This window comes from Ruditapes philippinarum, unplaced genomic scaffold, assembly GCF_026571515.1.
Source record: "Ruditapes philippinarum isolate M1 unplaced genomic scaffold, ASM2657151v2 ctg1477_1_1_1_1, whole genome shotgun sequence".
Classification (NCBI taxonomy): domain Eukaryota; kingdom Metazoa; phylum Mollusca; class Bivalvia; order Venerida; family Veneridae; genus Ruditapes; species Ruditapes philippinarum.
The window spans coordinates 1-122,916 of record NW_026855622.1 but is presented as its reverse complement, the minus strand read 5'-3'; the positions used below and the strand labels follow the sequence as shown (position 1 = coordinate 122,916).

The 122,916-nt window shown below is 34.5% G+C and overlaps 4 protein-coding genes across 10 annotated transcripts; all 4 read left to right on the top strand.

Annotated features, from left to right (window-relative positions):
• Window positions 1-22,207: 22,207 nt before the first annotated feature.
• Window positions 22,208-114,609, top strand: LOC132743928 (ubiquitin-associated domain-containing protein 1-like; the record flags this gene model as incomplete). 5 transcript variants are annotated; one of them, XM_060732527.1, is given in 6 exon segments in its annotated part: window positions 22,208-22,758; window positions 44,875-44,939; window positions 59,667-59,780; window positions 65,212-65,314; window positions 91,012-91,123; window positions 114,519-114,609. In XM_060732527.1, coding segments are annotated over 6 exon segments (744 nt in total), but the record flags the coding sequence as incomplete, so codon positions are not given.
• Window positions 22,959-27,997, top strand: LOC132743930 (uncharacterized). 3 transcript variants are annotated; one of them, XM_060732533.1, is made up of 3 exons: window positions 22,959-23,164; window positions 25,342-25,526; window positions 25,617-27,997. In XM_060732533.1, the coding sequence occupies exon 3, from the start codon at window positions 26,163-26,165 to the stop codon at window positions 26,949-26,951; it is 789 nt and encodes a 262-aa protein (XP_060588516.1). In that variant the 5' UTR covers window positions 22,959-23,164; window positions 25,342-25,526; window positions 25,617-26,162; the 3' UTR covers window positions 26,952-27,997. The 3 variants fall into 2 exon arrangements, with proteins under 3 accessions (XP_060588516.1, XP_060588517.1, XP_060588515.1); XM_060732532.1 differs by having other exon boundaries at window positions 22,959-23,416; window positions 25,255-25,526.
• Window positions 28,490-29,245, top strand: LOC132743931 (uncharacterized). Its single transcript, XM_060732535.1, has one exon. The coding sequence runs from the start codon at window positions 28,490-28,492 to the stop codon at window positions 29,243-29,245; it is 756 nt and encodes a 251-aa protein (XP_060588518.1).
• LOC132743929 (uncharacterized) lies at window positions 29,384-36,826 on the top strand. Its single transcript, XM_060732531.1, has one exon. It carries the CDS (start codon window positions 29,399-29,401, stop codon window positions 30,395-30,397), a length of 999 nt encoding a protein of 332 aa, XP_060588514.1. The 5' UTR covers window positions 29,384-29,398; the 3' UTR covers window positions 30,398-36,826.
• Window positions 114,610-122,916: the final 8,307 nt, after the last annotated feature.

Below are 122,916 nucleotides of genomic sequence, written 5' to 3'. Positions count from 1 at the left end.
GTTTATTTCAGCATTTGATTTAGATCAACACAACATTACATCAACACACAACATTTTTTAATTTTTTTTTAGGTTCAACAGTTTCTGAAACTAACTTTTAAATGCAATTAATTTCGAAGAAAAGTTCTTTAATTCATAATAATTATCCAAATTCTATCAATTTACATCAGTTTTAATGATGAATATTACTATCATAAATGTAATGGTGATAACAAGAATGGACGGGATATTGTAAATCAAACAAAACATATAGAGGATATTGTAAATCAAACAAAACATACAGAGGAAATTGTAAATCAAACAAAACGTATAGGGGATATTGTAAATCAAACAGGACATATAGGGGAAATGGTAAATCAAACAAAACGTTAAGGGAATATTGTAAATCAAACAAAACGTTAAGGGAATATTGTAAATCAAACAAACGTATAGGGGATATTGTAAATCAAACAGGACATATAAGGGAATATTGTAAATCAAACAAAATGTTTCTAAAGGGAATATTGTAAATCAAATAAAACGTACAGGGGATATTGTAAATAAGACACAAATATACGTTTGAGGTAACTTAATTATCAATTAGCTAGCTTTTTATCATCTGCTGCATTCATATCAGGGTCTTTCACAGCTTTAATTTACTGTATAATCAAAGTTTTTCAATTATCACTTGTTATTATCACCTGGTAATTAACCCCCTTCAAAAGTAGTTAAACTTCACAGAAATTTAAGCGATGTGTAAAAAATAAATCAAAAGTTACTTTTATTTCGAATAAAACTGTCAAGATTTTTATTGTTTTTAGCTGTATCTTTAAAAAATGAATTAGATATTTGAATTAAACAAGCATTTTTCTTGAAAATAAACTTTAAATTTCAAAAATCGGATAATAAATGGAAAAGCTATATGGTATTTTGTAAAGTAGGTATCCTTTGCTAACGGGCATTTTCGCTTAGCGCCGATAAATTATCAATCGATGTACCTTTATCGGGTGCAAATTTACTGTTGCTTAAAATGTAACTTTTTGAAGATACAGGTTCTTTAAAAAATTTCTTTGGGTCACCGGGAACTTATTATCAAACAGCTCATTGATATTTTTAGCTTCTTGAAATTTTATTCAAACATAAGGACTGACTGTAACGAAATTTATCTCGGATAATTTGATTTTTATTCAGACAGACCGTGACAGATTTTCGCACAGACTGATTATTAATTGCACCCTATAAACAAACTGTTAATCTGTTATCACACTGTCTAGTTGATGACCGCTGTGTTAATTGATTAATCATCGAGTCCGACTCTGCAAGTGCTATAAGAAATTGTAAACAAGGATCGGAAAAATTAAGCACCGCGGTGACTTTTATGGCACAGCGGTAAGATTGATTTGGAGATTAAGGCACAGCGGAGCGCGGTGCTAAAAGCGCCTGGGGAAAGGCCTGCTTATACGGGGAAGTCAAAGGCCGGGACCGCGAAGCGGGCCCGGGCTTTGGCTTGGCCGGCTATAGACTACACGTGTATATTTGAAAGAAAATCAAATAAAAAACAATTAAAAAATATATAGAATTCTATACCTATCAATGAAATTTTCAGTGTCAGTTCTAGTCGGGCGCCGCCATTTACAATGTAACGCAATGATAATAGGCGGGGTATTCCGATAACGGAACAAATCTCAACTTTTCGGATTAATAATAATCGTTGAGTGTTCCGAATGAAAACGGAAGCGATGCATTAAATACGGAATGACACCTTTAAAACGGAAAGAATGAAACTAATTTTTGGGGAGGCTATGCCGACCCAATGTTAATAACTGTTCGTCAAATCTTACTGCCGCGGTAATCAGGTCACTGCCGCGGTAATCAGGTCAAAAAATAGTACCTTGATCTTTTCTAAGCTGACTCATCACTCATCACAGACATTTACAATATGAAAATATTTTCATTCTTTAATTTCATATCTGCAATTTGTAAAGATAATAATTCTCTGAAAAATTCTTGATTTTTGTTTAAATCACTACTCTGTGACGTCATACTGCCGCGGTAATCAGGTTTAGGCATACGCGTACGTCTGTAATAAATAGTTCTGGTATGAAAACCCTTCAAAATAATAACTTTATCAATATTTTTTTTAACAAAAAGCATAAATGAAAATTTGTAAGTAAATGCTTTAATTTAGTGGCAAATATTCTTTATTATTCTTGATAACAATTTTCCAATTACTACGCAGCGACCAACTGTTTATGACGGGTCATTAACTAGAACGTTCCAACACCGTATTCTCCATTGTGTACACCGGTCTTACTGACGATATTTGAGACCGGTGTATATACAATGCCGTATTCTCAATATCATGCATGTTCTTTTGTTGTTATAAACCATTAAAAGTCCTTAATATTTTTTAAAGACAAATAATTGTAAACTGTCGCTTACATCAGAGACATGGATCATGCTTGCGTGATAACTAAGAAAAACTAACTTATTAGTACACCCCAGGAGGCTGTACGCGGAAAACGGTCATAAACCGCTATATCATAGCTGTTAGTAAATATTTTGCATACATTTAACTAAAAAATTCACTGATGGTGATGAGCATATAGTTTGAAACATTATATTCTTGAACCATTATCGCCGAAAAAAAAACTATTTAACTACAAAACCCCTATAAGGACCTTCCGACAAAATTCCAGCACAATATTACATTTTACATTAGCAAAATAAAAAAGCAATACTTATATTTTCATCTTACATAATTCATTAATCAAACTTTTAACATAAAAGTATATTTGGCAATTGACAGATCCCTACTCTGATCTTTTATTTGTATAGGAATAAATTTAAACATGTGCTCTTTTGTTTAGGAATATTTTGTAGTGAAAGTCTTATATATTCACTGATCTCATAATTAGAATTAGACAGGTCAGGGATTTATACAACCAGTTGTTTACTTAACTATGCTCATTTTAATCCCAATAGAAACATTCAAATATTTGGGGTATAAAACATGACCAAAGTACCTAGTAGTCGTTTACCCGGTGGTGATCCCATTAAACTGATTATAGATTCGAATTGATTAGAAAACACAAATAGAAACATGTGTTTCCGTACAACAAAAATCGGAAGTAAAGTGAACAGTTAATTGACAGAAATATGTGGTCAAATATGTTTTAACAAAGAAATAATTATTTCAGAGAAAGACGCAAAGATCAGTATGACCCCGTATTGTGTAATTAGAAAGTTTATTCAATTCTAGGGCATACATCATAATTTGATAGTCCATGTGTAATAAAATTCAAATTTTCAATACAGATTATGAGATACATAAAAAATATTAAAGAATAAGAAGCTTTAATTAAAAAAACAAAAACAAAAAAAAACGCATACATATACAAATTACTTACATTCGAGCATCGGGAAGTCATTAACATATCTTACGAAACTTTAATTTGAAAACGATATTTGCGCGCGCTGAAGTGATTAATGTTTATTTGAAAAATAAAAAAAAAACTTTTATGTTTGTGTTCTAAAAATAATCGGCGGCATAAGAGGAATTTCTTATTCATTTTACAACACTTGAAAAATTACTACAGAAAATGTGTTGTTGTTTTTTTTTTGTTTTGTTTTCAACAAAAGTGAGTGTGTTTTAAGTTTATTTATACTCGGCGCCGGAATAACCATATGTCCGAGATTATAGCATCTGGGACGTCTTTTTCAAGCAGATTCTTCCTGGAAGCCCATTCTTCGTTCTTTGGTGGTAAAGGAGACGACAATACCGTCAAGGCATCAACTTTCTGACTGACGACAACAAAAACGGCATCTATTAGCGCCAAACCTCCAGAGTAAGTCACGACAGGTCAACCAATCACCTCTGGTACTTATGATGACTTGACTATGTCCTTCCGTGTGCCTTCTCCGCGACGTGCACGCCTCTGGAGGAAATTGGAGAAGTTTCAACAAAAACTTCCAAAACACGCCATTTATAACATCATTCATAGCACTGACGGCTTCGGTGTTCTCATCTATTTGCAGGAAATGGTCGACAGGGAAAACCCTACGTAATAACCGCACACCCTGTTAACAACAGATTTTCCGCAGTATATATTTCAAGCTAGTGAGGTTTAAAAATACACAAGCTATCGATTAACTACCATTAGTTGGTTGAGTGTTGGCGGTAAAAAAAGAAGATATAACTTCCTGATCAATTTTCACTTAGGTTGATTCAGTTTTGAATAAGCTTTGCAGATATGTATTTTTTCAAGAAATATTTAGCTTTAATATTATCCGACGCCGTCAGTAATGAAATGGGAATAATTTTCTGAAACGTGATTTTATTCGAGATTTGCTTCTTCTTCTTCCAGTATAAGAGCCGGGATCCAAACGGAACGTAATGAGGCTCTGCGAAAACTATGTACATGGTGAGATGGAACACTCTTCCGCTCAGCGATAAAAGTTGTAAAAACTGATAAAAATTTATTTACAGAGACGTTGTGAAGTGAATTTAGAAGCTTCTGGAGAAGACAACCTTCTGTCCGTAGAGCATGAATATTAATAATCATCACAAGACAGTATCTTATTGATCTCAATTATGGTACATCTAAACGTGTATAATTTTTATGTTCAATAAAAATGTTGCATCACTTGCAGTTGTTCATTCAATAATATTAAAATGACATAAAGTATTTATGATGAACAGTCCTAGAATATTTTGACACAGGAACTTGAAATTCTATCAAATAATCAATATTAATTATAATATCCAAATATACCCCCTATATACTATAAATTTTTTATAGTATATAGGGGGTATATTTGGATATTATAATTAATATTGGTTATTTGATAGAATTTCAAGTTCCTGTGTTTGTGTTTTTTATAGTATATAGGGGGTATATTTGGATATTATAATTAATATTGGTTATTTGATAGAATTTCAAGTTCCTGTGATTTTGATAAGGAACCGTCAGTTGTAACATGTTATTGTTATCTGATAATGAACAGTCGTCATACTTGCTGGTATGTCATTTATTATTGACAGTTTAGGTTTTTCAAAATTTGTATGATTAACAGTCCGAATGTAGACCTCAATGAAATGTTCTGGAATATTAACAAAATGAATAGTCAACCACATTAACCATATATATGAATGGTTGAACACAACAGTAAGGATAAATAGTGCAATGTGCATATCTTTTTATTTTGGTAGCATATTTTAAGCAAAAAGAAAAGACACTATAAGTCTGAAACATTCTCTCATAGCCTCCCCATCAGTACATTCAGTGCTTTGATTTAATTAAGTGAATAATTGAATATCAAAAATTTCATTTGCTGCTGAAATATTTTATAGCATGTTAAAAATAAAAATTTTAAACACTAAAGCTTTTATTGAATTAAATCAGCATCATGGTCATATCTGTCCGGATAAATGGTACTGTAGTGTGGACAATTTAGGTAATTTTGATACCCTCCTTCACAGGCCTCAGATATATAATCAGAAATAAACAAACGTTACTGTAGTATGGAGTAGAACCTAGCTGTGTCAAACTTTCAGATCTATAAACTTATGAAATCTGTATGGAAAAAGTGTTCAAAAACTGTCCGATTGGTGGTCCCCGGCCAGTATCTTACCTCTTTATATCCAAAAAAGGGAGAACCAAAAAATACTAACATAATGTAGCGATGGGCGCGGCCATATTTAAAGGGGTCGCACTAAAATGCTGACGCATACAATTTACAAATTGGACAAAAATTTAATCAAGTATTTTGAGGTGCTCCATACTAGTGTATATGTCACAAACATTTTATTTGTACATAAAGACAGACAGTGGTCCGATATGTAGATTTGTTGTTAATTGTATATACAATTATAAATTTAATCGATTATACATAAAACATCAAAATTTACCAAAATCGTGAAAATATAATAGTTGAATCTTCTTAACTTGGGCTGGTAGTATTTTACTAAAATTAAGCAACATATAAGAATGAGTGTGAATATTCTAGGCTTAATGAGGGTCCATCCGCCCTTACACTCACTGATCATGAAAGTACGGACCCGGACATCTCACCATTCATGTCCTTAAATGTTACTATCACCTATAAATTTTGAATTCAGTAATTAACTGAATGATACTAAATATGTTTACAAGTCGATTTTTGTGATGATACAATTTTTATGCACGGGAAGCCAATGAGACCATTATATATATGCATCATGGAGAAACAATGAATGACGAGCTTGACTGATCGATAGGATCATGCAACTCGGACTGATACCTGACACATATTTTCCGTATGCACGACCGACATGCACGAACATTCTTTCCAGGTTTTGACAAGCGAATTTGGAATGAAATTTTAGCCAAACATTGGTTTCTTTTTCAATTTTGTATAATTATACTAATGAGAATATCCCAAAACTGGTGAAATATTAAATACATAAAAACACATAGCAAGATTCAGCAAATGATGTAGAACACTTTTTTTTGCCTTTATATGGTAGATTTAGTCAGGTACATAGATCTATATACGTACCTGCTTTAGTGAAAGGGGGTCTTGACTCCATTCTATATCATTCTTCGCAGACAATATGAAGTTGGCTCATATGACTATATTTGTTGAGTTGTTGGCCAGGGGTTAGTATCTCGAAGCTATCGTTATATTTGCGTTTACGAACGTGCTAACGATTGACGGAAGGTTGGTGAACGAGAGACTAGCGCGGGTATCTCGAAAGCGATAGTTAAGTAATCGTTCGTTCCTTACTCGTTAGTTATTAACGATTGAATTATGTAAACATTTGAATACCGCGAAAAGTGTGTTAAAGCAGGAAGGAATGGTCGTAACAAAACGTAAACCAAGAAAAATTGCAAATGTTGAAAATTCCTATGAACTTGACGTGATTACTATTGAAAGGTTAAAAACTTTAAATAGAAACAGCAAGACTAGTAACTGGGGGAAAACGACTGTAGACTGACGATTGTTCAGTAAAGGCTGCAAGTGGAAATCAGACATTTTAAACACTTTACTTAGTCAAAACAAACATTCTGGCCGAGCTTCTTCTCAAAACCCTCCCTCATTTTTTTTCAGGCTACAGCAATTAACATGTTTCAGGGTGTAAGTATACTCTCAAGATTCAAACTTGAAAAATGTTGCTTTCATGGATGAAATATTGGAATTGCAAATATCTAAATGAATGTAAATAGCGAACATTCAGTCGTCATAATGTCTATTTTGAATACTAGTAGTCTGTTTATTTAAACACATATCAGGACAATAAATTAAGATTCAAGTTAGTTCATAACTCGGCTTAGTATACAATGGAAACGCTTAATCTCACCATAATTAATCTAGAATTCTTTTTTTCTTATGTAAGTTAAAAAAAAACGAGCGTGATATACCAGTGACAATGCTTATTTCTATGATAATGATGATGATACAACGACGACAGCGAGGATGGGTTAAGTTTTAAAGAAATATTAAGATGTTTTTCGTTCGAGTGAAATATAGAATATGTTCACGAAACATGATAAATTTCCATATATTTTCACGAGCTGGAAATCTTAATTTTACTCTTTTAAAAGAACTTCCGATTTCGAAGCTTTATAAATTCGTTATAAATATTCCTGACAAGTTATATGGCCGTATATAAGCGGTTGTTTGCAGTATAAACCTCGCCTGACGGCTCAGTTTATATTTACAAACAACCGTTTATATAAGGTCACGCAACCTGTCTAATATTAAAAAATATTATTTTCAGTGGATATTCACTAAGTTCACTTCAGTGTTGTTATATTTTTTTTGGTCCTTCGGGATCATTGATGCCAGCACTATTAAGTGTTGAGAATTGAGTACCGCTCAAGCCGGTGCTACGGGGCATGAGGGATGTTGCACGTATTCATTATACCTCATGTACAGACTCAATCAAACCGAGTCAGCAGTTCTCTTGTAATTTTGTTGTGATTAATGCTTCCGAGGGATCACTTTGTTTCCAGATTTTTATATAATCCTCTGTTAATTTATGGATAAATTTTCATTTTGTCTTTAACAAAGGATTAAGAAAGGATTATGTATTACTAATTTAAATATAGCAAGTTAAAATATAACAGCTGGTGTTGGCAAGAGCAAAATATTTCAATCTGTTACGTTAAACAAACAAAATTTCCATATATTTCATGCCTATCTGTTGTACTGATTTTTGCAGCGTAACGTAATGCATTTTTCTTCATGTCATTAAATCATTTCATCACAGGTAACTTTTCGAAATATAATTCTGTAAAAAGTACCGAATTTTGTTACATTTTTAACATTATGTACATGCAAATATTTATTTATATTGTCTTGTGCAAAATTACACATTTCAGAGTTTATTCCTTTCGATGCTTCAGTTATTATATGAATTTTTTTCATCTGCATTTAAATATACATCTTCATGTAAACTAAAAGAGCTCTTACATATGTTTGATATGTGAGAAAAAGAAATAAAATATCATATTTATGTAGGTTCATCATTTTTATCAATAAGGTGATATAAAATATTCATTTTTTTGTGTATTTTAAATTCGAAGTATTCTTCCTTTTGTGCCAAAGTGATAGTAACGAGAGCTATACGACACCTTCAACGCAACCGTTAATAATTGGGCATTTTAACGATTATTCGTTAATTACGAGAGTTTCGAGATACCAGTAAAAACCTTAACGAGAGGCTTACGACAGTCGTTATGCTAACGATAGCTTTGAGATACTGACCCCAGGTATCTTCCATATTCTTAGGAATATATCTCATATGGGGTTGCGATGTGAAAGGACTGTATTATTTTTTGTTTGTTTAATGGCCTTGGCTTGTCCAACTTTTTGTTAAGTTGGCTCATAGGAGACCTGTAGGGCTTTTTATCACACTCCCGTGCCGATTTTGCGACTCCGTAAATATGGTATTGCACGGCCGTGCATATATTTTGACGTGACGTCATTAGCGTTATACAAACATAGTGTAAAGACGCGGTAAATGTTAGCGTTATACTATATGCGTGTCAATGAAAAATGATTCTTTATTCACTGTAAACGGTCTTTGATAAATAGAATATTAAATTCGTGTAAGTTCATTTCTGAATGTATTACATTAGATAATTCCGAGTTAGTTTAAGGTAAAAAATTAGGAAATCCAGAGACATAGATAACTATGACGTTATCTATGTCTCTGGGAAAACATATAAAATAGCTTTTTACACAAACATGAAAGATACATTTATAGCTTTGTGGCCAAATTGCCACAAAAAGGCAACGGAAAAGACGATTGTTAAAGAATTCCCCATTACGATCACGGATATGACAATGAGATAATTGTTGTAAAAGTGTAGAAATATACAGTATAAAATAAAGAAGTCAATTTAATTAATAGTTGTTGAAATTGTTCTTATAAAAACTAAAGATATTAGAAATCTATAACATTTGAAATAGAGGTGTATTATTATTCTGAAAAATAAGTCGGAACACGTGATAATTAATGCATTTTTAGTTTTCAGCTTACCTAATATTATCCTTTATCCGACTTGACTGTGATGCCAAGCAGAAACTTTTCAAGACACATAGATATATTTAAATAATGTTTCAAATTCTTGATAGGTTAAGATGGGTTATGAAATAACACACATTTTATCCGGTTTCTCGTAAAACATTAAAATGCACGTCACGTACACTATTTAATTGTTAATTCACAAAATTAATAAACATTGATGGTATAAACTTAAAAAGTAACTTTAATTACGATAATTTCATAATTGTATGTGTTTAATTACATGTATGTCAGGGTACTAAAACGTCCAGGTTGAATAATACTGAAAACTATATATATATTTTTTTTTTAATGCGTTTATTTAAGGTCGCCGCCGGAAAGCCCATATGGGCGACCGTACACTCAAGTCGGGTCATCCTAGAGCGCCCGCCGAGATTTTTCGTCGATTTTTTCCAGCTTTATTGGTGGAGGAAGACCCCAGGTGCCCCTCCGGGCATTATTTCAGGCACGAGCGGGCACCTGGGTAGAACCACCGACCTTCCGTAAGCCAGCTGGATGGCTTCCTCACATGAAAGATTTCGACCCGAGTGAGGATCGAACCTACAGTGGTGAGGGACCTGTGATCTCAAGTCAGCGACTTTAACCACTCGGCCACGGAGGCCCCTTGAAAACTATAGCTGGCAAATAGCAATTATATAAGCGGTCACTGGATAACGTGTCAATCCGTTTGACACTTACCGCCTTGCCAATCCACTTTCAACATGTTCAAGGGAATACCGATTGTGTAATATTATGTAATCCATGGGTAATAAAATTGTATCTTTAACACCCTGCTGTTTCAATTTAGATTACTGATGAAAAAGTCATAGTATGATACATTGAACAGGACTTTTGGTCATTGAATTATTAGTCCCGCTATCTTTGTATATCTGTTGTAAATAGAAGTACTTACCGCTTTAATTCATCACAAAAATTCTGTTTTCTGGGTGACATAACTTATAATCCTTCAAGTACGCTAAATGTAGTCTATCGTTATTGCGCTTGTGTCCTTGCGCGAAATGCAATATCGGTTGCTATGGAAAAATCGTATTGTAAAAAGGTCTATACAGGCTACCGCTCCAAAACTCTCAATTTCAGCCAGGACCAGGATCTGGAATGTAAAATAGATTTTTTATTATATAAATTCATGACAATTAAACTTAAAAGTTTAACACTCAACTTTGTTATTAAACTTCAATCAATCAATTTGAATCATTTTTTTTTTGATAATACAATGAATATAATTCATTGTCAGACCAATTAACACTGTATTATAAAGCATTCTGCTATTGTTCTATTAAAGCTTGAAAAACAATTATTAAAAAAACATTGGCAATCTTATTTTCATGTTTATCACAAATACGCCGGAATTTTCTAAATGACAAAATAACACAGAAAAATAGAAAATGACCATCTAAGTTTAAAATAGGCAATTTCAGTGTGTATGGGTGTTTATAAATATTAAAATTTGATTTAGTTACTAGCTTTTTATCCTGGCATTAGAGAAAATCTAATAAATATACACTTTGAAATTTTACTGTTTCACCCCGTAGCGAGAATAAATCTCAATCTTTGTTTTTGTATATTTTTTATTGTCTTGATATTGAATTAATGTATGCATAAGTAAATGTTTACATGTTATAATCATAATTGAACGATCAGTATTTACGCATAAGCTAAAGCATCAAGTCGCCTGATAGACCATAGATATAAGAAAAATATCAGTTTAATTGTTCGAGTATAAAGAAAAGGGCAACAATGTGTTGAGTAATGTTTATTCATAATAAAACAGCATATATGAAGCAAACTTGCTTAGCAATACTGACAAGGAACTGTTATCATAACTAAATGAGGAAGTATTGTTTGACAATATTGACATAAGCTTTATTAATTTTCGGGAGGCATTTCGTTAGTTTCCGTAACTTATTATGATTAATGTTAAAGATTTTACTGTAAGTATAATTATATATCAATGAATACTACTCGATGGCCTGGTGGTAAGTATAACGAAGTTGTGACCTAGTAGGCGCAAGTTCGAATCTTGGACAAATCCATAAATTTATTTTTATTATATCTTTTAACTATATCAAACAAAAGTTGACAAATCGTTTGTTTAATTCCTAGTATTTTTTTTATTTCATAACTTTAATAATTGTTTTATTGCCATGACTCTACATTGTGATTTGCAGGCATAACATAAAAAAATCATACAAGAAAACATAAAAAATCACAATGAAACTAAATGAAAGTCTAACACTTTGCAATCGAGGCTTGTAAGGCAAGTGATATGTTGTAGTTCTACTGTATACATATAACGTTGTACCATACATTGAAATGTATCAATGTTAATATAGTTTTTATCTACTATATAATCAAATTTATTTCAAATCTCAAAAAAGAACAATATTGAAAGCTGTTTGTTGCTATTTTTTTCTTCTTTTCCTTTACAGTTAGTCATGCCAAGATATAAAAAAGTCCTAAGACTTTGTAAAAAGAAAAGGAGTATATCGAGGAGAAAAAATGATGAAGATAAACACAACTGAACTTCAATTTAGCATATTGTGCTTCGTCAAAACAGAATCTAGGATGCTGAAACCTTTGACCGAGTGTGGTATATATATTGCATTATGGAATAGACATACTAATGAACTTCAAAATAACAAAGAAACCCACTTGCCTGGCAAAAATTCGTTCACCCGTTTCAAAAAATCACGCCATTTTCGCCATTTTGTCAAGTTTGCAACCAATTCGCTCGCTTGAACCAAGTGTGCAACCACTTCACGTCCTGCCCCTTGGTTAAAACTTAAAAAATCGTCTTCTCTAAATTGACAACGGCTAGAGGTTAGATATTTTGCACGAAACATTGTGTAGTGAACCTATAGCAAGGTTGTACAAATTATAGCCCCGAACTTGCAACTGGAACGGGCCAGAATTGTTATGTAATTTTGTGGATACGACGCAGTTCATATTGCTTTATCCATCGTTTTTCCTTCAAATCAATTATATACTAACTTAAGTGTTTATCATAAACTTCAAAATATAATTTTGCACCATGTACTAAGATTTCATTAAAAAGAAATGTTTATTTTCCGAGAAAATAATAATATGTACGAAATGACGCAGTTGAAAATAAAATATGATGCGACGCAGTTGTATTTTTGACATTTTTTTCATCACGATAATTTTAGCAATATATGTCTATTTTACCGGATCATCACTTGTGCTAAATAAAAAAAACTAAGATCATTCGCAGTTTATAGCAATGTTCTGATGGTTTTGATTATTTAGAAAGCATTGTGTCATGTCCAATTTACATTGCAGAAGCTACTTTTCAGTTAAACATGAACATGTTACTTTATTTATCATAATATCTGAAATAATTTCTTATATTTTCCTGTATGTTCAATATTATCCGTATTTTTTTGGCAAAAATATAGAAGTCTATGAACTTGAATTACAAAATTCATTTGTGGGTAGCTACGCTCTTAGTAAACTGTAGGTCTGCATGTTCTAGGTGATGACTGCTTTTTGTGGTTATATTTCAAACTTTCAGTCTACACTTTAGTTTAACTGTGGTAAGGAACTCAGGTGCGCCTTTGTGTATTATTTCAGGCAAAATGTTACACCTGCAGAGAACCATTAGCTTACGAATGAATCAGAAGTCCCTAGTTGTTTTTTCAAATTCACAGCAGTTTAGTGCCAGTAAACATAAACATCTCGGCCTCGGTCGGACGGACACACCTCTGATTTTTTCCCAACAAATTTGTTAACCATGGTCTTAAATGTCAGCCGTACATGTAAGCAGTTTTGAATAAACTTATCGCATGAAGTTTGAAGATTACAAGTATTTAAATTGATTACAAAGAGAATAACATTTAAATTTCTTGTTAAAGTGAAATATTTCCTTTCTCTTTAAGATCACTTTTTACTTTGATATTTCGTTTAAAAAGGATGCGTCAGTGGCATGAATAGCAGAGAATTTTTAAATGTAAACAGGGGGTAATCCTCTTTGAAGACATTTTATGGAAAAAAAGTTTTATGTGTCATGCAATTCATTATCAAATAAAAATAACACTTTAGTATAAAGGTATGTTAAGATGCCTTCTCTTTAGTCTGTGGAAAATTCGTCCGGCTTTAATTTAATATAGGAAAACTTATTTAGGGTTTAAATACCTTAAATCGGTATTTGAAATAAGGTATATACATGATCAGGAAAAATGGTCATTTATTCTGAACAATAAATTTTTAAAATTATATTATAAATGGTTAAGGTACGATATATTTTTGCAAGTACTGCATACTTCACCACTGCTTTTATTTTATGTCTTTACCGCTCTTACTTTATTTCTCAAATGCCTTTTAAGGCTATTTTTTTGGTGTAAAATAGTTACTTATTTACCAATAACCTGAACCATTTTTTGTTCTGTTGCTTTTTGCAAATCGTACAGTTATAGTGAATTAGTGATTGGAAGTAAAAATACTACTTTGTTTACATTTTGCAACCTGTATGACAAATCAGCTCACATTTAGCTCTGCTTTTCTCAAGCAAAACGAATCTAATAGCTTCACAACCATGTTATTAAATTCATATAAGCCTTTTCTAAAGAAAAAGCATTTATTCTTTTTTTGAGGCATAATGTTCCTTTAAACAAACTTGCCAATAGTGCCTATACAGCAAATTAACAAATTGTTACATATCGTAAGAATATATTAACGTATAGTTTACTTATATGACATGTTCTAACATGAAATAAGTACATATATAACATACATATATACGTTCTCCAACGAAATTGGTCACTTCTATATTTGCATTTTAAGCTCACCCTACTATGCTGATAACAGTGATCATTGATCAAACGTTGAGATCGGTGAAACTTTCTGAACTTAGTAACTAAAATTAATTTGATCTGAAGAATAGTACATGTAAAGATCATAACGTTTTTAATTCAAATGTTATTATATAAGGTATAATCTTTCATATGAAGGCCAACTGAGAGATGACAGTGAGTTAGCTTTTTGGCAATATCTCTGTCGGTTCTGACCTTAACATCGAAATTCTGACCCCAAAAAATAAACGTATCCCGGAATCTCATCTCTAGATGAGCTGTTGAACGGTCATTTTAGTAAACATCGTAATACACTATTCGGTCTTTTTGACTGTATATTTTTATGAAATGTATATGCACTGTATTTCGTTTTTAAACCGCAACATGTTAAACAATCACATACATAATTATATTATTTATATCACGCCTTACAAAATATGACCAATGAACTTTCAGCATTTGAACCATAAACATCAATATATAACTTTAACCGCGTTCCCAATTTCAGAGTCAAAAAACTTCATCAAATCCATATTGTATCCCATACAGCATCGTTTTCATTTAAATGTCTAAAATATCTATATCAAATGCAAACTTTAATTTGTCTAGCCTTATTTCTACCTTTAGGGTCAACAATGAATAAATACCTTATTACATTTTAAGTAACAAAATTCCATAAAGAATACAAAGAGCTCATTATACATTATTGAGAACAACACTTATTCTATTAGACGCGTACACAGCTACAAAAGCAATACCATACACGGCTAGCTCCTCGTCCAATATAGGTACACGTCCGATAGAATTCAGTATAGATCTCCCCTTTCAAAATTACTAAAAATAGAACGCTTCATATCATTACTGACCACAGCTAATCTCTGGAGGCAGAAAGCTGTCTGCTAATAGCCTAAGTTCATGGAAAAGAGTGTACACATCTTATCTTGTCTTTGGGTTTTATTCTTTATACTTTTTGTCTTTATAGAAATCTGCAGACAAAACACTTTTGATCCATTATTATTTGAAAATAAGTTACAGATACTAACATTCAATGCGCCCACTGATAAGTAGAAACCGGCGACTATATTTGTAACAGTTTAATATTATATCTATGATAGGAGAAGGCCTTAAAATTTGAATATAAAAACAAAACAATTATCGAACAATTAAGGACCACAATTAATTTTCATAATCCTAAAAATTCAAACATAAAATAACGTTGCTCAATGAAATGAAATATACACATATTGACATCTTTAAGAGCAACATTACAATTTTCATAAAATGAATTAATAATGTATCCCTATGGACCAGTCATTGCATGAATTTAGAGATACTTTTACTTTTTGCGACGGACGCGCCCTCATGCGCGTTCAGAGCTAAGTCATCTACACATGGGATTTCGTCGGCTACAATCGCGCAAGTGTCCTGAACCGATTAACATCCCAAGAAATACATGTAGTACATGACTTTGATCCTTTAAATCTCCCATACTTTGTCGGGATATCTTAAAATCTTCCATATTTAGCCTTTTCAATTTCAATTTAAGTTATCCAAGTTAAAATATGAACGTATATGATTGATAAAAACGTTGTAGTCCCGTAGTATTATTGCGCAATATGCAAATTACTGCCGAAACGATTTATCGCTGTCGAAAAAGTAGGACAGCAAATTATACTATAATTAAGGTGTAAGCTCTGAGTTCAAAGAAATTATTAGTAGGAAATAAATATTTCTACATTAAACAAAACATTATTATTAACAAATCAAAAGTTTTTCGTGACTCTAGAATAACTCGCGCATTAATAAAAGAAGAACTATTTTCGTGACTCATACCGCGGGTTTAGCTGAATATTCAGCAGTTATTAATAAATTAGGCTACCAAGGGAGTTTTTCAACACTTTACCACCATGTAGTCTTTCATGGTAATCTTTATTGAAGGAAGTTATAATATCAGTTCTACTTCCGATTCTTGTGTTTTGTTTACATATTTTTCTAGGTCACGATATGAGTTAACCTTCGCTATTCTAAAAATAGATTCTGCATCACCTGTGCTGACTTTCGGACAGGCGATTAGGGAGTACACATTATACATGTAATAAACCAGCGGATACTTACTTTGTTTACATGCAATACTTTAAGAAATTCTATACAATTGTAAGAAGCAAACAAGTTGAAAATGGAATTTAGTGTGAAATTGAAAAGGACAACTAAACACTGTAGTGCTTAAGTGACATTTAAATTAAAATAAAACGATGTGCTCTGGCTTCTACATCTTTACATTGTGAACAAAAAAGTCTAAAAAATACACCATTAATTACTGATGATTTTAACCAAAAATATTTTTAATGAGACATATCCAAGAGAAATAAAAATACAAATGACTAAGATCTATATTTTATTGTCTATATGCCCACTATGATATAACACGAAGCAATTCTAATTAGTATTCTTACATGTATTATGTATTATATGCTTGAAGTTTATTTGCATGGTTTTATTTTAGAAATATTTCGTTGACAGTTTTTTTTATTTACATATCATGGAACAAATTTTCTCTGTTATATCTTTTGTAGTTTTTTTTTTTTTTTTTTTTTTTTTTTTTTTTTTTTTAAAAAGCTTATATTATGTCTCTCCGGTTGCATGTCCGTCGCATTCAGTGCTGCAGCACTTTGATTTTAAGTGTCAAGCGTTGCTATTTTATGATAGATAAATCATGAATGATATTTGAAATGACACTTTTAAATTATTTGGTTGTTTATATCTTATGAGACCTATTATATTTCATTATTTTAACTAATTATAAACAGATTCTCCCTGTTCTGTAAGAATCACGTGACTACACGTTGTATGTTATTGTTATAAAATCTATTAATAGTAACAGATTGCTGATAAGACATACAGGTAGCTTGTAGGTATGGCGGCTGATGATGCAAATCATAGTAATTTTGTATAAATAATTACAAAGTTATTTTTCATTAATCAGTTTCATATTTTATATCATTAGAAAGGTTTGTATACTCATAAGGAATAAATTTTTAAAACCTTTATAAACTAGCTTGGCTTCAATAGTTTAGTTTAGGTTGAACATCACAAAATAGATTTATGCTAACGAGGTACATTTATTGAAATAAATAGTGGTAATCGTCGTCTTCGTTATATTCCGTCGATTTTCGTTGCGCAGGTTACCGGTAGGGGGAATCGTATTAGATATATAGAAAAAAAAACTAATAAACTATCTTTTTGTTGATATTGTATCAAATGCAATTAAACGTTAACTATATCGTATGTAACGACAGGAATATTGATTTCAACTAAATTATATTTTTTCGATAGCGCATAAGAATAATTTCTTTTATGCAAATACCACTTTTACGGCAGAATTGCATTGTTTCATGCAATAATTAAAACATATATATTTTCAGAGTCATCTCGATTTATCTACTTATGTTTCATATAGTTAAAAGAAATAATAAAAAATATTTTTATGAAATCTACAAAAATGATTTTCAAAGGTTCGAACTTGGCCTACTAGGTCACAACTTCGTCATACTTACCACTAGGCAATCGAGCAATATTAATTGATTTAATATCGAGATCTATACTATCAATAACATTTTAGCATTAATCATAAGTTACGTAAACTAACGAAACACCTCCCGAAAATTAATGACTCTCAGGTCAATATTTTCAAACAATACTTGCTTATTTAATAATTATTACAGTTCCTTGACAGTATTGCTAAGCAAGATTGCTTCAAATGTGATGTTTATTGTGAATAAACAGGTACTCAACATATTGTTCCTTTTTTCTTTATACTTGAACCATTAATTAAACTGATATTTCATTATATTTATGATAATACAATCATTTTTCTATCCGGCGACTTGATGCTTTAGCATCAAAACCTCTACTTGTTTTCTTAATTAAACTGTATTTATAAAATTCTCTGAGAGTAAATTACAAAAAGGCCATTTTGTTATATAAGTCCCTAAACACTCTCCTCCCTGAATATATGCAAAATCATTTTAATACTAGATAAACAATATGTATCTTTATATAAATCATTTGTTTGAACTGTACATGTATACTATATGTACATTTTGATAGAGACTCAAAATGAAGCTTGAACTTGCCAAACTATGTTGCCCCTTTAAATAAAGTTTTCATCATCCTCATCATCATCATCATCATCATCATCATCATCATTAATATTATTATTATTATTATTATTATTATTATGATTATTATTATTATTATTATTATTATTATTATTATTATTATTATTAAATTGTGTACCAGTGTTTCGAGATGTACAGCCTGTTCTATTATGAGAAACTTACAAGTGTTGGCAAGGAAGAGGCAGTGTACAAATAACATACGTTACAAGGCTTACCTGATAAAGAAAAAAATATGATCAAATCCATGCAACCTAAATTGTCATTGATTTATTTTAAATAAACAACAGTGAATAATATCCTTAACATAAATATAAGATAGTTATAGTTATAAGATAGTATTATGCTAAAGGACACAGGTAAATGGAAGTATGGGTATTTTGGAAAAGACATTTGGGTAAACAGCCATATGTACTATTCTTGTCATGTGTATTCTTTAACTTTTTCCCTGAAATAGACGTGTTTTGACGGCTGTTTGTCCCCCCCCCACCCCTTTTGAGGCCTCAAACAGTGAAAATGCCCTATTTAGGCCCCAAACACTGTTTTTCGTACGAGATGTGTTGTTAAATATAAGTGACCACTTTTTCGGCGGCGCCCCCATCAAATGTTACACCAGGGGATTGCCAGAAGGGGGATGTGCCCCCTTCTGTTTGGGGTGTTTGAAGGCGGTAATCCCCCTCATCGCCAAGTAAATTTTGGACATGTGACAGGCTAAAAATGGCTTCAGGTCGATCTTAAGGTAACTAGTAACAGACGCTGAAAAGCCTTTTGCTCTATCTCAATTCATTGAGAAGTTGCTGCACTTTGAAGGAAAAAAATGCAAAATAGTGATTTTTGGCAATTTTGAGACGCCCCCCCGTTGCCATGGTAACAGGAAATTTACGATTAAGCATGCTGTTACAGAGGCTGTGGTCTAGTCAACATTTGTGCCAAGTTTCATCAGTATTGAAGCATTTTTCATAGTTTCATAGCAGTTTGAACTTGTTACAGGAGGCTTTTCAATGAAAACGGCCATTTTTCGCAATATGCTCATGGGGTCAAAGGTTAATTAAAAAAATAAAAAATGTCAAAAAAAACAACAATTTTCCACCAAAATTAGGTGAACGGGCACGTGTTAACATGGAAAAACTAGTTTTTGGGTAATTCCAAGGTTTTTCATCATTTTTTGTTAATTAAAAAAATAAAAAATGTCAAAAAACAACAATTTTTCATCATATTTAGATGTAAGGGCACGTGTTTACATGGAAAAACTAGTTTTTGGGTAATTTCAAGGGTTTTCATCATTTTTTGTTAACCCTTTCCCTGATATAGACGTGTTTTGACGGCTGTTTGTACCCCTTCTTTTTTGAGGCCTCAAACAGTGAAAAATGCCCTATTTAGGCCCCAAACACTGTTTTTCGTTTGAGAAATGTTGTTAAAAAAGTGACCACTTTTTCGGCGCCGCCCCCATCCAAATGTTACATGAAGGGGGATGTACCCCCTTCTGTTTGCGGGGTTTAAAGGGTAGTCCCCTCATCGCCAAGAAAATTTTGGACATGTGACAGGCTAAAAATGGCCGCAGGTCGATCTAACGGTAACTAGTAACCGACGCTGAAAAGCCTTTTACTCATCTGAATTCATTGCGAAGTTGCACTTTGAAATCAGTTTTGATGGGAAAAAACAATGCAAAATAGTGATTTTTGGCAATTTTGAGCAACCCCCCGTTGCCATGGTAACAGGATATTTACTATTGAGCATGCTGTTACAGAGGCTGTGGTCTAGTCAACATTTGTGCCAAGTTTCATCATTATTGAAGCATTTTTCAGTTATAGTTTCAGTTTTTATTAAACCAAGGCATATAATATGCAACTGGTTATAACAAACAAACAAACAGAAAAGTAACAGTCAAAAATCACTAATATCACAATATAAGAATACAATTATGACGCTAAATAAACAAAAAGGAGATCATATTGTTCAATTCAAGTATTGAATTCAATGCATGTATTTTACATTGTAACAAATGGGATGGAGAATGAGAAGTATTAATTATTTAAATTTTAACATAATGTTTTACAAAATAAAGATAATTTTAGTAAAATCTTTTTATCACAACTATTCATTAATCTGTCAAGTTTAAAAATATTGGGATGAATATAAAACCTGGGAAGAAGAGATTTACGTCTTATGTCATTAAAGTACGAACATTCAAATAAGTATTGAAATTCATCACCAATAGCCTGATACGGACATAAGGAACAGAGCCTATTATTATGATCAATTGCCAAATGTCTGCCTTTTTCAATTGGTAATAGGTGATTCATTGTTCTAAATTTACATAAATATTTGCCTATGTCTAAAGGAAGTTCATCTAGATATTTTTCAAAACAATGAGTATTTTTATATGTACGATAAACTAAACACTTATATAGGATGTATCAATAGTACTATGCCAATCTTGTAAAAATTGATCTTGTAGTCTAAGCTTCACAATATTTTTAAAGTGATTAATTAATATTATCTACCTTCTGTAAATGAAAATATTCTGACATGCCAAGATTTCTAAGTGTTTCTTTTACAAAATTTATCCATTTAGAATTAACAATATTCGTAGAGGACAAATTAAAGACAACATTGTTTTATAAAGAAGTTTGAACTTGTTACAGGAGGCTTTTCAATGAAAACGGCCACTTTTCGCAATATGCTCATGGGGTAAAAGGTTAAAGGCTTCTGCTTATTATATATATATTAAGCTTCATAGACGCAGTTGAGAGTGCTTAGATGTTGCTCAATTGTCTACCTAAACATTAAGTAAAATACAAATGAGCACGATAAGAAGGACATCTGAACATATTCACGGTGCCTTTACCACGTGACTTTTTGTGGTAAGCATAATACAAATAACGATCAAAATTTTATTGCATTTTTGAATATTTTATTTTTTTTATAGAATTAGATGTAAATCACACTCATTCTAATGATAAACACATTCATTGAATTATTTAGAAAGTTATCATGGCCAAAAATTCTGGACCGTTTTTTGTATTGATTTTTTCCTCTTGCAGATCACAAAAAGTCACGTGGTACAGGCACCATGATATTGAAAACATCCAATTATACAATCTGCCTATTACTGAGAACTATATAATAACTGCAACATTTGTACATACGTTACATGTTGAGTGCAATTAATTAAACAGTAAACATTGTTAATTATATTGGGAGACATATATCTTTCTAACCTATAATACTTTATTAAATATATATTCAATATATATAACTGTAATATCCAATGATTATATTTCGCAAATTTTAAATAATACAAAGTGGAATTTTACTTAAATTAGCACAAATGAAAATAAACGCTTAAAAGGCCGGACTTTCACCGTTTCAAAAAAGATAATGGGAGTTATAAATAATTTTTTTATTAATATCTGATAGATTTAGTCATTTTATATATGTTTAACTATACTGTATAACTTACGTGAAATTACTGATATTGTCTTCATTTTGATAAATATATAGGGGGGGGGGGGGGGGGTCAGTATACGTTTCCGTACGTAATTTAAAACATAAATAAATAAATTTATATATAAATAAAAAAAATCCGGGTATTTAAAAAGATTATTGTGCTTCGCAAATACTGTATATTTTATACTTTTTGAATGCAAATTGACTCAGTCTAATCAAATTTGTTTTGCATCCGTTATGCATCATAAGATTTTCTTTATCTATACAAATATATCTATACAATTCTACTGCTTCTAACTAATGTCTTTCATATATTACTTTATAAAAGCCAATTATTCGCCTTTAATATAGATTTACTATGCTCAGTCATTTTACACTTTATTATCTATATCGTTTGTCTTTTCCCTTTATGTCCGCTAAGGCGTCCGCGTTTTAGACTGTGCCGTACAAACGTCTGCAGAGGAAGACCACTTTCTATATTTTTTAGATTTTGTCAATAACTCAATTTTCTCGATGTTTGTCTCTGATACAAACATTTTTCCGTCTTCTGAGATGAAAATCAGACTGACGTGTCCAGATGGAATGGACATCATTTTGTCAGTCAGTCCCGCTTCGACAGTTGACACTTTGAAAGTTGCTGCGCTTGGAAACCTGTTGCAGGATCCAAACGGTAGCATGAAGGAATCTCTTTACTACAAAGTCGTATTGGTAAGAAACTGCAAATCTTTAGAAGATGATAAATCATTGGATGAACAGGATGTCCAAGACAATGGTAAATGTTTTCTTTTGTATTTAAAAAAATTAATTATCTAAAGTTTAACCTACTCAAAATCTTTCGAGGCCAACACTATTGTCACTAAATAAATCTGGTTATATGGAGGAGCCAGAAGCAGATTGGCATTATCCGGGCATGTCCCCCTGGGGGCATTTGAATTTCATTAATTTTTTTTCTCCCCTGTGTTTGAGAGTAGATCTATTTATTCATCTGTGTCATCCAGGCGCTTGCATATTTTGAATAGTCACGTGATATCCTCGAGTCACCCCAAATCGTGATATACCCGAAATCGTGATACCGGATGTTTATAGATTTCGTTTCGACGTCACAAACCTGGAAATCGGCGTTAGAAGTGTCAAAGAAGTTTTCTGTCAACAAAATGCTTCGTATAAAGCTAGGAGGCGTAAGATTTGCATAATTTTCTGTATACAAGTGTATTTTAGCATATATTTTGTAAAGCAAATTTACATTACCACTTCACCATTCAATTTTCTCACGAAAAGTACTTCAAATCACAATTGTTGACAGTCGTCTGTTTGTTTACATTCATTACTTATGAATCAAGGTCAGTTTAGACTGGTTCACCTACTGGAAATTATCCCAAAGAGGTGTTAAAAGGGGAAAGTTCCTTATACAATGTTAACCCTAATTGAAAGTTATCCTCCAGTACTTTATTTCGACGCATCTTAATTACGACGCCATTTTTGTTTTGACCTCGATTTCGTTTTGGGGTTTCCGTGTGACGTCATTCCCGCGCTTTTTTGTAAATTAACATTTCGGTGATTTCTATCAGCGAAAATGTGGAAAGTAGGCGATTTTGACGTAATCTTTTCGTACTTTTTAATAAAAACACTTAAAAATGATGTTTTTTTCTTATTACTTATTTTGTATAATTTTGAAAGTATAGTTTTCTCAAAATTGATAAAATGACAGTCGGACCAGCCGACACCCTAACTCGCCGCTATTTTTAGAAAGCTTTAAGATAGTATTATGGCATGGTATGTGACCACCAAATATATAATTCACTGTGTAGGAAGGTGTACTCGTTAGCTCAATATTGTGTGACTTTATGGATGCATTTATATTAAAGTTTGTATTCTATTAAGTTCTTTTTTTGTTATGTTGCTTTATTATTAATATTATCTATGTTATTTTTTACAGATCCCTGAAGTCAAGATCAGGAATTATTCACCAACTTCAGTGACAACAGCTATTTATTTTTTTTAAATGCAGAGAGACATAATTACTGCTTGTCAATATGCTGTATTGTATATCTGCTACTGGCATAAATTCAGCATTGCTGAATGGTAGTACTCCTGTGACAGATGGTACTGTTTCAGAGAGTGATTGAAGCATATGATTAAAGCTATATCTCCAATCTGATTTCTTCCAGAAAGGTCTGAATCTTGCCCAGTTGTTATATTTTATGATCATAAGCATAGATATCACATCAATTTCAATATTGTTCAATGGGCAAGACAAGAAATGATTATTTTACTTATTCACTTGCTCATACATGCAATGTTCTACAGCCCATGGATATCTATAGGTTGTTTCAGGCCTTGAAAAACATTTCAATAGGTGCGGACATAAATTTTGAGAGACCTGTCTTGTTCAGGGTCTTTCAAATAGAAATTATATTTGAAAGACCCTGGTCCTGTGGAAGGTCAATCACTAAATTACATAATGACATATGTAAGCTTGAATTCAGTGCCTATTTAAATATAAAGCACTGTTATCCAAGATTTTGCAGTCTGTTTTCAGAAAGCCTTTGAAAACCAGTCTAACTTCTCCCTTTCACTGATTAACAGCAAGAGAAATCTCAGTCAGAAGATGCAGCCAGCCAGGACCAGGATTTAAACCTTCTTTCCTGCCTGAAAATGAGCCACTCATTGAGTCTGACACTGCTCCTGTTATATCTGAAACTGTCTCTCCTGCTTCTTTTTTCTTGTACAAAGAAACCTCACTGACATGTAAAAAGCCACCTACTAATGAAAGAAAATATTTTAGCACAATTGTGAGTGGTAGGGCAATAAAACGGATGTTATCTTTGTTGTTTTGGTCTACCTGTAATCATTGTAAAGCATGTTTGAATTTAGTCTTATCAAAAAACTGAAATACTGATTAACTGAAATAATTGTCATCTTTTATTTATTTACTTTTGTGCTTGAAATGTTTCGTGCTGTTTACAAAATTGCTGTACATCATTCTCGCAGTGAAAAGGAAGTGTACTTTTGTTTTAGTAAGATTAAATATAGAAACCAATCAAATGCGTCGTTTCTCTGTACTCTCATATCCGCCATATTGGAAATCTATGCTTGTCATATTTTGATTATTTTTGTGTTAACGATAGTTTTTAGTTAATGAAAAAAGTTGTAAAAGATGAAGAAATGAATAAATTTTTCACTGCTTAGGTAATTTGTTAGTTGTCACCTTATTTTGTTACGGTAAATAGTGATTGTTTCTTAGGTGCGTCGGAACTACGTACACCAGGATAATTTGTTAATGTTTCTATGTGTATTGGTCAGTATGAATGGTTTATTTTGCTTATATTCTTTAGATATTTAGCATTTTCTGCAGGTTTTTGGGAGTCCCCCACCTACCAAAAGAAAATACAGACAGTATTCACCATCAAGTTTGGATAAGGCATACCAGTGTGCAGTTGAGGGTGAGCTGTCTGTTAGGAAGGCATCCAAGGTCTATGGTGTGCCTATGCACACCTTAAGGGACAGAGTTCTTGGACATATTGAGCCAGATACGACTAGGTGAGATGCTTCTATATTCTTGATTAAGATGAAACTTATTAAATCTTTGCTTATTATACATTTATTAATATTTCTAATTTGTTTTCACAGGTCAGGTCCTGGGCCACTTTTGAGTGAATTTGAGGAGGCGAAATTGGTAGATCATATCAAGGACATGGCATATGTTGGGTACCCATACACTAGAGCAGAGGTCATTAACACTGCTACATAATTTGCAACATGTCTGGGTAAACGTTCAAGAGAAAAGTCACTTACTTATAAGTGGTTTTATGCATTTTTAGGTAGGTGGCCAGAGTTGAAAGTTCAGCGACCTAAAACTATCTCTGAACTTCGAGCAAAAGCAACTAGTAGAGAAAGTATTAATCGTTATTTTAACAAACTCAGGTCTATCTTGGACAAATATGAACTGACAGATTGTCCAGAATCCATCTATAATGTGGACGAGAAAGGTGTACAACAAAATTTTACACCTTCCTATGTTGTTGGCCCATCTGATACCAAGACATCTGTAGTAACTTCAGAGAGGTCCAGTACAACAACCATACTTGGATGTGGAAATGCACTTGGACAACAGATCCCTCCCTACTTTGTGTTTGCAGGTATGTCATTTGACTAAAGTTGTGTTAAATTTTATCTATGCGCATACACTGTAATAAGAGTAGAGTTGTGGATAAGTACAGTGTCTGTGCCATTGCGTGCAAGGCTTATTCTGTTGCTCTATCTGTAAAAAATTTGCAGTCCGCATTTATGAAATCAGGCATTTATCCTTTTAATCCTGATAAAATAGATACATCATTATTTAAAACTCATGAGTTAAGAGCAAGTTTTGTGGATGAAGACACTGTAAGTCATGACCATTTGCCAGCTGTCCTTCCTACAGCTGATTCAGATGAGACTGTTAATTATGCTGAGAATGAGCCTGTAGCCGAGGATTCTGAACTTTTGACCGCAGTTCCATTGGATCAAGTTACTTCTTCTACACTTGTCCTTCCTCAAACATCATCTTTAGAATGTACAAGTGATGTTGCTAGTTCTTTTTTTAGGAAAAAAAGACCAGTTTTCAAACCACCTTTTAAAAAAGAAAGAAGGTCTATAAGTAAAATAGTTGCAGGCAAAGCTATTACTGAGCCTACAGTTGCAGCTGATGTAAAAGATTACATATCAAATACACAAAAAAAGTCAACTGCAACTGCTCCAAAGGGATTTCGAACCCCTTCCAAAAGCCTGTTTGCTAAGGGTAATCCAACGCCCTCTTCATCTGGAACCTCCAAGTCTGGAGGCCCCATTGACTTGAATACACCTCCTTTGATGGAGGATAGTGTCGATGATGACTCTGTTGATGATGATGATGATGAATTATGCTGTGTATGCAACAAATTTCAACCTGAAGAACTTTCAAACTGCCAATTGTTGTTACTTTTGTAAAATGGGCTAAGTGTGATTTTTGTGAACACTGGACACATCTTATTTATTGGTCAGAAGTAAGAGTTGTCCGTAGAGGAGATGAGTTTAGATGCCCCCACTGTTAAAACATATTGTCATTTACATCCATGTTATTGTTAAATATTATTTTGATACTCTGTTTACTTGAAGAATAATCAATACATATTCGTAAACTAACATGATTTCTTGCGTTTATCCTTAGGTTTCGGTGTATTATTGATTTTTCTAAACATAACGAATTGAGGTATACCAGTCAAAAAATAAACCGTTTCCGGTATACTTTCAAAATGGCCGCGCCCAAGGCTACATGATAACAATTATTTGTTTTCCTTTTGTTGACTATAAAGAGGTAAGATATATTTTGATTTATGAACAGTTTGAAAATTGTTTTTTGTTGTCATTGTCCGCGTCAATGCGCTTAACATAACGAAAACTGGTGACTCGAGGGTATATATTTATAGAACTTGTAAAGCTCATGACAAAATAGTCACGTGATACCCATTTAAAAAAAATATAATTTTTAAAATTTGTCCAAATTATGTTTTTTCAAAAAAATATTTATGGTCAAGTAAGGTCGTACGGCTGCTGGACAAATAATAATGTATTTCTGAAGGAAGTTCTGAATACATAATGTATTTCTGAACAAAGTTCGGAATACATAATGTAACGAGTAATGTGTAAACGTAGAAATAAAATAATGTGTATGGACAAAATTTTACACGTCTAGGGAAAACACGTTTTTTTCGTTTTTTCTTCTGCTTTTCATTTTCGTGGGCCACAAAAGGGATAAATTATAAATATCAGTTTTTATATAAAGTCTGAAAGTACTTTCTTACGGAATGAATCGTATTAAATATAAAAAGTCAACTTCCCCGGGACGTTTGCTGACGTTAGTTTTACATAGTCGGAAACTCTCCCGGGGCATTTGCCTTTACAAAATATTTGATGCCGATATAGGTACTTTTAAGTGTTAATAACATTCATTCCGTTAATTCCTTATTAAGATACTTCCCCCAAAACAATGCCATGCCCCATTTTTTAAAATATAATGACCCCCGAAGAAAACCCTCGTCCCGGGAAATCTTCCCTTTTCAGTAGCATATATTAAGATATGAAATAAAAAATTGTTTCCTTATATATAATCTGGTTTTCTCACCCGGGGCAGATAACCAGATTATATATAGAGAGAGCGAAACTATTTCAATACTTTATAATACTTCTATAAGGGAAGATTTCCCGGGAAGAGGGTTTTCTTCAGGGGTCTTTATATTTTAAAAAATGGGGCTTGGCATTGTTTTGGGGGAAGTGTCTGAAAATAATTTCTTACGGAATGAATCGTATTAAATATTTAAAAAGTAAACTTCCCCGGGACGTTTGCCTACGTTAGTTTTACATAGTCGGAAACTCTCCCGGGGCATTTGCCTTTTGACAGTGTTTAATGTCATGTATTTTAGAACGGATAGAATTTTTTTAAATTTCCGATACGTACATTTATAAATATACATTTTTAATGTAACTACATGTACATGTATACCAACTGTGCATGCACACCCTATTTGAACCCCAAGGTAGAAAAGCGGGAAGGTTGCTTTTATCTTCATCACGTGATGAATGTGTTTGAGTCCCTATTTAAGGCCGGAAATTCTACCTCATGGTCAGTTCAGTACTTTATTTCAAAGATGGACACGTCGTCGCCATATCCTGGAAATTTTAGAAAGAGAATTTTGACGCCAAGTGAAATTACTATCAAAGATTTGTACAACCCATGGAATTTTTTCACATTATTCAATCAAGATGATCAAGATTTGAATGAATGGCTAATGGCAAACCAATTCTTGGTGAGAACCATGCCGTGTACAAAAACGTCAGAAGGGTGCACCGGAATCATGAAAGGGAGCCAGCGTAAGGGCAGAATCTCCGGCCCCACGGTTCGCTGCAGCGTGAACCGGAACCATGAGGTGGCTATTAGAACCTTTTCATTTTTCGAAGGGTCTAAACTCTGCGTCCAAGATATTTTCATGTTTATCCGATGTTATTTAAATGGAATGACGCTTTTACAAACGTCTATATTTGCCGGCGTAAACTATAAATCAACTGCATTAGATTGGGCATCGTTTCTTCGTGAGCTGTTCAAAGAACATTTCCACAGGAATATATCACATAGGAAGCTTCGTGGTGAAATAGCGATCGACGAATCACTGTTTGGAAGAAGAGTAAAGTACCATAGAGGCAACCCTCACAAGGGGTTAAAGGTAATGTTTATTTCAATAAAATGATAATAAATATATTTATTAAATTTATCACTTATTTCATGCTAAATAAGTAGCGCACATATTTATTATATATTTCTTTAAAACTTTGCATTCTGTTATTTTTCGATTATAATTATTCACAATTTATTGATTTCTTTATAGGTATGGGTTTTTGGTATGGTGGAGAGGAATTCCAATACCATTATACTGTACCCTGTGGAGAACAGGTCAAATGCCACCCTGATACCATTGATTGAACGGCATGTGGAGAAGGGCTCGACTATATATAGCGACGGTTGGACAGCTTACTGTCACCTAAATGACATAGGTTACAAGCATTTCTCGGTTTTGCACAAGTATGCGTTTAAGAAGAAATACAAAAATATGGAAACTGGAGAAATAGTATCTGTCCACACCAACCAAATTGAAGGAGCCTGGAAGCATGCCAAAGCCCATTTCCGGAAAATGCCCGGTACCCAGGCAAGCCAGTGGGAGGGACACTTGGCGGAAATAATGTGGCGTTCTGAGGTGAAATTGAAGAAATACGAACATTTCTTCGATCTGCTTAGAAGTGTCTATACATTGGAGGGTCCAGCTCAATACCAGTACTCCACTCCGCTGTTCGATTCGTGGCCGGGGCCGGTGATAAACAACATAGGCGATTGGACCGTTGAACCCAACGTTACAGATGCCAGCAGTAGTTGTAGTGACAGCAGCAGTGAAGAGGACGTTCTGCCTGTGGATACTCAAGCTACACAGGTGCAAGATATAGGTTCAGAGCAACCTTTGATAATTTCGTCGGATGACGGTATCACTCCAGCGCAAAGATCACAAGCAACCCGTCCTCGACAAATAAAACCTGCTACAGCTGCGCTGCTCAGCGAATTATTTTCAGACAGTTCAATAGATGAACCCGTTCAATGTTTGGTACAAGCGCCTATGTCTTCCAAGAGCAACACAGACATTACGACAACAAAGTCCAAATCTCCTGCTGCTAGACCTAAAAAGTCTGTAGGACGGAAAAAGAACAAAACGGATAATGTGTGTCATCCCGCAGGCTTTAAGCCAACAAAACAAGAAGGTAAATCGCCGAAATCGGCAAAAAGAACTCCAAAAAATCCTTACAGCAAATCCAACTATATGCTGTGGTCATCGTCAGATGATGATTTTCAATAGTAAACATTGAAGTGAACTAGATCATAAATGCTAAGTAAGCAAAGAACGATACCAGTAGATCGCTTGTTACATAGATAATCAACTGTGCAAAAATATGCATAACAAAATTCTACAAAATAGTAGCTGTTAACTATATATACTATTGATATAATTATCATACAATGGATACGTAACAATTAAAGATACAGTTTATAAACTTTTCACGCAAAAAGCGGGAACATTATTATTTACCTACAATGTTGTCATTGGTAACCAAGGAATTCTGGGTAAGTTTATTTATATTTTTAAACTTATGCGCATGCCTACATTACGTAATTTCTTGCAAGCGTCTGATTGACCAAGATTATTGTAAACTACGGAGTGACCATGACATTTTTTATTTTTATTTTTTAAAAAAGGCAAATGCCCCCAGGGGGAAATGCCCGGATATTGTCAGCAAATTTCAAACATGTGATATCCCGGCATGATTTATAAAATCCTGATATTTTGAACCTGATCACGATTCCCCATATTACAGATTAAATTCCCGATATTAGTCACAGTGAAAAAAAAGAAATTGTCAACGTAAAAGATCAAATATACTGGTGCCTCATATTTCCGTGGTACCCATATTTCAAAGGTATCCGGCTTAAACAGTCGAAAGTGCCTCCTAGACTTAATGAACCTGCCAGTAGTTTTACTTGTATTTTTATCGAAAATGTAACATATAGAACTAAAAAAAAATTATTTTATTCAGATAAAGAGCAAAGTTATTTAATATTTCACCATTTTTCTTTTGGAAGTGAGTCACATACGACTAGCCAGGACTCACTGTATTGTCTAGTCGTACGGCACTTTTCAATATTATATGGAACTCGAACATGCATATCTTATTTTGTGCCTCATGATTATATGGTTAATTAAGCACATGGATCGAATAAATAATGATCAGAGTGGAATAAATAGAGAGAACATTGAAAAAAAAAAACGGTGAAAAGCAAAAATAATTGTATAATTTTCAAATACAGTAGATAAATATCAAACATACATGTAAAAGCACAATAAATTAATTAGCATTTATCAAAGCCTACCCATGGACTGACAATAGAATTTTAAAATGCGTTTCACGGAACATGGAAACTTTCCTTATATTAACAAACTTCTATACCGTCGGTAATTGAAGCAATTATCAGAGCCCAACAACAATAATTTTCATTTTTATTTGTTTCATTTTAAAGGTGTCGAAAATTAAACTTAATGAAACAAAAAAGGATTATCATCAAAATTTTGTAAACTATTTCAATTGCTGTTATTTAACTGCGACCAAACGCTATTTTTTCTCAACGTCTTCAGATGACAAAGATCAATATTCATACTTTTTTTATGCTCCCCGAAAAATTTCGGGAGAGCATTTAGTCGGCACCTTGTCCGTCTGTCCGTTTTCTTGTCCGGAGCATAACTTGAAAACCCTTGGAGATAATTTGTTTAAACTTCATACAGTGGTAGAGGGCATTGAGGGGGAGTGCAGTGTCAAAAAACCATAACTCTATTTTGCCCGGTTTTTGAATTATCTCCCCTTATAGAAAAATCTTGTCCGAGGCATAACTCTAAAACTATAAGAGATATCAACATGAAACTTTGTAGGTGAATAGATCTCAATGGGTAGATGTGCAGTGCATAAGAACAATAACTCTTTTTGTCCTAATTTTGGAGTTATTGCCCTTTGTTAATTTCAACACTTTGAACTTTGTCCGGAACATAACTCTAAAACTGTAAGAGATATCAAGATGAAACATTGTAGGTAGATAGATCTCATTGAGAAGAAGTGCAGTGCAAAAAAAACATAACTCTGTAAAGCCTCATTTTTGAATTATCTCCCCTTATAGAAAAATCTTGTCCGGGGCATAACTCTAAAACTATAAGAGATATCAACATAAACTTTGAAGGTGAATAGATCTCAGTGGGAAGATGTGCAGTGCATAAAACAATAACTCTTTTTGTCCTAATTTTGGAGTTATTGCCCTTTGTTAATTTCAACACTTTTTATATGCCCGAAAGAATTTCGGGCATATTATGTTATACCCCCTGGCGTCCATCCGTCCGTCTGTCTATCCGCTCTCACTGAAATGACGATGTGGGGTGAATATCCATGTTCAATCCGTATAGACGGTACTTGTGAGGAAAAAGGTTGCTTATGGGGTGCAAATACGTTGCTTATGGGGTTTTAGAGATCAAAGGAGATCAAAGAAAAAAAACCCATAATGTCAACTCAGTAGGAACGTCCGTCCGTCCGTCCGTCCGTTAGAAATTTGGTTTCCGGAGCATAACTTAAGTTCCATTTGGCCCACAACATTCAAACTTCATAGGATGATTGTCCATATTGGGTAGAAGACCCCTATTGATTTTGGGGTCACAAGGTCAAAGGTCAAGGTCATTATGACCTTAAAACTGAAAACAGTTTCCAGAGCATAACTTAAGTTCCATTTGGCCCACAGTGTTCAAACTTCATTGGATGATTGTCTATATTGGGTAGAAGGCCCCTATTGATTTTGGGGTCACAAGGTCAAAGGTCAAGGTTATTATGAACTTAAAACTGAAAACAGTTTCCGGAGCATAACTTAAGGTCCATTTGGCCCACAGTGTTCAAACTTCATAGGATGATTGTCCATATTGGGTAGAAGACCCCTATTGATTTTGGGGTCACAAGGTCAAAGGTCAAGGTCACTATTACTTTAAAACTGAAAACAGTTTCCGGAACGTAACTTAAGTTCCATTTGGCTGACAGTGTTCAAACTTCATAGGATGATTGTCCATATTGGGTAGGAGACCCCTATTGATTTTGGGGTCACAAGGTCAAAGGTCAAGGTCACTGTTACTTTAAAACTGAAAACAGTTTCCAAAGCATAACTTAAGGTCTATTTGTCCCACAATATTCAAACTTCAGAGGATGATTGTCCATATTGGGTAGAACACCCCTATTGATTTTGGGGTCACAATGTCAAAGGTCAAGGTTACTATTACTATAAAACTGAAAAAAAGTTTCCAGAACATAACTTAATTTCTATTTGGCCCATAGTGTTGAAACTTCATAGGATGATTGTCCATATTAGGTAGAACACCCCTATTGATTTTGGGGTCACACGGTCAAAGTTCAAGGTAGCTATTACCTCAAAACTAAAAACAGTTTCCAGAGCATAACTGAAGTTCCATTTGGCCCACAATATTCAAACTTTATAGGAGGATTGCTATTTGAAGGAGGTAATACTTTATTTAATTTATGTAATGTCTTACAAATGCTTCATCCTTAGTAAAGAAAAAAAGCACTTTCGGGCATATAATGCTCCGCCTAGCGGTGCTCTTGTTGAAGTTGTCCGGAACATGACTCTAAAACTATAAGAGATATCAAGATGAAACATTGTAGGTAGATAGATCTCATTGAGTAGAAGTGCAGTGCAAAAGAACCATAACTCTGTTAAGCCTCATTTTTGAATTATCTCCCCTTATAGAAAAATCTTGTCCGGGGCATAACTCTAAAACTATAAGAGATATCAACATGAAACTTTGTAGGTGAATAGATCTCAATGGGTAGATGTGCAGTGCATGAAAACAATAACTTTTTTGTCCTAATTTTTGAGTTATTGCTCTTTGTTAATTTTTACACTGAACTTTGTCCGGAACATAACTCTAAAATTATAAGAGATATCAAGATGAAACATTGTAGGTAGATAGATCTCATTGAGTAGAAGTGCAGTGCAAAATAAACATAACTCTGTTAAGCCTCATTTTTGAATTATCTCCCCTTTTAGAAAAATCTTGTACTGGACATAGCTGTAAAACTATAAGAGATATCAACATGAAACTTTGTAGGTAGATGTATCTCAGTGGGTAGATGTGCAGTGCATGAGAATCATAACTCTGCCTTGCCTAATTCTGGAGTTATTGCCATTTGTTTATTTTTACTTTTTGAAGTTGTCCGGAACATAACTAGGAAACCATAAGAGATATCAACAAGAAACTTTGTAAGTTGATAGATGACAGTGATTAGAAGTGCAGTGCAAAGAACAGTAACTCTGCCTTTCCTAATTTTGGAATTATTGCACTTTGAACTTTTTCCAGGGACATAACTCAGAAAACTACAAGAGGTGTACTTTCCTGTGTCCAAAACCTATTCGGGGAGCATCACCGGGCTCTTGTTTTACAAGGCGCTTAATATCTAAAAAGTAAACATACGAAGACAATTGCTGTTTCTTGGTTAAAATCCTCGCTTAAAGTCATAAAATAACATATGAATTTTCGACTTCCATATAATTTTGAAAATGCTGTACGGCTAGCCAATACAGTGTGTCTTTCCTAGTCGTATGTGACTCACGTACGGCTAGAACTTTTGGCTAGCTGTACGGGCCCGTACGGCTAGCCACTTCCTTTTCTTTTTAAAAAAAATCTTTTTTGTTAAACAACCATTGAGGTATTTGATAAATGCCAAAGAGAAAATGGCCCCTTTCAGATGAGCCTAGGTAAAGGTGTACTTATAAATAAAGTTTACTATTGGTTTTGCTTTTGAAACTGTTAAAATGTAATTGTCTTGGAAATATGAGAACACAAAATTACTCACAAGGCAGCAGATGGGTGTTAATTACAATGTTGTATACATAATTGCTTACATGCAAACATTAAATGGAATAAACTATGATGCAATTAACATGTCTATCCTACAATATTCACTGTGTTTTCCAGAATTTTATCCTCTTAACTTTTGTTGTTTGTGTTAAACAGTTAAGTACCATGGAAATATGAGGCACCAGTTTACAGCACCTTACAAAAGTATATAAAATGAAAAAGCACACCTCCGGGCATTGATTGTTATCTGTTCAGATTCTAGATGATAGGGGATTAAATATTGTGTTGCTGATTGACAGCAAGGTGACATAATAAACAGTTCCATAGGAGGAATGCCCACTCGAAGTTATACTGAACATTAGCTTAAGGTCTTTAGTGTTACTATGACATGACATGAACGCTGAAGACAGACCCATAGGGAAAGTCCGCCAATAATCATGCCAGGAATCTGACACGCTCTTATTCATTCATTGAACATGCCATGAAGTAAAGTGAAGCATACCTTGATAAAACTATGTAAAATCTGTTAATAAGCCAAGGATGGACACATAAACTTATTACGAACATAAACTACCTTATAGTTTCCAATAGGTAAAAAAAAATTCATCACTTTGCCGGCATATTGCCAAAATGATTGACCACATGATTAAGAGATTGACCTTTACGGGTTAATTTGCGTGGATGGTTATGAAAACAGAACCCATGTGCTTCCAACTTTTTATGCCCCCGCCATGTAATGGCCGGGGCATATAGTGTTACCCTGTTCCGTCATTCCGTCCTTCCGTCCTTCCATCCTTCCGTCCTTCCATCCTTCCGTCATTCTGTCATTCCGTCATCATCAGTTTCCGTTCATTATCTTAAGAACGGTTGCACACATTCAACTCAAATTTGACATATGGATATGTCATGAGAAAAAACAGGTCAAGTTCGAATTTGGTCATGGTTCGATGATTTTTGGCAGAGTTATGCCCCTTTTACTTTGAAAATAATATGAAATTTCAGTTTCCGTTCATTATCTCCCCAACGGTACAACACATTTAAGTCAAACTTGACATATGGATATGTCATGAAAAAATACAGGACAAGTTCAAATTTGGTCATGGTTAGATGATTTTTGGCAGAGTTATGCCCCTTTTACTTTGAAAATAATATAAAATTTTCAGTTTCCGTTCATTATCTCCCCAATGGTACAACACATTCAACTCAAACTTAACATATGGATATGTCATGAGAAAATACAGGTCAAGTTCAAATTTAGTCATGGTTAGATGATTTTTGGCAGAGTTATGCCCCTTTTACTTTGAAAATAATATAAAATGTTCAGTTTCCGTTCATTATCTCCCCAATGGTACAACACATTCAATTCAAACTTGACATATGGATATGTCATGAGAAAATACAGGTCAAGTTCAAATTTGGTCATGGTTTGATGATTTTTGGCAGAGTTATGCCCCTTTTACTTAGAAAATAATATGAAATTTTCAGTTTCCGTTTATTATCTCCCCAATGGTACAACACATTCAACTCAAATTTGACATATGGATATGTTTTTGGAATGCCCAGGCCAAGTTCGAATTTGGTCATGGTTCAATGATTTTTGGCAGAATAATGCCCCTTTCACTTTGAAAATAATATGAAATTTACAGTTTCTGTTCATTATTTACCCAACAGTGTTACATATTCAACTTAAATTTGACATATGGATATGTCAAAGGAATGGGCAGGTCAAGTTGGAATTTGGTCATGGTTTGATGATTTTTTGGCAGAGTTATGTCCCTTTCTTTTTGAAAATAATATAGATACATCTAAGGAATAAGCAGTTTAAGTTTGAATTTGGTCGTGGTTCAATGATTATAGACAAACTTATCTTTCCTGAATGTTGGAAAAATTTTGAACTTTCAGTTTCAGCACTCATACTTTTAGCCATTATTTTGGCTACAAATATGCAATATGCTATTTTTAAAAGGTTAAGACTGAATTATTTCAGTGCCTTGAACATTGTATGAAAATGGTTAGTTTTAACATTGAAAAGTTTTAAGGGCTTTGAACTTAAAATGAAAAAAATAATTAATGCACCATCTGAAATTTTGGCTGCATGCGGGGGCATCCGTGACATGATGACACATTTCTAGTTTATAAATTACTTTATTATGCCCCCGAAGGGTGGCATATTAAAATCGAACCGTCCATCTGTCGTTTTGCAGTCCGTCCGTCCCTCCCATTTTATACATATAGACAGTGATGGTCATGTCCTTGACTTCTAGTACATATGCATTTGTCCATACAGCAATTTTTAAAACAAATATATATATATTGAAACAATAAGAACACTTCTTTCCTGACAAATTTTGTTGTTATATACATGATTGTACACATGATATACAGTCTTACTTGCCCATGCGACCACGAGTATTAAGCGACTTTTGTCTTAAACGACCACTTTAAATTCCCCCCGATCATTTTCTCTCTATATTTTTAATGTATTAAGCGACTTTTGCTCAACGCAACCAGCGACCGCTAATTAGTCACCTAATTGAGAGCAATCTTTTCATCAAACGACCACTTTTACCTGTCAAGTAATTGTATTTTTAGAGAACGCCACCTCGTAATGTATAAATGTGTGAAAAACTCTATTTCCCAAACCGTTTTAGCGTAAGCAAATGAAGTTAAGTATACGCCTGACGTGTATTATCCAATAATATCGGATAAACAATGCAACGCTCCGCCTCTACTCAGATGTGGTGTATACACTTCGCTTGTTGACATTTAGACTGCATTGAATTGACCTTGAACTTGATCAGCGATTAAAATTAGATGTAGTTTGTTTATTTCGAATGAAAAAATGCACAACAGAAAAACATCTTCACTAATAGGGTTTTCGTGTTGGAGACAAGGAAAAATAACGGAGATGTTAAAAAATTCTGGAAAAAATGTCAAACATGTATACGTAATGGATCAAAACTGTTTTGTCAATAAATATCTGAAAGTTATTTTTTACATTGGCATCCATTTAGATTACCGAGCGTACTAATTATTCAACATTTATATTAAAATGAAGTTGTAAAATATTCCCACCGCATAAAAAAGATGTCATTTGTAAATTTTTACTTTTATGTCATGCATTGTCTTAAGAGACCATTTCATTAAGCGACCGTTTTGGGTGTTTCCCTTGCATGGTCGCTTAATACAAGTTTGACTGTACGTACGACCGATATGTAGCATGCCGATCATGATTCAGAGCTCCAGATAGCGTGCGTATCAGCATAAAATACGCATAGGAAATCTAAAATACGTATCACTTTCAAAATCCGTGCGTCAAAGTTACGCACAACAAAATGAAAATACGCTTGTATGTCAAAATTTAATCTGAAAGAATAGAAGTGTAAACATTTGATATTTAGAAAGAGGATGTTTTAAGCATAAAAATACAATATATTTCCATTTTATTGCTTTGAAAACTAAAAATTCTGTTGTCATCAACGCATGTTAAAAACAAAAGTAACAGGAAGTACAGAAGGGAGATAACTCTCATAGATCAATAGAAAAATTTCGGGGGAGCATATAGTCGTCGTCTTGTCCGGCCCATAACTTTGTTATTTGAAGTCGGATTTTAAAACTATTTCACAGAAATGATCACCATATTGAGACGACGTGTTGCGCGCAACATTTGGGGAGCTACCTTGAAGGTCAAGGTCACAGCATGAACTTGCAGCAAAATCGTGTCCGGCCCATAACTTTGTTACTGGAAGTCGGATTTAACAACTATTTCACAAAAATGATCACCATATTGAGACAATGTGTTGTGCACAATATTTGGGTTGTTTTTACACTTTGAACTTTGTCTGTGGCATAACTCGGACACAACAAGAGGTATACCTTCCTGTGTCCAAAACCTATTCGGGGAGCATCACCCGGTTCAACCGGCTCTTGTTTGTTTAGGCATCTATTGACATGCTTATGCCTCAATATTATAACAAAAATATATTTTAATTTCTTTCACTTTTGTTGTTGGAACAAAAAAGACACGTTTTTCACCTGCAGTTTTGTACTCAATATTTTCGTACCCAGTCTACAGTTACAGACAATTTTCTCTCAGACCAATGCTTTGTTAAGGAAAGATAAAAAATCTTAATTATTTTTTCTTTAATCTGGAGTACATGATAAGGTACATGCCAACAGAAATAAAGAAAGAAAATATTGACTCCTAGAATATGAAATAATTTCAGGGCTTCCACTAGTGGAAGTTTGGGAGTCATTTACTCCTTCATTTTGGCTTGTGACTTCCAAAATCTAATACTTTTCCTTCTTTACCTATAAAATGTGACTTCCAATATCAGAGATTTTGAAGTCTGACTTCCAAATTTTGAAAATGGAAGCCTTGATAATTTTGCTGTGTATACTCTGGAAGTCTGACTTTACAGAGCATGTTTTGTACTGTTTCACATTGAATCAGTATCTTATTTGTAAAAGTTTTTCTAAAAAAAGAAAACAAACAAACAGAAACAATATTGTAAGTTTAATTTGTTTATAAAAAATGCAAAATGCTTTTTTTGACAGATTTTACCCCTTTTTCAGAATTTGCATTTTACCCCTCACTCTAGATTTTGAGGGGTAAAAACGCCTTGGCCAAAAAAATTATCTGGAGCTCTGAATTGATTCGTAGTTTTTCCGGGATGTCGTGCCCACGTGCGTAAGCTGGGCCATCCTTAAAAAAATGTTCGTTTGCAGTAACGCGACCGACTCACAAAATTTGCCCCTACTCAAAATTTTTTTTCATGGTCTGGATAAAAAAAAATTTTTTTTTAATCAGAAAATTATACCTTGTGCTTTGTTATCCCCCGCCGAAAAATTTCGGCGGAGGATATAGAAATAGTCTCCGTCCGTCCGTCCGACCTTCCGTCCGTCCGTCCGTCTGTCCGTCTGTCCGAGCAGACGAGAGCTACATTATGAGGTTTAGGTTTATGTACAGGCACTCTGTATGGGGTTCATTCCGTAGAGACATGTATTATGTGGTTAAAAATGCTCTTATGGGGTTAAAAAAATTTGCTCTTGTGGGGTTAAGAGATCAAAGGAATAACCCCACAAACACGTCTGCTAAGTATGTCCGTCCTTCCGTCCGACATTTTTGTCCGGAGCATATCTCTAAAAGTATTTGAGTTATCAACTTGAAACTTCATAGGTGGATAGACCTCATTGAGGAGGAGTGCAGTGCACAAGAATGATAACTCTACCTTGCATGATTTTTGAGTTATTGCCCTTTGTTATTTTTCAAAATTGATTTTTGTCCAGAGCATAACTCCAAAAGCCTATGAGATATTAACATGAAACTTCATAGGTGCATAGATCTCACTCAGGAGGTGTGCAGTGCACAAGAATGATAACTCTACCTTTCATAATTTTTGAGTTATTGCCCTTTGTTATTTTTCATACCTAATTTTTCACCTGAGTGGAGCATAACTCAAAAAGTGTTTGAGATATCAACATGAAATGTCATAGGTGGATAGATCTTATTGAGGAGGAATGTTGTGCGCAAGAATGATAACTCTTCCCTATACAATTTTTGAGTTATTGCCCTTTTTTTTCCATGCTATTTTGTCCAGAGCTTATCTCAAAAAGTATTTGAGGTATCAACTTTAAACTTCAAAGGTGGATGGATCTCATTGAGGAGAAGTGCAGTGCTTAGGAATGATAACTCTACCCTGCATTATTTTTGAGTTATTGCCCTTTGTTATTTTTCAAAATTAATTTTTGTCCAGAGCATAACTCAAAAAGCCTTTGAGATATCAAAATGAAACTTCATAGGTGCATAGATCTCTGACTCAGGAGGTGTGCACTGCACAAGAATGATAACTCTACCTTTTATAATTTTTGAGTTATTGCCCTTTGTTCTTTTTCATACTTTAATTTTTTCTCAAAAAGTATTTGAGGTATCAACTTGAAACTTCATAGGTGGATAGATTTTACTGAGGAGGGATGCAGCACACAATAATGATAACCTACCCTGCATTATTTTTCAGTAATTGCCCTTTGTTATTTTCAGCCATCAGTATTCACATAGGTTTCAAATCTGTAATCATTATAGCCATCAGTTTTCATTACCAAAAGACCTCTTAAAATAGAATTATTCCGCTCTACTACATATACATTCTTCCAATGAGCAAACACATTCGGCGGGGGATGGCCATGTTGACATGGCTCTTGTTTTCATTCTTTTAAAGGTTAATAGAAGAAATAAAATGTAGGTCTTATTAAATTAGAATTCAGTTATCAATTTATTAATTGTTACCAGATTATCAAAGCATATATTGTCCAGCATTTTGAAATTCCATGTTTATTTGGGAGTACAGTTCAATAAAAAAAAAAAATCGACCTACCTACCCACCTTGAAAATTCTGGGTCGGGTTACTGCAAACAAACATTTTTTTAAGGATGGCCCTGTGTCAAATTTGGCATTTATACAAAGATAACAATGCCAAACACTCTCACTGTCTACAACATACCAATCGTAAGATTTTTGCGAATGGGCTTTCTTAAATTTTCGTGTAGGTGTATCAGAATCAGTAACTTTCTTTTACTGCTAGGTTTGGGCATTTCGCCCTGTAGCCATGACGTGAGCGACATAACAATTTTTAATTGATGTTAACGGACTGAAATCATTCAAAACTATGATTAAGTTTTTAATCCGATCGCTGATCATTAATGAAATTGATTATTATGCCCCCCTCCGAATAAGAGGGGGTATATTGTTTTGCTAATGTCGGTCTGTCTGTCGGTCTGTCCGAGCAAACATTTGATTATTATGAGCTTCATTCCGTAGTTAAATAAAGAACAAAAACTCATAAAATTCAAATTAAGAGCTATTTTTTTGTTTTTATGAGCTTATTTTGCTTATGGACGTTGGTCCAGGTGGTGTTTATGAGCTGATTTGCCTCATAAACATCAAAAGTTGGTACTTCCGTCCAGCTGTCCGTCGGTTTTTTCTTGTCCGCCCAATAACTTAAGATTCCTTTGACCCACAGTCTTCATATTTGGCATGGAGGTTAGTCATGATTAGTAGATGACCCCTACAGATTTTGAGGTTACCGGGTCAAAGGTCAAGGTCACAGGGGCCTTGGCTTCAAAAAGCTTGTCCGCCCAATAACTTAAGATTCCTTTGACCCACAGTCTTCATATTTGGCATGGAGGTTAGTCATGATTAGTAGATGACCCCTATTGATTTTGAGGTCACCGGGTCAAAGGTCAAGGTCACAGGGGCCTTGGCTTCAAAAAGCTTGTCCGCCCAATAACTTAAGATTCCTTTGACCCACAGTCTTCATATTTGGCATGGAGGTTAGTCATGATTAGTAGATGACCCCTATTGATTTTGAGGTCACTGGGTCAAAGGTCAAGGTCACAGGGGCCTTGACTTCAAAATGCTTGTCCGCCCAATAACTTAAGATTCCTTTGACCCACAGTCTTCATATTTGGCATGGAGGTTAGTCATGATTAGTAGATGACCCCTATTGATTTTGAGGTCACTGGGTCAAAGGTCAAGGTCACAGGGGCCTTGACTAAAAAAGTTTGTCCGCCCATTAACTTAAGATTCCTTTGACCCACAGTCTTCATTTTTGACATGGAGGTTGATCATGACCATAAGGTGACCCCTATTGATTTTGAGGTCACTGGGTCAAAGGTCACAGAGACCTTGACAAAAAAATAAGTTTTTTCCCTCAATTGCTTAAGAATGCCTGTCGGCAGTGTATTGATTTTGACATTTTCACATTTGAAGCATGTAGAATACATAACTTAGCAATGCACTGGCTTAGTAACCTCAGATTTGGCAGGGAAGTTGTCCTTGAGCTCTAAATGGCCACTGTTGATTCTGACAAAGTGGTATGCGAGGGTATTCACGCCATGACAGTGGCAGTTCTAGTTTTTTCTATAAATAGCATGAATTTCATCAGCTGATCGGTCACATGACTTATCTTAGACGCTTTAGTGATTATTACATGTTAAAAGCGCTCAGACGCTCCAGATTGTGATGTCATTACCCGGGTAAATTTCACAATGTCTGCTTCGAAAAAGAAGCAGCAAAGATTGACTTCATTCTTCAATAAAGACAATGTTAACGTTGATGGAGCGACAGAATCTACCGTAAACAACGCTGCGCCTATACCAAATGAGGTTTCCCAACCAAATCAATCGGCGAATGCTTAAACAACTGAGAAATCAAAGCAAAATGATAATGCTCCGAAGCGAGTTTTTCGTAACAACTGGCTTGAAAGGAATTTTTAGTTATGGTATAATGGTTATAAAATGACTTGCACAGTTTGTATTACTGAAAATAAAGACAAATCATTCACATCGGAATGCACAAACTTTAGAGTTTTGTAGTACCGTATGGTACTGGTTACGGGAGTTGACGGAAGTTCGGAACTAGTGTGTTGGGCTTGGCTATTGGGCATGTTAGTGTAATTTATAACTAGAAGTAAACAATTCCTACCTTGGCTACGATCCAGACGTGGAAGGTAATTTTTACGAATTCCGTTCCGAAAGAGAGACGCTACCAAAGCTCCATAATTTTACCGATTGGGCACGAATTTGCCCTCAAATAAAAAGTATTGTTATCCCATACTGTAAACAACTTGCATATTTTGCATGTGACATTTTGTGTATTCATTTACAAAAGTTATAAAGAAAAAATGTTCCATCAAAATTAACCATGCTGTAGTGGTCATTTATCAGGTCTAGGATTTCATGATATTTATGGACTGTCCGTAAATTTATGGATAGTCTAGAGATTTAAAGATTTTTCAATCCATAAATTTACAAATCTATATTCAATGTGAAATTTGCTGTTTTTAGTTTTACACTAAAATCCGCAGCTTCTGACTGTTTTTTTTATTGATTGTTTATATTTACAAAGGTAATGTGGTGAGTTTCATCTTTGTATGATGATTTTGAAATTTTCAATAAAAGTGAAAATTGAAAGTCATCATATTGTTTTGAATCTCACGATACTGTTACATTTAATCATATAGTATGTAACCTTATTAATTTTAACCTGTGGTTTTGAATTTTAATGCAGCTTCTACTATTTTCTTACTTAATGTCTGTAAATTTACAGATACAAAAATCTGTAAAATTATGGCTCGTCCAAAAATTTACAGAGACGGACTGTCCGTAAATATCATGAAATCCTAGACCTGTTTATTCTGCATTATTTTATTCTACATAGTCTCATGGGAACACACTTGCAACATAGATATTTCTTACAAAGCCTCCAAAATATTAGGGCAAAATATTTCAATAATTAGAAGGGCAAGTAAAAGTTGAGCTGGACTGGTCTTTCAGCAAGTTCTTTGAAAAATAACACTGAAAAACAGTTGTTTCTGGTGAACGACTCAGGGCCATCATGGCCCTCTTGTATTTATGTTGGTAAAATAGGAAACATGTTATCTTCTGAGCTTATCAAGAATAAAGACCAAGTGCAACAATCGGACACAGTCAGTAATTTTTCAATAATGGGGCGTGAAAAACTATAAGGGACTGATCAAAACCAAAAGACAATAATTTAGAATCTGTGGAAAATAAGTTAAGAACATATTGACCTTATGAAGTAAAGCAGCAGATGGCACATAACAACAAAGTGGGTGTTGCTCAGAGGCATAATGTCACTTCCCTTAGTGTTTTGTCTGATAATTTTGTTTGTATATGATAAATACTCTTGAAGAAGGTGGAAACCTATGGTGAATTCAAATTAGCATTTTTGATTATATAATAGTGAATTTTGCTAAAATTTGACATAACTTTGTTATTCCTTCATGGATTTGATTTTTATTGGAGAAAAGAACACTTCACAAATTTCAAAGTAATTGTGATTTTTTTTTTTATAATTAAAGATGAAGTATTACTTCTTAAAAGACGGTTACAACAATCACAGTTTGAGAAAGGAGCAGATAAAGCTGTAAGTATATATTAAAATATAAATGTTGTTATCTTCAAACTGTTGTAATTTAGATAACACCTATCTTTACAGTAATTTCATAGCATAACTTTACCCAAATCTGGTAAGAAAGGGTTGAGAAAAAAATTTTTTTATGTGAGAATAAACATCCTTCTGTTCATCTGTCTCACATCTCTTTTGGAGCGTAACTGAAAAAATTATTGTAGATATCAACTTGAAACAATAGACAAATTTTACTTGCAGAGTTCTAAAAATGTGCTATGAGTGGCTATTTGTTATTTTTGAATGGATTGTCTTCAAACTTAAAAACAATAATCTTTTAGTATGATCTTCAAGTTAACCAGACAGATACAAACCTTCACTCTTAAATGACTTTGACCATGGTCAAATTATTGAAATTTTCTCTCTTTTTTTCAAACTCAAATTTACATAAGGTCATTTATGACCTTGACCTTGAAGGTTAAAGATATACTATGCTCAAATTTTATATTTTTAGCTCGACTATTTGAAGAATATGAGAGCTATTGTAGTCGCGTCGGCGTCTGTGTTGGTAAAAGTTTTTTGTAAAGTCAAATATCTCAATTATTGCTTGAGATATTCAATTGAAACTTACAATACTTATTTATAGTAACAATGTACATCAGATTGACAAGTTGGATAACTCTCCCTACAATATTTACAGAATTATGCCCCTTTTTAACTTAGAAATTTTGGTTAATTTTTTTTTGTCAAGTCAAATATCTCAATTATTACTTGAGATATTTAATTGAAATTTACAATACTTTTTTATAGTAACAGTGTACATCAGTTTGCAAAGTTGCATAACTCTGCCTGCAATATTTGCAGAATTATTTGCCCCTTTAAATCTTAGAAATTTGGTTAAAGGTTAAAGGTCTATAAAGATATTTACTTGAATCTTTACACATGTACTTAGGGTAGTAATTGAAGGTCACATCTCAAGATCATATGTATATTTGTGGTCATAAATAATGATCACTGAACAGCACTCATATCTGTGTCATGTCACAAAGTGACAGGGTGAGCTTTTGTGATCACTTTTCGTTCGTCGTCCGTCCGTAAACTTTTACTTTAAATGACATCTCCTCATAAACCACTAAGCCAATTTCATCCAAACTTCACAGGAATGTTCCTTTGGTAGTCACCTTTAAAAATTGTTCAAAGAATTTAATTCCATGCAGAACTCTGGCTGCCATGGCAACCAAAAGAAAAAACTTAAAATATCTTCTTTTAAAAAACCCAAAGAGCTAGAGCTTAGATATTTGGCATCAAACATCTTCTAGTGAGTGTCTACCAAGTTTGTTCAAATAAAAGCCCTAGGGCAGTGTTTTTTTTCTCTACTTTGGGAATGGTGCCGGTACCAGACTGATTGGGAAAAAAATGCGTTATTTTGACTTAAATTGGGAATTTTTTTAATGCATTTTTTCAGCTACAAATAAGATAGACATCATGAATAAAGATAGCTAACAGCTTCCACTGTCCAGGTAGAACTATTGAGTGATGATTTATATGAATATGTTGGATTTAAATGATTTTTCTTTTGGCCTTGTGGAAATTTTGAACAGCCATTTTGGGAATTTCAACATTGGAAATTGGGAATTTTAATGTCTATTTTCTATTGGGAACAGTACCGTTTTAGGGTAACAGTTGTATAAAGAAAAAAAAACCACTGTAGGGTCAAAATTGCCCCGCCCCAGGTGGTCGATGATTTTCCCTATATGCATATAGTAAAAACTTAAAAATCTTCTTTTAAAAAACCCAAAGAGCTAGAGCTAAGATATTTAGCATGAATAAAGTTCTAATGGATGTCTACCAAGTTTGTTCAAATAAGAGCCCTGGGGTCAAAATTGGCCCCGCCCCAGGGGGTCATTGATTTTCCCTATATGCATATAGTAAAAAATTAAAAAAAAATCTTTTAAAGAACCCAAAGAGCTAGAGCTAAGATATTTAGCATGAAACATGTTCTAATGGGTGACTACCAAGTTTGTTCAAATAAAAGCCCTGGGGTCGAAATTGTCCTGCCCCAGGTGGTCGATGATTTTCCCTATATGAATATAGTAAAAACTTAAAAATCTTCTTTTAAAAAACCCAAAGAGCTAGAGCTAAGATATTTAGCATGAATAAAGTTCTAATGGATGTCTACCAAGTTTGTTCAAATAAGAGCCCTGGGGTCAAAATTGGCCCCGCCCCAGGGGAACATTGATTTTCCTTATATGTGTATATCAAAAACTTAAAAATCTTCTTCGAAAAAACCCGAATAGCTAGAGTTTAGATATTAAGCATGAAACATCTTCTAGTAAGTGTCTACAAAGATTGTTCAAATAAAAGCCCTGGGGTCAAAACTGGCCCTGCCCCAGGGGTGTCATTGTTTTTAACTATATGTGTATAGTAAAAACTTAAAAAATCTCCTTTTAAAAAACCCAAAGAGCTAGAGCTTAGATGTTAAGCATGAAACATCTTATGGGTGTCTACCAAGTTTGTTCAAATAAAAGCCCTTGGGTTAAAATTGGCCCTGCCGGGGGTGGGGTAGAAGGTCATTGTTTTTCATTATATGTGTGTAGTAAAAACTTAACATCATGAAACATCTTCTAATTGGTGTCTTCCAAGTTTGTTCAAATAAAAGCCCTGGGTTTAAACTGGCCCCTCTTCGGGGGAGCCTATATACAGATGAGCGATCTCAGGGCCATCATGGCCCTCTTGTTTACTTAGTCTCTAGGTTAATGTTTACATGTAAGTTTTACATATCTCAATCACTATCAGAGATTTTGATTTGAAACTTCACATATGCATGAAGGGTCATAATTGTATTTCACTGACCAAGTTCCATAACTCTATCTTGTATTTAGGCTGATTTATCTCCCCTTTTCTACTTAGTTTCTTGGTTAATGTTTACATGCAAGTTTTACATATCTCAATAACTATCACACCAAGAGCCATAATTCTATCTTGCATTTAGGCTGATTTTTCTCCCCTTTTTCAACTTAGAAATTCATGGTAAAGTTTTGTTTGTAAGCTGTTATCTCCATAACTACTGAAAGGTTTGTGCATTTTTTGGGACAATTTTATGCATTCATAATAATACAGCAGTGATTTACTTGATAAAACATCTTGATAACAAGCCTTTGTACTTTTTAGCTCGACTATTCGATAAGAATAAGTAGAGCTATTGCAGTCACCCGAGCGTCGGCGTCGGCGTAACCACTTATGTTAAAGTTTTTGTAATAGTTCAAATATTTTCAAAGTCCATAGACATATGGCTTTGAAACTTTGCACACTTGTTCACCATCATGACCCCAACCTGTAGACAGGAGGAGGTAACTCTATCAAGCATTTTGACAGAATTATGCCCCTTTCGACTTAGAATTTGTACGTTAAAGTTTTTGTAATAGTTCAAAATATTTCAAAGTCCATTGAATATGGCTTTAAAACTTTGCACACTTGTTCACCATCATGACCCCAACCTGTAGAAAGTCAAGAGGAGGTAACTGTATCAACATTTTGACAGAATTATGCCCCTTTTTCGACTTAGAATTTACGTTAAAGTTTTTGTAATAGTTCAAATATTTTCAAAGTCCATTGACATATGGCTTTGAAACTTTGCACACTTGTTCAACATCATGACCCCAACCTGTAAACAGGAGGAGGTAACTCTATCAAGCATTTTGACAGAATTATGCCCCTTTTTTGACTTAGAATTTACGTTAAAGTTTTTGTAATACAGTGGAACCTGTCTAATCCGAACTCGTCCGGACCAGAAGAAAAGTTTGGATTAGAAAGGTTTCCGGATTAGAAAGGTTTCAGAATTAGAAGGTTCTTTTACATGTTTTTTCATGTTACATGTATTTGCAAAATAGTTTAGGGAAAGAAAACGGGAATGCATTTGAAATTGCAATTTAGATATTTTTGCAGTCTCTTATGATCGTTCATTCTAATACATGTGAAAACAAAAATAAAGAAATGAAAATGAATAAATAAGCAAAAAAATATTATGTCCTCAAGGGTTCAAAGTTCACCTACGAAATGTACGATGTAAAACAGGGGGCGGAGACATAATTAAATATTCGTACCAGCATTTGTCAATTGTTGTTTACTCTTATCCGATTCAGCGACTATCCGAATTCACTGACAGTTTCTATTAATTTTCATTGCTTAATCACGTATCATTGATTCCATTACAAAGGATTAAAAGATATTTTTATTGCATTATATCAAAATATTTATTGAAGGTGATGAAAAACAATCAATTAAGCAATTATAGAAGATATGAAGGCAAGCTAAGTGTAATTTTCACACCTTCCCAGATCATACGTTTCAGCCATTAATCAAGCGAAATAACACATCAGTTTGGTGTATGTTTACACCTGCCAGATGTGCGATTATTTGTTATTTTTGAATGAAGGTGTGACATTTGGCAAAATCTGTTCGGATCCGAGAGGTAAATTTTAGGGTAAAATAAGAACAAAAATTGAAAAAATTGTCCGGAATTCGGAGTAGACAGGTTCCGGATCCGAAAGGTTTTTTACTATTGAAAATAGAACGAATAAAATCAGGACCGGACACTTCGTTCGGATAAGAAAGGATTCCGGATTAGAAGGGTTCGGATTAGCAAGGCTCCACTGTAGTTCAAATATTTTCAAAGTCCATTGACATATGGCTTTGAAACTTTGCACACTTGTTCACCATCATGACCCCAACCTGTAAACAGGAGGAGGTAACTGTATCAAGCATTTTGACAGAATTATGCCCCTTTTTCGACTTAGAATTTACGTTAAAGTTTTTGTAATAGTTCAAATATTTTCAAAGTCCATTAACATATGGCTTTGAAACTTTGCACACTTGTTCAACATCATGACCCCAACCTGTAAACAGGAGGAGGTAACTCTATCAAGCATTTTGACAGAATTATGCCCCTTTTTCGACTTAGAATTTACGTTAAAGTTTTTGTAAAAGTTCAAATATTTTCAAAGTCCATTGACATATGGCTTTGAAACTTTGCACACTTGTTCACCATCATGACCCCAACCTGTAAACAGGAGGAGGTAACTGTATCAAGCATTTTTTTTACTATCAAGCACTAAGAATAGTCGAGCGTTGCTGTCCTACCGACAGCTCTTGTTTGGTAAATTTTATGTATTCATAGGTAAGCATTATTATACTCAATAAAAAAAACTTGTGGCAACATTTTTTCGAATAGTCGAGCCTTACTGTCCTCCGACAGTTCTTGTTAAGATATTTAAAATTGCTTCACAGTCTCTTTGTAAATGTATAGAATAAACATGTTTTGACTATTCACAAAGTAGATTATCTTATTCTTTAAACTCTACACACTATATAGGTGGACACAATAAGAATAAATATTGTCATTAAAAAACTGGCAGTTTTTTTTAAGATGGATTAACTTTACTTGACCTGTAATAGGATATGCAGCTAATCCCACACACAGTTTGTACATTCTTTTATTAAATTTAGATATATTATTCAGAAAGACTTAATTTCAATTAATTTCTGGGATAACTTATAATATATTACTCTAAGATGAGCATAGTATATCTTTAAATTATTAAAGTTTTACTAATTTTTGCTATAACTGACGGTAACTTGGTAATTAATAAATGGACAAAACAACCTTTAGTACATGACATTCTAAAAGGTTGAACTGACCTTGATTTTTAAATGACATTGACTGTCAAGGTCAAAGTATTAAATTTTGGTTAAGTTGTCATAAATTGTCAAAATTGGCCCCATTGATTGTACTTTATATATATAGTAAAAAATTAAAAAATCTTTTTTTTAAAAAATTCAGAGCATAGTTATTAGGCATGAAGCATCTTCTTGTGAGGGGTCTACCAAGTTTATTCAGATAAAAGCCCTGCAGTCAAAATTGGACCTGCCCCGGGGGTTATTGATTTTCCTTATATGTATATAGTAAAACAAATATGAACTTTGTGATACCAGTTTAAGATTTAGATTTTATATCTGCTATTGTTTATACTTGTTCCTTGTCATGGAGAGTTTTATATTCAGGTGAATGATTTCATGGCCATCATGGCCCTCTTGTTTCAAGCTACAGCTATGAAATTTAGACAAATGCATATTAATTTATGGAAGCAAAATTTAACTGACATAGATTTTGACCTTGTGATCTACTTTTTATAAACAGATCTAGAGCTATAAAATTTGGACTTTTAACACAGATTCAGATGTAGAATTGAACTTTTACCAAGATTTTGACTCAGCTGCCTAAATTTAATCCCCTTCCTCTAGCGGAAAGGGGATTATAGGAATGGCCTCCATCTGTCTGAGACGATGTGTAGAGCGCAAAATTTGGTTGCTACCCCCAAGGTCAAGGTCACACTTATAGGTCAAATGTTAAAAAGTCTTCATTTCATAATAAAAAGTCTACATTTCGTGTCTACTCCATAAATTTTAAACCACTGAAATTTTTATGCTCCCCGAAAATTTTTGGGGGGAGCATATAGTGGCCGGGTTGTCCGTCCGTCCATATAAACCCAGAGGTACTTGTGTGACTTGAAGAAAAATGGGTAACAGTAAATTCTCTTTGATCCTATTCATTCCGTTTTTACTTGTGTGTCTTTTTTTAAGCCTTGTGTGACTAAAAATGGCTAAAAAGATCAAGGAAAAGTCGCAGCATGACCGTGCAGCAAAATCGTGTCTCCGGCCCATTACTTTGTTATTTGAAGTCGGATTTTACAACTATTTCACAGAAATGATCACCATATTGAGATAACGTGTCGCGCTCAACATTTGTGTCACTGCTTTGAAGGTCAAGGTCACAGCATGACCTTGCAGCAAAATTGTGTCGGGGCCCATAACTTTGTTATTTGAAGTCGGATTTTACAACTATTTCACAGAAATGATCACCATATTGTGTCGCACACAACATTTTGGTCGCTACTTTGAAGGTCAAGGTTCCAGCATGACCTTGCAGCAAAATCGTGTACGGCCCATAACTTGGTTATTTGAAGTCAGATTTTACAGCTATTTCACAGAAATGATCACCATGTTGAGACGAGGTGCCGCATGCAAAATTTTGGTCGCTACTTTGAAGGTCAAGGTCACAGCATGAACTTGCAGCATAATCGTGTCCGGCCCATAACTTTGAAGTCAGATTTTACAACTATTTCACAGAAATGATCATCATATTGAGACGACGTGTCTTGTGCAACATTTAGGTCACTACCTTGAAGGTCAAGGTAACAGCATGACCTTGCAGCAAAATCGTGTCCGGCCCATAACTTGGTTATTTGAAGTCAGATTTTACAGCTATTTCACAGAAATGATCACCATGTTGAGACGAGGTGCCGCATGCAAAATTTTGGTCGCTACTTTGAAGGTCAAGGTCACAGCATGAACTTGCAGCATAATCGTGTCCGGCCCATAACTTTGTTATTTGAAGTAGGATTTTACAACTATTTCATAGAAATGATCACCATATTAAGACGACGTGTCGGTAGATAGATCTCATTGAGTAGAAGTGCAGTGCAAAGAATAGTATCTCTGCCTTGCCTTAGTTTGGAATTATCACACTTTTGGGACATAACTCTGAAACTACAAAAGATATACTTTTCTGTGTCCAAAACCTAGTAGGGGAGCATCACCCGGTCCAACTGGCTCTTGTTTTGAAATAGCCTGGCACAAGTGATCACCATAATGAGATGATATGCATAGCACAATAATTAGGTTGCTACCCCCAAGCTCAAGGTCACACTTAGGGGTCAAATCTTTAAATGTCTTCAGACTCTTCATCTTATATTAAAAATTCTCCATTTCATGTCTGCTCGATCCATAGCTTTTTAACCAAAAAAATATTTTGAAATAAATGATTGCAATTGATCACCGTTATAAGAACATGTACGGAGCACAATAATTTGGTTGCTACTCCCAAGGTCAAGGTCACACTTAAAGGTCAAATGTATAAAAGTCTACATTTTGTGTCCCTCCCATAACTTTTAAACCTTTGAATTTTCTTTAAATAGCTTGGCACAAGTGATCACCATTATGAGACAATGTGCAGAGCGCAATAATTGGGTTGCTACAACCAAGGTCAAGGTCACACTAAGACTTTAAGGTCAAGTGTTGAAAGGTCTACATTTCATGTCCATTTAATAACTTTTAAGATGGTTAAATTTTTTTGATTAATGAGACAATAGTGTTCACCAATATGAGACCATGTGCAGAGGGCAATAATTGGGTTGGTACCCCCAAGGTCAAGGTCACACTCAAGTGTTAAAAGTCTACATTTTGTGTCTGCTCTATAACTTTAAAACCACTAAAAAGTTTTTTAAATAACTTTCCACAAGTGATCACCATTATGAGATGATAAGCAGAGGGCAATCATTGAATTGCTACCCCCAAGGTCAAGGTCACACTTACAGGTCAAAATCAAGTCTACTTTTTTTGTCTGTCCATAACATTTTAACAGCAAGCAATGTTTTAATATAATTCGGCAGAAATGATCAACGTAATGACATCATTGGCAGAGCACAATAATCAAGTCACAATCCTGAAGGTCAGGGTCACACTTGAAGGTCCAATGTAAAAACATCTAATTTTCATGTCCGCCAGGGCTTTTTTTCAGTTTGGGGAAGCAGCCCAGCCCTTAATTTTGGGGAAAAATTACATGGTATATTTGCAAAAGGGGAAGAAAAAACTTAATGTAAATTCAATTTTTGGGGAAAACTGCATGATTTTAAAGAAATTTTCTTTGGGGAAGCAGCCCTATACTGGCCCCTGTTGTAGAAGGTAAAAAGGCCCTGTCCGCTCTTATTGACAATTCAAAGATTTTGAAATTACTTGGCACAAATGATCCCCACCATGACACAATCTACAGAGTTGCTACCCCAAAGGTCAAGGTTATATGTTCTCCATAACTTTTTGATTACTGTAAAATCATTATTATTCATGGGGCATGAATTTTCGTGGGTAGATCAATCCACGAATTTAAGATCCGAAGAAATTTTATCCCAATAAATACTTCTTGCCATGTCTTACATATATTAAAACATGCATTGGTTCTTTCCCGCCGATTTTTGTGAAATGAATGCCCATGGGCAAGGTTTACATTTATAGGCAAGCACTGTGTGATGCGTAAAGATATGTACATGCGGTAAGTAAAATGCGCAGCAATTAAGTAGATTACTTTGCATTAGGTTATTTATTTTATTTTTTTTTCAAGAAATTGAAAATCCACAAATTAAGAACCCACGAAAATGCCCGTTTTGATAAAACCATGAAATTTCATGCCCACGAATATAAGTGAATTTGCAGTATGTGGAAGATTTTAAATAACTTGGCACAAATAATCACCATCGTGAGACTATGTGCTTATGATATGCATGGCACAACATCAAGGTCATGGTTGGTAAAAGGTCAAGAAGTACACATTCATATTCACTGCGGAAGAGGATTTAGATGTCTTTCAGACTGCCTTGTTGTTGTTGAAGCTATAGGTATGAAATTTCTTCTACATGCACAGTTCTAAATGCAAATTTGAAGTTTGATATCAGTTGACCAAGATATTGACATTCATTCATAGTTATCAGTCCTCAGTTTTGAGTCTTCATACTCAGATGAACAATGTAGAGCCATCATTGCCCTATTGTCCTTATACACTAAATACTTAGAAGTTGAAAAAAACTGATTCAGCAAATAAATACATCTGCAAATTGTCTCTAATGATAATGTAGTTATTCTAACATTTTAAGCTTCTTCTCTGGAACCACTGAACCAGTTTTAACCAATTTTCACATAAAGCATCTATGGGTCAAGGTGAACAAAAATTAGGAATTTCGTGGCCCCTGCCCCCCTGGTGCCTGAGGGGTGGGGTTAAAATCATAAAAATTACCTTCATGATTTCCGAACGATAACTAGAGTTTGGAAAGAGATATTGTAATCAAACTTGGTATATTGGTATTGTTTTTGGGCCCCCTGGGGTCAAGGTCACTGTTACTTTAAGTACAAAAATGGTTTCGGGACAATAACTAGAGTTAGGAATGAGATATTGTGATATAATTTGCTATATAGCAAGCTTATATGAAGACCCAGGTTGGTATTGCATTTGGACCCCCTGGGGTCAAGGTAAATGTCACCTTTACTAAAAAATAGAAAAATGGTTTCCGGACAATTGCTTGAATTAGAAAATTTATGAGAATTATCAAACTTAACAAAGTGAAACTTCTGAAAACCTAACACCTGTTGGACAAGCCAAAAATGTTCGGATGTTTTCAGGATTTCAGAAGTTTGGAATTATCTGTACAAGTAGAAACATTAGGTTAACATTGAACAATATAGGAAGTTTATTAAATTCATAAAATGGCAAAATTATAGGACTTTTAAGAAGTTAGAACCACATTGTATATTAAAATTCATTATCACCTTAGTATAACTGAATTTGTTGATATTCATGTTGTTCCAGCTATTTATAAACTGTGTTTCTGTTTTCATGCCCCCGTCATTTAAAGGCTGGGGCATAATAGTGGTCACCTGTTCCATCATTCCGTCATTCTAATATTCCGTCATCATCAGTTTCCGTTCATTATCTTAGTAACGGTTGCACACATTTAATTCAAATTTGGCATATTGATATGTCATGTGAAGATACAGGTCAAGTTCAAATTTGGTCATGGTTTTATGATTTTTGGCAGAGTGATGCCCCTTTTACTCTGAAAATAATATGAAATTTTCATGGCAGAGTTATGTCCCTTTTACTCTGAAAATAATATGAAATTTTCAGTTTCTGTTCATTATCTCTCCAACGGTACTACACATTCAAAGTCACACTCAAAGTTGACATATGGATATGTCATGAGAAAATACAGGTCAAGTATAAATTTGGTCATGGTTCGATGATTTTTGGCAGAGTTATGCCCCTTTTACTTTGAAAATAATATGAATTTTTCAGTTTCCGTTCATTATCTCCCCAACGGTATTACACATTTAACTTTAATTTAACATATGGATATACGTCAAAGGAATGCATAGGTCCACTTCAAATTTAGTCATGGTTCAATGATTTTTGGCAGAGTTATGCCCCTTTTACTTTGAAAATAATATGAAATTTTCTGTTTCTGTTCATTATCTCCCCTACACTATAACACATTCAACTCAAATTTGACATATGGATATGTCATGAGAAAATACAGGTCAAGTTTGAATTTGGTCATGGTTCAATGATTTTTGGCAGAGAAATGCCCCTTTTACTTTGAAAATTATATGGAATTTTGGAATTTTCAGTTTCTGTTCATTATCTCTCCAACGGTACAACACATTCAACTCAAACTTGACATATAGATATGTCCTGCGAAAATACAGGTCAAGTTTAAATTTGGTCATGGTTTGATGATTTTTAGCAGAGGTATGCCCCTTTTACCTTGAAAATAATATGAAATTTTCAGTTTCTTTTCATTATCTCCCCAACGGTATTACACTGTGATTCAACTCAAATTTGACATATGGATACGTCAAAGGAATGTGCAGGTCAAGTTCGAATTTGGGCATGGTTCAATGATTTTTTGCAGAGAAATGACCCTTTCACTTTGAAAATTATATGAACTTTCTGTTCATTATCTCCCCAACAGTGTTATATATTCAACTCAAATTTGACATATAGATATGTCAAAGAAATGCGTAGGTCAAGTTCAAATTTAGTCATGGTTAGATGATTTTTGGCAGAGTTATGTCCCTTTCACTTTGAAAATAATATGAAACTTTCAGTTTCTGTTCATTATCTCCTCTAGGGTATTACACATTCAACTAAAATTTGACATATGGATACATTTAAGAAATACGCAGGTCAAGTTCAAATTTTGTCATGGTTCGATGATGTTTGGCAGAGTTATGCCCCTTTTACTTTGAAAAAAAGGAAATTTTCAGTTCCCATTCATTATCTCCCCAACAGTTGTACATATTCAACTGAAATTAAAGATATGGATATGTCATAAGAATGCAATTTGGTCATGGTTTGATGATAGCTGACAGAGTCAACCCTCTTGAACTTTGAAAAAAAATCAGAAATTTTAAGTTTCCGTTCATTATCTCCCCAATGGTTGTACACATTCAACTCAAATTTGACATATTGATACATCTTAGGAATAAGCAGTTCAAGTTTGAATTTGGTCGTGGTTCAATGATTTTAGACAAAGTTATCTTTTTTGAATGTTGGAAAATTTTTGAATTTTAAGTTTCAGCACTCATACTTTTGTGGAAATGTATGTAGCCATTAATTTGGCTACAAATATGCAATATGAAATTAACTAAAGGTAAACACTGAGTAGTTTCAGTGCCTTGAACTTTGTTTGAAAATGGTTTCTGTTAACAATGAATAGTTTTAAGGGCTTTGAACTTAAAATGAAAAAAAATAATTTGTGCAAACAAATTTGGAACTAAATATAAAATCTGAAATTTTGGCTGCATGTTGCGTGACGACACATTTCTAGTTTATCATAATATATTTCTATTTATGCCACCGCAGCATCTGCGATGCGGTGGCATATAGCGATTCACCTGTGTGTATGTATGTATGTATGTTTGTGTGTTATATAGATTATATAGTGAACTTCAAAAATCTTCTTGTGAAATACCACTGGTCCAATTTCAACCAAACTTGGCAGGATTGATCCTTTGGTGAAGGGCTTCCAAAGTTGTTCAAAGAATTTCATTCCATGCAGAAATCTGGTTGTCATGGCAACCAAAAGGAATTATAAGAATAAATTTAAAAAATCTACTTGTAAAGACTCAAAAAGCCTAGAGCTTAGATATTTTGCATAAGGCATTGTCTGGTAGACTCTACCAAGGTTGTTCAAATTATAGCCCTGGGGTCAAAATCGGCCCCGCCCCGGGGGTCATTGATTTTCACTATATGTACAAATAGTAAAAACTTTAAATATTTTCTTGTAAAGACCCAAAAGGCCTAGAGCTTAGATATTTTGCATAAGGCATTGTGTGGTATACCTCTACCCAGATGTTTCAAATTATAGCCCTGGGATCAAAATTGGCCCCGCCTCGGGGAGTCATCGGTTTTCCTTAAATGTATATAGTAAAAACTTTAAAAAAAATTCTTCTAGCAATTGACAAATGCTAGAGGTTAGATATTTTGCATGAAACATTGTGTAGTGAACCTCTAGCAAGATTGTTCAAATTAAAGCCCTAGGGTCAAAATTGGCCCCGCCCCCGGGGTCATGGCTTTTCAATATACACATATAGTGAAAAATAAAAAAATCTTATTGTCTGAAGGTACAAGGCTTAGAGCTTTAATATTTGTTAAATGATATCATCTACTCTACCAAAGATGTTCAAATTTTGCCTCTAGTGTCAAAATTAGCCCCGCCCCAGGGGCCATAGGTTTTCCTTATATGTATATAGTAAAAACTTAAAAAATCATCTTCTCTAAATTTACAAAGGCTAGAGTTAAGATATTTTGCATGAAACATTGTGTAGTGAACCTCTAGCAAGATTGAACAAATTATAGCCCTGGGGTCAAAATTGGCCCCACCCCAGGGGTCATTGATTTTCACTATGTACATATAGTAAAAAATTAAAAAATCTTCTTGTCTGAAGGTACAAGGCTTAGAGCTTTGATATTTGGTATATAATATCATCTATGGGTCCTCTACTAAAGTTGTTTTAATTATGCCCCTAGTGTTAAAATTGCCCTGCCCCAGAGGCGATAGTTTTCCTTATATGTATAAAGTAAAAACTTGAAAAATCTTCTTCTCTGAATTGACAAAGGCTAGAGGGTAAATATATGGCATGAGACTTTGCGAAGTGAACCTCTACCAAGATTGTTCAAATTATAGCCCTGGGGTCAAAATTGGTTCCGCCCCTAGATTTTGATGATGTGACCTACTTTCTTGTCCTTTGATGTACAGCTATGAAATTTGAACCATGTGCACAGATTAAGATGTAAAGTGAACTTTGATATCAGCTGACCTAGATTTTGAGTGTCTTACTGTGTTGTCCTTTGATGTAGTCATGAAATTTAGGCTGTGTGAAATATGACCTTCACCACCAAATTCACTAGACTCAAGTGCATTGATATATTCCTACTCTGATCTTTTATTGGATTAACAATAGATTTAACCACTAATCTGATAATAAGAATTAGATAGGTCAGGGTCAGGGATCTATGCATTATTACAATCTTCAATTGTGTAGAAACAAAAAAATCTGTTCCTACACTACTATTTAGTGTTGTATTAATGCGGTGGCATAGCATTTTTCTCAAATGCAATTTACCCTTGTTTTTGATTTTTCACACTTTAATCAACTACGGGTTGTGATTGTAATAGGTGTCAAGATAAATGGTTTCTGCTAATTGGAAGATACTGACATTTTGAAGGTTTTTACAATCTCAATTACAATATTCCTCCACACCTTTTTCAATTTCCGGATTTTGAAAGTATTTAATTTGAATTGATATAATCCAAATTTTACTGGAAAATTGTTTGGAATTCAGAATTTAAAAGTTCCTGAAGTTCCTGAATTCAGAGGTATTTGTTACATAAAAAAACAGAAGGAGAATTTCGGGACCCAGAAAAATGTTTTGATTTTAGAAGTTTCTGGATTTTAGAAGTTCCGGAATTCAGAAGTAACACTGTATATACCTTATATGAAGACCTGGGTTGTTATTGCTTTTGGACTAAAACAAATTTAGTGAATGGTTTTCAGAGTCTGATGGCTATGTTTCAGAAGTCAGAAGAAGGGAAGCGAGGACCTAATGCAGAGGAAATTAAAAAAGCAACATCATCAGTGCAGCGGTTTGAGAAACCAGAGACAAGCTTATCTACCATTGCTACAGCCATTGATGTAAGTTATTATGTTATTATACCCCTGCAAACAAAGACTTTATACCCCTACAAAGAATTTGAAGGGGATATACTGGAGTTGAATTTAGGACATTTGCTTCCTTGAACAAATGTTCAAATGTATGCAGTGCAATTATCTGGAGGTACAAAATTAATGTTCATTTTCAAATGAAGTCAGCTTGTCCCCTTGCTGTTAGTAGCTATGCATCCATGGAAATAAATTTTACTTCCTCTGCTTTATGGAAGGATTTATGGCCTTTTGCATAATTTGATGGTATGAAACAATTTGCGTACATATTTGTACAATTTAAAGTCTGTCCGTCCGTCACACTTTCGTGTCCGGTCCATAACTTTGTTATTTATCAAAGGAATCTTGGCACAAATGTTTGTTATAATAAGACAATGTGTCATGCACAACAACCAGATCCCTACCTCTAGGGTCAAGGTCACACTTGCTCATTCAAGGTCAACATTGTCTATTTAAGGGTATATGTCGTGTCCGGTCCATAACTTCCTTATATTTGAAGGGATTTTGTAAATACTTGCCACAATTGTTCACAATAATGAGACGATGTGTAATGAGCAACAACTGGTCACCTACCTCCAAGGTCAAGGTCACACTTGGAGGTCAAAGATTAACATAGTCTATTACATGGTATATTTTGTGTCCGGTCCATTACTTTGTCATTTATCAAAGGAATCTGAAATTACTTAGCACAATTGTTTGTTATAATAAGACAATGTGTCATGCGTAACAACCAGGGTCAAGGTCACACTTGCTCATTCAAGGTCAACATTGTCTATTTGAGGGTATATGTTGTGTCTGGTCCATAACTTCCTTATCTTTGAAGGGATTTTGTAAATACTTGCCACAATTGCTCACAATAATGAGACAATGTGTCATGCACATCAACCGGTCACCTACCTCCAAGGTCAAGGTCACACTTGGAGGTCAAAGATTAACATAGTCTGTTACAAGGTATATTTTGTGTCCAGTACATAACTTTTTCATAGATCAAAGGAGGGGATTTTGTTAATACTTGCCACAAAAAGTCACTATAATAAGACAATGTGTCATGGGCCACACCTGCATCCCTACCTCCAAGTTCAAGGTCACACTTAGAGGTGGAAAAGTAACATAGTCTGTTTTAGGGTATATTTTGTGTTCGATCTAGAACTTCTTCGTGATTTTGAAATAACTAGGCACAAATAGTCACAATAATGAGACGATATGTCAAGTTGAACACCTGCATCCCTACCTCCAAGGTCAAGGTCACACTTAGAGGTCAAAGGTTAACAGAGTCTGTTATATGGCGATTTTGTGTCAAAATGAAAGGAAAAGCGAATTCGAGCTGTACTCTGGACTTAAGATAATTAATTGTTCTTTGTCATTACTCTCAACATGCATGACCAAGGTTCATAACTCTAGCATCTTTTTTCAAGAGCTTTTACCTCTTTGACCTTATAATTTTACTTTAAAAACTTTTGCTCTTGTCATTTTTAGTGAGATTTTTTTTTTTTTTAAAGTAGAGGTATTGTTATAGTCCTGGTGGCGTTGTCGTTGCCGTTCGCAAACTTGTACCTGGATCATAACTTTTTATATGCCCGAAAGAATTTCGGGCATCACACAGGACAGTAATTATGTGGCTAGAGGGACAATAGGTAACTGTTCTTTCTCTTTGATGTCATTCATTCCGTAATGCTTTTATTTGGCTATTTTCTTTAGAGTGGCTAAAAAGAACAAAAGAGAGAACAATAGAGTAGCCACATTATTACTCTCCTGTTAGAATTTCTGTCCGTCCATTAGCAATTTGGTTTCCTGACCATAACTTAAGTTCCATTGGGCTCACAATATTTAAATGTCATAGCATGATTGTCCATATTGGGTAGAAGACCCATATCGATTTTGGGGTCACAAAGTCAAAGGTCAAGGTCACTATGACCTTAAGACTGAAAACAGTTTTCAGAGCATAACTGAAGTTTCATTTGTCCCACAATATTCAAACTTCATAGGATGATTGTCCATATTGGGTAGACGATCCCTATTGATTTTGGGGTCACAAGGTCAAAGGTCAAGGTCACTATTACCTTAAAACTGAAAACAGTTTCTGAAGCATAACTTAAGTTCCATTTGGCCCACAATATTTAAACTTCATAGGATGATTGTCCATATTGGGTAGAATACCCCTATTGATTTTGGGGTCATAAGGTCAAAGGTCAAGGTCACAATGATCTTTACACTGAAAATTGTGGTTTTTAGAGCATAACTTAAATTTCATTTGGCCCACAGTGTTCAAACTTCATAGGATGATTGTCCATATTGGGTAGAAGACCCCTATTGATTTTGGGGTCATAAGGTCAAAGGTCAGGGTCACAATTTTTTTTTCTTCTTCCAAGATATATACACACACGCACGCACATACATACATACATTTTTTTCTTCCTTTATATATACAACTCAAAATTTGCTAAGGATCACCTTTTCAACATTGCATATTTCAGTCCTATTATCATCATCATATTTACGCTAACGATACACCTGTACAGGGACGTCATAATTGTGTACTTAAGTTATCAATTTGTCATGTACACCTTGCACGATAAGCATGTGGTTAAGCATACCCAGAGCGTTGTCTCAAGGATGTGGAACCGATTTCAAATGACTGGAAATGTCTTGCAGGGCCATGCCTGAGATCTTTCAACGACTCAAGCCCAGGATCGATTTATTGTTCTTCAGGCCAGGCGCCAACGGTTCTCGAACGCTACAACCTTACATAACGACTTCCAGAATGCTACTGGTGTGTTTGTAAGCACACACACTGTTAGAAACAGGTTGCATGATGCTGGATTAAGGTCATGGAGGCCAGCAATTTGCATTACTTTGACACAACGCCATAATCAAGAGCGTTCGCAATGGGCACAGACTCATGTCACATGGACAGTTAATGATTGGACCCCGGTCCAGCGTCACTGATGAGTCAAGGTTTTTGTGGACTTACGGACAGATGGGCTAGGGTTTGGAGAAGTCCAAATTAAAGCTTAGCTCCAGCATGAACACAACTGTTTTGGCTGGGGTTCAGTCATGATGTGGGCGGGAATAAGTGCTCAGGGGAAAACAGACCTACATCATTGAAAACTGTACACTGACTGCAGTAAGGTACCGTCATAACGCTAGTGCACAGCCCCGTTTTTTTTTTATACAATACCCTTGCAACAGGCCCATCACAAACCCATATATTTAGGAGCAACTATAAATTTTTCATGGATTTTGGCCAGCAAGTTTTCCTGATTTAAATGTAATAATTTATAATTTTATCACCCCTTTCTCAACTGGTTTCAGTTAATTTTTGATATATACAGTACACCTTAGAGATTTCGTGCTTATTGTGGCCCACATTATACATGAAATACACCCCTGATAAAGGGCAAAATAGCTGAAATACTTTTTTTTGGGGTTTTATTTTAAAAATTTAGCACTGTATGAATGTTTTATTTTCTCCAAATTTTTATTAAAAATATTATAGACCAGAACCTACCCCGAAAAAATTAATTAAAAGGAAAAACAACTTTTTTCTTTACCATTTGTCTAAACCGTTTATTTGTTTGCTTTTAGAAAAAGGAAAAAAGTCGAGTGTTGCCTCTGCCGGGCGGTGGCTCTTGTTCACAATATTCTCATGCGGTTAAAGCATAGAAATTTCTGTTTAGCATTTATCGACAAGGTCATATCAGATTATGTTGTGCAAAAATATAGAACATTTCAGAACTTTCTTGATACTGATACAGTCATAATTGATTTTTCTTTCATAGTTTTGTCTTCCTTACTGCGTCCAGTATTTAATTAGAAAGCTTCGCTGTCTTCAGCTCTTGTTGACAATATAACGGTTTTATTAATCCAGACATAACATCTTTACAATCAGTTCAGATATATGCCACTAAAGTTAAAGGTACATGTACATTGCAGGAGTAGTGTTTATAAATAAACTATTTTTAAGAAGAAAATGCCTAACTGACAGCTATACTGTTTACAAAGTGACACATCTGACCAGCAGAGTTCTAGTTATTTGTTAATTAAGAGTTAAGGTTATTTACTTTGATCTTTATTAGTCCCCTACCGGTTTAACCGGAGGGGACTTTAGGTTTACCCTCCGTCCGTCTGTCTGTCAGTCTGTTTGTCTGTTTGTCTGTTTGTCTGTCTGTCAGTCTGTCCATCCACAAAACTTGATCCCGCGATAACACAAAAAGTACTGAAAATATTTTAATGAAACTTGATATATGGATAGATGGCAGTATGGAGATTATGCACGTCTTTTTCTTTTCTTCCTATGTTGAAAATTCTGGTTGCTATGGCAACTAATAGTCTGAAAATATGGCAAATTTAACACATAAACTGGATCCAGTGATAACTCAAAAAGTACTGAAAATATTTTTATGAAACTTAAAATATGGGTAGATGGCAGTCTGGAGATTATGCACATCTTTTTATTTTCTTTTTATGTTGAAAATTCTGGTTGCTATGGCAACAAATAGACTGAATTTCAATATTTCTGATTTAAATTTTTAAGCTTTTTCACTATAAGTTCTTTATTTCTTAAGGTGTTTACTTCAAACTTTAAATATAAGTTTCTGGTCATCAACCACATCATATGTGACAAGGTTTACAACTCTAGCACAAAAATTATCAGAATTACCTCCCTTGAACTTAGAATTTTTTATGAAAAAAATGTTGTCTTTTTTAAATAACTTCTTTATTTCTTAATGTATCTACTTCAAACTTCATATATATGTTTCTTTTTATCACTCAACATTTTTGAGAAGGTTAAATACTCTAGCAAGACTATTTTCAGAATTATGTCCCCCCTTGAACTTAGATTTTTTTCGAGAAATTGGTATTTTTTACTCCAACTTCTTCATTCCTTTAAACTTAAAGTAAAACTGACATCATATATGACAATGTTCATAAATCTAGCATCTTTATTTCAAGAGTTATCTTCTCTTTAAGAATTTTGCATTAAAATATGTTATATTTTGGTAACAGGGATGTTTGAAAAAAACAACTTTAGAGTCTCCTTCAGTCTGTCTGTATGTACCGTATGTCTGTCTGTCTGTTCATAAAAACTGTTTTCTGAGATCACTTTTAAAGATTTTTTCCAACAAATTTACTTAAAAAAGAGAAAAATTGAAACATTAGTTATTCTTATTCATCCAGAGAAAATTGGACCTTTTGATTATCTGTTGTATAAACATAATTTCCTTACTAGGCACATTACTGTGATATAGACAAACTTAGAACTCAAAAGATTTAAGTTCATTCATGTCATTCATTCACTGGTAAAATTGAATGGCCAATGGCCCATCAGAATGTTGCTGGGGTTCTAACCGGTAGGGGACTTATGGATTGCTTGCAATACTATGATAATTGTTTGTTTGTCTAGTTTCAGACTGAGTTAAGGAAAATTCTTATTTCACTGATTGAAGTTTCACAAAAACTTCTCTGCCTTAATCCTGAAGCTTCAAAGATTTTCTCTCAAGCAGAAGGTAATGTTTATAGCTCACCTGAGCACCAAGTGCTCAGTGGTAAGCTTTTGTGATGGCAGTGTGTCCATCGTTCATCGTCTTTCATCCCTCGGTCACAATTTACACAAATCTCTCCCTGACTTTTTGTATGGATTTTGATCAAACTTCTCAGGAATGATCCATAGGTAGCACCCAGAGCATTTATATGCCACGGCAGCATCTGCGATGCAGTGGCATATAGTGATTCACCTGTCTGTGTATGTGTGTGTGTGCGTTTGTGCATACGTGTTCTATAGATTATATAGTGAACTTAAAAAATCTTCTGCTGAAAAACGGTAAGTCTAAATGCAGGAGTTGTTCAATGAATTTGATTCCATACAGAAATCTGGTGGCAATTATAAGAATAAATTTGAAAATCTTTCTGTAAAGACCCACAGACCCTTGAGCTTGCATTAGGCATTGTATGGTAGACCTCTACCAAGATTGTGCTTGCCCTGGGTGTTATTGATTTTCCCTTTGTACATAAAGTAAAATCTAAAAAAATCTACTTGTCTTAAAGCTACATTAAATAAATATGTAAAAATATTTTGCCGTCGGCCTAAAAATCAAACATTCTACAGTTTCATTAACCTGTTTAACAGTATTGTTGTAAATCTCATTAAATATGGTTCATAAATTAGGATTTTAAACGGAAAACCCCACGGTAACACTAAAGTTCGTATACGAATTTTAACATGCAAATGAAGACTAAAATCAGGTCGTGTATGCGCTACGTCACAGTTTTATAGTTACTATCCGGAACACAGCAAATATGATATTTTCTTGTGCAAACACACTTTACCGTTTTATCTTCACGGTGCACTAAGCCTGGGGTTCAGTGAAAGTAATCATCTCTTAAAAAGATTAAATTTGTATGAAAACATCCGTTATAATGCGGAAATATACCGTTAAATTAGGACTGCTACTTATAGTCATGTTTGTTGATTTAATATTGATGTACGGATGATCCCAAGGCGGAGTTTCTCATGCAAACAGAAATTGTACTTCCCACTTCGACACAATGAGGTTACCCATTTGTATGCTAATAAAACTCATTTTGGTTGTCAGGACACCAAAATAAGACCTGGAGTCGATATAAAACCCAATAAATTAATGAAATGTCGCTATTTAGTTTTTTATGAAATTTATTAAATGTAGCTTTAAGGTATTTAGTATAATTATGATATCATCTAGTTGTTCAAATTTTGCCTCTAGTGTCAAAATTAGCCCTGCCCCAGGAGGTCATAGGTTTACCTTATATGTATATAGTAAAAATTTAAAACATCATCTTCTCTGAAATGACAAAGGCTAGAGGTTAGATATTTTGCATGAAACATTGTGTAATAGACCTCTACCAAGATTGTTCACATTATAGCCCTGGGCTCAAAATTGGCCTTGCCCCGGGGGTTATTGATTTTCGGTATGTAAAATATTAAAAACTTAAAAAATCTCCTTGTCTGAAGGTACAAGGCTTAAAGCTTTAATATTTGGTATATAATATCATCTATAGGTACTCTACCAAAGTTTGACCACCAAATTCACTAGACTCAACTACATTATGGCAAAGTTCAATTGTATAGAAAAAAAAAATCTTCTGTTCCTACACTAATGTGTTAGTGTTGTATAAATGTGGTGACATAGCATTTTTCACAAATTCAATCTGGGGTCAAAATTTGCCCCATCTTGGGGTTATTGTTAGTCCCCTACCGGTTTACCGGAGGGGACTTTAGGTTTACCCTCCGTCCGTCTGTCCGTCCGTCTGTCTGTCCGTCTGTCTGTCAGTCCGTCCGTCCACAAAACTGGATCCCGCGATAACTTGAAAAGTACTGAAAATATTTTTATGAAACTTGGTATATGGATAGATTGCAGTATGGAGATTATGCACGTCTTTTTCTTTACTTCCTATGTTGAAAATTCTGGTTGCTATGGCAACAAATAGGCTGAAAATATGGCAAATTTTACACATAAACTGGATCCCGCGATAACGCAAAAAGTACTGGAAATATTTTTATGAAACTTGACATATGAGTAGATGGCAGTCTTGAGATTATGCACGTCTTTTTCTTTTCTTCCTATGATGAAAATTCTGGTTGCTATGGCAACAAATAGGCTGAAAATATGGCAAATTTTACACATAAACTGGATCCAGTGATAACGCAAAAAGAACTGGAAATATTTTTATGAAACTTGACATATGGGTAGATGGCAGTCTTGAGATTATGCACGTCTTTTTCTTTTCTTCCTATGTTGAAAATTCTTGTTGCTATGGCAACACATAGACTGAAAATATGGCAAATTTTACACATAAACTGAATCCAGTGAAAACTCAAAAAGTACTGGAAATATTTTTATGAAACTTGACATATGGGTAGATAGCAGTTTTGAGATTATGCATGTCTTATCTGTTCTTCCTATTTTGAAAAAATATCAGTTGCCTTGGCAACAAATAGGCTTAAAACATGGCAAATATAACAATATTTGTGATTAGTCAAAAAGAGCTGAAAATTTTTATGAAATTGCATCTTTAATTCAAGAGTTATCTCCTCTTTAAGAATTTTGCTTTTAAAATGTTATATTTTGGTAACAGGGATGTTTCAAATATTAACTTTAGAGTGTCCTTCAGTCCGTCTGTCTGTCTTTTCATAAAAACTGTTTCCTGTGATCACTTTTAAAGAACTTTTCCAACAAATTTACTTAAAATAGAGAAAAATTGAAACACTAGTGAATGGCCAATGGCCCATCAGAATGTTGATGGGGTTCTAACCGGTAGGGGACTTATGGATTGCTTGCAATACTATGATAATTGCTTGTTTTTCATAATGTACATGTAGTTAAAATTTAAAAACTTTCTTGTCTGAAGGTACAAGGCTTAGAGCTTTAATATTTGGTATATAATATCATCTATAGGTACTCTACCAAAGGTGTTCAAATTTTGCCCATAATTTCAAAATTGGCCTGGCCCCAGGGTCATAGGTTTTCCTTATATTTATATAGTGAAAACTTTTTAAAATTCATCTGTGAATTTACAAAGGCTAGAGGTTAGATATTTGGCATGAAACATTGTGTAGTAGACCTATACCAAGATTGTTTAAATTATAGCCCTTGGGTCAAAATTTGCATACCCTGGGGTCTTTGATTTTCATTATCTTTGTAACATAAAGTAAAAATTTAAATCAAAGTGCTGAAAGCACTGGATGTAACGGACATGAAAAGAGAATTGCATAAACACTGTAAAAAAAGGATCAAACATCAGTCATGTTGCACCAAGAAATCCATTACTCAGTCTAAATCTATGTTAGATTCTTGGGGTTCAGAGAGTAACCTCTGTTTATTATCTCAAAAACATATACCTATTTATTTTGTTTCAAATTAATGCCTTTATTTCTGAAAATTGATGTTACATACTAAAGCTTAAACCTGCAACTTATCTATTTTAGCCACTAGATGATGCTAGGGCAGGTTTTCATGGTATTTTTGACATGTTTCACATCTATCAGCCCTTTTTTGAAATAGTAAAATAACCAAGAAGTATTTTGCCTAAAAACATTTTGTATAACTTTTTTGTACTTTGTGAGAAAAATATTAGTAAACTGTCAAAAAATTTCAAATCCCAGTACAGAATAAATGGGGTCATGAACTCCAGATTGTAAACAAACAAAGATCCATATCTATATTGGGGTCACAAGGTCAAAGGTCAATATCAAATGACCTTAACAGTTTTACAACTGTCAAACTTCATAGGATGATCAATAATATCGAGTACATACCCCTGGCGTCTTTCTTTCCATCCGTCATAGCAGTTTTACTTACAAGATAACAACTTGATGGTGGTGCTTTGGAAACAGCAACTGTATATATATATATAAAGGTTCATCAGCTATAAAGGAGGATTGCTTTTTGAAGGAGGTACCGGTAATACTTTCTTTAATTTCCATGTCTTACAAATGCTTCATCCTTACTAAAAAAATAATTCTATCAGGCATATAATGCTCCGCCTAGAGGTCTTCTTGTTAGAGATTAATTGCTCACAGGCGTGGAGCTATTTTTGTTTGCAAATTTTTTTGCCCATTTTGATCATTTACTGGTCAGAGACCATCAACCGGACACTTTTGGAACATTTTTCCTGACAGATTTCATAATTTTTAACCTAGAGACCAAAAAATTTGACACAGTTCAGCTAAGTTCTCCTCCTAACTAACAAACTAGTTTGTTTATTTTTGATTGTATTGACACTTATATCTGAGGCTCAACAAGGAGGGTATAAAATTACCTAAATTGTCTACACTACAGTACCAAGTGTCCGGACAGATATGTACATGATGTGATTTAATTCAGATAAAAGCTTGGGTGTTTTGATTTTTTATTTGTAACATGATATACAATATGTCAGCAACAAATTCTGAAGTTTTGGATATTCTATTATTCACTCTGCAAATGATTATAGCTGGTATATGAGGTCAGGCATTGCTTTCTTGACCCCCGAATTTCAAAGTCAACATTCTTGAAATAGTCATTAAAATATTACCGTTTACGGAGGTTGAAATAAACTTATTTACTTAATTTGAAAAGAAACATGCACTTATTGTTGATAAAAAGTGACTGACAACCACTGAACAAAGAAAATACTAAATTAAGCATTTTCGGGGCCGTCCGGGTTTGGTGGTTGTCCGGTTTTGGTGGTCCCCAACCAGTACTACTTTTGGCTACAAGATAACAAAAATAGCCACTAGATTTCCTGTACATTATGTAATCTCATGTAGCAGAGAGATGTAGTAAATACCCTGCTGTGAGTTGAACAACTACTGGATGATTCACCACAAGTGCTCCGGTTTAAACTATGGATTTATTTTCTTATCATAATATTTTCCCCTTTTGATTTTTATAGTTAGATCATCACAGATTTGAAAAAAAAGAGTTCAATTTAGTTAATATATAGCAAGGGTGAAAGCACCATTTGTCGGAATGATTTATAGAAGCATGTAGTCTACAACATATACTGCAACAATGTGCGCTATTCAGTAAAATTTTTTCAGTTTTGCACTGCATACAAATATATTAAGAAAAAAAATACATGTACTACATACACTTTAACATTTTCAAGGTATTTGTATACAAACAACATCTTTCTCATCTATGATCAGGTTTAATAATTAATTTTTAGCTCACCTGACCATGAAAGAGGTCAAGGTGAGGTATAGTGATGTGACTATGTCTGGCATCTGTCAAGTTCGAAGATGGGTCATCTCGGGTCAAAAACTAGGTCACAGGAGCTAAAAATAAAAAAGCTTGACAACACTGTAGTGGCTGCAGTTTTGATGCAAATATACTTGAAATCAGTCAGGAAGGTTGTTTTGATGAATTCTTGGTCAAGTATGAATATGGGTCATCTCAGGTCAAAAACTAGGTCACAGGAGCTAGAAATAGAAAAATCTTGTTAACGCTCTAGTGGCTGCAGTTTTGATCCAAATATTTTGTAAATTTGTCAGGAAGGTTGTTATGATGATTTCTAGGTCAAGTTTGAATATGTGTCATTTCCAGTCAAAAACTAGGTCACAAGGGCTAAAAATAGAAAAATCTTGCCAACACTCTAGTGGCTGCAGTTTTGATCCAAATATCCTGGAAGGTTGTTTTGATGATTTCTAGGTAAAGTTCGTATATGGGTCATCTCTGGTCCAAAACTAGGTCACAGAAGCTAAAAATAGAAAGATCTTGTTAACACTCTAGCGGCTGCAGTTTTGATCCAAATATTTTGGATTTGTCAGGAAGGTTGTTTTGATGATTCTAGGTCAAGTTTTAATTTGGGTTGTCTCCGATCAAAAACTAGGTCACAGGAGCTAAAAATGAAAAATCTTGTTAACACTCTAGTGGCTGCAGTGTTGATGCAAATATCCTGAAAATTGATCAGGAAGTTTGTTTTGATGGTTTCTAGGTCAAGTTAGAATATGGGTCATCTATTAAAAACTATGTCACAGGAGCTAAATATAGAAAAATCTTGTTAACACTCTAGTGGCTGCAGTTTTGATCCAAATATTTTTGAAATTGGTCAGGAAAATTGTTTTGATGATTTCTAGATCAAGTTTTGATATGGGTTGTCTTCGGTCAAAAACTAGGTCACAGGAGCTAAAAATAGGAAATTCTTGTTAACATTCTAGTGGCTGCAGTTTTGATGCAAATATCCTGGAAATTTGTCAGGAAGCTTGTTTTGATGATTTCTAGGTCAAGTAGGATCACCTAGGGTCAAAAACTAGCTCACACTGCCCAAATATGGAAAGACCTTGTAAATACTCTAATGGTAACATTTTTGACTCAATTCTCCTCAAACTTGGTCAGGATGCTTGTCTAGTTAATTGCTCGGAGCAGTTCGAATATGGGTATCTCTGATGAAAAACTAGGTCATAGGAGCTAAAAATAGAAAATCTTGTGAACTCTCTAGTGGCTACTGTTGTCATCCAAATATTCTGGAAATTGGTTTGAAGTTTGTTTTGATGTTTTCTCTGTCCAGTTTGAATATGGGTCACCTGGGGTCAAAAGCTAGGTCACACTGCCCAAATATGGAAAAAGCTTGTTAACACACTAGAGGTCACATTTTTGACTCAATTGTCATCAAACTTGGTCAGGATGCTTGTCTAAGACATTGCTCGGATGTGGTTGATTGGTCAGGAGAGCTCTTTGTTTATTACTTTTACTGGTTGGTCAAATGTGAAGAATTCAACCTTATTTTTTATATGCCCGAAAGAATTTCGGACATATTATGTTATACCCCCTGGCGTCCGTCCGTCTGTCCGTTCGTCCGTCTGTCCGTCCGTTAGCAATTTGGTTTCCGGAGCATAACTTAAGTTCCATTTGGCCCACAATATTCAAACTTTATAGGATGATTGTCCATATTGGGTAGAAGACCCCTATTGATTTTGGGGTCATAAGGTCAAAGGTCAATATTACCTTTAAACTGAAAACAGTTTCCGGAGCATAACTTAAGTTCCATTTGGCCTACAGTGTTCAAACTTCATAGGATGATTGTCCATATTGGGTAGAAGACCCCTATTGATTTTGAAGTCATAAGGTCAAAGGTCAAGGTCACTATGACCTTTAAACTGAAAACAGTTTCCGGAGCATAACTTAAGTTCCATTTGGCCTACAGTGTTCAAACTTCATAGGATGATTGTCCATATTGGGTAGAAGACTCCTATTGATTTTGGGGTCACAAGGTCAAAGGTCACTATCACCTTAACTGAAAATAGTTTCTGGAGCATAACTTAAGTTCCATTTGGCCCACAGTGTTCAAATTTTATAGATTGTCCATATTGGGTAAAAGACCCCTATTGATTTTGGGGTCACAAGGTCAAGATCAAGGTCACTTTGACCTTAAAACTGAAAATAATTTCCGGGACATAACTTAATTAAAATTTCTTTTCAGCCCACAGTGTTCAAACTTCATAAGATGATTGTCCATATTGGGTAGAAGACCCCTATTGATTTTGGGGTCACAAGGTCAAAGGTCAAGGTCACTATTACTTAGAAATTGAAAACAGTTTCTTGAGCATAACTTAAGTTCCATTTAGCCCACAATATTCAAACTTCATAGGATGATTGTCCATATTGGGTAGAAGACCCCTATTGATTTTGGGGTCACAAGGTCAAGGTCACTTACCTTAAAACTGAAAGCAGTTTTCGGAACATAACTTAAGTATCATTTGGCCTACTGTGTTTAAACTTCATAGTATAAATGTCCATATTGGGTAGAAGACCCCTATTGATTTTGGGGTCACAAGGTCAAAGGTCAAGGTCACTTTTACCTTAGAATTGAAAACAGTTTCTGGGGCATAACTTAAAGTTCACTTTGGACCACAATATTGAAACTTCAAAGGAGGATTGTTATTTGAAGGAGGTAATACTTTATTTTACTCCCATGTCTTACAAATGCTTCATCTTTACTAAAAAAAATCACTTTCGGGCATATAATGCTCCGCCTAGCGGTGCTCTTGTTTTTTATATTTAGACTGATACTCTTTCAGTGGCTTAATATACATGATATGTTAATCTTATTGATGAACAAACCAAAACCTTCATAGTAGCTCATTTCTTTATATACACCTAGAAATAAGTTAAGCACACCCTAGAAATTTAAAATTGATTGTGTCATGAGATGACTTAATTGAGCTAAGAAATAGTAATTTGATAAGTAGCGATACCAATTCAGTAATCATAAACTAGTAAATTTATGAGATTAGTTTATTCTTGACCAAATTATTGAAGCATAAGCAAATGTGTTGTTTTTTTACCAAAAATGTAAGTGTTTTTTTGTATGGTGGAGCCTTTACAAATCATTTACAGGTGGATATTTTTGATTACATAACCTAAACTGACATTATGTAGTTAAATTTTTGATAAAGTGTGTAACCTCCACGTGCCCATGATTTAGAGGTAAATTTTGCTATTTTTGGTGCTGTAGTAACATTTTTAGTCCCATGTAAAACAAACGAAAACACCAATCACAACTTTTTGGCCCTTTCTGTCCATCTTCGTATAAGGACCTGGAACACAATAGTATGCATAGAACTGATATGGTATTTCGGTCTAACCTACGATAACAAATTAATGATGTAAACAAATAGTAATTTAATGCTTGGAGTTGTTGACAAGTTTTTTTCCGATATATCAAGTAAAAGTGGCGGCGTGGCCGAGTGGTTAACACGTCAGACTAGTAATCTAAGGATTGCTGACCGCGTGGGCTCTAACCCTATCAGGGGCAAGCAGTTGTTTCCTTGAGCAAGAAACTTTACATTCATTGCTAAGTACTGGTTGGGTCGAGAGTGTTTCAATAAGCTTATAGCTTCCAACACAATCGAACTAAAATAAATTTGTATAAACCAAGTAAAAGTCAACCTAAAATAAGTGAATTCATAGATACAAAAGCAAACAATACATTATTTATATATTTATTATTATGGACACCGAAAGTACAAAATGCAAACCTGTTGACATTAAGTTGGATTTGTTTAAAATTGTACATCAGTGGTCATGTTTAAATCAGAAATGGTTGTCAGACATACAGTTGACTCTCAATAAGTCAAAATCGTTTTACTCAAAATTCCGCGTTAGGCGAAGAATTTCTAAAGTCCCGTCAAATTTCCTTCTTTATCTTGGTATTTTAACTCCGCTTAGGTCAAATTTTGACTTACCGAGACTCCTGTTTAGTCGAAAAGAAAATTTGGTCCCGTCAATTAAAGTCCAACATATTTTCATCTCAATTAGTCGAAGTGTGAAAACAGCTGACTGATCAAAGGTCGGGGACATCAAGTTGAGATGTTGTCACTGGTGATTTACACGTTTCATAGTAATTTTAATTGCCGGTCATCATGTATTATTAGCACGTCGTGAAAGTGGCTTTAATCGGTTTCAGGACTTAATTGGTTTTAACAGTTAGATAAGTAAATTAAGATTTAATTAATTTAATTGTGCCAGTCTAGCTATTGATGTCTGTTTTCAACGTAAATGACATTTTTATAATTAATTTTCTGTCATATTGCATACATTAATATGTACTTCTGGTTCACGATAGTGCACTTTCGTTTTCGTCTGATGATCAATTAACTTCAAACATTAGATAAATTGTTGTTGAAATAAATGTGTTATTGTGCTTTTATTGCGACGAACGCGCCCTCAGGCGCGTTTAGAGCTAAGTCATTTACACATGGGATTTCGTTGGCTACACTCGCGCAATGTGTCCTAAACCAATTAACAGACTAAGAAATAGTACATGAATTTGATCCTTCAAAACTCCCATACTTTGTCTGGATATCTTAATGTCTTCCATATTTAGCCTTTTCAATTTCAAATTAAGTTATCCAAGTTAAAATATGAACGTATATTATTGATAAAAACGTTGTAGTCCCGTAGTATTATTGCGCAATATGCAAATTACTGCTGAAACGATTTACCGCTGTCGAAAAAGTAGGACAGCAAATTATACTACAATAAAGGTGTAACCTCTGAGTTCCAAGACATTATTAGTAGGAAATAAATATTTCTGCATTATACAAAACATTATTATTAACAAATCAAAAGTTTTTCGTGACTCTAGGATAACTCGCGCATTGATAAAAGAAGAACTATTTTCGTGACTCATACCGCGGGTTTAGCTGAATATTCAGCAGTTATTAATATATTAGATACAGTAGAATGGCTAGTATAAATATCTATTTTTGAAAATGCATGTAAGACACTTTACCGGCATGTAGTCTTTCATGGTAAGGAAGTTATAATATCAGTTCTACTTCCGATTCTTGTGGTTTGTTTACATATTTTACTAGGTCATGATATGAGTTAACCTTCGCTATTCTAAAAATAGATTCTGCTCCACCTGTTCTGATTTTTGGACAGGCGATTAGGAAGTACACATTAAACATGTAATTAATAAACCAGCGGATTGTAATGCAATACTTTTAGAAATGCTATACAATTGTAAGAAGCAAACAAGTTGAAAATGGAATTTAGTGTGAAGTTGAAAAGGACAACTAAACACTGTAGTGCTTAAAATAAAAACGATGTGCTCTGGCCTCTACATCTTTACCTTGTAAATAAAAAAAATCTAAGAAATACACTATTAATTGCTGATGATTTTAACCTTTTTTTTTAATGAGACATATCCAAGAGAAATAAAAATACAAATGACTTATATTTTATTGTCTGTATGCCCACTATGATATAACACGAAGCAATTCTAAATAGCATTCTCAAATGTATAATGTATTATGTTTGAAGTTTATTTGCCTGGATTTATTCTAGAAATATTTCGTTGATAGTTTTTTTTTCTTTTTACATATCATTTCTTAGAATAAATCGATAAGGACACTGATTTACAAGTTTGACCAGAGTTTTTAGGCATAAATTTCATTCTGTATTTAAGTGCTTGAAAGTAGAAAATCTGAATTATATCAATTTGGGACACAAAATATATTGCTCTACAAATCTCGAACTTGTATGGAACAAATTTTCTCTGTTATATATTTTGTGTTTTGTTTTTGTTTTGTTTTTTTTTTTCTAAAAGAAGCCTTAATGTCTCTCCGGTTGCATGTCCGTCGCATTCAGTGCTGCAGCACTTTGATTATAATGAATTATCATGAGTGCGTATTAAAAGCATGTGCATTACTGATGAATACTGACAAACTTGCATTTATGTCATTGCTAAGAATGCTTGTGTTTATGTTTCACTATTAATATACATGTATTAAATTTTGAATTATATATTTTTGTTCATTTATAATTTGTATTTGTAAGTGAATTACAGTCATTTCAACGGTTAAATATTGCAGCATTGCTGCTATCAACAATAACAAACCTACTTCTTTGCACATTCAATCAGGTACATGTATATACATGTACCAATGTCAACGTAATGGCGGCAGATCCATGTTACTCGAATTCCGTTTCTCTCAAAGTAAAATGCCCAGTCCCTTGGATTTCGAGTTATCGAGAGTCAACTGTATTTTCAATCATAATTGTACAGAAACAGACTTTATTTTTATGCCCACGCCATATAATGGCAAGGGCATATAGTGTTACCCTGTTCCGTCATTCCGTCATTCCGTAATTCCGTCATTCCGTCCTTCCGTCCTTCCGTCATCATCAGTTTCCGTTCATTATCTTAATAACGGTTGCACATATTGAACTCAAATTTAGCATATAGATATGTCATGAGTAAATACAGGTCAAGTTCGAAATTTGTCATGGTTCGATGATTTTTGGCAGAGTTATGCCCCTTTTACTTTGAAAATAATATGAAATTTTCAGTTTCCGTTCATTATCTCCCAAACGGTACAACACATTTAACTCAAACTTGACATATGGATATGTCATGAGTAAATACAGGTCAAGTTCAAATTTGGTCATGGTTCGATGATTTTTGGCAGAGTTATGCCCCTTTTACTTTGAAAATAATATGAAATTTTCAGTTTCCGTCCATTAACTCCCCAATGGTACAACACATTCAACTCAAACTTGACATATGGCTACGTCAAAGGAATGCGCAGGTCAAGTTCAAATTTAGTCTTGGTTTGATGATTTTTGGCAGAGTTATGCCCCTTTCACTTTGAAAATAATATGAAATTTTCAGTTTCCGTTCATTAACTCCCCAATAGTACAACACATTCAACTCAAACTTGACATATGGATATGTCATGAGAAAATACAGGTCAAGGTCGAATTTGGTCATGGTTCGATGATTTTTGGCAGAGTTATGCCCCTTTTAACTTTGAAAATAATATGAAATTTTCAGTTTCCCGTTTATTATCTCCCCAACAGTATTACACATTCAACTCAAATTTGACATATGGATATGTCAAAGGAATGCGCAGGTCAAGTTAAAATTTGGTCATGGTTCGATGATTTTTGGCAGAGTTATGCCCCTTTCACTTTAAAAATAATATGAAATTTTTAGTTTCCGTTCATTATCTCCCCAACAATATTACACATTCAACTCAAATTTGACATATGGATATATATTTTTGGAATGCCCAGGCCAAGTTCGAATTTTGTCATGGTTCAATGATTTTTGGCAGAGTAATGCCCCTTTCACTTTGAAAATGATATGAAATTTACAGTTTCTGTTCATTATCAACCCAACAGTGTTACATATTCAACTCAAAATTGACATATAGATATGTCAAAGGAATGCCCAGGTCAAGTTGGAATGTGGTCATGGTTCGATGATTTTTTGGCAGAGTCACTTTGAAAATAATATAGATACATCTTAGGAATAAGCAGTTTAAGTTGGAATTTGGTCGTTGTTCAATGATTTTGGACAAACTTATCTTTCCTGAATGTTGGAAAAAATTTTGAACTTTCAGTTTCAGCACTCATACTTTTGTGGAAATGTATATACCTATTTAAGGGCTTTGAATATAGAATGAAAAAAATAATTTGTGCAAACAAATTTGGAACTAAATATTATAACATTTGAAATTTTGGCTGCATGCGGGGGCATCCGTGGCATGATGACACATTTCTAGTTGAATATATACATTAGTTTTACATTATTGCTTAAGATTCTTATCGAAACGAAACAAAAGTATCTTGAGAGGATATACACTATATAAGTACCTACAACAATGGTTAATACATGTCTTTATAACGAAATTAAACAAATACATATAAGTTGTAAAGTCATAAGGAACAACAGTGCGAGGGTGTGTGTGAGTGTGCGTACATTCATGTGCATGCATGTGTGCATGTATGTGTGTGTGTTTTGGTTTTTTTTTATGCCACCGCAGCATCTGCGATGCGGTTGCGGTGGCATATAGCGATTCACCTGTGTGTGTGTGTGTTTGTTCGTTTGTTTGTTTGTGTGTGTGTGTGTTATATAGATTATATAGTGAACTTAAAAAATCTTCTTGTGAAAAACCACTAGTCCAATTTCAACCAAACTTGGCAGGATTGATCCTTGGGTGAAGGGCTTCCAAAGTTGTTCAAAGAATTTAATTCCATGCAGAAATCTGGTTGCCATGGCAACCAAAAAGAATTATAAGAATAAATTTAAAAAATCTTCTTGTAAAGACCCAAAAGGCCTAGAGCTTAGATATTTTGCATAAGGCATTGTCTGGTAGACCTCTACCAAGATTTTTCAAATTATAGCCCTGGGGTCAAAATCAGCCCTGCCCCGGGGGTCATGGATTTTCACTATACTGTACATATAGTAAAAATTTTAAAAATACCTTCTTGTAAAGACCCAAATGGCCTAGAGCTTAGATATTTTGCATAAGGCATTGTCTGATAGACTCTCTACCCAGATTGTTCAAATTATAGCCCTGGGGTCAAAATTGCCCCCGCCTCGGGGTCATTGATTTTCAATATATACATATAGTAAAAAATCAAAAAAATCTTATTGTCTGAAGGTACAAGGCTTAGAGCTTTAATATTTGTTAAATGATATCATATATAGGTACTCTACCAAAGTTGTTCAAATTTTGCCTCTAGTGTCAAAATTAAAAGTGAACTTTGATATCAGCTGACCTTAATTTTGACAAAAGTGTATTACATGTTGTCCTTTGATGCAGTCATGAAATTTTAGGCTGTGTGAAATATGACCTTCACCACCAAATTCACTAGACTCAAGTGCATTGATATATTCCTACTCTGATCTTTTATTGAGTTAACAATAGATTTAACCACTAATCTGATAATAAGAATTAGATATGCATTATGACAATTTTCAATTGTATAGAAACAAAAAAATCTGTTCCTACACTACTATTTAGTGTTGTTTTATTGCGGTGGCATAGCATTTTTCTCAAATGCAATCTTGTTTGTGAGTACAAGCGTGCGTGTGTATGTGCGTGCCTGGGTTTAAGTGGGCGTGTTTTTGTGCGCTTGTATGCGAACTTGTAACAAATTCATTGGATTACTAACTGAATTAGGACAATTATAACATGTGTATTTCTTATTAACAACCAGGTTATCCAGTATACACAAGAAAGTTTTGAAACTATACACTCTAATCTCGTTGCTTAGATAAAAAGCTGTAAAACCACAAAACATTTCAATGATCTGCAGGTCAGGAGAAAGTGCAATAAGGCTTTGAAAAGTTTCTATGCCCATAAGTTTTGATAAGGTAACCCATAACTTTGCCCTTTTTGACTCATTTAAGGGACAAAACAATAGAATATGTTTACATATATTATTTATCATTAGGTTACAACTTTTGCATCTCATTTCCTAGAAAAATATCGGCACATTAGAATAAACGTTGATGTACACTCTGCTTGTAGGTTTCTATAAATGCGACTGAAATTCCAAAGAATTCATGGTTCTAAAACAGGATGGACACGGAGGAATTGGTTCCAACTTTTATCGCACAGTACACGGTTTTTCCAATCAAACTCTATAGAGCTATTGATTGCCGATTTGACCATTCTTTTCCAGGTACTGAGATTTGGGAATAACTCCTGTACTATAAAAGGTTATACTGAGGAAGCTTGTAAGGTTGTATTTACCTAGGATCATGTAAATATCTGGCAAGAATCCCTTTGTTTTTCTTGGGAAGAGCATAAATGATGTTAATCTATATACAAAAACTTCTTCTGTTCGAAATTTAGTGTCTAACTGGCAGAGCTGGCCAAAAAATAACAGTTTTTGCATTTATCTATCAAATTGGCCATTGGTTGTATAATAATACAGGGCTATATCTGTCCTTGTACTTACTGGTATTTACTGAATGCATTTTATACATTGGTTATGTAGTTATATAAGGGGTGTAACTTTGTCTCAGTAATTCCAGACTATAGCTCGCTTCCATACAGAACCTTAGGTAGCACAACTAACACATAGATCTTTTTGCATGTAAGAGGATGGAGGCCATTTCTGTAAATACCACAATCCACAATACTAAAAAAGGGTTTTCGAAGTTTATCACAGCTAATAGAGATATTCATGTTTATATTTAGACTGTTGTTACATTGGGCACCTAAATGAAGATAACTATCCATTTCGTTTATGGTTTTGTCTCCTAAAGTCCAGGCGCGAGGTCTTGATTTAACATCGTTGAACACTATTGTATTACATTTTTTGGGAATTATATAGATATCTTTCATAAATGGAGTTCCTATAACATATGTCCATCAGAGTATCTAGACCGCGTTTTGTATTTGAAATAATAAGTCATCGGCAGAAGTTGGGCATCCACATTTTAAAGTACCTAATTTGAAGCAATGTTGACTATTGTCTACTTCTTCCATTAAGGTATTTATGAATATTAGGTAGAGAAAAGGACTGAGACATTGGCCTTGACGGGTTTCTTGCAAAATGGGGAACCAGTCTGATGTGTAACCTTGTGATTTCACACAGCTATAGCAGTTTTCGAAAAATGACAAAATCACTTTTCACTTTAAATAGTGAAATATCAATACCCATTTTGAACAATTTAACCCGAAGTAATGATACCCAAGTGCGGTAGAATGCCTGTTTAGCATCAAGAAAACAAGCATATACTGGGGAATGGTTTTCAAGACCATACACATTATATACACATTGTATACACATTCTCTTAGCATAAAAGATGTCATTATACAACTTACATGTTTTTGAAAGCCACCTTGTGATGCATTTAAATTGACCTTCCCATCCTTTTCAAGAAGTTCTAGTATAACCTTTTCGAAGTTTTAATGGTGATTAATAAGACGTCAAAACTCGTTGTTATCGCACTCTGTGGCCGTATCGATCCGCTTCCTGTTCCCGCAAAAATGACGTAGCCTCACAATGTGCGCATCTTAACTTAGTTTTGAGCGATTTGTATTCTTTAAAAGATTTAGATTCTTCCGTTCTAGGTTTTCCAGCGCGTATCCAATTATTTTGCTTTAATTTCATATCTTTGTGTAATGATGATAGCATAGTATTCCAGTATGGTATGTATGACTTAAATTTAACCTTTGGTATAAACAAATCTGTTGCAAGATTCACAATTGTAACAATACCAGCAATAAGATCATTTTTATCATTTTTATTATTTATAGGAAAATCTTGTGCATAATGCAGAACGTTGCAATTTTCTAAAAAAATCCATATACTGGTTAACCTTGTCTTGTTTAACATTATGCCAGTTTATGATTTTAGGGTTGCATGTTTGAGCATCTGAGAAGTTTGGCCTACCATCGTACTCAATGTTAAGTGTGCAAATGATTGGACGGTGTGTCGATACGTTAAGCGCGTCAATAATTTGACAGTCTTTGACATATTGTACGTATGAATCCGGTAAGACTACATAATCTATCAAAGTTTCCCTGTTACTGTTATATGGAACGTTGCTGTATTTTGCTCAGCGGCAAGATTTTAATGTGTTTATGGTTTGAAGGTTATATTTCCTAAGTAAAGCGAGCAAAAGTGCACTTCAAGGGTTTTGTGGAATTGTGCTTGCTATTCGATCTGACTTAAGTTCTGTATTATAATCCCCCATTACTATTAATGTGCCTTTGTCTATATACATGCAAATTATTATATTTTCTAGTTCTTCGAGACAATTTCTATATACATGCATGGGGTGATTTCCGCATGGCATATGAATCTGAAGGAGGAAAATGTATGTTTCCGGTTTTATCATAATTTGGATGCCAATAAAGTATTTTGAAACAATATCTAATGGTGTGATATATGAATTCCATTTTTTATGCCACCGCAGCAATTATGCCACCGCAGCATCTGCGATGCGGTGGCATATAGCGATTCACCTGTGTGTATGTGTGTGTGTGCGTGTGTGTGTGTGTGTGTTTGTTTGTTTGTGTGTGTGTGTGTTATATAGATTATATAGTGAACTTAAAAAATCTTCTTGTGAAAAACCATTAGTCCAATTTCAACCAAACTTGGCAGGATTGATCCTTGGGTGAAGGGGTTCCAAAGTTGTTCAAAGAATTTCATTCCATGCAGAAATCTGGTTGCCATGGCAACCAAAAGGAATTAAAAGAATAAATTTAAAAAATCTTCTTGTAAAGACCCAAAAGGCCTAGAGCTTAGATATTTTGCATAAGGCATTGTCTGGTAGACCTCTACCAAGATTGTTCAAATTATAGCCCTGGGGTCAAAATTGGCCCGGCCCCGGGGGTCATTGATTTTCACTATATGTACATATAGTAAAAACTTAAAATACCTTCTTGTAAAGACCCAAAAGGCCTAGAGCTTAGATATTTTGCATAAGGCATTGTCTGGTAGACCTCTACCAAGATTGATCAAATTATAGCCCTAGGGTCAAAATTGCCCCTGCCCCGGGGGTCATTGATTTTCACTATATGTACATATAGTAAAAACTTAAAATACCTTCTTGTAAAGACCCAAAAGGCCTAGAGCTTAGATATTTTGCATAAGGCATTGTCTGGTAGACCCTTACCAAGATTGTTCAAATTATAGCCCTGGGGTCAAAATCGGCCCCGCCCCGAGTGTCATTGATTTTCACTATATGTACATATAGTAAAAACTTAAAATACCTTCTTGTAAAGACCCAAAAGGCCTAGAGCTTAGATATTTTGCATAAGGCATTGTCTGGTAGACCCTTATCAAGATTGTTCAAATTATAGCCCTGGGGTCAAAATCGGCCCCGCCCGGGTGGTCATTGGTTTTCCTTATATGTATATAGTAAAAACTTCTAGTAAAAACTTAAAAAATTTCTTCTAGCAATTGACAAATGCTAGAGGTTAGATATTTTGCATGAAACATTGTGAAGTGAACTTCTAGCAAGATTGTTGTTGAATTATAGCCCTGGTGCCAAAATTGCCCCCGCCCCAGGGGTCATTGATTTTAAATATATATATAGTAAAAAATCTTATTGTCTGAAGGTACAAGGCTTAGAGCTTTAATATTTGTTAAATGATATCATCTATAGGAACTCTACCAAAGTTGTTCAAATTTTGCCTCTAGTGTCAAAATTAGCCCCGCCCCGGGGGCCATAGGTTTTCTTTATATGTATAAAGTAAAAACTTAAAAAATCATCTTCTTTAAATTTACAAAGACTAGAGTTAAGATATTTTGCATGAAACATTATGTAGTGAACCTCTAGCAAGATTGTACAAATAATAGCCCTGGGGTCAAAATTGGCCCCACCCCCAGGGGTCATTGATTTTCACTATGTACAGAATTGAAAGTAAAAAAATAAAAAATATTTTTGTCTGAAGGAATAAGGGATAGATTTTTGATGTTTGCTATATAATATCATCTATAGGTCCTCTACTAAAGTTGTTCAAATTTTTCCCCTGGTGTCTAAATTGGCCCTGCCTGGGGACAGTGATTCTCGTTATGTACACATAGTAAAAAACAGAAAATAAAACAAATGTTTATTGAATGTGAGAAAGCTACAGCTTAGATATTTGACTTGAAATGTTGTTTGGTGGACCTGTATCAAGATTGTTTTGAATTAAACCATTGTGTCCAAACTTTTGCCTTTCCCAAGCGGACAGTGACCTACTTTCTTGTCCTTTGATGTACAGCCATGAAATTTTGACCATGTGCACAGTTTTAGTTGTAAAATTGAACTTTAATATCAGGTGACCTAGATTTTGTTGATGTGACCTACTTTCTTGTCCTTTGATGTACAGCTATGAAATTTGAACCCTGTGCACAGATAAAGATGTAAAGTGAACTTTGATTTCAGCTGACTTAGATTTTGACAAAGTGTCTTACTGTGTTGTCCTTTTGATGTAGTCATGAAATTTAGGCTGTGTGAAATATGACCTTCACCACCAAATTCACTAGACTCGAGTGCATTGATATATTCCTACTCTGATCTTTTATTGAGTTAACATTAGATTTAACCACTTATCTGATAATAAGAATAAGATAGGTGAGGGATCTATGCTTTATGACAATCTTCAAAATTGTAAAGAAACAAAAAAAATCTGTTCCTACACTACTATTTAGTGTTGTATTAATGCGGTGGCATAGCATTTTTCTCAAATGCAATCTTGTTATGCTAGTACATTGCAAGACCTCCTTTCCCCACCCTTCTCAAAGATGGCATATCAAGGCCAGGGTCCAAAACAGAGAAACTTATATAGTTGTAATCGATACTGTCTAAAAAATTATTGATTATAATTGTATTTGTTTCCCTCCCAGTAGGTGTCATCATTGCAGTTTTGGTTTGTTCTTGCATGGCTTTTTGACCCATTACCAAAGGTATTAATATCTTTATTGTTATAACCAGGACTTATTATATGCATTTAGAGACATCCAGTCTGCAAGTTATGCCTCATGGCCAGAAGTATGGATCATTGATTAGGAGATAGCCTTACGGTTCTCTTCAACGTTTATTCTTACTACAACTGTTTTTTACATTCGGTTTCTAAAGATACACACTTTTGTAACATGTGGTCCCTTTCCCTGAACATATTTTTTAAGTTTTTTGTTCGGTAATTGATTGTTTGAATCAACCAATATAAAACCTTTTTGTGCGCCGTTGCACATATTGGGAAAAATCATCATCCTCCTCCTCGTATTCAACGTAAAACTGACGTAGTTAGTTTCTCCATAGCTTCCGCATGCGTATATTCAAAACTGCACTGTTTCTGTTTCACAAGAAGAAGATCTGCTTGTAGAGATGCAACCGTGTTCTTGACTTGCTCCATCTCTGCTTTGCATACACATTTATTAGTATCTTGTAAAGTGACAGATGATTTACAGCCATTAGGCTTTTTTGAGTAGTCTTCTTCGATGATGCATAGTATAACATGAATGTCGTAGGCAAGCTTAATATCAGCAGAATCCCCCTGTCTGGTACTTACACGATGTTTAAGCACAGTATTTACAGTATTTTAGCGCGGTACTTTTCTGATTCCCTTATAATGTTAATCAAAGCACTGAAAGTACTGAAGTATACATTGCTTGATAATATAATCCATTTTCGTCATCAAAGCCGTGTTGATTTTAACCTTCTGACCTCGAAAACAATAGGGGTCATCTTCTGACCAAGGTCAATGTCCCTAACAAGTGACTCACATGCACCAAGGCTTTTTTCTTCCAAAGTTATTTATGAGACAAGGAAGATGTAATGTTCCATCTTTTGTATTGCTAGGCAAGCTGATACAATGTAGATGAGCAATAAAGAAATCATTTTTTGAAACACCCATTAAATGGACTGCAGTATAGAATATTGAAACAGTCATATTGAGTTTCCAGTGATGCTATCTGATAAAATACATGATCTGGCTTGAACTCTATACAAAGTCAATTAATTGAATCATCCTACAAGACTTAATTACCAAATTATAGTACATCTATGTACTGTACTTTGATGCATTAATAAATATATTCCGGTGTGTTGTATTAATCTCTACACATTAATTTTCAAATGCATTACTTTATCGTTTATTAATAAAAATGAAATCTATAATCAAAACGATTCAAATGTACTGTAATATTTTCATTATTCAATAATTGTTACATATAGTCTTCATGAACAACCTTTCCAAGAAATCCATTTATATTGGATAGCAAGTTAACAAGGGGTTTTCCATAATTATGTTGTGTTACCAACTTCTTAACTTTAGATGAACCATTGAGCTAAAACATTTTTTCTATTTTTTGGTTACTGTGACCTACTTCTGATTTTCAACCAAGGTGATCCATGTTCAAACTCGAGCAAAACCTGTCACACACATTCTTACGATGTTGTGTGACAATTGGGACAAAAGTGTGACCAGTAGAGTGTTAACAAACTAAATGACCAGCAGATTGTTAACAACTGTAATGTCAGCGTCGGATTCACATGGTTGATTAACATTTAACATGACATAACTGATAAATGTAAATGGTTCGGCCGTGGGTATCCGACGATGCTAAATGTAGACAGACCAGAGTTGGCATAAGATGGATGGCCGACATTCAACAATCTAAAACCTCACCCTGAGCCAACCTATAAGTATCACCACTGACTTTTTCATACTGTACTTATTACAAAAAATAACTGACATTTTACAAAGGTAATAAATTTTATGTCATAGTTATTCATTTAAACGGTTGAAAAATGTATTAAGCAGCTTTTTTTAAAAATATATCTAGTATTTTATTGCAAGTAAAATGTGTGTGTTTTTTTTTTGGTTTTTTTTTTCTATGTTTTTGACGCTAGGCAGTATCATAGCCGAAAAACAATTTCATACAATGTTTATTACAAAAATATTACTGATATTTTACATTGCTTACACATAATTATAATCATTCATTTAGACGGTTGAAAATTTTATTTAATAGTTCTTATTTTAAAAATGTCCATTTCATCGCAAGTAAAATGTGTTGTTTTTTTGTTTTTTTTTTTTGGCTTTTCCATGTTTTCGACACTAGACTGTTACGTAGCCGAAAAACACTTTCATACTGTATTTATAAAAATAACATCACTGACATTTTACATTGGTAACAAAAGAAAGTAATAGTTATTCATTTAAAAGGTTGAAAAAAAAAAATAGCGGCTCTTGTTTTAACTACGACTATTTTAACGCCCGTAAAAATGTGTTTTCCGGCTTTTCCATGTTGTTTTTTTTTTACGCTAGACTGTTACTTTGCCGAAAAACACTTTCATATCGCATTTAATACAGAATAGAATCATTCTTTAATTTACACTGATTGCAAAAAGAAAGTAAATTTTAATCATTTAAAGGATAGAAAAAAGTAGATAAAACTTATTTTGTTGGAATTATACCAATTGTATATATCATCGATTTAAAACTGATATTATTGAACCCATTTCATCAAATAACCGACAAAAACCAATTTCATCAAATAACCATCAAAAATAGTTTATATTGCTGAATTAATATTTCTTTGTAATTTTAAGTGTTTTTCGGTATTTTTTTGGTGTTTTTCGGCAATTAATATAAGCAGATTAAAATAACATAAATTTAATGTATTTATTTCTTAATGCTTACACTGATTTACAGTTTCAAATGATTATTTCTTCTCGTCGAATCTGGCCACATATGCCTATATTTAGCTCCATGCTCTGGCTTAATCGTCAATATCCCAAGTTCGACGAATTGTTATGGGTCGAACGGTCGAGTGGCCGAATCTTTATTTTTACCCGTACTGAATCAGGCAATCTTGCTGAATTTCGAAACATATTTCTTTTCAAAAATCTAAGGCATACAAAAGTGAAAAGAAAATCATGTGTAAAAAAAGGTATTCAAAAGAATAGCTTACGAAATTTCTATTTTTCGAAGTCACGATAATTGCCAGATTTTTTTTAAAGAAAAACATTTTCCGGTATACGCTGGTAAATTTTGTTACGGAGCTCCATACTCATTTTGTAAAACATTTTAGAGCAATTTTATTGCATAAATGTAAATCAGGAATTTTATTTGATTTAATATCTATCTGAGATGTTTCGTCCCATTTATATAATACACCGATATACACTTTCAGAACTAGCAGACGACAGGCTATTCTTATCAGTTGTATTTCGAGTAAAGATAACGGGTTGCATATCTCACTGTATAAATCGCATGTAAAATGGTCTGACATATGGTAGGTTTAACAGTTAATTTAAATACTTTGGAGTCAAAAGATGTATTGAAGTTTGTACTGTGATGAAGCTAAGATCCAAAGCTTTTTATTGGTGTAATACATTTTAAAATAGGACGTTTAATCACAACAAACTAGCGGTTTAAAAACGGCTTATTTTGTATTGTTTTAGCATAAGCGGTATCGATTTTACTCTGACGACTTTACTATATTTACGATGTATTCATTCATGCTAGCAAGCGCATGCGTATATGCAAAGTTTAACGTGTAGGTATAAACTACGATTTTATCAATGAACTGTTATTTTTTGTTTTCTTTAAAGGAATGTAGAGTCTATTATTTCATGAAAATGAACGATTTGGAACTTTCAAAGTATTTAAACAACTTTGTAAACACTATTTTAATGATGTTTAGTCGGAATGTAATGCTACTGCAGAATGAAGAACTAGTTTCTGTTGTTAGGTAACGACATAAACCTGTAACGATTTCTGAGATATAGCTTATAACTCTGTATACATTGCAAGCAAATTAGATTTTGTCGGAGTGCCATAGTTTATATATACCAGCGATCAATGATTATTGATCACAATTCAATATGTCTACAGTAAACACATTTCAACGTTTGCGCATCAGTCATTGCACACAGTTTTCAAACAAAGAAGATATTTCCAAATTTCAACTTATTCAAGTTATATTTTCATGATTTAGTACGCAATTTATGTGTTCAATTTGCAAAGAAACCATACTAAATATAAAATCCAATCACTAATAATCCCATACATAATTTACATTTTAGTGTGAGAGAAAATTTTCCACCAAAAATTTTCGGGTGACATATTGTTTTTGCAGAAATGTATTCCATAATGAGCAGGTTTGACCTTTCTCAGGTCAAGGTCACACTTAGTCATTTTGTTTCAATATCAAATTTTTTGTCCGCTCTGAATCTTTTGAACTGATAGAAGGAAATTAAAACTTTTTGGCAGGGGATTAATTGATTTACATAGACTTATTGAGTTTTCGTGTCCGGTCTGTATCTTTTGAACCAGTGGAAAGAAATTGAAACTATGGCAGAAATGTTAATCATAATAAGACGATATGCAGAGTGCAGGTTTGACAATTCCCAGGTCAAGGTTAAGGTTACACTTAGTCATTTTGTATCATTTCAAAATTTTGTGTCTGCTCTGTTTCTTTTAAACTGATAGTATGAAATTAAATCTATTCGGCAGAAATATTTATATTACTGAGATGATGTACAGAGCGTAGTTTTGGACTACCTCAGGTCAAGGTCACACTGACTTTCAAAATCCTTATATAAGTGTATATATTACAAAGGGAGATTACAGTGTATGAATTTATTAATATGTTTCCTCCCAATATATTTATGTTTTAACCTCCCTTTATTTTCCTAAATCTATTACTTTTTAATGTTCATTCCGTAATGCTTTCATGTGGCTATTTTCTTTTGTGTGGCTAAAAAGAACAATATAGCGAACAATAGAGTAGCCACATTATTACTGTCCCGTTAGAATTTTCGTCAGTGCGTCCTTGCATCTGTCGTCAACATTTTATACAAACGATTTCACTGGGCCAAATTTGATGAAAATTTCCTTGGATGTTCCTAGCATGAAGCTTTACTACAATTGTTCAAATGGTTCTGCTCAATTGAACATCTCAGTCAGGAGGGCTGAAAATAGAATTCAAATACTCCATGATTTTGTCACTATAGACAAAGAAGAAAAAAAAGCAGTGTTAAACTGCCAATAAACACTGACTAGGGACTACTTGTATATGCGGCTGTTATGTTTTCACCCTCGATTATATGGTTAACAAAGCCTTTTAAAGCAACAATAAAAAGCATCTCTATTTATATTTTCAGTTCTTATAATGTTTTCTTTTTATACAATACTGAAATAATATCTCGCATACACTGACGCCACATATTTGATCTATATCAGTTAATTAACATTTTGACAAAACGGAGCCAATCCATAAGCAGCGTAATGATGTCATCCCAAGTATACATTCATAAACGCTGACGCCATTTCATACATAAACACAATACAATCCATTCTTAGACGTAATTTTTTATTGTTGAAAACTTGATAAAAAAACGTTTTTTCTTATTATTTCTTTTGTTTAATAATTTCTATATCTTAGCAACAGTAGGGTGCAAAAATCGAACAGCGTTATACGAAAATCGGCACCGGAAGTTATTTCCGCTTGAAAAAATACCATGAGTGATCTTCTTTATTTCATCATGTTAGAATCGAAATTATATCGGTCTTAGCGGTGTTTATCGGCTATTTAACCCCGGTTTTGTTGTTTTGATGCAAAAAAATTAACCACTCAGGCCTACAAAACTCCAAACCGGTGTTAAATAGCCGATAAACACTGCTAAGACCGATGTTATTTCTTAAATGAAATTTGAATCATGTGTAGAGATTAAGATTTAATTTGAAATTTTGATATCAGCTTACCTAGATTTTGACAAAGTGTCTATCTGTCTTGACTTTTGATGTTCAGTCGTGAAATTTAGGCCATGTGAAAAATGACCTTGACCACCAAATTCACTAAACTCAACTGCATTATGGCAAAGTTCAGTTATATAGAAACTAAAAAAATCTTTTGTTCCTACACTACTATTTTGTGTTGCATTAATGCGGTGGCACAGCATTTTTCACAATGCAATCTTGTTTTTTCAGAGATTTTGAGTGAACAACCAAAGGCTATAAAGGAAGATGAAGAGAATAAAAAACAGCTTGTAGACATGGGCTTTCAGGAGAGCAGAGTTAAAAAAGCTCTTTTACTAAACAGGTATGCTATTTTTTTATGAAAACTTTTACACAGATTATTTGTAATTGAGAATTGAATCTTTTCATCTTGCAGAGTGATGTTGAAATCACTAGAATTATTGATGATATAGTAGATATTATGTGAAGGGGAAATTACCATTGCTTTGTGTTTTTTTGGCATTTAGAATCCTTGAATTTCTGGTACACCATTGTTGAATGGAGTCAAGGTCAGACTGAAGATTTATACAGATTGAATTGATAGTTTGTCCAAATACTGTAATGAAAGTGTCATAAGCAAACATATTTGAAATAGAATGTGATAAGTGCAAAGACATGTTATTTATATAAGTAATGAAAAGAAGAGGACCTAAAACTGAGCCTTGAGGTACACCAGATGTAACATCTTGAGCATTAGAGTATTTTCCTGACACACATACATGTTGTGAACGATTACTTAAGTAAGATCCGAACCAAGATATTAAATTTTTATCTATTTTATATATTTTTAGTTTCTTCAATAACAATTCATAATTGATTAAGTCAAATGCTTTTGTAAGGTCAAGAAATATTGTCACTATAAGTTTCTCTTCATTTATTGCTTTAATCCAGTTGTCAACAATTGAAGTTAGAGCTGTTTCACATGAATAATTTGTGCAAAAGCCAGATTGATTTAGTTGAAAAAGAGAGTTAGCTTCAAGAAATGATTTTAAGTGATCACTAACATGTCTTTCTAGAATTTCTGACAGGACTGGTAGTATTGAAATTGGTCTGTAGTTGCTTACTTCATTCTTGTTGCCCTTATGTATAGGTGTAACTTTTGCTTTTTTAAATATTGAAGGAAATATGCCATTTGATTGAGAGTGAATATCTTTTCTAAGGGTTTGGAAATAATTTTAGTTGTAAGAAATTTAGGTCCGTTACCATCAAGATCAGTTGATTTTTGGCTCACCTGAACACAAAGTGGTCAAGTTGAGGTATAATGATGGGACTATGTCCGTCGTCATCTGTCGTCAACAATTGGGTTGTTTACACTCAAGCAGTCACAGTTTTGATTGGATCATAATCAAACTTTGTCAGAATGTTAAACTTTGTCTCAATAAAATACAGGACAAGTTTGAATATGGGTCATCTCGGGTCAAAAACTAGGTCACAGGAGCTAAAAATTGAAAAAGCTTGTTAACACTCAAGTGGCTGCAGTTTTGATCCAAATATCCTTGAAATTGGTCGGAAGGTTGTTTTGATGATTTCTAGGTCAAGTTTGAATATGGGTCATTTCCAGTCAAAAACTAGGTTACAGGAGCTAAAAATAGAAAAAAGCTTGTTAACACTAGTGGCTGCAGTTTTGATCCAAATATCCTTGAAATTTGTCAGGAAGGTTGTTTTGATGATTTCTAGGTCAAGTTTGAATATAAGTCATTTCTGGTAAAAAACTAGGTCATAGCAGCTATAAGAAGAAAACTCTTGTTAACACTCTAGTTGCTGCAGTTTTGATTCAAATATTCTGAAAATTTGTCAGGAAGGTTGTTTTGATAATATCTAGGTCATGTTAGAATATGGGTCATCTCAGGTCAAAAACAAGGTCACATGAGCTAAAAATTGAAAAAGCTTGTTAACACTCAAGTGGCTGCAGTTTTGATCCAAATATCCTTGAAATTGGTCGGAAGGTTGTTTTGATGATTTCTAGGTCAAGTTTGAATATGGGTCATTTCCGGTCCAAAACTAGGTTACAGGAGCTAAAAATAGAAAAAAGCTTGTTAACACTAGTGGCTGCAGTTTTGATCCAAATATTCTGAAAATTTGTCAGGAAGGTTGTTTTGATAATATCTAGGTCATGTTAGAATATGGGTCATCTCAGGTCAAAAACAAGGTCACATGAGCTAAAAATAGAAAAAGCTTGTTAACACTCTAGTGGCAGCAGTTTTAAACCAAATATCCTGGAAATTGGTCAGGAAGGTTGTTTTAATGATTTCTATGTTAAGTTTGAATATGGGTCCTTTTTCGGTCAAAAACTAGGTCACAGGAGCTAAAAATAGAAAAATCTTGTTAACACTCTAGTTGCTGCAGTTTTGATTCAAATATTCTGAAAATTTGTCAGGAAGGTTGTTTTGATAATATCTAGGTCATGTTAGAATATGGGTCATCTCAGGTCAAAAACAAGGTCACATGAGCTAAAAATAGAAAAAGCTTGTCAAATATCCTGGAAATTGGTCAGGAAGGTTGTTTTAATGATTTCTATGTTAAGTTTGAATATGGGTCCTTTTTCGGTCAAAAACTAGGTCACAGGAGCTAAAAATAGAAAAATCTTGTTAACACTCTAGTTGCTGCAGTTTTGATTCAAATATTCTGAAAATTTGTCAGGAAGGTTGTTTTGATAATATCTAGGTCATGTTAGAATATGGGTCATCTCAGGTCAAAAACAAGGTCACATGAGCTAAAAATAGAAAAAGCTTGTTAACACTCTAGTGGCAGCAGTTTTAAACCAAATATCCTGGAAATTGGTCAGGAAGGTTGTTTTGATGATTTCTAGGTCAGGTTTGAATAAAGGTTACTCCGGTGTAAAACTAGGTCACAGGAGCTAAAAGTAGAAAAATTTTGTTAACAGTAGTGTCTGCAGTTTTGATCCAAATATCCTGGAAATTAATCAGGAAGGTTGTTTTGATGATTTCTATGTCACATTCGAATATGGGTCTTCTTCGGTCTAAAAATAGGTAACAGGAGCTAAAAATATAAAAATATTGTTTACTATCTAGTGACTGCAGTTTTAAACCAAATACTCTGGAAATTTGTCAGGAAGGTTGAAAAATCTAGTGGCTACACTCTAGTGGCTACTGTTTTGATCCAAATATCCTTGAAATTGGTCTGAAATTTTGTTTTGATGATTTCTTGGTCAAGTTCAAATATGGGTTACCTGGGGTCAAAAAGTAGGTCACATTGCCCAAATATGGAAAAACCTGGTTAATCTTTAATGGTAACATTTTTGACTCAATTGTCATCAAACTTGGTCAGGACACTTATCTAGTTAATTGCTTAGAGGACTTTGAACATGAGTTATCTCTGATGTAAAACTAGGTCACAGGAGCTAAAAATAGAAAAATCTTGTGAACTCTAGTGGCTACTGTTGGTTTCCAAAAAATTGGTCTACTAGTTATACCCCCACAAACGAAGTTTAGAGGGGGTATATAGGATTATACCCCCACAAACAAAGTTTAGGGGGGGGGTATATAGGAGTCAGCTTGTCGGTCGGTCGGTCCACATCATGGTTTCCGGACGATAACTAGAGTTTGGAATGAGGTATTGTAATCAGACTTGGTATATAGCAACCTTATGTGGAAACTCCGGTTGGTATTGCATTTAGACCTCCTGGGGTCAAGGTCAAGGTCACCGTTACTAAAAATAGAAAAATGGTTTCCGGACAATAACTAGAGTTAGGAATGAGATATTGTTATCAAACTTGGCTTAAAGCAAGCTTATATGAAGACCTGGGTTGGTATTGCATTTGGGCCCCCTGGGGTCAAGGTCAAGGTGACCGTTAATAAAAATAGAAAAATGGTTTTCCGGACAGAAAAATGGTTTTCCGGACAATAACTAGAGTTAGGACTGAGATATTGTTATCAAACTTGGTATATAGCAAGCTTATATGAAGACCTGGGTTAGTATAGCATTTGGGCCCCCTGGGGTCAAGGTCAAGGTCACCATTACTAAAAATAGAAAAATGGTTTCCGAACAATAACTTGAGTTAGGAATGAGTTACTGTAATCAAACTTGGTGTATAGCAAGCTTATATGAAGACCTGGGTTGGTGTTGCATTTGGGCCCCCTGGGGTCAAGGTCAAGGTGACCGTTACTTAAAATAGAAAAATGGTTTCCGGACAATAACTAGAGTTAGGAATGAGATATTGTTATCAAACTTGGCGTATAGCAAGCTTATATGAAGACCTGGGTTGGTATAGCATTTGGGCCCCCTGGGGTCAAGGTCACCGGTACTAAAAATAGAAAAATGGTGTCAGGACAATAACTACAGTTAGAAATGAGATATTGTTATCAAACTTGGCGTATAGCAAGCTTATATAAAGACCTGGGTTGGTTTTGCATTTGGGCCCCCTGGGGTCAAGGTCAAGGTCACCGTTACTAAAAATAGAAAATTTGTTTCCGGACAATAACTAGAGTAAGGAATGAGATATTGTTATCAAACTTGGTGTATAGCAAGCATATATGAAGACCTGGGTTGGTATTGCATTTGGGCCCCCTGGGGTCAAGGTCAAGGTCACCATTGCTAAAAATAGAAAAATGGTTTCCGGACAATACAATAACTAGAGTTAGGAATGAGATATTGTAATCGAATTTGGTGTATAGGAAGCTTATATAAAGACCTGGGTTGGTATTGCATTTGGACCCCCTAGGGTCAAGGTCACCGTTACAGTGTTACTAAAAATAAAAAAATGTTTCCGGACAATAACTAGAGTTAGGAATGAGATATTGTAATCAAATTTGGTGTATAGTAAGCTAATATGAAGACCCCGGCTGGTATTGTTTTTGGACGCCCTTGGGTCAAGATCAAGGTCACTGTTACTAAAAAAAGAAAAATGGTTTCTGAAGTTAAGAATGAGATATTGTAATCAAACTTTGTGTATAGCAAGCTTATTTGGAGACCCCAGTTGCGATTACAGTTAATTGAAATATTTCTTTGTACACAGTTGATTGTTTGTGTTCAAATTTTTCTTCAGACTACTTTTTTTTCAAAAAGTCAAAAATGCTGGTGGGGGTATTAATCACCTTCAGTAATAGGTCTAGTTTGTTTTGAGGATTTCTAGGTCAAGTTCGAATATGGGTGACCTGGGGTAAAAAACTAGGTCACACTGCCCAAATATAGATACTGCGAATTCACTTATATTCTTGGGCATGAAATTTCGTGGTTTTATCAAAACGGGCATTTTCGTTGGTTCTTAAATTCGTTGATTTTCGTTATCTTGTTAAAAAAAAAAAATCAGTAACCTAATGCAAAGTAATCTTAATCGCCGAACATTTTTATTTACAACATGTACATATCTTTACTTGTCACACAGCGGTTGTCAATAAATTTAATCCTTGCCTCTGGGCATAACTCTAACTGCCGATAATTGAGTGCAATTAACACATTTATGTGACATGATATGCACCTCCATTTGACACACTGCCCCTGTAATTCGCCGATGTAAACATCGCATAATTTATACGACACCTGGCACGTTTTAACCAGCGAGTTTAAAAGTTTACACCCTGAATTGGTCTTAACATATTTGACAGTAACTACACGCAACGTCACAGCGACTGTGTAAATTTACATGCATATAAATTATTCTCGGTAAATAACACGAGTATATGTGGATCTTGTAAAAGATGTCTTTGATGCGTACGGAATAGCATTCACACAAATACAGATTAAAATTCATATAAACTGGATCATTTAAAAACGACAAAAGAAAGTACAATAAATCTGTTTTAGCGATCGTATTTTTTTATAGTTTTGTGTACTTACGACATTAACATCAAAGACTTTTTTTAAAATTAATAATAGCAAACTGACAATTTTTATTAGCGCTAATTATTGAACTACCTGGGTTCCCATATTTACTCGATTATGTCAAGTATTCTTGTTAACACAATCAATATGTATATGCGGCATTTGTTAGAGTAAATTGAGGACATAAACTCGAGTTTGCTTTCAACTTTCTTAAATATTGCAAACGGATTTATTATGTCACTAACCTGGTTATTTGTCTGTACTTACATCCATTTCACGAAATATCTGCCAGAAAAGAGCCGACGCATGTTTGTAATATATAGAACAGAGACTGGGTAAGAAGTATTTGTTGGGATAAAAGTTCGTCGGATCTTAAATTCGTGGATTGACCTACCCACGAAAACCACGAAAATTGATAATGATTTTACAGTAAAATATGAAAAACAAGATCAACAAGGAAAGGCGGCGTTCAATGAACGCAACCCACATATGACCCAGCAACAATAATAAACCTTGTTAACACTCTAGAGGTCACATTTTTTTACTCAATTATTATCAAACTTGGTCAGGATGCTTGTCTAAGACATTGCTCGGATGAAGTTGATGGGTCAGGGGAGCGATCTAGGGCCATCTTGGACCTCTTGTTTGAAATCAAGAGATTGAAGTTCTTTGCTTATGAATTGTTCAGTAATTTCTGGTATTGTAAATGGAGAAACAGGCTTTGAATGCAATTTCAATAAACTCATGCAGTTTTACTTCATCTTCTTGTAATAAATTTGAACAATCTGCTGGAGCAGATTTAGAAATATCAATGAAATAGTTTTTGAATACTTAAGCTGTTTCTAGTGGGTCTGTAATTTTATTTCCATCTTCATCTTGAATATAACTTGTCTGGTGATTAGAAGATTTCCCTGATAATTGTTTGAGATGTTTCCACATTTCTTTAGCATTGTTTTTATTGTTGAGTAGTAACTTCTCTAAGAATTGGAAATCAGGTTTTTAACTTTGTTTCTCCAATACTTATAATCTTCATTATTATTATGCCCCCATTTCGAAGAAAAGGGGGTATATTGCTTTGCACTTGTCGGTCCGTCGGTCCGTTGGTCCGTAGACCAAATGGTTTCCGAGTGATAACTAAAGAACCCTTAGGCCTAGGAAGGAACTTCAAACTTGGTATGGTGATTGGTCATGATCAGTAGATGACCCCTATTGCTTTTGGGGTCAAGGGGTCAAAGGTCAAGGTCACATTGACCTTGTAAGCAAAAACGGTTTCCGATCAATAACTAAAGAACCTTAAGGCCTAGGAACTTCAAACTTGGTATGGTGATTGGTCATGATCAGTAGATGACCCCTATTGATTTTGGGGTCAAGGGGTCAAAGGTCAAGGGGTCAAAGGTCAAGGTCACATTGACCTTGTAAGCAAAAACGGTTTCCGATCAATAAGTAAAGAACCTTAAGGCCTAGGAACTTAAACTTGGTATGGTGATTGGTCATGATCAGTAGATGACCCCTATTGATTTTGGGGTCAAGGGGTCAAAGGTCAAGGTCACATTGACCTCTTGGGTAAAAACGGTTTCCGATCAATAACAAACGAACCCTTAGGCCTAGGAACTTCAAACTTGGTATGGTGATTGGTTATGACCAGCAGATGACACCTATTGATTTTGGGTTTAAGGGGTCAAAGGTCAAGGTCACATTGACCTTGTAGGTAAAAACGGTTTCCGATCAATAACGAAAGAACCCTTAGGCCTAGGGACTTCAAACTTGATATGGTGATTGGTCATGATCAGTAGATGACCCCTATTGATTTTGGGGTCAAGGGGTCAAAGGTCAAGGTCACGTTGACCTCTTAGGTAAAAACAGTTTCCGATCAATAACTAAAGAACCCTTAGGCCTAGGAACTTCAAACTTGGTATGGTGATTGGTCATGACCAGCAGATGACCCCTATTGATTTTGGGGTTAAGGGGTCAAAGGGCAAGGTCACATTGACCTTGTAGGTAAAAATGCTTTCCGATCAATAACTTAAGAACCCTTAGGCCTAGGAACTTCAAACTTGGTATGGTGTTTGGTCATGACCAGCAGATGACCTATTGATTTTGGGGTCAAGGGGTCAAAGGTCAAGGTAACATTGACCTTGTAGGTAAAAACGGTTTCCGATCAATTAACTAAAAACTCTTAGGCCTAGGAACTTCAAACTTTGTATGATGATTGGTGGTGACCAGCAGATGACCCCTATTGAGTTTTGGGTCAAGGGGTCAAAGGTCAAGGTCACATTGACCTTGTAAGTAAAATGGTTTCTGATCAATAACTTAAGAATGCTTAGGCCTAGGAACTTCAAACTTGGTATGGTGATTTTTCATGACCAGCAGATTACCCCTATTGATTTTGGGATCAAGGGGTCAAAGGTCAAGGTCACATTGACCTTGTAAGTAAAAACGGTTTCTGATCAATTACTAAAGAACGCTTCGGCCTAGGAACTTCAAACTTGGCATGGTGATTGGTCATGACCAGCAGATGACCCCTATTGATTTTGGGGTCAAAGGTCAAGGTCACATTGACCTTGTATGTTAAAACGGTGTCGGATCAATAATAAAAGAACCCTTAGGCCTAGGAACTTCAAACTTGGCATGGTGATTAGTCATGACCAGCAAATGACCCCTATTGATTTTGGGGTCAAGGGGTCAAAGGTCAAGGTCACATTGACCTTGTAGGTAAAAACGGTTTCTGATCAATTAACTAAAAACGCTTAGGCCTAGGAACTTCAAACTTTGTATGATGATTGGTCTTGACCAGCAGATGACCCCTATTGAGTTTTGGGTCAAGGGGTCAAAGGTCAAGGTCAAGACCAGTAGATACTTGATAACCCTTATTAATTGTTTGATCACTGGGTCAGAAGTCATGCATAATAACCTTATCACATTAATAATTGGCTGCTGATAGGGGGCATACATGTTTTACAAACATATCTTGTTTATTTTTAGTTCACCTGTCACAAAGTGACATGGTGAGCTTTTGTGATCGCTTTTCATCCGGCGTCCGTCCTTCCATTCGTAAACTATTATTTTAAACGACATCTCCTCATAAACCACTAAGCTAATTTCATCCAAACTTCAAAGGGATGTTCCTTTGGTAGTCAACTTTAAAAATTGTTCAAAGAATTTAATTCCAAGAAGAACTCTGGTTGCCATGGCAACAGAAAGAAAAATCTTAAAATATCTTCTTTTAGAAAACCTTAGGAGCTAGAGCTTAAATATTTGGCATGAAACATCATCTAGTCAGTGTCTACCAAGTTTGTTCAAATAAATGCCCTGGGGTTAAAATTGGCACCGCCCAGGGGGGTCATTGATTTTCCTTATTTGTATATAGTAAAACTTCAAAATCTACTTTAGAAAAACCAAAATAGCTAGAGCTTAGATATTAAGCATGAAATATCTTCTAGTTGGTGTCTACCAAGTTTGTTCAAATAAAAGCTCTGGGGTAAAAATTGCTTTTTCCCTATATGTATATAGTAAAAACTTAAAAATCTTCTTTCAAAAATCGCAAAGAGCTAGTGCTAAGATATTAAGCATGAAACATCTTCTAATGGGTGTCTACCAAGTTTGTTCAAAAAATGGCCCTTGGGTTAATATTGGCCCCGCCCCAGGGGTCATTAATTTTCCTTATATGTGTATAGTAAAAATCTTCTAAACATCATCTAGTCAGTGTCTACCAAGTTTGTTCAAATAAGGGCCCTTGGGTTAAAAATGGCCCTGCCCCAGGGATCATTGATTTTCCTTATATGTTTATAGTAAAAACTTAAAAAATCTTCTTATAAAAAACCAAAAGAAAAAATCTTCTTATAAAAACCCAAAAGAGCTAGAGTTTAGATACTAGGCATGAAATATCTTCTAGTTATTGTCTACCAAGTTTGTTCAAATAAAAGCCCTTGGGTCAAAATTGGCCCCTCCAAGGGGGGTGGTCATTGTTTTTCCCTATATGTATATAGTAAAAACTTAAAAAATCTTCTTTTCAAAACCCCAAAGAGCTAGAGCTTAGATATTTATCATGAAACATCTTTTATTGGGTGTCTACCAAGTTTGTTCAAATAAAAGCCCCTGGTTATACCCCCAAAAACGAAGTTTGGGGGGGTATATAGGAGTCACCCGGTGGTCCGTTGGTCGGTTGGTTGGTCGGTCGGTCCAGACGTCTGTTGCATTTTCCTTGTCCGGAGCATAACTTTACGAAAAATGGTATGAATTCAATATAACTACATACAATGGTCAAACACCTTGAGAGGAAGTGCAGTGCACAAGAACCATAACTCTATCTTGACTAATTACAGAGTTATTGCCCTTTGTTACTTTTCCTTGTCCGGGGCATAACTTGAAAACTACTGGTTGGAATTAAAAACAACTTCATACAATTGTCAAACACAATAAGGGGAAGTGCAGTGCATAAGAACCATAACTCTATCTAAAGTAATTACAGAGTTATTGCCCTTTGTTACTTTTCCATTGCTTTCTTTTGTCCGGACCATAACTTGAAAACTAATGGTTGGAATTCATTATAACTTCATACAATGGTCAAGCACATTGAGAGGAAGTGCAGTGCACAAGAACCATAACTCTATCTTGAGTAATTACAGAGTTACTGCCCTTTATTACTTTTCCTTGTCCGGGGCATAACTTGAAAAGTACTGGTTGGAATTAAAAACAACTTCATACAATTGTCAAACACAATAAGGGGAAGTGCAGTGCACAAGAACCATAACTCTATCTAAGGTAATTACAGAGTTATTGCCCTTTGTTACCTTCTATTGCATTCTTTTGTCCAGACCATAACTTGAAAACTAATTGTTGGAATTCATTATAACTTCATACAATGGTCAAGCACATTGAGAGGAAGTGCAGTGCTCAAGAACCATAACTCCATCATGACTTATTACAGAGTTACTGCCCTTTGTTACTTTTCCTTGTCCAGAGCATGACATGAAAACTACTGGTTGGAATTCAAAAAAACTTCATACAATAGTCAAGCACGATAAGGGGAAGTGCAGTGCACAAGAACCATAACTCCATCTTGACTAATTACAGAGTTATTGCCCTTTGTTACTTTTCCATTGCTTTTTTTGTCCGGAGCATAACTTGAAGACTAATGGTTGGAATTCAATATAACTTCATACAATGGTCAAGCACATTGAGAGGAAGTGCAGTGCACATGAACCATAACTCCATCTTGACTAATTACAGAGTTATTGCCCTTTTCCTTGTCCAGAGCATAAATTGAAAACTACTGTTCAATACAACTTCATACAGTTGTCAAGGACATTAAAAGGAAGTGCAATGCACAAGAGCCATAACTCCATTTTTACAAATTACAGAGTAACTGCCCTTTGATACTTTTCCTTGTCCGGAGCATAACTTAAAAGGTACTGGTTGGAATTCAAAACAACTTCAATGGTCAAGCACAATAAGAGGAAGTGCAGTGCACAAGAAATATAACTCCATCTTCAGTACTTATAGAGTTATTACCCTTTGTTCCTTTTCCTTGTCTTTCTGGACTTATTACAGAGTAATTCAATAAAACTTCATCAATGGCCAACCACTTTGAAAGGAAATGCAACATACTTTAGAACCACAACTATCTTTAATTGCCCACAACCAAAACTCTATATTTCAATTTTTTACAAGGTATTTTGTTACTAGTAACATCCTCATTTCCGAAGCAGTCTTGTGGGGGTATTAATCACATTTAGTGATAGTTCTAGTTTAAAATTGGCCTAAATTGCCGAAGAGCCTATATATAGGTGAGTGATTTCTGGGCCATCATGGCCCTCTTGTTTTATAATTGTATTTGAAATTTTGCGTGTGAAAGAGATTGGAAAATTATCACTAATTGACAACAGAAGGATAGTACAAGGGTGCATCAATAAATTCGTAAACTAATTCAATAGCGTCAAAACTACTGGTCCGTTTAAAATAAAACTTTTTTAGATCCTGTGAAAACAGATTTATTTCAAATTGAATCGTACTATGTACACAACTTTGATGTCATCACTTATGACGTCATAAACCCTTAGTGATGTCACGTTTCGACCGTCCAATAAAAACTGGCGTCACACAGCGTCAACAAACAGTGAATCGTTATAAAGTTTTACACAAAACTGTGTCTTTGTCCGATATTCGTGAAAATTTGCAAAAAGTTTACGGAGAGGCTGCTCTGTCAAAAGGTGCCATTTTAAAGTGGATGAAGCCATTTAAGTTAAAGTAGAGAGGCAACTGAAGACAACAGTCGTGCAGGTAGACCAGTGAATGTATCAGATGAAGAAACAGTGGCTGCCATTCAGGAGTACATACTCCGAGATAGACGAGAAAGTGTTGAGCATATAAGTTTGCTATTTCATATGGCACAGCTCAGGGCATTATGACTGATAGGTTAGGAATGTGCCTTGTTTCAGCAAGATGGGTGCCTTGTTTGTTGACGTCTGAGCAGATGGGGGTAAGGGTGAAAATGTGTCAGCAGTACGACAGGAGGTATCGTGAAGAAGGTGATTACTTTCTAAATCAAGTGATAACGTGATGAAACGTGGATTCTTTTTTATGCCCCCGCCATGTAATGGCAGGGGCATATAGTGTTACCCTGTTCCGTCATTCCGTCCTTCCGTCATCATCAGTTTCCGTTCATTATCTTAATAACCTTGCACATATTGAACTCAAATTTGACATATAGATATGTCACGAGAAAATACAGGTTAAGTTCGAAATTGGTCATAGTTCGATGATTTTTGGCAGAGTTATGCCCCTTTTACTTTGAAAATAATATGAAATTTTCAGTTTCCGTTCATTATCTCCCCAACGGTACAACACATTCAACTCAAACTTGACATATGGATATGTCATGAGAAAATACAGGTCAAGTTCAAATTTGGTCATGGTTCGATGATTTTTGGCAGAGTTATGCCCCTTTCACTTTGAAAATAATATGAAATTTTCAGTTTTCGTTCATTATCTCCCCAATGGTACAACACATTCAACTCAAACTTGACATATGGATATGTCATGAGAAAATACAGGTCAAGGATGAATTTGGTCATGGTTCGATGATTTTTGGCAGAGTTATGCCCCTTTTACTTTGAAAATAGTATGAAATTTTCAAGTTTCCGTTTATTATCTCCCCAACAGTATTACACATTCAACTCAAATTTGACATATGGATACGTCAAAGGAATGCGCAGGTCAAGTTCAAATTTGGTCATGGTTCGATGATTTTTGGCAGAGTTATGCCCCTTTCACTTTAAAAATAATATGAAATTTTCAGTTTCCGTTTATTATCTCCCCAACAGTATTACACATTCAACTCAAATTTGACATATGGATATGTTTTTGGAATGCGCAGGCCAAGTTCGAATTTGGTCATGGTTCAAAGATTTTTGGCAGAGTAATGCCCCTTTCACTTTGAAAATGATATGAAATTTACAGTTTCTGTTCATTATCAACCCAACAGTGTTACATATTCAACTCCAAATTGACATATGGATATGTCAAAGGAATGCGCAGGTCAAGTTGGAATTTGGTCATGGTTCGATGATTTTTTGGCAGAGTTATTTCTCTTTCACTTTGAAAATAATATAGATACATCTTAGGAATAAGCAGTTTAAGTTTGAATTTGGTCGTGGTTCAATGATTTTGGACAAACTTATCTTTCCTGAATGTTGGAAAAATTTTGAACTTTCAGTTTCAGCACTCATACTTTTGTGGAAATGTATATAGCCATTATTTTGGATACAAATATGCAATATGCTATTTTCAAAAGGTTAAGACTGAATAATTTCAGTGCCTTGAACATTGTATAAAAATGGTTTGTGTTAACATTGAAAAGTTTTAAGGGCTTTGAACTTAGAATGAAAAAAATAATTTGTGCAAACAAATTTGGAACTAAATATTATAACATTTGAAATTTTGGCTGCATGCGGGGGCATCCGTGGCATGATGACACATTTCTAGTTTTAACTGGAAAGCAAATGTCCAGAGTTCTGTCTGGAAGCATTCTTCCTTGCCTTCCCCTACAAAAGCGATAATTTCCAAGTCAGCCGGGAAGGTTATGGCCATTTGGCATTATATTCTGTGATACATACAGTGGATTGCTAAACCACTTTGTTCGTCCAAAAATGACAGTCACTGGGAACTTTTGTGCAACACTACTTAGAACGGAATTCATGGTGGCAATAAGGAGAAACGCCCACATCTTCTTAGGTACGGATTCATATTACATCAGGACAACGCGCCGAGCCATTCAAGCCACGTTGTCATGGATACACTAGAAAAACTCCAACGTCGAAAAACTCCATTGTCGAACTGTTACCGCACCCACCCTACAGCCCGTCCCTAGCAATTTGTGACTTCTGGCTGTTCACAACTTTAAGATACAGTTTTCGTGGTACGAAATTTGAGTCAAGAGAGAAACTGAGGTGTGCCGTGGACAGACAGCTGTGACGGGCAACAACAGGTGTTTGAGTCATGGGTCGAGAGATTGGTCAAGTGCAAATCGTGCATGGGACGTTACTATGAGAAAGAGTAATCATTTTAGGTACTTGAATTAATTCATTTTCCCGCTATTGAATTAGTTTACAAATTTATTGATGCACCCTTGTAATTTCAGAAATATTAAGGAAATTTTTATAAAGGTTTTTGAAGTTTAAGTTACTCTGGTTACCTGCTTTAAGTTAAAACTGTTAGTAATATTATTCCAACAGGTGTTGTAAGTAGATAGTGTTACTGGATCATAATTATACAGTGTAACTTCCGAATTCCGGAACTTCTGAAATCCGGAAACTTCTAAAAACCGAAAAAAAATTTCGGTCCCGATTTTTTCCCTTCTATTTTCTATTAATATAATACTTCTGAATTCCGGAACTTCTAAATTCTGAATTCCGGACGATATTTTTGTAAAATTAGAGTCAAATCAATGCAATTTTACCTCCAAAAACCGGAAATATCCAAAGGTGTGAAATACATTGTAAATCGAGAATGTTTACCCTGCAGAAAGATTTAATCTCCCTATCGATTGTTTACTAATTAGCGGTCATCGTGTAATTTGACAAGCGTTAAAATCACAAACTGTGAAATGGTATGTTTGAAGTAATTTACGGCGGTCAGTTAATTTGAAGTGTTTATTAGCGGATTAAATGACAATTAATTGGACACTGTATGCATCAAACGTCTTTGGGGATTTTATTGCATTTGATGTAATAATTAATTAACTAGCATCGGACGATATGTAAGTTTATGCAATTAACAACATTTCTACAAACTGATAGAAATTTAAAAGCATTTGCAGGTAAGATAAAAATGTATTCTTTTCATTCACACCTTTATCTTGATTAAAATACTATTATATATGATACTACAGTAATGGCCACATCTTCCTTGACATTTAGTGATATTAAGTGGCTTAGTCTTGTCCACATTATCATAAACCTCTGAATTCCGGAAACCTCTGAAATCCGAACTTTTTGACAAGTCCCATGGGTGTTCGGTTTTCGGAAGTTACACTGTAGTTGAAATCTCCAGCTATTGATTTTGGGGTCACTAGTTCAAAGGTGCAATGTTCAGATAAAAATATGAAAATGTATATTCAGTCCATTTAGTCATCACTTCTTAGGGATTGAAACCCAAATGGTAATTATCATGACTACGGATATGAAACATGTAATTTAGGTTAATATATGTAAGGTTAATGTCACTAAAGATGATAAAATATAGAGATTTTGTCCAGAGCATATTTCCTACACATATGAAACTTCATAGAAATGCTCACCACTTTGAGAAGCAGTGTCATGTGCATGAACCTGGTCTCTAGGTCAGAGTTCAAGGTCACACTAGGAGGTCATTGAAAAACACTTGTCCAGAGCAAAACTTCTACATTCATGGAGGGATTTCCATATCACTTGGCACAAATGTTCATCATTGTTAGGCTGAGTGTGGCAAGTAAAATTCAAGTGCCTGTGGTCAAGGTAAAGGTCAAACATAGGGGTCAAAGTTCAGGTAAAAATATTACAATGTGTATTCGCCCTATTTAGTTATTTTTTATTAAGGAATTGAAACACAAATGGTTATTATCATGACTACCATTGTGAAGCCAAGTATTGCACACATAATCCATGTCCCTGCTACCAAAGTCAAGGTCACATAGAGAGGTCATGTTTTGAGTCATTTATTGATAAATTGTTACAAATGATAACTGTCATGACTACATGTGTGACACATGTAATTTAGGTTAATATATGCAAGGTCAAGGTCACTAGAGACGATAAAATTCAGATATTGCCTAGAGCATATTTATAATGCCCACATCTCTTTAAAAGCTTTTGTGACAGGCACATTTTGCGACATTGTTGCCCTCACAAATGCAATCTTGTTTTCTGTAAGATTTGTTTTAACCATTTATTTGTTTGCTTTTAGAAAAAGTATAAAAGTTGCCCCCGTCTGGCCATGGCTCTTGTTTTTATTGGATTGTCTTCAAATTTGAAGATACAATTTTCTAGGATAGATCTTCAAGTGAACCAGACAGACTTTGACCTTCACTCATATCCTTTCCGCGACAGTAACGTATTTAAACGTATCGTTTTTTCGTTTTTTATTTAAGCCAACCCTATTTTACGAAAGAACACCCAAAACGTAATAAAACGTGTCAAAATTTTCTATTCTCAAAAGCGGATATTGTTTTGTTGTAGGAAACCCGGCAATATTTTCATTACATTATTTTGCATTAGCTACTTTGAAAGCATTTTTCAAAAGATGGTAAATAAAAAAATTGTTTTAAGAAACAAGTTTTTTTTAAAAGTACTATGTCATTTTTATAAAAATCAGTTTAAGAGTGTCACTGATCGTTTATTAATCATATTATAGGATAATAAAATTGGTAATTTAGTTCAAATCAATTTTAGGTAAAGTAAGCTACACATACTTACTGAATATTTCAACCATGCCATATTCCATTTAACTAATAATAAGGCTTCTAAAACATATTTCTACCTTATAGTAGATATGTTTGTTTTAATTGTCAAAACCTTATTTATGACATTTTTCTGAAGACAAGATGATTCATTATTGCTAATAAGATTAATAATTTTTACGGAATTCTACGTTTCAGTCATTTAACGGTAACTAATCATTTACGGTTTGACACATAGTAGATATCATATTTACCTGTACAGCATCATGACCCAAAACATACTAAAACGTATTTTCGTCAAAATGTGCATTTATAATTATTTCAGATATTTATTTTACAGCAGACAAACACCTATCCCCTTAATGTAAAATGAAGGTGTTTTCAATATTAACAATGGACAACCATATCGTTGAAATACGGTATATTCCTCGTTCACAAGAAAGTCTGAACCGTATGTGTAAGATTTATCAGAAATTATGCTTTATTAGACTTTACTTAATTTTTTTACGCTGATTTCCGTTACAGTTTTTAAGACTGATGAAAAAACACACGTTTTATTACGTTTCGTGTTTTTTCATTAATTCAGACCCCGCTTTTAGGGTTTGAAAGAATGTGCCCGTTTTAAAACGTTACGGGTGTCTGTCCAAAAAAGAGGGTAGGTCGTGGAAAGGATAGATCACCTTGATATTGAAGGTCAAATTCTCGAAATTTTCAATTTTTGCTGTAACTGAGTATTATAACTTTGTTATTACTGAATGGATTGAGACAAAACATTCTTTAAGATCATCATTTATGTCAAATTCAAATTGACCTTGGCTCATTCATGACCTTCACCTTTAAGAGAAATTATTGAATTTTTACTGATTTTTTGCTAGAATTGATTTAAGCTTGGTAATTAATGGATGGATTATCTTCATACTTGGACAAATCAACCTTTTGGACAAGACTTAATGAAATGTTGAACTGACCTTGACCCTGACATTTAAATGACCTAGACCTTCAATGTGAAATTATTGAATTTTGGTATAATTGTCCTATTTTTTTTTATTTTGTACCGATTTCATTTATACTTGGACAAAACAAGACCTTGATACCAAACAAACATATTGAATAAGTTAGATGTGAACTTGACCTTTAACTAACTTTGACTGTCAAGGTCAAATTAAGAAAATTCTCTTGTTTTTTTTGTTCTTTGTTATTTATACAGTAGAACTTCTATGAGTCGATTTTCTCGATGTGTCGAGGTAAAATAAAGTCCCGATTTTTTAGCTCACCTGTGACAGGGTGAGCTTTTGTGATCGCTTTTCGTCCGGCGTCCGTCCGTCCGTCCATTGTCCGTCGTCCGTCCGTAAACTTTTGCTTTAAATGACATCTCCTCATAAACCACTGAGCCAATTTCATCCAAACTTCACAGGAATGTTCCTTTGGTGGTCACCTTTAAAAATTGTTCAAAGAATTTAATTCCATGCAGAACTCTGGTTGCCATGGCAACTGAAAGAAAAATCTTTAAATATCTTCTTTTAAACAACCCTAAGAGCTAGAGCTTAGATATTTGGCATGAAACATCTTCTAGTGAGTGTCTACCAAGTTTGTTCAAATAAAAGCCCTGGGGTCAAAATTGGCCCCGCCCCAGGGGGTCATTGATTTTCCCTATATGCATATTGTAAAAACTTAAAAAATCTTCTTTTAAAGAACCCAAAGAGCTAGAGCTAAGATATTTGGCATGAAACATCTTCTAGTGAGTGTCTACCAAGTTTGTTCAAATAAAAGCCCTGGGGTCAAAATTGGCCCCGCCCCGGGGGGTCATTGATTTTCCCTATATGCATATAGTAAAAACTTAAAAATTCTTCTTTTAAAGAACCATAAGAGCTAGAGCTTAGATATTTGGCATGAAACATCTTCTAGTGAATGTCTACCAAGTTTGTTCAAATAAAAGCCCTGGGGTCAAAATTGGCCCCGCCCCAGGGGGTCATTGATTTTCCCTATATGCATATAGTAAATTCAAAAACTTAAAAAATCTTCTTTAAAGAACCCAAAGAGCTAGAGCTAAGATATTAAGCATGAAACATCTTCTAGTGAGTGTCTACCAAGTTTGTTCAAATAAAAGCCCTGGGGTCAAAATTGGCCCCGCCCCAGGGGGTCATTGATTTTCCCTATATGCATATAGTAAAAACTTTAAAAAATCTTCTTTTAAAGAACTCAAAGAGCTAGAGCTAAGATATTTAGCATGAAACATGTTCTTATGGGTGTCTACCAAGTATGTTCAAATAAAAGCCCTGGGGTCAAAACTGGCCCCGCCCGGGGGGGTCATTGATTTTCTTTATATGTGTATAGCAAAAACTTAAAAATCTTCTTTGAAAAAACCCAAATAGCTAGAGTTTAGATATTAAGCATGAAACATCTTGAAGTAAATGTCTACAAAGTTTGTTCAAATGAAAGCCCGGGGGTCAAAACTGGCCCTGCCCCAGGGGTGTCATTGTTTTTAACTATATGTGTATAGTAAAAACTTTAAAAATCTTCTTTTAAAAACCCCAATGAGCTAGAACTTAGATGTTTAGCATGAAACATCTTCTTATGGGTGTCTACCAAGTCTGTTCTGTTCAAATAAACAAATAAAAGCCCTTGGGTAAAAATTGGCCCCGGGGGGGGGGGGGGGGGGGGCTATATACAGGTGAGCGACCTCAGGGCCATCATGGCCCTCTTGTTCCCTTATACGAGGGTTGTTCGGGAAGTTCTGGGAATTTTGTCATATCTCCTACATTTTTTGTTTCTAAGACATAATATTTTGCACATACTAAGATTAGCATATCATGGAACTATTCTTAAAAATTGAATAGAATCAGACAACAATAGCAGGAAATAGCAGTAACCATAGCAACACTATAACGCCGCACCGGAGCAGTCCGACTCTAAAGAAAGGTATAACGCGCTACACTAATAATATTTCGTAATTTTGATAACGTAAAAAATGCGCGAAAACGCTGGTCAGCATCTGAACGTCATGACGTCATTTCCTGAAAATATCATAACGTTATTTAAATTCTCAACGGATCAACACTGTTTTAAAGTTGTTGCCCAGAGCCACTGAGTAAACAACATGATGTCGATAGGTGACGTTGAATTGCGAAGCATCGTGAAATTTTGTGTTGCGCTGGAAAAGTCTTCCACAGAAACAATGAAAATGATCAATTCTACAGGAAAATACAAGAAATGCAGTCCGGCTACATGGTTCGCACTGGCCTTGAATTTGGTTTCAACCTTGAAAAGTCCTTGAATTCAGGGTTGCCTTGAAAAAACACTAAAATTGTCCTTGAATTTCAGTAAACCCCCTTGAATTTCGGTAAAATGCCTTGAAAATCCAAAAGGGTATAAAACCTGTCGCTGTAAAGGTCAGGCAAATTTTCCGCTACAAATCGGACATGTGAACGAAGGCAGCCCGATCGAGTGCGCCCATTTGGATCTGTTTTAGTAGTGTTTAGCCAGCGTTACGGTTTTGGCACGGATTTTAACAAGCACTTGTGTATGACGTCATCGCAAATTGTGTACAAAATGTCAGCTTCCATTGCGAAGTAAAAAATGGGAAAATACACTAAGAAATGTACGTTTCAGCTCAAATGGCTTCAACAATACAGTTGGGTAAAACAAGTTATACAAGACCCACGAAAAGCACATTGTACCATGTGTATGAAAACCATCAATTTGTCGCAAATGGGAGAGAGTGCATTAACATCGCATGCGAGGGGTGCAAAGCACCTAAAAAATCTAGACATCAAGTTGTCATTGACGAAGTGTGGCCTTGCATTTGTCAGACAGGAAGGAACTATAAATGTCAAAACTGAAAATTGCAGTAGATCTGATTCAAATAATAACATTGTGCCATCCCAATCCACGACGGAAACTGTGCATGACATGACAATACCACCCCCACCCACTTCTAGTAATCATTGATTTGTGACTGAATCAAACATTCTAAGAAAGGGCTTCAAAGAAAAGAAACTGGAAGTTGAGGAAATTGGAAGAGAAATCCAAAAAAGAAAGGAAAAACTAGATAGAGTTGTGTGAATTTACTCAATCACCTTATGTTACAGTTTTGGTGTTCATATATTCTACTGACTGTGCCGATTTTCTAAATATAGTCACTGTTTTGCAATTCTAGTCATTTGAACCTTAAATTGAAATACACATGTTTTATTCACATGCTTTATATCACAGATATGGTTGTAAAAGTATAATTTTAAATAAGATCAATTGCAATAAAAATGTATATCACAGATATGGTTGTAAAAGTATAATTTTAAATAAGATCAATCGGGAAAAAAATGCCTTGAAAATGACAATTTTACCTTGAAAAGTCCTTGAAAAGTCCTTGAATTTTGATTTGAGAATTTGGTATGAACCATGGGCTACAGTGTATAGATGGCATTCTCGTTTTAAAGAAGGAAGAAACCCTCCATACAGCCCGGACCTCGCTGCGATGGACTTCCGTGTGTTCCCGGAGCTCAAATCACAGCTGCGTGGAAAACGCTTTGACTCAGCTGACGATCTTAATAAGCATACGCAAGCTATAGTCTTGTCCTTTACCGATAGCTGGTACATGGAAACATACAATAAGTGGATCAGCCGACACAGGAAATGCATCGAAATTGCAGGTGACTACGTTGAAAGGTGCGACGATCGATGGACTTTAACGTTGCATAACGTTGCAAATGACGTCGGCGTGTTCCGGGTGTTTGTTATATGGTTATTTACTATTTTTATTATGTTTTAGTTTCTGTGTGTATGATGATGATATTTTCAGATACTGTACAGTATATATTGAAATAAATCCATATATATTTATATTTACGCTAAGCCGACTACAGCGTGTGCTATAAAACAATTCTCAGAACTTCCCGAACAACCCTTATATATTCCTTATAAAAACCTATTTATGAGTCGAGATTTTATGTGTCAAACTTTTCGATGTGTCGAAGTTTTTTCGTGGTCCGTATAGAATAAATCTAGTACAATTTACCACAAATAAGTCAAAGTCCTTCGATTATTTTGACACCTTCGATCTTGAGACATTTTTCACACCTTTTCTGGCCGCGAAGACGATTTCCGATCAACTTTAGTGACAGGTGTTATTTACACAGCCGAGTGTTCAAACAGCCTTTGTATGCGTTTAAATGTGTGAAAAAATGCTTTAATCGCTACTATTTTGATTGCCGTAGCGGTATTTGAAAGTACATGTGAACAATAAGATCTATCATTTGAGTACTTCCGTGACCCGGTGTCGCGTGATAATCACACGCGAAATATTTACTATATGCTGGTTAAGTTATTGCCCTTTCGTATTGTTACGCCTCAACAGGTAGTCCAAATCAATTTAGCCGTGAAAAGTTACTTATCATGTAATATTTATCATTGTATAATGTAAATTATCAGATTAAAGAATGAAAGAAAAACATGAAATAGGTTACGTTATAGATCTTATCATTAGGGCTAGTCACATGTTGAAATTTTGTCATGAAATTCAGACCGATTCATGAGTCGAAGTCCCGATGTGTCGAAGTTTTTACTCAAGTCCCTCCAACTTCGACTTACCAAAGTTCTACTGTAAATGGGTTTACTTCATATTTAGACACAAGATCTTTTAGGTCAGTACCTTCATGAATATCAAACTCAAATTGACCTTGACTTTGGAGGTCAAGTGATTGAATTTTCACTGATTTTTGCTTTAATTGGCTGAAACTTGGTAATCAATCAATGGATTATTTTCATACTAGAACAAAACATCGGCAGTGTTGATGGAAAAGTTGTTCAGTATATTGAGAGCACTTTTATATCAAAAGAAAATCTAAACTTTCATTACATAATCTTTGTTTATAACAAAAACTTGTAAAACATGCTAAATAACACAAAATAATGAATATTTTGATGTACTAGCAAGAAATATTTACACATGAGTATAACTGACATAATTAGATAGGGATATTCCTACATCAGTGAAAAGGGTGGCAGATTAATTACCGATAGGATTACAAAAAAAACAAAAAAAAAACAAAAAAACTTTATAAATCATGTTTTTTCGTTATAAGTACATCTTAAAACATCTTTTTATTGTGTTTATTGTAATCTACATATCGAAATTTATTGAAAACAGAAAAAGATGCATATTTTTGGCCATAGGCCTTTAAGCTCTACAAAATTTTCATAATTAATGCGCTGGAGTTAAAAATATATTTATGAAGAAACTAAAGTTATAAAATCTGTCCAGAAACCACTATCATCAGAGTGTAGATATATTTTATGTGGCATAATTATGAGCTCAATTATAAATATCTTTGATCACTTCTTCTTGCATAACAGACTGGCGTTTCCGTTAGTTTTACCCATGCCGGAAATTTCATCTGGCATGGGGGGTTCCAGATGAGTCGCGTGCTGTACAATGGCACGATAAAGATGACGTAATTTTACCGTTATGAATGATTTTGTAATTCATACGCTGTTGAATGAAAGTAGTTACGGTTGTAATGATATAAATTTTCATTGAAAATAAAGATAAAGAATTTAAAATATAATGGAATATGGTTGAATATGCAAGAAAAAATATCTGACATATGTTTGCGGTTCGGATCGGAATATCCGTCCGTCGGTCACCCGCCCAAGTTATAAAATCTGTCCAGAAACCACTTTCATCAGAGTGTAGCTCAATTATAAATATCTTTGATCACTTCATCTTCATACCTTTTGATACTAGAAAGCATTTAAATATTCTTATGTGATGCTATAAACCTCTTGAACCTCTATAAAAGTTATTTAAAGCATGCCCCTGAGGTTAAAAATGCATTGAAGAATTACTACTTTTTCTAATAAAGGAATTTAGGTGAGCTATCTAGGACAGTCATAGCCCTTTTGTATGCTTTGATTAATGATCTAGACTGTAACTCATATGTTTTTGATAATAGTTTGATAAGATGGTAAAAATGTGTATTTAATATAGGCAGTCTGTTGTTTCTGCAATGGAATGGTTATTACAACATGAGAATGATGATGACATTGATGAACCACTACCACAGGGATCATCTGATGAGGTAAGTACACTTCTGTTTTATGTGTGTTTTTACTCTTTGGAATGAATGCTAGCAGAAATACAAACCTTTCCAACCTGAGTACGAAACAAGACCAGCTTTCAAAAATATGGGCAGTTTGACCAGATTGTGTACTCTTAAACTGTTTTTAGTGCAACTTTTTCAAATAAAAATTTGTGTTTCGCTTATGTTGCTGCTGTTATACAAAGACAAACATAGGTCATATTTTGTTTTATTAGTCCCCTACAGGATACCGGGGTGACTAAGTTTGCACACTGTCCGTCGTTTGCACTATCATCTAAGTGTAAACAGAACTGAAGAGAATAATATAGTTCATTCTATAACAATAGAATAAGGGGCTAACGGCCCTTTATTAACAAAAAAAAACAACAAAAAAAAACAACAAAATAACAAAAGAAATAGCCTCTTATCCCATTTGTCTGTCTTAGTTTACTAAAGCTGTATCACCTTATAACTCAAAAAGTACTGAAAATATTTATCTGAAACTTAAAATATGGATTGATGACAATATGGAGATAATTGCCACCGCAGCAGCTGCAATGCGGTGGCATATAGCGATTCACCTGTCTGTGCATGTATGTGTGTTATATAGATTATATAGTGAACTTAAAAAAATGTTCTCCTTAAAAACAGTTAGTCCAATTTAAACCAAACTTGGCAGGATTGATCCTTGGGTGAAGGACTTCCAAGAAGTTGTTCAAAAAATTTGATTCCATGCAGAAATCATGTTGCCATGGCAAAAAGAATTATTAGAAATTAAAAAAAAAAATCTTATTGTAAAGACCCACAAGGCCTAGAGCTTTTATATTTTGCAAAAGGCATTGTCTTGCGGACCTCTACCAAGATAATTCTAATTATAGCCCTAGAGTCAAAATTGACCCCACCCCAGGGGTAATGTGTTTTCGTTGTTAGCTCACCTGAGCACAAAGTGCTCAAGGGTGAGCTTTTGTCATCACTCTGCGTGCGTCGTGCGTCCGTGCGTCATGCGTCCTTCAAAAAATGGCGTCAAACTTTTCAAACAACATCTCCTAAACCACATGGCCAATTGCAATTAAACTTTACAGAAATGATCCTTAGGTGGACCCCTTTCAAAGTTGTTCAAAAATTTAAATTCCATTAAAAACTCTGGTTGCCATGGCAACCAATAGGAAAAACTTAAAAAATCTTCTTTTAAAAAACCCTAAGAGCTAGAGCTTAGATATTTGGCTTGAAACATCTTCTAATGAGTGTCTACCAAGTTTATTCAAATCAAAGCCCTGGGGTCAAAATTGGCCCCGCCCCAGGGGGTCATTGATTTTCCCTATATGCATATAGTAAAAACTTAAAAAATCTTCTTTTAAAGAACTCAAAGAGCTAGAGCTAAGATATTTAGCATGAAACATCTTCTAATGAGTGTCTACCAAGTTTGTTCAAATAAAAGCCCTGGGGTCAAAATTGGCCCCGCCCCGGGGGTCATAGATTTTCCTTATATGTGTATAGCAAAAACTAATCTTCTTTGAAAAAACCCAATTAGCTGGAGTTTAGATATTAAGCATGAAACATCTTCTAGTGAGTGTCTACAAAGTTTGTTCAAATAAAAGCCCTGGGGTCAAAATTGGCCCCGCCCCAGGGGGTCTTTGATTTTCCCAAAATAAAAGCCCTGGGGTCAAAACTGGCCCAGCCCCGAGTGTCATTGATTTTCCTTATATGTGTATAGCAAAAACTTAAAATCTTCAAAACCCAAATAGCTGGTGTTTAGATATTAAGCATGAAACATCTTCTAGTGAGAGTCTACAAAGTTTGTTCAAATAAAAGCCCTGGGGTCAAAACTGGCCCCGCCCCAGTTGTGTCATTGTTTTTAACTATATGTGTATAGTAAAAACTTAAAAAATCTTAATCCTACAATACATTTACTGCCATACAATCGATAAAAAGATGTTGATAATCTTCTATTTCATTACATTTATTACAGAGTGGAGATTAGACCATTTTTCATTTATAGCGCGTTTCTTTGCTTGTTAAGATCATGTTAATTACTCTAAATTTGAATTGTTTATACCGATTATCAGGAATTCTTGTAATGAATTTATACATATCATTCCAGTCCAGTTTTCTCTCATATTTATTTGACCAATAAAAATGTGTAGAGGGTTTAATGAATACTCTTTTTACTAATATTTGATATATTGTTATTTATTTTAAGACGTTTTTCTGTTTTTATTTTTGTTTGCGAAGAGTGAAACGTTTTCATAGTTTATTTCCAGGCCATAACCCTAGCTTTAAAGAGCAAATTTAATTCAGCGTAAACTTATCTACTAGCTTATTTAGAATAACATTTTGATCTATTTCACCCTGATCATTAAGTAAATCATTTAGAAAATATATATTCGATTAAATCCATGTTTTAAAAAAACAAACATTGGTTATTTATTTTAATGAATCTATTGCCCCAAATTATTTGTTTTCTTATTTGTTCAAATGTCAAATTTTGATTTTTATTATGTAAATCACGAGTTTTTATCCATATTTTAATAAGTTCTTGATGAAATTCAGTCACATTACTACAATTGAGACTTTTAATAGTGTCTGTATTACAAAGAAATATAAAGAAATTGTCATCAAAATCTTTATACCCCCCCATACGAAGTTTTTGGGGTATATAGGAGTCACCCGGTAGTCGGTCGGTTGGTCGGTCGGTCAAGCCGTCCGTTGCATTTTCTTTGTCCGGAGCATAACTTGAAGACTATTGGTTGGAATTCAATATAACTACATACAGTGGTCAAGCACATTGAGAGGAAGTGCAGTGCACAAGAACCATAACTCCATCTTGACTTATTACAGAGTTACTGTCCTTTGTTACTTTTCCTTGTCCAGAGCATAACTTGAAAACTACTGGTTGGAATTCAAAACAACTTCATACAATGGTCAAGCACAATAAGGGGAAGTGCAGTGCATAAGAACCATAACTCTATCTAAAGTAATTACAGAGTTATTGCCCTTTGTTACTTTTCCATTGCTTTCTTTTGTCAGGACCATAACTTGAAGACTTATGGTTGGAATTCAATATTACTTCATACAATGGTCAAGCACATTGAGAAAAAGTACAGTGCACAAGAACCATAACACCATCTTGACTTATTACAGTGTTACTGCCCTTTGTTACTTTTCCTTGTCCGGAGCATAACTTAAAAACTACTGGTTGGAATTCAAAACAAGTTAATTCATACAATGGTCAACCACAATAAGGGGAAGTGCAGTGCACAAGAACCATAACTCCATCTTGACTAATTACAGAGTTATTGCCCTTTATTACTTTTCCATTGCTTTCTTTTTTCCGGAGCATAACTTGAACACTAACGGTTGGAATTCAATATAACTTCATACAATGGTCAAGTATACTGAGAGGAAGTGCAGTGCACAAGAGCCATAACTCCATTTTGACTAATTACAGAGTTATTTCCCTTTGTTACTTTTCCTTGTCCGGAGCATAACTTGAAAACTACTGGTTGGAATTCAGTACAACTTCATACAGTTGTCAAGGACATTAAAAGGAAGTGCAGTGCACAAGAACCTTTGACTCCATTTTTACAAAATACAGAGTTACTGCCCTTTGATACTTTTCCTTGTCCAGAGCATAACTTAAAAATGTACTGGTTGGAATTCCAATTGATCAAGCACAAATAAGAGGAAGTACAGTGCACAAGAACTTTAACTCTGTCCAGAGTAATTATAGAGTTATTGCCCTTTGTTACTTTTCCATTGCTGTTTTCTTGTCCAGAGCATAACTTGAAAACTACTAGTTGGAATTCAATACTATTTCATACAATGGTCAAGTATATTGAGAGGAAGCACAGTGCACAGAAACCATAACTCTTTCTTGACTCATTTAAAAGTTTTTGCCCTTTTTTACTTTTTATTCTCCAGTGCGTTACTTGAAAATTAATGGTTGGAATTCAGTGAAACTTTATACAATGGACAAGGGCAGTGAGACGAAGTGCAGTGCACAAGAAACATAACTCAATTTGGACTAATTACAGTTATTGCCCTTGGTTACTTTTTTGTCCAGTGCATAACTTGAAAACTAGTAGTTGGAATTCAATACAACTTCATACAATGGTCAAATGCAATGAGAGGAAGTGCAGTGTACAATAACCATAACTCCATCTTCAGTATTTATAGAGCTATTGCCCTTTGTTCCTTTTCTTGTCTTCCTGGACTTATTTCAGAGTAATTCAATAAAATAAAACTTCATCAATGGCCAACCACATTGAAAGGAAATGCAACATACAAGAACCACAACTATCTTTAATTGCCCACAACCATAACTCTATTTCAATTCTTTTACAAGGTACAGTTGAGACTGCCTTAGCGACCCCCAGATTTCAACGACTCCCTGTCTTATCGGACCTTCTTTCAGTACTCTCAACGTATTTTCCTATATAAATGGTCTGAATTAAACGACTCCCTGTCATATGTGACAAGCGACCCTAATTGTCTGGTCCCAATGCAATGTTTTGTCTGATTTAAACGGCTTTCACACCTTTTAATTGTCCGTTAATTCCGATAAATAATACTATTTTAACACCCAGAGGGCCAAAATAATTAAGTCCAATGATAATCCAGTAGCAAACAAACTCTACACACCTCTGCCAGGTTCAATTACACAGTTTACATGTATACAGGTATCGAGTGACGTCTGTTCCCTACTGCCAAATATGGTAAGCATGATGCAATCGATGTGTGTGTAATGTACATAATGACCTGAGTAAACTGGATTAAGACTTGTGTCAGATTTTTTTATGCCACCGCAGCATCTGCGATGCGGTGGCATATAGCGATTCACCTGTGTGTTTGTGTTTGTGTGTGTGTTATATAGATTATATAGTGAACTTAAAAAATCTTCTTGTGAAAAAACCACTAGTCCAATTTCAACCAAACTTGGCAGGATTGGTTCCTTGGGTGAAGGGCTTCCAAAGTTGTTCAAAGAATTTCATTCCATGCAGAAATCTGGTTGCCATGGCAACCAAAAGGAATTATAAGAATAAATTTAAAAAAATCTTCTTGTAAAGACCCAAAAGGTCTAGAGCTTAGATATTTTGCATAAGGCAATGTCTGGTAGAACCTCTAACAAGATTGTTCAAATTATAGCCCTGGGGTCAAAATTGGCCCCGCCCGGGGGTCATTGATTTTCAATATGTACATATAGTAAAAACTTAAAATACCTTCTTGTAAAAACCCAAAGGTCTAGAGCTTTGTTATTGTGCATAAGGCATCATCTGGTAGACCTTAACAAAGATTGTTCAAAATTATAGCCCTTGGGTCAAAATCGGTAGACCTGGGGTCAAAATTGGCCCTGCCCCGGGGTCATTGATTTTCACTATGTACATATAGTAAAAACTTAAAATACCTTCTTGTAAAAAACCCAAAAGGTCTAGAGCTTTGATATTGTGCATAAGGCATCATCTGGTAGACCCTTACCAAGATTGTTCAAATTATAGCCTTGGGTCAAAATCGGTAGACCTGGGGTCAAAATTGGCCCCCGCCGGGGGTCATTGATTTTCAAACTATGTACATATAGTAAAAACTTAAAACACCTTCTTGTAAAGACCCAAAAGGCCTAGAGCTTAGATATTTTGCATAAGCATTGTCTGGTAGACCTCTACCAGATTGTTCAAATTATAGCCCTGGGGTTCAAAATCGGCCCGCCCCAGGGGTCATTGGTTTCCTTATATGTATATAGTAAGACTTAAAAAAAAATCTTTCTAGCAATTGACAATGCTAGAGGTTAGATATTTGCATGAAACATTGTGTTGTAAAACTCTATGCAAGATTGTTTCAAATTATAGCCCTGTGGTCAAATTGCCCCCGCCCTGGGGTTCATTGATTTCAATATATACATATAGTAAAAAATTAAAAAATCTTATTGTCTGAGGGTACAAGGCTTAGAGCTTTAATATTTGTTAAATAATATCATCTAAAGGTACTCTACCAAAGTTGTTCAAATTTTGCCTCTTGTGTCAAAATTAGCCCCGCCCCGGGAGCCATAGGTTTATCTTATATGTATAATAGTTAAAACTTAAAAAATCATTTTTCTAAATTTACAAAGGATAGAGTTAAGATATTTTGCATGAAACATTGTGGTAGTGAAACTCTAGCAGATTGTTCAAATTTATAGCCCTGGGGTAAAAATTGGTTCCGCCCCGGGGGTCATTGATTTTCATTATGTACATATAGTGAAAAAAAAAAAAATTGTCTGAAGGTTCAAGGCATTGAGCTTTGATGTTATATAATATCATACTATAGGTCCTCTACCAAAGTTGTTCAAATGTCAAAAATTGGCCCTGCCCGAGGGGCAGTGATTCTCATTATGTACAACGTAGTAAAAACAGAAAATAAAACAAATGTTTTTTGAATGGGAGAAAGCTATTAGCTTAGATATTTTGACTTGAAATGTTGTTTGGTGGACCTGTATCAAAGATTGTTAATTAAACCCTTGGGTCAAAATTATGCCTTGGCCCAAGGGGACAAGTGACCTACTTTCTTATCCTTTGATGTAAGCAATTGACATTTTGACCATGTGGCACAGTTTTAGTTGTAAAATTGAACCTTTGACCTAGATTTTTTGATGATGTGACCTTCTTTCTTGTCCTTGATGTACAGCTATGAAATTTGAACCATGCGGTGGCATAGCATTTTTCTCAAATGCAATCTTTTTTTGTTTTAACGATGGAGCTAAAATATCAGATTATAAATCTGTGGTTTTTAACTAAAATCACAACTGTTTTCATTTTTATCCCCCGCCAAAAAGGCAGCGGTGGGATATACGAAATAGTCTCCGTCCGTCCCGACCAACCTTCCGTCCGTCCGTCCTTCCGTGCCAGACATTTTTTGTCCGGAGCATATTCTCTAAAAGTATTTGAGTAATCAACTTGAAACTTCATAAGTGGATAGACCTCATTGAGGAGGAGTGCAGTGCACAAGAATGATAACTCTACCCTGCATAATTTTTGAGTTATTGCCCTTTGTTATTTTTCAAAATTGATTTTTGTCCAGAGCAATAACTCCAAAAGCCTATGAGATATCAACATGAAACTTCATAGGTGCATAGATCTCACTCAGGAGGTGTGGCAGTGGCACAAGAATGATAACTCTACCTTTCATAATTTTTGAGTTATTGCCCTTTGTTATTTTTCATACTTAATTTTTCACCTGAGTGGAGCATAACTCAAAAGTTGTTTGACATATCAACATGAAATGTCATAGGTGGATAGATCTTATTGAGGAGGAATGTTGTGCACAAGAATGATAATCTCTTCCCTATTACAATTATTTTGAGTTATTGCCTTTGTTTCTTTTTCATGCTATTTTTTGTCCAGAGCTTATCTCAAAAAGTATTTGAGTTATCAACTTGAAACTTCATAGGTGGATGGATCTCATTGAGGAGGAGTGCAGTGCACAAGAATGATAACTCTACCCTGCATAATTTTTGAGTTATTGCCCTTTGTTATTTTTTCAAAAATTAATTTTTGTCCAGAGCATAACTCAAAAAGCCTTTGAGATATCAAAATAAAAAACTTCATAGGTGCATAGATCCACTCAGGAGGTGTGCAGTGCACAAGAATATAACTCTACCTTTCATAATTTTAGAGTTATTATGCCCTTTTGTTCATTTTTTTCATACCTAATTTTTCACAGCCCGAGTGGAGCATAACTCACAAGTGTTGTGATGTCAACATGAAAATGTCAATAGGTGGATAGATTTTAATTGAGGAGGAATGCTGTGCACAAGAATGATAACCTCTTCCCTGTACAATTTTTGGAGTTATTGCCCCTTTGTTCTTTTAATCATAACTATTTTGTCCGGAGCTTATCTCAAAAAGTATTTGAGGGTATCAACTTGGAAACTTCATAGGTGGATGATCTTCATTGAGGAAGAGTTGGCAGTGCACAAGCATGATAATCTAACCCTGCATAATTGTTTTTAGTTATTGCCCTTTTTAATTTTTCAAATTAATTTTTTGTCAGAGGCATAACTCAAAGGCCTTTGGGAAGATATCATTATGACAATTCATAGGTGGCATAGATCTAACATCAGGAGGTGTGGTCAGCTGGCACAAGAATGAAACTACCTTTTATAATTTTTGAGTTATGCCTTTGTTATTTTTCATACTTAATTTCAAATTCAATTTTTTTTCTTCAAAAAGTAATGAGGTATCACTTGAAAACTTCATAGGTGGATAGATTTTACTGAAGGATGGGATGCAGCACACAAGAAATGGATAAACCTACCCTGGCCATTTTTTTCAGTTA

Bases quoted from the DNA above. Each gene is read 5' to 3' on its own strand.
- LOC132743930 (XM_060732533.1), top strand. From the start codon at position 26,163: ATGCGCATACACTGTAATAAGAGTAGAGTTGTGGATAAGTACAGTGTC.
- LOC132743931 (XM_060732535.1), top strand. From the start codon at position 28,490: ATGTACATGTATACCAACTGTGCATGCACACCCTATTTGAACCCCAAG.
- LOC132743929 (XM_060732531.1), top strand. From the start codon at position 29,399: ATGGTGGAGAGGAATTCCAATACCATTATACTGTACCCTGTGGAGAAC.